The 117,694-nt window shown below is 31.2% G+C and overlaps 12 protein-coding genes, 1 long non-coding RNA gene and 2 pseudogenes across 23 annotated transcripts; 9 read left to right on the forward strand and 6 right to left on the reverse strand.

The window, feature by feature from the left end:
* Nucleotides 1-12,150: 12,150 nt before the first annotated feature.
* LOC100794479 (calcium-binding protein KRP1) lies at nt 12,151-13,091 on the reverse strand. The gene has a single exon (XM_003543226.4). It carries the CDS (start codon nt 12,960-12,962, stop codon nt 12,588-12,590), a length of 375 nt encoding a protein of 124 aa, XP_003543274.1. The 5' UTR covers nt 12,963-13,091; the 3' UTR covers nt 12,151-12,587.
* Nucleotides 13,092-25,956: 12,865 nt separating this feature from the next.
* Nucleotides 25,957-36,609, forward strand: LOC112998744 (G-type lectin S-receptor-like serine/threonine-protein kinase At4g27290). The gene is made up of 15 exons (XM_026124899.2): nt 25,957-26,817; nt 27,021-27,149; nt 27,373-27,530; nt 27,591-27,801; nt 27,898-28,135; nt 28,215-28,302; nt 28,459-28,746; nt 30,109-30,221; nt 32,626-33,887; nt 34,173-34,301; nt 34,550-34,707; nt 34,788-34,998; nt 35,122-35,359; nt 35,440-35,590; nt 35,690-36,609. The coding sequence occupies exons 1-15, from the start codon at nt 26,526-26,528 to the stop codon at nt 35,975-35,977; spliced, it is 3,954 nt and encodes a 1,317-aa protein (XP_025980684.2). The 5' UTR covers nt 25,957-26,525; the 3' UTR covers nt 35,978-36,609.
* A 1,890-nt stretch (nt 36,610-38,499) lies between these two features.
* Nucleotides 38,500-43,285, forward strand: LOC106794307 (G-type lectin S-receptor-like serine/threonine-protein kinase At4g27290). 2 transcript variants are annotated; one of them, XM_026124893.2, is made up of 7 exons: nt 38,504-40,170; nt 40,851-40,976; nt 41,115-41,272; nt 41,380-41,590; nt 41,682-41,919; nt 42,003-42,153; nt 42,600-43,283. In XM_026124893.2, the coding sequence occupies exons 1-7, from the start codon at nt 38,892-38,894 to the stop codon at nt 42,888-42,890; spliced, it is 2,454 nt and encodes an 817-aa protein (XP_025980678.1). In that variant the 5' UTR covers nt 38,504-38,891; the 3' UTR covers nt 42,891-43,283. The 2 variants fall into 2 exon arrangements, with proteins under 2 accessions (XP_025980679.1, XP_025980678.1); XM_026124894.2 differs by lacking the exon at nt 40,851-40,976 and having other exon boundaries at nt 38,500-40,170; nt 42,600-43,285.
* Nucleotides 43,286-47,498: 4,213 nt separating this feature from the next.
* LOC102665369 (G-type lectin S-receptor-like serine/threonine-protein kinase SD1-1) lies at nt 47,499-49,998 on the forward strand (annotated as a pseudogene).
* Nucleotides 49,999-54,399: 4,401 nt separating this feature from the next.
* LOC100795006 (G-type lectin S-receptor-like serine/threonine-protein kinase At4g27290) lies at nt 54,400-59,557 on the reverse strand. The gene is made up of 7 exons (XM_006594732.4): nt 58,042-59,557; nt 57,790-57,933; nt 56,880-57,043; nt 55,905-56,115; nt 55,248-55,485; nt 55,021-55,162; nt 54,400-54,942 (listed from the first exon to the last, which is right to left on the reverse strand). Exons 1-7 carry the CDS (start codon nt 59,291-59,293, stop codon nt 54,637-54,639), a joined length of 2,457 nt encoding a protein of 818 aa, XP_006594795.1. The 5' UTR covers nt 59,294-59,557; the 3' UTR covers nt 54,400-54,636.
* Nucleotides 59,558-60,388: 831 nt separating this feature from the next.
* LOC121173343 (uncharacterized) lies at nt 60,389-63,406 on the forward strand. The gene is made up of 2 exons (XR_005887985.1): nt 60,389-60,951; nt 63,050-63,406. It is a non-coding gene; the product is annotated as an uncharacterized lncRNA (long non-coding RNA).
* Nucleotides 61,448-65,668, reverse strand: LOC100795538 (F-box protein At1g80960). The gene is made up of 3 exons (XM_003543228.5): nt 63,954-65,668; nt 62,067-62,222; nt 61,448-61,942 (listed from the first exon to the last, which is right to left on the reverse strand). The coding sequence occupies exons 1-3, from the start codon at nt 64,986-64,988 to the stop codon at nt 61,577-61,579; spliced, it is 1,557 nt and encodes a 518-aa protein (XP_003543276.2). The 5' UTR covers nt 64,989-65,668; the 3' UTR covers nt 61,448-61,576.
* Nucleotides 65,669-66,565: 897 nt separating this feature from the next.
* On the forward strand, nt 66,566-67,141 carry LOC100306396 (calcium-binding protein PBP1-like protein). The gene has a single exon (NM_001251266.2). The coding sequence runs from the start codon at nt 66,650-66,652 to the stop codon at nt 66,998-67,000; it is 351 nt and encodes a 116-aa protein (NP_001238195.1). The 5' UTR covers nt 66,566-66,649; the 3' UTR covers nt 67,001-67,141.
* Nucleotides 67,142-68,462: 1,321 nt separating this feature from the next.
* On the forward strand, nt 68,463-69,629 carry LOC106794291 (G-type lectin S-receptor-like serine/threonine-protein kinase At4g27290). Its single transcript, XM_041008418.1, has one exon. The coding sequence runs from the start codon at nt 68,463-68,465 to the stop codon at nt 68,955-68,957; it is 495 nt and encodes a 164-aa protein (XP_040864352.1). The 3' UTR covers nt 68,958-69,629.
* LOC100777101 (G-type lectin S-receptor-like serine/threonine-protein kinase SD1-1) lies at nt 69,399-72,259 on the forward strand (annotated as a pseudogene).
* Nucleotides 72,260-73,188: 929 nt separating this feature from the next.
* LOC100796590 (unknown seed protein USP) lies at nt 73,189-75,752 on the reverse strand. 2 transcript variants are annotated; one of them, XM_014765938.3, is made up of 4 exons: nt 75,630-75,736; nt 75,403-75,525; nt 74,631-74,754; nt 73,189-74,041 (listed from the first exon to the last, which is right to left on the reverse strand). In XM_014765938.3, exons 2-4 carry the CDS (start codon nt 75,412-75,414, stop codon nt 73,374-73,376), a joined length of 804 nt encoding a protein of 267 aa, XP_014621424.1. In that variant the 5' UTR covers nt 75,415-75,525; nt 75,630-75,736; the 3' UTR covers nt 73,189-73,373. The 2 variants fall into 2 exon arrangements, with proteins under 2 accessions (XP_014621424.1, XP_003543278.2); XM_003543230.5 differs by lacking the exon at nt 75,403-75,525 and having other exon boundaries at nt 75,630-75,752.
* A 10,586-nt stretch (nt 75,753-86,338) lies between these two features.
* Nucleotides 86,339-87,013, reverse strand: NF-YC12 (nuclear factor Y transcription factor). The gene has a single exon (XM_003541816.5). It carries the CDS (start codon nt 86,885-86,887, stop codon nt 86,516-86,518), a length of 372 nt encoding a protein of 123 aa, XP_003541864.1. The 5' UTR covers nt 86,888-87,013; the 3' UTR covers nt 86,339-86,515.
* Nucleotides 87,014-89,883: 2,870 nt separating this feature from the next.
* On the forward strand, nt 89,884-94,273 carry LOC100778155 (G-type lectin S-receptor-like serine/threonine-protein kinase At4g27290). Of its 2 annotated transcripts, none has more exons than XM_006594734.4 (7): nt 89,884-91,760; nt 91,954-92,016; nt 92,692-92,849; nt 92,950-93,160; nt 93,304-93,541; nt 93,640-93,790; nt 93,883-94,273. In XM_006594734.4, exons 1-7 carry the CDS (start codon nt 90,455-90,457, stop codon nt 94,183-94,185), a joined length of 2,430 nt encoding a protein of 809 aa, XP_006594797.1. In that variant the 5' UTR covers nt 89,884-90,454; the 3' UTR covers nt 94,186-94,273. The 2 variants fall into 2 exon arrangements, with proteins under 2 accessions (XP_006594797.1, XP_006594796.1); XM_006594733.4 differs by having other exon boundaries at nt 89,887-91,760; nt 91,882-92,016.
* Nucleotides 94,274-100,472: 6,199 nt separating this feature from the next.
* On the forward strand, nt 100,473-104,991 carry LOC100305601 (putative flavodoxin-like quinone reductase). Of its 3 annotated transcripts, none has more exons than NM_001250811.2 (4): nt 100,473-100,641; nt 103,094-103,187; nt 104,043-104,305; nt 104,388-104,935. In NM_001250811.2, exons 1-4 carry the CDS (start codon nt 100,619-100,621, stop codon nt 104,617-104,619), a joined length of 612 nt encoding a protein of 203 aa, NP_001237740.2. In that variant the 5' UTR covers nt 100,473-100,618; the 3' UTR covers nt 104,620-104,935. The 3 variants fall into 3 exon arrangements, with proteins under 3 accessions (NP_001237740.2, XP_006593333.1, XP_040863677.1); XM_006593270.4 differs by lacking the exon at nt 100,473-100,641 and adding an exon at nt 100,670-101,059 and having other exon boundaries at nt 104,388-104,991; XM_041007743.1 differs by lacking the exon at nt 100,473-100,641 and adding an exon at nt 101,122-101,874 and having other exon boundaries at nt 104,388-104,991.
* A 3,328-nt stretch (nt 104,992-108,319) lies between these two features.
* Nucleotides 108,320-114,421, reverse strand: LOC100778697 (transcription factor bHLH123). 6 transcript variants are annotated; one of them, XM_041008419.1, is made up of 8 exons: nt 113,714-114,421; nt 112,762-113,386; nt 112,337-112,444; nt 112,125-112,190; nt 111,884-111,949; nt 111,714-111,764; nt 110,645-110,808; nt 108,320-108,653 (listed from the first exon to the last, which is right to left on the reverse strand). In XM_041008419.1, the coding sequence occupies exons 1-7, from the start codon at nt 114,028-114,030 to the stop codon at nt 110,659-110,661; spliced, it is 1,383 nt and encodes a 460-aa protein (XP_040864353.1). In that variant the 5' UTR covers nt 114,031-114,421; the 3' UTR covers nt 108,320-108,653; nt 110,645-110,658. The 6 variants fall into 6 exon arrangements, with proteins under 6 accessions (XP_040864353.1, XP_040864354.1, XP_040864355.1 ...); XM_041008420.1 differs by lacking the exon at nt 108,320-108,653 and having other exon boundaries at nt 109,677-110,808; nt 112,762-113,383; nt 113,714-114,359; XM_041008421.1 differs by lacking the exon at nt 108,320-108,653 and having other exon boundaries at nt 109,677-110,808; nt 111,890-111,949; nt 113,714-114,358.
* Between the last annotated feature and the right edge of the window lie 3,273 nt (nt 114,422-117,694).

The raw sequence follows: 117,694 nt of genomic DNA on the forward strand, positions 1-117,694 counted from the left end.
GATATATATATATATATATATATATATATATATATATATATATATATATATATATATATATATATATATATATATATACACTAAACTCATTGATAGCATGAAAAGTCACGTGCTTATAAACTTGTTTCTCACATCATCCGTTAACAATATAATTTGATAATAAAAATTCAAATTGTGGATAAAAAAAAAGTATAAAAACAAAAAACACTTTAGGAATTAAAAATAAATTTTGTAAGAAGTTTTAAAACAAAAATATAATTAAAAAAGGGAGAGATTCCTTTAAGTATGACTGATGGAATGAGTGGTTATCTGAAACCAGGGGAAATGAGTGAATTTGATGTATCATGTTTTAGTAATGGTTTTTCAGTAGTCAAATATAGGCTGACGCTTCAATCACGCTGTACGGTAGTACATATTCATCCCGACTCCCCAGAAGCCTAACAATTTTGTGGTCCATATATCACTTTACGTTGTCCCATTCAATTTATCTCAATACTATACAAGCCCCAAATATTTGCTTTTATTTTTTTATAAAGACTATAACACTGTATTTGATTTAGAAAAAGAAACTTAACAATTGATTTCATAGAGTAGAAGAAAATAAAATGAAATAGAAAAAAATATATTTGAATTATAATATTGTAATAGAGGTCTGAGGACTCACGTAGTTTTTAAGTTTTTTCTTTTTTTCCCACTTATTTTTTTACAACTAAATTCATCCTAAAGGAAAGAAAAGGAAGGTAAAAAAAGTAGTAAAAATTTAATGAGTTGATTTTTTAGATTGTTTGATAGCAAAGAATATGAGAGGAAAAAAATAAATAGTACACTTTTGAAATTGATAAAATGATATTTAATTGAAAATTTTATTATTTAAATACTAAATTATGATTGCTGAGTGACCTGAGTGCATTGTTAACATTTCGTAATTTGTGACATAATTGTAAGTTGTCTCTTCCTCTCCTTTCTTTCCGATTTGCAAGGATTGAGATGGCTTGGTTTGTTTGGTGCAAAAGCGAGCATAGGGCCTTGTTCGGTTGTTTGAGAAAAAAAAAATGTGTGAATTTTTTTTAAAAATTAATATGAATTCTATATTTTTATACATCATTTTAATTTTTATATATATATTTTTTAAAAAATTCCGCTCTACAGTTCTGCAGAAGGCTAAATAAAGGAATGGCTCGAGAGGATGATACATATTGTGAAAACAGGAAAAGAAAGAAACAAAATAGCTAAGACCCCATCAAATCTCAATCCTCCCAAATTGGAAAGAGAGAGAAGAAAGAGATAACCTACATCTACAAATACAATTATCGCATCAATTACGAAACAATAATTCATAATTATACATAGTTTGATATTTAAATAAAATTGTGAATTAAATATCATTTGATCAATTTAAAAAGTGTATTATTTATTTTTCATTTCTTCTCATTTTTTCCTGCCGAACAATATACAAAATTAACACATTTTCTACTCCTTTTCTTTTAGTTTCTTTCCTTTAACTTTCTTCTTTAAATTGAAATAGTGTTAGTGTGGGGTCCAATTATTTTTTTTCCTTTCTTCTGTGTTTTTCATGAGTACCAAAGAGAGGAATTTTTGTTTTGTTTAGAAACATGTCATCTCTCGAGGCTTTTCTTTTTGCTCACTTTGGCACCAACCAAACGAAGCCTAAGTGTTTTCTTGTGAAAGTAGTTATGCAATTGAGCTGAATTTAATTCTTTTAAGTATTCATAGTTTTATTTTAAGTAAAAAATTAGGGAGAGAGGATGGTGTATCAATCCAAGGCATAAAAAACCTCTAAATTCAAGGAAATAATGATAAAAAATACTTAAAATTACATTATCTCCAAAAAAAATAAAAAGTGAAGACTTAAACTTGTAACCTGTTAGATGAAAAAGTTTATTTTAGTCCACTCATAGTTTTAAGTTTTGTGAAAAAAAACATAAACATTAAGAAAACTGTATTTCTTCAAATTTTGGGCTAAAATAATATGCATATACCTCAAATATATGGACCCTATTAATGCCACACATGTTAGCGCACTTATTTTGTTTATCTATCAAGTTTCAACAGGGTTATAATTGATAACACCAAAATTTTGGTTTAATTAATAATCAATTTTAATTAAAAATGATTAAAATTATTTTACTTTATTGTTATTTTTAATGAAATAATGATGAATTTAATATCATGATAATTTTTTAACAACAAAATTTAAAAGAAGTAAATTATAAGTATTTCAGGAAAAAAAATGATGCAAAAGTTTGAAGAAAAAGATGAAGAAGGAAAAGTATACTTAATGCGCAAGTTAGACCTAACGTGTTTTCTCGTTTAACGGCCAGCCCAGAGTGCAAAAAAGACTCATGAAGAAGTCAAAGACGCGCTTAATGCGAAGTAAAAGAAGTGGGAAGCAAATGAGAAAGACACAAAGACTCAGAACTCTCCAATGAATAGATATTAAGCTTGAGTATCTCTACTAGGAGAACTCTCTTAATATGTCTATTATCCTCTTCTTCTCTTTTATCCACTCATCTTTTTCTATTTACATCAATCCCTAGAGTGTAAAGTTTCTCATGACAAGGAGAAGCTAAAATCATATTGATGGGAGCCTAGCAGCCAAGTTTCCTTGTAATGTGATATTTCCTTACTATTGATTTAATGCAATGCCAATTTTTATTATTTCTTTCGTGTGCTTAATTGTTATTGTATGTTCTAATCATTTATACATCTATTTAGAAATTAAGCATTGAGAAGTGTTTAATTTCTAAAAAAACTAAAAAAAACATCTAAACAACTCATTGCTAATAACAAAATGATCTTATTTTACTTACGCATACATTTACAAACTTTATATAATTTATTATTTTATCTCTTACTTATAAATTAGATTTACATCAATTTAAACATAAATAAAATTCCCATAAATTCAATACTCAAAATTTTTAAATACTTTACTGCTTGATACAAGTCAGTAGACAATGACTTAAAAAAAATAAAAAAGTGTCTAATATGTAAGTAAATAAAAAGTGTCTAATCCGTCACCTGGTTATATGTCCGAATGATGCAACACATGTTGCGTTTTTTATTTTACTGAAAAGTAAGTGAACAAACATAGGGGGGCTGCTGCGGTGGTAATATTTGTCATTGTGATCGTAGTACTCTAATAAATCAGACACAACACAAAACGACAATAATGATTGAGTTGCTCCAACTTTATCTGATCCCGAAATATTCCATTTCCATTGAGTTGGATAATTAGGGATGCGGAAATTTCAAGTTACGTTACATTACGACTACCAGGCCCAGTCCCAACACACTTTCTCTCCGGTACAATTTGCGGCAGTGGACCACATTCAAAATCGGTCGTCTGGGACCACCTCAAATTAAAATTTAGGAATTACGTTATGCTTGTTTTTTAAAGGAAAAAAAAAATAAGAAAGAAAAATGTACTGTTTGAATATACATAAAAATAAAAATAAAAAGTTGAGAAAATTTTCACTTATTTTGAAAGAGTAAGTGAAAAAAAGAAATAAGTGTATAAATAACAGTTTAATTTCTATATAGTGTTATTTTTTTTAAAATATCATACATAATATTTCGATTTATATACTTAGTGTGGTAGTATACATATATCGTTGTTATCAATATGATAGCAAACATTTGAGATATACAAATTCTATTTATAATTATACTTACATAGTAAGTAACTAAGTATATATGTTTGCATTAAAAAAAACTACGTATAATAAGTAGCCACGAACATCTTGAAAGTGTCTTCCTCTTGTAATTTCCTTCCTTAATATCTATCCTATTAATAAAAATAATTATTTTATTTTGTATCATTTTTCTTCTAAATATTTTCATCTATCACATTTTATTTGAACTTCCAACAACAATAATATCTTTCAAAATAAATTATACCTATTTACATATATTGATAAATTCTAAGTCTAGACACAAAACACCTTTTTTACACTAGTTTTTAATAATAACATATTCATTATCTTATCTACTGCTACATCCAATTTTATTTTTCATGATCAAAGGGGCTAACAGCCCAAAACAAACAACTTAACGCTTATTACAATCTCCAAGAATAAGATTATTTACAAGATCCAATGGTGTACCACATATATATTTATGCACACATACAAAAGAAAAGAAGGAAAAAAATGAGGCATTACACAACCTTATTCATTTTCTCAATTAATAGGTTTGTAGGTTTAACCTATAACCTAAAGCACACAAGGGTTAGTCAAACAAATGCAAGGAAAATATAGGGTCTGACTTAAGTTATCATGACTTTTCACAAACCCGTATGGATTCATACTCATTTCTCAATCATCAGGAAACTTGGAAAGTGCATAGGAACCAACATCATTATCATTATTTTTTAAAGAAATAATCATGCAACTTCTCAAGGTTATACACTACATTAATCTTGGTGACGACTAAAAAATTATTAGGGTTAAGAAGTCGATTACTTGATCATCTTGACATCCAAGGTACAATCCTAACTTCGGATTCTCACAATCGGTGCCCTCAAGACCTCACCATGGGTCCCTTCCTATATCTCGTAACATACCAAACCGTACCAACCCATACAAAGACACGCATACTTGTACACGCATATTTCTCACATAACCATACATTAATCATGACTTCGGTACTAATCTTGAGCTTAACTTCTTTAGTTCATTTATACTTTAATTATTAATTTGCTTTTATGAAGTATTTCTTAAGATGTTTTTAATTGTGTCAATTTAGTATTTAATAATATTTTAATACTATGATAATCTTGATTACTAAAAAAAATTAAAACTATAATTCACTATTAGACCATTTTTAACGTTGGCACCATAAGTGAAACCATATTTTTTCTCCTACTAAGAAAAGTGTGGTAAGATTTAGTCGATAGAGATGTATAAAATTTAAAAGGTGACAATGTATGGAAGATCACATTTATTAACATTACTTTATATGGTCATTAAATTTACCAAATTTAGTCTACAAATTAGATTACTTTTATCGTTTTAATTATAAGTGAAATATGTTTATTTTTATTAAGAAATTGTGATGAGACTAAGTCGATTATTTTTTTTATACGATGGAGAAAAAAAAATTAAAAGAAGTACAAAGAAGATTGAATTTATTATCATCACTGTTGTCATTAAATTTTAAAAATTGGCATGGGATGTATACCCCCACATTGCTTAATGTGTAGGTCCGTTGTGACCATTCAATGTCAATTCATTAAATTTAAAAAATTGGCATGGGATATATACCCGCACATTGCTTATGTGTAGGTCCGTTGTGACCATTCAATGTCAATTCTATATATCAGTACAATTACAAAATGATCAGATAGGAGAGGCGAAAATAGAACATAACTAGTAACCAATTGATGTTACATATGTGTCGTTCTGCATTATTAAATAAGTATATAATTTTATTAGCAGATTTTTAACAAATTTGCGTAATATTTTGTTTACTTTATTATTAATTTGAAATTACGTCTTGATAAAAATATCTCACTCACATACACGTATAATGATTAAGATTAGAACCATTAAATTTTAAGAAAATAAATGATAATGATAAAAAATAATTTTTAAAAAATAATTTTTGAAGTAATTTAATATTAGAATCATTGAAGTAATTGTAAATTATTTTTTGGTACAAATAAATTGTATGTGTATCTCACATTAGAATTGGAGTTAATATTCTTTATAGCCTTGTTTGTAGCATGTTAAAATCTTGACAGCTTCCATTTATCTTTTGTCATTATTTTAGTTGGGGCACTTCTCTCAACTTTAAATGTTACTTACAATAATTATTGTAATTTTTTTTTTACTTTTTTACCAAAAGTTGTCATTTTTTGGATTATTCTCACAAATTACATTCTTCTAAACATCTAATCATGAGTTGATGAAAAATTCATTTTCCTTTGCGGAGAAATATGATTTTTGTTATATTTTATATGATTCTTTTTCTTCTTCTCATTTTTCTTCATTGACGAAGTCGAATGGTGTATCATGTTCTCTTTTATTATTAGTCATCACTAATATCCATTGAAGACCCTTAATTCATGAAAAGATTAATTGTGGTGATAGAAACATAAAGAATTGGTATGGATGAAATGGGAGTGTAGAACATAAAAAATTTGTCTTATTAGAATTATTTTGTGATTTGAATAAATTTGGAGAATTTTAAAATTTTGGATTTGAGGAGTGTTGATACTTTGAAATCAAATTAAAATCCAGATTCATATTGAATGGATTTTGATTTGGATCATCATGAAAATATAGAAGAAGTTTAGAATTTTTAGAGTAAGGATAAGAGAAAATTTAGAGGTTTTAGGTGTGAAAAAAAAGGATTGAAGTATCAAAATTTATATATAATGTTTACATTAAAAAAATACAATTGAAAAAAAAAAACTTAACGTTACACAAGACCATTGCCGACGTTTAAATTACAACGGATTTTTTTTATGAAGGAAATTGCAATGAATAACACAATTAAAAAAAAATATTTTAATATAAAACCTTCTTTTTTAAAAAAAAAAAAGAAAATGCTAAAGCACCGATGCTTGAAGAAACAATCGGTGCTTCCTTGACAACTGGCCGTACGTATCTACATTGGGGTGTGCTTCGGAAGCAAAGTTGCTTCATTAATTTTATTCCGATAAAGTTGCTTTTAGTGCAGGAATAGAAAAGGAGTGATATTATGTATAATTTAGAAAAAGTTAAAGCAATTAGTGTAATTTATTCTTTTAAAAATATAAGACTTCCTGTATTATTTCTTATATTTTCACCTATATATCTCTCTCCTTGTAACTTTTTTTTTTCTATTTCTCTTCAATACGTATTTTTAATTAAATTTTATTTGTTTTTTATTTTCATCTTCCGTGTTTCTTTTTTCTCTATCAAACGTGACACATGACAATAGGGGTCACTACAGATTCCATCTGATATTCCTGTCTGTCCCAGCCAGAAAATACGTCATACGTTTTGTTTCAGGCTATATAAATAGATCATCACATAAAAAGTTATATGGCTTGTGTAGGCATTTCAATGACCTAAACACATCTACATACATAGATCCTAATAACCCACCACAAAATCCGATATATATGAACAAGATACATACGATGTACTGTTTACGAAAATAGAAAACACCACAGCGAAGAAAATCGACGTACCTTCCCTTGGTTTAAATTAACTTTCAACTTCACTACAAATATATTAAAAATAAATAAAGCCTAGAAAGTTACTATATCTCCTTTCCTGGCTCACGAACAAAATTGGTGATGACGAATTCATCACAGCCTTAAAGGTTCCTACTAAATGTGCATACATGCACAGTTTACATGATTGAGATTTACGACAATGACCCGCACTTTGTGTGTGTTGCTTTCTGTTTTATATTAATTGTTGCCTAATACTTTGGCTGTTTTAAATGTCATATAGCTCGTATGGAATTGTTACATCATTCAATTAATCCTATACACAATATATATTAATGGTCGAATTTGGTCCATTCAACTCGCCACTTTATCTTGATGCACATTTTATTGTATGCTCTCCCTTTGATGTTTATTTATCGTCTTTCTCACCTTGGGTTTATGATTGAATTGATAAACGAAATAGAATTAATAAAGTAAAATAAAATGAAATAATAGATTTTCGTTATTTGTATTGTTTAAAATAGGACGAAATAAATGAAACTAGATGTCTATCTGGTACTCGTTTTTTAATTTCCCTCTTCTAGTTTAGAAATTTGAGAGAAAACCAGTTTTTTTTAAAATATTATAAAAAATCTAATTACAATATTACAGCAACTTTTATCCATTGTAATCTATTTTATTTAGGCTTGAATATGAATGTAGTTTATGAAAGTTTTCGTTTTTCAACGTTGAGCCTTAGTTAATTTTTTTTTAGTCCTTGAAAGTGTTGGGAAGCTATTCAAATATCTAATTTCAAATCTCTAGGATTGTTTAAATTTAAAAGAATATTATTTTATCTTTAGGGTATTATTTAAATTTAAAGATATTAAATTAAAAATTTATTTTCTCTTTTAAGATTAAGATATTAGGTTTATAAATAAATTTTTCTGATCTAAAAAGAACTAAGAGAGGGATCAGGTAAAGGATAGAAGATTTACAAGTTTTTCTAGAAAACTTGTAATGAAGATGAATAAATATTTCAGAAGTTCTGCTGCATAATATATTTCAATCTTTTTTCAAATATATCTCAACACAAAGATAAAAAAATGCGATCAATAAGTCCTCCCTTTTTAATTTTCATCCTTATAATTTTTTATTTTATTTTATTTTTATTCTTATAAGTTTATGTTTTTTAAATTCTAGTCTCTTAAAAGCAAGAAAGACTAAAAAAATTAAAAAATTTAAAGGGACTAAAATTGAAAGCAAAATTAAATTTATTAAAATAAACAAAAAATTGCAGAAAACAAAATTAAAAAGTATAAATTTATGGGCACTGAAAATTAAAAAAAATAACTTACAAGAACAAAAATTAAAAAAACACTAACTTATAAGACTAAATTCATATTTAAACTTTTTATTTAATTCAGTATATTAAGATTGTAAACACACATAATAAACGTGTATTTTCTGACATCACTATGTAGTCATGAGAGACATAAAGGAGCCAATCAAGTATGAAAAATTTTGTTATTTATAATATTCTTCCTTACTCGAACAAGATTATTTTTTTAAGAGATACACGTTATCTACAAAAGCAAGGTGGTGGGCAGTCTAGCTGGCAGTAGTGCGGTCCCTAAAGGAATAAAATAATTTTTTTTTACTGATTCTGTAAAATTTTGATTTCCTCTTGGTCCTGGTTGAAATCTAAGATGTGTTCAAAGTGTCACTGAATGAATCGTCATGGGAGCCTGCCAATGTGTGTGATGCAATCAAAATGGCGTCACATGCATGCAAAGTGAACTGAATATGGCAGGAGAGTATCACATGGGTTGCAAAATTTCTGTCGTTTGAAAGGAGACCTTACTGTGTTTAATAACAGATACCAAGAACCTAGCACTGTATCACAGTTTGAATCAACGGATCGTGAAAAAAGGCATGCATGGGTGAAACATCACAGGTCTGGCTCAGTGTGGCTTGTTATATATACACTGGGGGTTTATGTGTCTTCTCTCTACCATTGAACACCAAGAGATGTTGATGTCATACTTTAATACAAAATTTTAAAATTTAAGTTTATGTGTCCCTTCACTTATAAGTATTTTCACACTTGTACTTCCACAATATATTTTACATAATATAGCTGCTGCAAGTTTGATGAATAGATGCCATCAATTCAGGTCGGAGAAGTTCATGTTGCAGATGGAGTGTAGTTGCAAAAACAGTTAAACTTGTGGGAGTTTATTACATAGGCTGAAACTTTGGTTGGAAACTCATAACACACTGCAAGATGCATGTAGGTTAAGTGGGGTTTTACATATGTCCACTGAGGATATATACACCGATTATATCGACCAAACTGTGTAATTGTTGACACTACTAATGCATGTTTACAATCCTTAACTATTTATAATATTTCTATTCTGATCTTAAAAAAAAAACACATATACTTCATGATGATGCAGTATATCGACTGTGACCTCGTACATCTTATGTTGCAATTAATCGTGTCACAGCATGAAGGTACGCTAAATGATTCGTTTTTAATTAATGTTAGTGTTGATATTTATTTAAGTTTCTTTTCCTGGGGCAGAAAAAAAAATCTTTTCCTGGACTTTCTTTTACATATGAATTTATCTCTCTGTTTTGAATTGAATGGAAAAAATTCCATGCAATTAATCCCAAAAGAATAAAAAATGTTTCCGCCAAAAGAGGATACCAAAAGTTCAGTCTACTTTTCCTACCGCGTCTGTGAATTTAAAACTAATCCATTTAAGAGTTAAAAACGGATTATGTAAAATATAATGTTACATTACTCAAACAACTTTACAATTCGTCGTTCATATATAATAACATGCATGATATATTGTATAAAATATAAAACGAAGAGTGCAAAACTTATTTTGTTTAATTTGTTTGTAACTAAAGTATGTTGCATAAAATATAAAACATGTAACCAAACAAAAGTATTTTGTCTGTTTTTGAAAATAGGGACGGTTCACGAATCGTAGTGTTATGTCAGGAGAGAGAGAAAGAGTTTTTTATTTTATTTTACAAAATCAAAGAATGGATTTAAAACTGAAAAAAGAACTAGGTCCCATGATAATGTTGTGTAAAAAGAAAAAATTTAGACTATGCTGGACAAACTATTTTAATTAGTTTTTAGTTATTTTAATTAATTGAATTTTTCTTTTATTATTTGATAAATAATTTTTTTGAAATAGTTTGTATCATTTTTTAGTAATTTATAGTGTTTTTAAAAATTTTAATTTCTAATTTTTTATAATTTATTATCTCTATATCCTTCAAATGTTTATTTTTTTTAATTTTTAAATATATTATTTTACATTTTCAATTTAACAGTTAATTTTATCTTCTGATTTAATAAATTAACTCAAAAGCTTTCCGCTATCAACTTTTAATTATTAACTAGTTTTTTTTAACTTTTAGTTAACTTTCTAACTAATTTTACTTAACATAATTTTATTCAAAATAACTATTATTTTAAATTTTTAATGTAATATTGATTATTTTGTCACTTATATATCATGTAATATTAATGATATGAATTACAAAAACCAAAATAAATAAATTAATGATGATAAATTTAATTTTATAAAATCGTTATTTTATTTATTTATTTTTTGTTTTTCATGTGTAAAATAAATTAGATTATAATAATATTGAGACGAATTGAGTAATATAGTAGATGAATAGAGAGAATATTTTAAATGTTTAATCTTAATTACTACTTTCGTTTCATATCTATAATGTTCGGTATTAGTTACTGATTTTGTTTCACATCTATAGTGTTCAAATTTAATATATATATATATATATATATATACATACATACTGTACAGATTAACAAGCATCTAATAAATGTAAATATTCTTATATATATTAAGAATGAAATATTCTGCATTGTTAGCGGATGTCTTCGGGGCTGTTTTTGTGTGACCTTAGGAATTGCTTTTTTTTTTTTTTTTTTGTATCGTTCATACTAATAAAAAAGAATAAAATATTCTTATTTAACATGCACTAGTTTCTATTATAACAATTGTTAATAGGGGCACATCTGAAAAAATTAATAATTGTGTAGGTTTGTTAAACATTAAAAGATATTGAACGAAAATAAAACATTATTAGCTTGTTTTATATCTTAAAAAAACCATCTGAAGTGTTCTTATAAGATTTAGTTTTCACGTTTTTATAATAAGATAGATTAACACAATAAGAATTAACCAGTATAATAAACGAATTTTTTATCCTTAATCTTTATACTCTTTGCGAAGAAATCCCCGAATAAGTTAGACAAGCTTTATTATTAATCATATTACACATAATATTTTAAATTGGCCAACACATTTTTTTATAACTATGTTTTTAGTAAAAAAATATCTAACAGCTTTTATAGTGACTAATTTATATGAAAAAATCTTACTAGTTAATTTAGGGTGTTTCTTTCAAATTAAGTTTTTTTATCCATAAAAATATAAATAAAGATCAAATGATTATTTTTTCTTATAATTAAAAAATTAAGTAAATTGTAATTACTGCAAAATTCCCTTAATTATATGGATTCTTTTTTTAAAAAAAGTTAAGGATTCCCGTATCTTGAATTAAACCTAAACTTGATTCTAAAATAGCACATATATATGGATCAGTAACTGATCGTATCCATGTGCGCGAGCTTGCGTCGCTTCACTTTGCTCACACAAGTCACAAGCAATTAACTCTGTTTGGCATTTCTGAAAAGGTCAAGGAAAAGTGAACGAAAACTTTATAAAATGACGTTTCTCCAATAATAGCTTTCTACAACGTTATCTTTGGAAACAGTGCATGACATACGACATTGAAAATATTTGATATACATCTAATATATTATCTAACGCCTAAAGAAAAAATATAAATAAAATAAGATTTATAATATGAGGAGAGAGATGAAAAAGATAAAGAAAGAAAAAAATGTTAGTAAAATTTTAAAATAAAGAGAAATACATCTATCATTATTCATATATTATTAGATTATACTGAATAACTAATCATGCACACAGGCAATCATTCAGCATCATTACATTGAAACAAAAGAGAGAGAAATTACAAATGGACATTATTATGTGAATTACAAATTACAAAAGTCACAACACAGCATCAATTCTCCTTGGAAATTGAAGAATTCTCTCAGCCTAATTAACGAAAATGTTATGCAATTGAGTAAGAGAAACTAAAACGGAGATGGAGAACCATTGGTGTTGGTCTAGTGGTGAAATTTGTGATAATATGGATGACGAGGTGATATGTTCAACCTCAGTACAATTATTATAAAAAAGAAAAAAGAGAGTAGGAGGTGGAGGTGGAGGTGGAGGTAACAATTAGAGAAGAAATTAAGAAAGAAAAGAGAGTAATAGTTGTAACAGTATTTTTACATTACATTCATCATCAACATAGGATCACCACCACCACCACAAGCACCCTGAGGAGTGCACATTTTGTTAGGTCCATCATCCATCAAGCAAGGGCTGAGCCTAAACATGAGAATGCAGAACTCCATTTGGCTTAGAGCACCATCGCCGTCCAAATCACCCTCTATGAGCATGCAGGCGAGCTCGTCGTCCCTGACGTCGAGACCGAGCAAGTAGCAGTTCAGCTTCAGGCTCTCGAATGTGATGAGGCCCTTGTTCACGTCCATGAGCAAGCGGAACCCGTTGCAGAGCTCAGCAATGAACCCTTCTGCTCCCATGCGCGAAATCATGGAAGGGAAGTAGTCCTCGAAGTCTAAGAGGTAGTCCAGGTCCATCTCTCTCTTGATCACGAGGGAATTAAACTCTGTGGGTGTGTGTGCCTGTCGGCCAGAATTTCTCGGGAAGAGAGGTGGTTGTTGGAGACAATGTGCAGGGATGATGATAATGGTAGCTTGTCATAGAAGCTGGGTCTCTCTTTATATATGCTCAATTATTCACAAACAGCCAACCAAATATAATATCAGATTTTTCATATTACCTTATGTAGTGTTAGTGCATGTTTTTCAGCATACTGTTATCTTATATGGTAAATAATCAGAAACAGCCAACCATATGTACGTACTATATGCTTTTGAGTATACTACTATTTCAGTCTCCTAGTTAAAATTGTTTAATATTGATATAATAGCTTTTAGACTTAGAAAAATATCAAGTAAATATCTGAGATTAAAATTATCATTATTTTGGTCTCCGGATGTGGTGTTAGTTCAAGTAAGACTGTTTTTCAATCTTTTAAATAATATTTTAAGTTTGAATCTTCTAAATAATAATAATTATGATTGAAAATAATAACTTTTCACTGCAAGTAGTAAACAATTTCTTAATAAAGATTAGTTACTAATAAATTTGATTGATATTTTGTATCAATCTTATTGGTAACTTAAAAAAATCTCTAATATAAATAATTTATTGTTATTGTTACCATAGTCCTTAAATTTTTTATAACTTTCTATTATTATAATTTATTAGAGAAAGAGATACTTGGTGCTTCATTGTTTTTATATTTTAAAAGATAAGTATAAAAGAGATATTGAAAGTTATATGTTGGTTATTGTGAAGGTAGTTATTGAGATAAATAATAAGAGAAAAAGTAGTGGTTTATAGATGTAGTTATAGGAATAAAAATGAACACACAATTGTGTACACAAAAACTCAATATTTTCTTTATATATATATATATATATATATATATATATAGTTATATAGTTATAGATAACACAATTAATGACAATAACTACTTTGATTAATATATTTTAAGATCAAGAATTTATTTGATAATTTTACAATTCTAATCATTATTAGAACACTCTATTTTATTTTTATATCTCTACTTAAACCAATCAAAAGAAAAACATTTTAAATCAATTTAATTAGAAAATATGAAGATAATATTTTTTAAAGTATTTATAAAAAAAATTGAAATAAGTTTGATTTTTCTGGTAAATTAAAATTAGCTTATGCACTTTAATGTTTATAAATGTTTTTTTTCATTTGACTTTTTTAAAAGTTGAAATATATAAGTTGATTTTAATTTATGAGATAAATTTAATTTATTTTATCTTGTTATTTTTCCCGTATAAATGTCTATCGAGAAGTTTATTAAATATGATTTAAATTGATAATGAAACATTATTTTACACTATTGTTTGATTATAGATTATCAATTTTTGTATGTTATTATTTAAATATAAATTATTATGTATAATAAGTTTGTTAAATTTTATAATAATTAATTTTACAAAAATAATTTTAATGTTCTAATTTATTGGCAATGTAATTTTTTACAGTAATAATATATGAAAATTAAACTCTACATTAATTATATAGTTATTGTTTTTATTTTTAAAACTTTTGTTAATTAAATTATTTTTCATTTAATTATTATTTGTGTTTAATGGAAATTCATTATTATTTAAGAATTGTTAAGTAATATAATTAAAGAAAATATAATTAATATGATCTTACACCTTCTAACTAGAAAATAAATAGAAAGGACTATTTTTATTAAGTGAGCACGTAAAAGGGGGACAAATGTAATAAGTAAAATGATATTTGTTGGCTCGAAAAAATTAAATCATATTTGTATACTAAAAAAATATTTACATAATTAACACCCACAAATTCTATACATGTTTATCATTTTCTCCAATAATTTTGTATGTCAACTGTTCAAATTTAAGTACCTCCTTTAAATTAAAAGAGCCTGTGAAAAATTGTCGACACGCGACAGTGTCATTAATATGATGTGAATGTATCTGTTGTGGAGCTGATCGCAGGTTCCATTGAAAGAATTGCTATCTTTTTCACTGAGTTATTGAGATGTTCTCCTTCGTGGAAGGTGCGCTAGCCTTTTTGGAACCATCACACATATACGCATTATTGTACTCATTGATAAGGTATACTACATGAGCAGTTTACCACCATATATATATCATGTAACTATTTAATGTGAAGGTTCCCCATTTGTGTTTTATTTGATGTGACAGTGCATGTGCTTATTTAACAAATTTTTTTGCTATGGTTTATGATTAGGAAAAATCAAGACTACGAGTAATGTTACAAAGACACACATATTAATGACGACAACACATACTGTAGGATTTTTGCTACTACATAAATTTAACATACATGCACATTAATGTTGCGATTTTTTCTCCTCAATATGAACGGATTTATGATTAGGAAAAATCAAGAGTACTACGAGTAATGTTACAAAGCCTTCTTAGCTAGAAGAAAAAAAAAGTTACAAAGGCGCACATAACGACGATAACACATATAGTAGGATTTTTGCCACTACATAATTAAATTTCACACACATGCACATTAATGTTGCAAAATTTTCTCCTCAATGTGAACGGATATTTGTTTAAATTAAAGGTACTTACGACTTACGACTTACGAGGACAATATAGAAGGCACTTGTATGTTAGGAAATTCTAAGAAAAACATTATCTTATTTTTTCTTTTTAAATATTTATATAAGAAATTGTGAAAACAACAAATGTTCTATTTATTATTTTTAGATAAATTTCATCAATTCTAAGTTTCTAACTACCACATGATACTGAACCGACCAATGTTGCAGGGTTGGTGATTGGATGCATGCTACAGTTGTTTCCTCAAGGTTGGATAGAGCTAGGGTGGATTCTAAAAGGAGGGACCATTCTAAGTTTCTAACATATCTAGACCAGGGAAGTGGAATGAAGATATTGTATAGGTTAAGTAGTTGCAAATGGCGTCAAAAAAGGGGTTATTAAGGAGAAGTCCAAGTTATTCCTACACCCAAGACTTGTGTCTCTTGTCAAATGTTACTTGAGTGGTTTTAAGTTCACATTCTGGACAGTTATTCCACTTTTGAGTGTGCGGTTGAGTAGTCTAGAATTTGAACAAATAGGTTTTTTTCATATATATTTTTAATTCCGGGAATATTATTTTAAGAATAAAATATGAGAATTTTATTTTTACATATTTAAGAAAAAATGTATTGATTAATTATAAAATTAATTAAGAATATTTTTATATTTTCGGGAATAATTAAGACATAGGTTTGGTTAATTTTTTTTGAATATATATTATAATTACTAAAATATCTTAATTATAAGATTAATAAATGATAAATAAATTATACTCAAAATGTTACACATATCTCAAGTTTTTATGATAAAACTCATCTCTCTACTTCTTTATTATTCATTAAAATATAACCCAAAATATAAATATACATATTCACATCACATCAGACATAAATAAGAAATAATTGGAAGAAAAATAAAAAATTATTACATATAAAATTCATGAAATTAATAATAAATAAAAATGGACACGAGCAAAAATTTTGAGAATAATAAAAATTAAATAACATAAACAAATGAATCATTAAGAGAAGAATGTGATAGTGAATAAGAAGAATGTATATCTATATTTTTACTTACAAAGATAATTTTTATCTCATGAGAATAAATATTTTTTTTATCTCCTTTCTCAAGATTAAATATTGACTAAAGATAAAATTATTGTTTATTCAGATAAAAAACATATTCAAGATTAATCAATTTATTTCTTCGTATAAAATGCAGGATTACTTTTTCCCCTCATATATTATAGAGACTATAAAATCTACCGGTGAAACAAATGTCCCACTAGGTCATGCACGGAACAAAATCTTTAATATAAATAAATCTAAAACAATGTGTTAATTATTTTTATAATTTTGTATAATTAATATGATGTTTTCTTAAATCAATTGTTGCGAAGCAGCAATTTAATGAAGAACATTCTCTATATATTTTCATCTAAATACTAACAGAAAATAGTAGCTGTTACTCTTGAGAGATTAATACATGCATGACGCTTTCATCCCACACAGTCACATGCTATATTATTTAAGAGATCAAATGTATTTGTAATTTTTTTAAAGGAAAAAAGAAAATTTACTATAACGTTATGACGATCGAGCCTTCAACACAAGATGTGTTGAGAAGCTGCCCCAAACCAGCGTTACATAAGATTGCATCTGCCCCCAACATCTACCATATGTACTATAGATACCTATCAACTCATCAAGTCATTATTCCCCACACAAAACCTATTTGATCTAGTCCATATGGTATTAAATTGAGTAGTCACTAGTGCATATGCATTTAAATCAATCCAATCTATTTTTTTTATATAAAAAAAGTAAATGGGTTGGATGTATTGGATTATTGCAATTAATAGAGGATTGATGATTATTTTTTCTTACGTACGGTAGATTAGTTAGCAATGAAATGTAAGCTTGAGGTGTAGTATTGGCTCCTTATCTCTCTCCCCCTCTCAAAGTACTTTTGAGCTATACTTTTTTTGATTGAATTGATAGAGATCAATGTCCAAACCTATGTTATCCACAAAACTCTCACTTAGGAGATCAAGTTATTGTACAAAATGATTTGTGAACACCACATGCAAATCTATTTAACATTTAGTAAGAGAAAGAGATATAATATAAAAAAAGTTATTGTACGACAAATAATATGATATGATAAGAAGAGATAGATGAAGAAAAATAAAAATATCAATGAGATATATGAAGTAAGATAATGTTTATGTATCATAATTATAATAAATAATTAATAATTTTATATTATGTAATGGTTTTGTTAACTTTTACTTATGAGGTAATGATTAAACAATAAAAAGTATAAATAAATAAATAAATTATATTTAATACTAGCAATATATTTTTATTGTGATTTTTAATGAAATTTTAATTCTTATTTATTATTTTTTTGATATCCTAAAGACAGTACTTAATAATATCAATTGTATAATTAATTTTAATGAATTGAAGGTCCCGTGATAATAATTAATTGAACCATTTTGTATCCTTGAAATATACATTTATATAGCTATAAGCACTGGAGCAAAAAAAACCACTCTTGAAAATAACTATATTATAAACCATATAGTCTAAAGAAGTATATTACAAACCCTCTTATAAAAATGCATTAAAAATAATTCATAATCAATTAATCATGTATGGTCAATGTCATAAAATCATTAGTTAACATCATTATTAAAATGTATTAAGATAATGAAATCTTATATATGCGGGAATAAAAAAATATAAATATAAAATGCGATTTAATTGCTTCAGTTATGAAAAAGAAAATTGAACCAAATCTTAATAACAGAATTTGACCTTGATGGATTTTTCTTTATTTTTTTAAAATTGATTTAGTGATTTAAAATGACTTGAAATAAAGGGAGAGACTAAATAGGAGTGATTATTCGGAAAGTAATCATTAATGTAGAAAAAGCTAAAATAATAGTAGCCACCATTAATTTAATATGAATATTCGCCTTAAGACGAAACTGATAACTTTTCTTTTTTGTTGTAATACGGAACGGAGAACTAAAGCAGTTAGAGTGTGTACGTGCGTGATAAGGAGAAACCATGCTGAACGAGAGGTTGAATTATTTATTAATTATTAACATAGGTTGCATTTGAAGTAATACGTATGAAAAAGACATTTTCCTACCCCCACTATTACATTTTTTTAATAAGAGGCCGAGAATCATGTGATTCTTGAAATACTTATATAATTTAGTTTATTCAAAAGATATAGTACAACTTTTTGAGTTATTAATTAATTTCGGAGTCATGCACAGAGAGAGATGAATATTTCAGTATTATATTCACTTATATGACTTGAAATTTTAATAATTTTGTTGCCTTTTTTCCCACCAACACTCGTAAATTAAGATCTAGAAATTAAATTGAAGGTTTCTTTTTTTTTCAAAATTTGAAACAAAGATATAAATATAAACAAAAATCTTTTCAAATTTTTAAAACTTCAACATTCTTTTGTTTTCTTCCCACGAGATGATTCTCTAGGGCATTGATTAGATGTGGTATTTCCAAGTGAAACTTTATTTTTAACTTCCCATGAGGTAATATTTCATAAACCAAACAAAGACAAAGCATCGTGCAACGTCGTAGCTCGTGCCTTTGCTACGATACTGTTAATGCTAAATATATGCCCCACAGAAAATGAGATAAGGTATGCATTGTTCGTAGCTAACATTAGTAGTGTTGCTCATGAAAAATTAATAGTGCCAATAGCTGTGCCTAATAAGTACGATTCCGGGACTGAGAGTGACATTCTATTTATATAATATTTTAACGGTATATTGTATATATTAAATTCTATGGTACGAGAAGCGTTTCGAATATATTAATCACAAATTTAATAGTGGCTATAGCACTGCATAATTTATTTTTTTTGGAAAACATTGCAGTACTGTAACACTTACCTTAGCCAGAATATTGCTTTAGATTTTAGAAGTACGCGTTAGACAAGTGGAAGCTTCACTGCAACTTCCTCCATTTTGCTTCTATTATTGTGCGTGTGTTGTAACAGCTTCTTCGAATCCATGTGTCCTAAATCGTTTTAAATACAGAAAAATGTTTGATGAGTAGATATCTAATATACTATTCAACACGCAGAGCGAGAAAAATAAAAATATAATATAATTTATAATATGATAAGAAGAAAGAAATATGAAAAAATTAGAAATATTGATATGATGTTTACTATAAATAGTAATTGATATTTTGTCCGTTTTCTTTTATAAGAAAAAATTAATTTCATACTTATTAAAAATTAATTAATTTTATTAAATAATATTATTTTTAATTAAAAGATAAATATTTGTTTATGATATTAAATATTTATTCTCTATTATGAAAAGTATTTTCAATATAGGAAGTAAAAATAGTTAAAATTTACTTATAATTTTTTTTTTGTTTATAAAAGGAGACTGAGGAAGTATATATCATTATATATCGTGCCAACTTTCGGCAAATACTACTATTTTTTGTCTTCAAATAAATAATTGTTCTCCAGTTAGTATATGTAAAAGGCCTGATCTAGCTACCCCATGCCACTAATTATACAAAAGCAAAATCTATCGATCTATTCAATTTTTTTGTCACCAATCAAACTTGGCGTACAGAAACTTTTGAATGAAATAGAATTACTCTATCATTTCATGAATGAGTATGCGATTTACATGCAAGGCAACTTTAATCATGCATCTAACGACAATCTACGCCACTATCCATTTCTCCAAAAAGGTTTAAATTAAAGATTCTCAAAAGATTAAAACGAATATGGCGGGGTACTAATTAAACATTGGACCCGTTTCACGTGTTTTTTGGAAACGAACACAATGAAAAAAAGGAACTAGCAAGGGGTACCTATTGTCTGTCTGTCAGGAGAAAAAAGAAATAAACAATGAGAAGAAATTTAGATAAAAACTTATTCAAATTGCAATTATAGTGTTTTTCTACTTTCTCTTGTTTGTTTTTTAGTTTTTTTAATAGAATAATAGATTTTTTTTTCGTTTAAACACAGTAGTGTGTGTGGGCATTTGATTTGGAAAGGGGGAGGTGCAGGGGGAGGGGGAAATATGGTGCAAAGAGTTGCAAATTATAGGCAAGTGAGATCGACGAATGAAATTAAAAAAAGTTACATTTTGATATTTTACAATAAAAAAATAACTTTTTTCATTTCATTTCATCTTATTGCCGGAGAAAAATTGTGTGTTCTGCGGGTGGTCATGCCAGAGAAACAAAACAAAATAAAAATATTCTCTTCATAAATTCATATGATTAATTTGAAAATAATTTGAGGGGTGCCTTGAGATAAATTAATTATTTGTCGCCCTCGTTAGTGCTAATATTAATTTTTGTGAAGCCATATACCCTCGAGGTTCTTCATAGAATGGATGGTTTCTTGATTCACTATCAGCTCTAGATGACCCTTTGATTAATTAATTTGATATAACTAGTTCAATAATACTTCAAATCACCCCTAGTCCTTCTAGCCAGTAATCTAGTTATCCATGAAATATGGCACTGGCTTGGAGACAAAACTTTCCGTTTTCGGCGAGTGGGTCATGCATGTGAAGCTTCTTACTAATTAATGAAGAGAGATGGAGGAGAGGAATAGATGTGTTGGGCCCTAATAATAGCTGGATACGTACATTCGAACCTCACAGAGCAACAGGGGAAAAACCCTAAAGAAATACTAGGGTATGATATCCTATTCGTTTTTCTTTTTTGGATAAGGACTAGAATGTCTTATTAGTGGTTTGTGCCTTTTGGCTCCTTTTCGAAAAGATTGTAATAATCATGAACAACTTATTGATAATAGAACCTCCCTTATCATATTCTAAGTTCAAAAGCACATGTCCTTTAACCGTTCTGCTAAGTCTCCTTTGGGTACTGGTTCCCAATGCCATCACCAATTTTTTTTATCTCCCAAAATTGATCACATGAAACATTATGTAGATGGGTTATTTTGGGACCAATTGGGGGAGTACAACTTTTGGGGATATTATCGGTGATTAGCCAACCTTTTCATGAGAAACTTTTACTTCAACCTGACATATATATGTATCCTAATATAAGATGAGCTAGCTCTGGATTTCTCTTACTATTATTAGTCTTAAATAACTTTTTTTTAGTACCTGCAAAATAAATTATTAAGCAAGTAGCAAGGGGGTGCTGTTGTCTGCATGTCTGGGTCGAGAAAAAAAGGATTCAGTAGAAAATGTTAAAAGGGTAACTATAGAATGAAATTTAGAAAACAAAAATGATTGAAATTGTAATTTTAGAGTTTTCCCTTCTTTCTCTTGTTTGCATTTTAATTAGTTTTTCATTAATGGAATACTGGAATTTTTTCTCTCGTTCCAACAGAGCAGTAATAATACGTTTTTCTTCATTTCATTTGATATATCTTGTTGCAGTGACGGAGTTAGAGGAGAAAAACATTGAATTTTCCGGGGATGGATGGTCTTGCCAGAAAAACAAAACAAAACAAAATATTCTCCTTTTAAATTCTTATAATTTTAAAATTAATCTGAGGGGAGCGCTACCTATAAGCTTTTTAATTAAGGTCAATTTTAATTTTCATGAAGTCATACATATCCTTCAGGTTCTTCATGATCATATATAGAATATGAATGGATGGTTTCTTGATACACACTATATGATCCTTTAATGTTGATGAATTTGATAACTATAGATCAATCACCCCAAGTACTCTTCTATTAATCCAGTGTTCCATAAAACATGGAACTGGCTTGGCTTGCAGAGAGACTAAAACTTTCCGTGCGGCAACTGTCTCATATGCATGTGAAGCTTCTTTTACAAAAGAAGACAGATAGAGGAGAGACAAAATATGTGTAAGGCTGCTCCACTCGTATATATGTACGCAAACACCGGAAACTCTTATGCTTGTCTTAGGAATTTTTGGTTTGATTTGATGAATCTGAAGGTTTGATGAAAGATTTGTACTTTGGGGGCACTAGTAGCTGGTTTTATTCATAGGGCAACACGGGTAAAACCCTAAATAGAACTAGAAGAATATGCTTTTTTTTATCCTATTCGTTGTTTGTGCTTTTGGCTCCTTTAGAAAAGTTTGTGATAACCTTTTCTTTTATTATGAAAAAAAGTTATAATCATGGATGATAGATTCTCCATTAATTCATTATCATATTCTAAGTTGAAACTAACATGTCCTTTGACCGTTCTGAAAAATCTCCTTTGGCTGGCTAGTGGTTCCCAAAGCCGACCATCACCAATTTCTTTTTATCACTATCCTAACTCTTATGTATACTCTTCGTCAGTTCCTTTCGTAAAAAGCTTTTACTAGAACCTGGTATATATGTTCCCTAGCTAGTTAAAGTTGAGTGGCCTTTAGGTTTCTTGTATATATGTAGACAAAAATAGCAGGTAGTGCCTGTCTATCAAACTCGATTGAAAAAAAGTAATAAATAATTTAGAGAAGAATAATCAAAGAATAAAATAGAAAATTTAGTGATCGAGTAGTTAAAAAGTTAAATAATCTAATAAAAAATAAAGACCAGAACGTATTTTCTTTTATTATACATAGAGAGAGAGGGAGAGAGAATGTGTATCAATTGAAAATATTCTTTTTATTATAAAAAATAAGAACTATATACATCTAAGTTATAGAATATACATAAATAATTCAATCGAAAAATTTGTTAATCTTGTTTTTTTTATAATTTTTTTTATATTAACCTAAATACATTTCAATTGGGGAGTGCAACTTGATTTTAGAGATATTCTTCGTGATGAGTGGAAGTTTTATCATGACAAAGCTTTCACTACAACCTGGACATATATGTTCCTAGGTTAAGTTGAGTGAGCTTTGGGTTGCCCACCACCACCCACACAAGATGTTTATCAACTAAGAATTTTTCCTTTTCTAAGAAATGAAAATTATATATATATGTAGTATATCATTTTTTATAATTTAGAGCTCATATTTGGTTACAATTTGTTAAATAATTAAGTTGATATTAAAGGCATAAAAGGATATAGAGTGAAATTCAATACTTTATATAAGAGATTTTTTTTATATTTTTTTGGATAAATTAAATGGATTATATTAAAGGTACCCATTAGTACCGGAAGATTTAAGAGAAAAATATTTAAACAAAAGTGAATGTGAGAGAGGTAAAGAGAGTGGAACAATAAGAGCAAAAATATACTTAGGCATTTATATATATATAAGAAGATTGTGACAAGAGGAAAGCATAACTATAATAAATTGAACTTGTAAGTTATAATTTAGATTACAAAAGCATTCAATCCAAGTTCGTCTACCTAATCTCAAGGAATGTAACTACCCAGGCTTAAACCTAAAAACAAGTTGACAACACAAATATAATAAATTAAACTTAATTTAGATTACATAAGCATCCAATTATCTACGTAATATAGAATATAATATAGAGCATATCCCTCACAATCAAATCCTTGCTAAATTCCATAGTTAAAGGCTCCCACATGTTATATGAATTATCTCCTGGTTATACTCGGGTATCCTAGCTGTGACTCACCTACGTTCGAGGGATATATAACTTTAGCCACATTTGAGTCCTATAAAGAGTGATGGACGTAGAAAATTTCCGTTGCAGAGGCAATATTCACATTTATAGCTCAATGAGAATAATAATTATATTGTAGAGTATTTTTTAACTACTTTTCAAATTACGAAAGTAATTTTACAATTATACATATATAAATATACATCTTTTCAAATTACTTTCTATAAGTAGATCACATACAATGATAAATACATCTTTCCATATTTCATTTCTATATTGTTTAAAATTTACACAGGCACCACCCATGTAATTGGAATATAAACTATTCTTTTTTTGACACTTGTTATTTACACCCTTGTTTGCTAAGTACACCTCCTACTGTCACTTTATATTTTTTATTGTCAATTATATCTTTTTATTTGTTAAAACATAGTTTCAGGAATTACTTTTTGAACAACATATATCAATTTTGAAAACTAATTTTTGGAACTATGTTTTAATAAAATATACATAATTATGAAAATTGGTATATGTTGTTCTAGAAAGTAATTTCTGGTAGTCATAAACAAAATTAGGAAATATCGAACATACCTCCCCTTTAGGAGTCACAATGATCGCTAATTGCTAATTTTTATGCATATTTATTTCTATGCGAAATATTGAGAGACGATAACTCATGAAATTCTTAATGGACGAAACATGAGGAGAGACCTGATGATGTGTTAGCAGTTTGATTATGATTATTGTTATTCTTATTTTCACTGTGTAAAAAGAAGAAGAATCATGCACATTGTATAATAGATGAATTCAACGATGGACATTCCTTGAAACACAGTGCCGTGTGGAGGCCAATACATATTATCATGAATAAATTTTATTAAGAATGCAATAGTATGTAACGCAAAGTTTAATTAAAGAATAATGAATATATATCAAAAGGAGGGGTGGTCAAAATTAGGATTTAAATAATAATAAAGATAGAGTGAAAAATAAGATTTAAAAAGTAATAGACATAAGACTTATATGTTGTTTTGGAAAGTAGTTTTTCAAACTATATGTAATTTGCTATAACTTAGAAGGAAGCAAACATGGAGTGTAAATAGCAAGCGCTTTTTTTTTATCAGCAACCAAAAACCTCTTCCTCACCTTAGAGGGAAGCAAAATCAATGGGCCTACCAATAGTATCTTTGAGGCAGTTGCTTTACGCTTTCTCCTTCATGATGATATGGCAATTGGCAAGTAGGAATTGAAATTTCTGACTCCCCGTTATTAATACAACACTCAAATTAGTTAATAGATACATTATATTATAAAAAAATAATGTCGTTATATATAACACTAAAATTTATAATTTATATTTAATGTACATATAAATTTTGTGATAATTATTTTTTATCTAATAATTAATTTATTTACATATATAAATTATAATAAAAATTATAGATTTAATAAGTATTTACATATGTAAAAAAATATTAAATTTATTTAATTATCAATTGCTATAAAAAACATTTAAATATATCATTAAATTAAATATTATATTTATTTAATTTTTAATCATTATAATAATCATCTAAAGCATACGTATGAACCTACGGATTGACAATCTCTAAAAAAAACTCATGAATTGTTAATCTATATGAGTAAAAAAAAAATTCATACAGATTGATTGATTGTTGATCCGTATGAGTAAAAACAAAACTCATACTTATGCTTTACATCTGTGTGAGCATATGAATCAATCAATATGAGTCATACAAGTCGTCGATTTATGAAAAAGTAAAAAACATTTTAATCTTTTTAAGGTGTTACTGGATGTCTCAAAAAATGTAGGATACCCAAAGGAACAGCTTATGTTTGAGCTCAACTAGACAGACAAAACAAACAAAGGGGATACTTGTTTTTAGGCTCATATACATGTAGCCTATAAAAGAAAATCTCCCATGTTCGGAAGATTATGATGGAATCTAGAGAAGGGAGAAGAATGGTTTCCATCATCATGGAAAAGTGCTGATGATCCTGGCCAAGGAGAGTACTCTTTCAAAATAGACCGCAGAGGATTTCCACAAGCAGTTCTTTTGAAGGGGACCACTATAAGCACTAGATTTGGTCCATGGAATGGCTTTTACTTTTCAGGGTCTTTGATTGATTCACGTAGTCCAGATGTTCAAATTGAGTTCGTTTTGACTAAAAAAGAAACATTTTCTCAGTTCCAGGCTCTAAAGAAATCTCTTTCCTACAGATTTTGGGTGACCACCAAGAGGAACGCGTTGGTTTCTCTTTGGGAAAGTCAAGTCAGTGACTGGCACACTCTCTATACTCAACCATCATCCCCGTGTGAATATTATGGGAAGTGTGGAGCAAATAGCGTTTGCAATGCGAACAATCCTAGGTGCACATGCTTGGATGGATTTGTTGCACACATCAATCGGTCCATGGGTTGTGTTCGAACCATTCGCTTGACTTGTAACAAAGACGGGTTCAGGAGGTACACAGGCATGGTTCTTCCCGATACATCCTCATCTTGGTATGATAGAAACTTGAATCTACAGCAATGTAAGGATCTGTGTTTGCAAAACTGTTCATGTACGGCATATGCAAATTTGGATATAAGTGGTGGAGGAAGTGGCTGCTTGCTTTGGTATCATGATCTCATTGACTTGAGGCATTACCCACAAGCTCAAGGGGGGCAGGACATTTATATACGATACTCTGATTCAGAGCTAGGTACCCTCTATCAAAGCCATATTTTTAATCAATTTATTCTTTTTTTTTGGATGAAAATATTTCTAAACTGGTAGTAATCACAGCATTAATTACCTTCTATAGTGTAGGCCTTTTCAATGTTGCTTAATTTCCCCTCTTTTTCTGAAGTACTTAAACTTTTTAGCATAATAAATTTAGAGTGCTTTTGAGTCTTGATATCTCAGATCACAGTCACAAAAATGGTTTAAGCAAGAGGAAGATTGAAGCCATCATCAGTTGCTCTACCACATTCGTCATGTGCATGATACTAGGATTGGCCATATGGTTATGGAAAAGGAAGGTCGAAATGGAAGGTGAGTAATGAATATATTAAACCTTTGAGTTCATTTGTAGTAATTTAGGATAAATGTAATACCAAGGTATAAGTTTTGCTGTGTCTGATTATGACTTTGTATACTATTATTTTTCCCAATAGTTGACTGATTAACCAAGCCTCACTTTCCTTAAACACATACATAATAAAATAGCATACAATATGTGATTTCATGATATTATTGTCATCTTCCTCAACTTTAGGGATGAAAAAAATATTTCATCAAAGTCGTCACAACTCTAAACTAAGGAAGGAAGAGCCGGACTTACCAGCATTTGACTTGCCTTTCATTGCTAAAGCCACTGATAACTTCTCAGACGCTAACAAACTAGGAGAAGGTGGTTTTGGACCAGTGTACAAGGTAATATATATCTATTTTCCTCATTAAATAATTTTATTTATTTCAGATAATGATTTTCAGGGTACTCTAATAGATGGACAAGACATAGTTGTGAAACGGCTTTCAAACACCTCCGGTCAGGGTATGGAAGAATTTAAAAATGAAGTTGCACTGATTGCCAGACTTCAACACCGTAATCTTGTGAAGCTTCATGGTTATTGCATTCAAGAGGAAGAAAAAATGTTGATATATGAATACATGCCCAACAAGAGCTTGGACTACTTTATTTTTGGTTGAGACTTAAAGCCTTTAAAATTCAATATCTGTAAGCTTGTGAAAATTTTGAGAAGCCAAATGTTTTACTAAGCATGTATTTAAAATTGACCAGATGAAATTAGAAGCAAAATATTGGATTGGAGTAAGCGATTCCATATTATTGGTGGCATTGCTCGAGGGCTAGTGTATCTTCATCGAGACTCTAGATTGAGTATTATTCACCGAGATTTGAAAGCCAGCAATATTCTACTGGATGAAAATATGAATTCTAAAATATCAGACTTTGGCCTTGCTCGCACATTATGGGGAGATCAAGTAGATGCTAACACTAACAAGATTGCCTGGACATAGTAAGTTGGTTTCTACTTGATTAATCAATTGTTTGGGATAGCATTTTCTCTAACTCTACTTTGCATATCTCCTTTCCAGTGGATACATGCCTACCGAATATGCTGTACATGGGCATTTCTCAATGAAATCCGATGTCTTTAGTTTTGGTGTCATGGTGTTAGAAATAGTAAGTGGGAAGAAAAACAGAGATTTTTCTGATCCAGAACACTTTCTAAATCTTCTTGGACATGTAAGGGTGATGGCTTTCCATGTTTGAAGCTAGCATTGTAGTCAGTTTTCTTTCATGTTTTTACTTTTGCATTTGGATTCCCATGGTTATTAGGCATGGAGACTCTGGACTGAAGGAAGGCCAACAGACCTGATGGATGCATTTTTATGTGAAAGATGCACTTCTTCTGAAGTTATTCGATGTATACATGTAGGTTTGCTATGTGTGCAACAAAGACCAGAAGATAGGCCTGATATGTCAGCTGTGGTTCTGATGTTGAATGGTGATAAATTGTTGCCACAGCCAAAGGTGCCTGGTTTTTACCACGGAAGTGACAAAGCATATTTGTCTGGAAAGTTCAAATCATTCTCTTACAATGATGTTTCCCTAACAGTTTTAGGAGCAAGATAAAGATGAAGGCTAAAGAAAATGAAAAGGTTTATACTTTATAATATAAATTGTAGGCAAAGTTATTGTATTTTGCTTGACCACTCCTCAACTTGTAGTTGTTGTATATCTAGTTTCATTGTTCTAAGGAGAATTGGTAATATCTGCAAATAATGTTTAACATCCCTTCCTATCTGAAGTCTGAATTCCTTTATTAAGTATGACTCACTTTAACCACTTACAGGAACATATATACTTATTCACAAGAGATAGTGTTCCTGACATGTCCTGATTATGGACTACGATTGTTTATCATTTGTTGATTGTGGTTCGAGAAGTTACTTACTTTGTACTAGATACCGTGACACTGTAATTACGTAATGCTTTCAAAATTCTAACTCTTTTATTGAAACTCGAGTCTTTGTCATGAATAAGGGATAATGAAAATGAACGAAGACAAGATGAGTGAAATTTGTCTCCAGATGGGTGTGTTGAATAGAGAGCATTGGCCTGCAAAGAATGCTTACACTTTAAAATAACTACCTGATTTGATGCAATTATTATTTAAGGTGGATATCATCATGGTGGACAGGATTACTAAATTTCTTAATTCACTTCAGTGATTTTAAAAATAGGTTTTGCTAACCAGGGCCATGGTTAAAAAATCAATAATCAATAAGTATATTGGAATGCACTATTGCATTTCTCAATAATAAAAAAACCTTTTCATTTTTGATTCCTTAACATGTGTCTAAGACATTGGTTAGTATTTTCCTTCTTAACAACTACCTCAAGCACAATTACACCAAAGCTAAAAACATCATATTTCATTGAAAATGAGCCACACACCGCATATTTAGGATATATATATATATATATAAGAGAAAATTGCAATAGCATATGGATCAAATATTAAGAAAATCAGGGCAAAGAGAAAATTGCAGCTTAAAGTAATAAACCATTTGTGGCATACTTACCAAGTTCTCACCACTGCTTGTCTTTGTATGCGTTTAGTCCAATCTATTAATTTTCTTCTACCATCACCTGAGAATGTCAACAAGAACCAACTTTAGTATTAGAAATTCTAGCATGCCACAGTCGAACAACTCTTGCACGGTGTCACAGTTTTTCTCCACCGTTGGATATAATAATAAAGTAATCAACGGCTGATTTTTTTGTGACTTTCTGATTTTCATGGAATTTTAGAAAATCATACGTTATTTTAAAAAATTACCAGTGAAAATGAAAAATGCATTTTTTAATTTTGTAATCTGATTAAGTATATTACATTGGAAAATTAGAATCCACACATGCACACTGTTTATCTTGGCCCTCAATGCAAATCTGGTGCATCGTTGTGGGTGTTGCTGGTTCGAGATTGTGAATTTCGATGATGACGGAAGGAGCAAGCAATGGAAGGATGTTGTACCTACAAGAGTCGAAACCGTGTGCGGTGTGCATTGGGTGAACAGTGAACACCATGTTGCCGGGTTTGGTGTAATTATTGGAAATAATCCATCCGGGACAAACCGTATTAATTAGCATGGAAAATTCGATACGAGATTTGATGTTGAATGTTCCATTAGCATTGGATGGAGTATGCTATGTTCAAATCTGAATCCTACCTACCTGTATTAACTCATAGTCATTGTTGCAAAACTCAAATCCTAACTTCTTTCACTGTCTATGTTTCTAATGCTTTTAGCCGTGAACTGATATCCTGATTCCGCTTAACAAAATTTGAGGTTTGTGTTTGTTTTGGGTGGAGCACGAAAGGTTTGGGGGAATTGGTCATGGAAGATGATGGCAGTGGCACAGCTATAAAAGAAAGAGAGACAAGTATAGGATTTGGGCGTACAACTGGTTGAGATTTTTCATTAGTAATTCAATTGTTTTTACAAGCACACACCACAAGAAAAACAAAGAATTACACACAAATTTAAAATCTTCAACTTTCTTGAACCCTACAAGAATCTTGAAACCTACTACGGCACCTCTCGAGAAACCCAATCTCAAAATAAAAACATGCTCAATTACAACAAAGAGGGTTAAGGATTGATATCAGGCTTATCTAAGTGATGATGATGATGCCTATTTGATCTTGATGATGAATTGGTAATTAGAGCTTAAGATTTGTGTTTAAAGGATGAGAATAATAAAAAAAAAATCCTAGTATTACTTTTCACATTTCATAATTTTATCTCTCTCCAGAAATTATATTTTTGAAAGAATTAAATATGTTTTTATCTTTAATAAATATTTAATTTTGATGTTTATTTTTTAATAAATTTTTGTTTTGTATTGAATTCCTAATAAAATAATAATTTTTTTTTATTTTAGACACTTTTTAATCCCTGTTAAAATAAGAAATTTTAAATTTATATTTTGATAATTTTTTTCATTTGTAATTAATTGAGATTGAAACAAGATTAACTAATGTAATAGAGAACTAATATAAAATTCATTAATTTATTAAAGATTAATATCAAGAATAAAAAATAAAATTATTGTTTTATTAAAAATTCAACACAAAATAAAAATTTAATAAAAAATAAATAAAAAATCAGATATTTATTAAAAATAAAAAATACATTTAAATCTCTAGAAAAACGGAGTCATGCTTGAAAGATATCAGAAGAAGACTGTTATTTATAACTCAAACCGTCTTAATAGACTATTTTGTTCGTGAGAAATATGGGATTGTGCTCAGAACCAGATTGATCGATTGCTCCACCAATTAACCGATTAAAAGAAAAGTGTTAATAAGCCCAATTCTAATCTAATCAATTATTCATCTAATCTAATTAATCAATTAAAACAGAAGCCTCAAGTTCTCAATTTTAGAACGTGGCATTTTAATCGAACGTGACTTAACCTATGTTTGATTTACAGTTACAAAAGTAATTTTGCAAATTTCAATACAAAATTCTGTTCTAATGCATGAAATAAGAATGAAAAAAATGTTGCTGATAGAATCATCAAAACTTCATTAACACTTAAGTTCCTGCTTCCCCACTTTAGACCTCTCTCCTTGGAGCTGGTGACTCGTCTGCATGTGTGGTTCTTAATTGGCTAGTGATTGGCAAACTGTGACATGGTACCCTATGTCCACATAGAGGTTTCTAATCTTAAAGTTGTGGACTTTGGGAGTAATGGTGCTTGGTGTGTGAGCTTTCACCAGGACCACCACCCCTATCATCATCATCATATAGAGGGTTGCCACGCTTACCATTGCAAAGTGCAATAATGCAAGTCTGATTATGCAGTCGTTGTTATGACTATTACTGAAAGGGATGCAAGTAACACCCAAATACACGCTCACAGTTTTTTTTTTTTATTATTATCCGTGAGAATCGAAGACACTGCAGGATTTACAACAATTTACAGTCTCTGGTCAATCACCTGAGCGATCCCCTCAGTATAGACACTCACTGCTAGAGGCCATTTTTTGGAGATTATAGAACTTCTCAAGACGGAGCGCGAGACTTTCGTTTCCTCCATCTTGAGAAACGACCTTGGTATCATACTCGTTAACAAAGTGGGAATCTATCTCTAGGCTCTATCGTACTAGTGCAACTAGCAGTGAACTTTTCTATCTGATAATATTCTACACGTGTTGGAATGAGACTTGCTTGCTATGTACTTCCAATATTATCATAATAGTCCAAGCCCAACCACAACTCGATAGCAATGTGCAATTTCATCACTATCATAATAATTCTTTATCCTGCTAATACAAAACCAAATGGTTTTCTTGTCAGAATTGACATTGATTTTTAAGACACAACAGCCAATTTGTTCCTATTCTGTTGACAAATATTGTTCCCATTCAGAGACTCCGGGAAACACCTTATTTCTCTTCCTTGTCAAAAGTTGCTCCTCTGTGAAATAAAGAAAAAAAAAAATGCAAAACTTGAGAACACAATGGTTTTGGTTTTTTCTGTTCTGTTGTATATCAAGAACCTCCACTTCACTAGATAGTATAGCTCCAAATCAATCCATCAGTGATGGAGAGACATTAATTTCACATGAAAAAACCTTTGAACTTGGATTCTTCAGCCCTGGAAGCTCAAAGAGCAGATACTTGGGTATTTGGTACTACAACATAAATCCTCGAACAATGGTTTGGGTTGCCAACAGAGAAGCACCACTCAACACTACATCAGGAGTTCTAAAACTCAGTGATCAAGGTCTTGTTCTTGTTAATGGAACAAATAACATTGTGTGGTCTTCCAACATGTCAACCACAGCAGAGACAGAGAACACAATTGCGCAGCTATTAGACTCAGGAAACCTTGTTGTGAAAGATGGGAATAGTGAGTATGAGCACTATCTTTGGCAGAGTTTTGATCATCCATGTGATACATTATTGCCTGGAATGAAGCTTGGTTGGAATCTAGAGAAGGGAGAAGAATTGTTTCTATCATCATGGAAAAGTGCTGATGATCCTAGTCATGGGGAGTACTCTTTCAAAATAGACCCCAGAGGATGTCCACAAGCAGTTCTGTGGAAAGGAACCAATTTAAGCAATAGATTTGGGCCATGGAATGGCCTTTACTTTTCAGGGTCTTTAATTGATTCACAAAGTCCAGGTGTCAAAGTTGATTTCGTTTTGAATAAAAAAGAGATATATTATCAGTTCCAGGTTCTAAATAAATCTCTTTCCTACAGATTTTGGGTGACCCCTAATAGGAATGCCTTGGTTTCCCTTTGGGAAAGTCAAATCAGCGATTGGCTGATTCTCTATTCTCAACCATCATTCCCATGTGAATATTATGGGAGGTGTGGTGCAAATAGCATTTGCAATGCGGGCAATCCTAGATGTACATGCTTGGATGGATTTTTTAGACACATGAATTCGTCCAAGGATTGCGTTCGAACCATTCGTTTGACTTGCAACAAAGACAGGTTTAGGAAGTATACAGGAATGGTTCTTCCTGACACATCTTCATCTTGGTATAATAAAAACATGGTTTTAGAGGAATGTGCGGAAATGTGTCTGCAAAACTGTTCATGTACGGCATATGCAAATTTGGATATAAGTGGTGGAGGAAGTGGCTGCTTGCTTTGGTATCATGATCTCATTGACTTGAGGCATTACCCACAAGCTCAAGGGGGGCAAGACATTTATATACGATACTCTGATTCAGAGCTAGGTACCCTCTATCAAAGCCATATTTTTAAGCAATTTTTTTTTTCTCTTTGGATGAAAATATTTCTAAGCTGCTATTTACGGCATTGACTCCTTCTATAGTGTAGGCCTTTCCATTGTTGGATATTTTCCCCCTCTTTTCTGAAGTGCTTAAAGTTTTTAGCATAGTATAATTTAGAGTGCTCTTTCAGTCTTGACATCTCATTGCTGCATATTTGGCCCTCTTTTTCTGAAGTACTAAAGTCTTTAGCATAATTATTTAGAGTGTACTTGAGTCTTCATATTGCAGATCACAGTCAGAAAAATGGATTGAGCAAGAGCAAGATTGCATCCATCGTGACTGGCTCAACCACGTTCGTCGTGTCTATGATACTCGGATTGGTCATATGGTTATGGAAAAGGAAAGTCGAAATGGAAGGTGGGTAAATAGTATTTATTTAACCTTTGAGTTCATTTTGTAGTAATTTAGGATAAATGTAACATCAAGGTATAAGTTTTGCTGTGTCTGATTATGGTTTTTTATATTCTTATTTTTTGAAATAGTTGACTGATTCATCAAGCCTCACTTTCCTTCAACTCTCATTATACAAAACAAAATATAAAGAGTGATGTTTTATTACAATATATTATTTCTTGATATTTTATTGTCATCTTCCATTACTTCAGAGATGAAAAAACAACTTTACCAAAGCCATCACAACTATAATCTAAGGAAGGAAGAGCCGGATTTACCAGCATTTGACTTGCCTGTCATTGCTAAAGCCACTGATAACTTCTCAGACACTAACAAACTGGGAGAAGGTGGTTTTGGACCAGTGTACAAGGTAATATAGCTATATATCTAATCAAGGATTTTTATTTTTCTCATTAAATACTTTTATTTATTCCAGATAATGATTTGCAGGGTACTCTAATAGGTGGGCAAGACATAGCTGTGAAACGGCTTTCAAACAACTCTGGCCAGGGTTTGAAAGAATTTAAAAATGAAGTTGCATTGATTGCAAAACTTCAACACCGTAATCTTGTGAAGCTTCATGGTTATTGCATTCAAGAGGAAGAGAAAATGTTGATATATGAATACATGCCCAACATGAGCTTGGACTACTTTATTTTTGGTTTGAGACTTTAAGACTTTACAATATAACATCTGTGACAATTTTGTTTTCCTTATCTCTAAAGCTTGTGAAATTGTTGAGACTCCAAATGGTATCCTAAACATGTATTTAAAATTTGACCAGATGAAATTAGGACCAAATTATTGGATTGGAGTAAGCGTTTCCATATTATTGGTGGCATTGCTCGAGGGCTAGTGTATCTTCATGAAGACTCTAGATTGAGGGTTATTCACCGAGATTTGAAAACCAGCAATATTCTACTAGATGAAAATATGAATCCCAAAATTTCTGACTTTGGCCTTGCTCGCACATTATGGGGAGATCAAGTAGATGCTAACACCAACAAGATTGCTGGGACATAGTAAGTTGGTCCCTTCTTGATTAATGAATTCTTTGGGATAGCATTTTCTCTAACTCTAGTTTGCATATTCTCCTTTCCAGTGGATACATGCCTCCTGAATATGCTGTACATGGGCATTTCTCAATGAAATCCGATGTCTTTAGTTTTGGTGTCATGGTGTTAGAAATAGTAAGTGGGAAGAAAAACAGAGATTTTTCTGACCCAAATCACTGTCTGAATCTTCTTGGACATGTAAGGGCAATGATTTTCCTTGTTTTCACCTAGCATTATAGTCATATTTTTCTTTCATGTTTGAATTTTTCCATTCATTTTGACTCCCATGATTATTAGGCATGGAGACTATGGACTGAAGGAAGGCCTACAAACTTGATGGATGCATTTTTAGGCGAAAGATGCACTTCATCTGAAGTTATTCGATGTATACATGTAGGCTTGTTATGTGTGCAACAGAGACCAAATGATAGGCCTGACATGTCAGCTGTGGTTCTAATGCTGAATGGTGAAAAATCGTTGCCACAGCCAAAGGCTCCTGGCTTTTACAATGGAAGGGACAAAGCAGATTTGTTTGGACCATTTTCTAACAATGATGCTTCCCTAACGGTTTTAGAGGCAAGATAAAAATGAAGGCTAAAGAAAATGCAAAGGTTTATAGGTATAAATTATATGCACATTTATTGTATTTTGCTTGACCCACTATATCTTGATGCTATGGGTTTTTCTGACATCTTTCTGTTGTCATCACTCCTCAACATGTACTTGTTGTATATCTAGTGTCATTGAGATAGACTCCCTTGGTATGAGAAAATTTATTCTAATCCTACATGACTGTTTTTGTCTTTAAAGAAGCAAAAAGTTATGGAAAACTTATGACAAGAATGGAGGTTACAAGACAACTCTATTATGGTGTATCAATGAGTTGTTTGAAGCTTCTATATTGGTTAATAATTATTTATTGTATTCATGGCCCCTCCTTAGTGACCATTGTAATGGTTCATGGCCCTTTATCATCCTTCATTAGTATCTTTACTGTACAGGTACTCTTTAACTGATTCTTGGATAAACCATAATAGAACATAATTGGTTGACTTCACTAGAGAATTTGAATTGTTTAGTGCATACCTATTTGCAATATGTTTTTGAATCGAAAAAATCCAAAATTGCCATTGAATTTATGAAGGAGGTTAAGAGACGAACCAAGAGAGAAGTAATTGCTGCAAGCAGTTGTGAAATTAGAAAGGAAGAGTGGAAACGAGAAGAGTAGTCTACCAAAAGATGAAAGGATTATTTTCTTTCTTTAATAAATTGGTAAATAGTCAAAGGATTCGGTGTTGCTTTCAATAAAATAGGCAAAGGAGTGGAAGTTGGTTTCGAAAAATCATTTTATATTTATTTACATAAATTAAAGAAAAGTGACGGATAAATGTAGAAATAATTAACTCTTTAATTGTAATCTTTAAATAAGTGATTTTATTATCTATAGAATTAAAGACCCAGGGATCTAGTGTGTGTGAATTGTAATAAATCCTTGATAAAAAAAACAAACAAAAAATCTTTAGAATTAAAGTCTCAAGCTGCAAAAGCTAATTATTCTAGCTTCATGTAATCTGCAGTTAATGTTCAGTGATTGTGGCTATTTCTTAGTAGACTGTTGCTATGGCATATTTTGAATGACTTATTGGTAGTCAAGAATAATTAACAACTCATCTAAATTGCTGCCAGGCATGGAGAGTCTGGAGGTGAAGAGATGTATTACTGCTAATGAATGGGCATGTTTGTTTTATGTGATTTTTGCTTTTCTTCAATGCACGTTTAACATCAATCCTTAACTAGGAGTAGCTTGGCGTTGAATGTGAGTGAACAACATTCCAAACATATCCTGTTAGTTCATTCAATCTATCAACGTGAAGGGTTAAGATGCCCTGTTCTGACTTCTGAGTACATAAAAACCAGATGATAGGCCTGACAAGTCAATGTCATCAGTAGTTTTGATTAAGAATGTTGAGAAACTACTGCCTAGTACAACACAACCTTCTTTATAACCACACTAAGTAGTTTCCTCAACTGTAAAGTGAAAATTGTGTTCCTCAAATGTAATGTCCATTACATGGTTGGAGGCAATATAGCATATAAAAACTAAACTTTTGATATATTGGGGTTAAGGTCTGATTTTGTAAGAACATTGTTAAATTATATATGTTACAGGGCCAAGTTTTGTAATTAGCTTTTTCTATCGATTTCTTTACAACGACTTCTGTTATGGCTTTTCCCTAAAGAAACCATGCAAAATGGAGATTTAGAACTCAGATATTTTGAATTATATGATAATTTATCAATCCGGAATTTGAGATATTTATGCTTTAAGTTTGTCCTGCTACTACCTATTTGGTCAACTCAGCAGTGATTGCATGAGGTTGTCATGCTTGCTTTATTTGATTGTCACCTCTCTTATGCATCTAGGTGTGCATGTTATATTTATATATTGCTTATACTTGAACACTTCAACATATAAAGTTTTTTTTTTTTTTACAAAGAAAAGTTTACATGAATTGGATCTAGACATTATTAGTGGATAGTCTATTAGCACTCATTTAATCTTAAAATTTATTCTGACCAAATGATAAGTACATATAAGATATGAGTTTGTTTTTTATTTACTGAATCAACCTTTGTTGGTACTATATAAAATGTTTATATAATATTATTTATTTAATTTCAAATACAAGTTCTTAGTTATATGGTTTTTAATTTGAGTCTTAAGTATTGTAATTACATTAAATAGTTGGAGGAAGGAATTTGTCATTCATTTATAGTCCTATTTAATTAGTTGAAGCAAGATTTGACATGAATTAATTGATAAAAAAATTAGCATGGATTTATAGTCTTACCATCGGGATATTAACAATTATCGTGGATGGTAAGAAAAATAAATTAAAATTTAGGTAAAGTATAAAAATATAAATTATTAAATATTTTTTTGAAAAATAAAATAGTAAAAAAATGATTACTTTACGAAAATTAGTCATAAAGTTAGTTGATACTTTATAGTTTAGACTAATAATATGATTGATAAAATAATAATAATATTACTAATTAAATGGGAAAGTGTTTATTACTAAAAAAAAATAAATAGTAAAGTGTTTGGGTGATGTGATGTGTCAAACATGTTTCTCTAAAGTAGCATCTGAAATCAAGCCACGCATAGATAAGTCTAATTCTTTTGCTTGACGAAATTGTTCCATGACCCCAGTTGAGTTGGAGCAGTTTAGAATGTTACATCCACACCAGAAACCAGAGGTTGAAGAAGTCAAATTATTAATGAAAGTCGCTCCAACCACTAAAAGATACTTTTTCTAATGTTTTCTAATGTGTAAATGGAGACTCCTGCGTTCATATGTGGAATTGAAGTCGCACTTCTTTGAAAAATTTAGGAAGCACTAAGCTTTTTAACAAAACCATCGTCTAATATAAGTTGAATAACGGGACACTGAAATGAAAGATCATTGAATACGTAAGTTATAGAATAATAAATTATATGGATAGCTATGAGGTGATGATAGTGTGGTTCTCTCTCTTATTCTCCCTCATCCCCAGCATCAGTACTAGACTGAGTAGTATCACTCTAGATCAACCCTTACACCACAATGAAACCCTGGTTTCAGCATCTGGAACCTTTGAAGCAGGGTTCTTCAGCACTGGAAGTTCTCAGAGACAATACTTTTGCATATGTTACAAGAATATATCACCTAGAACAATTGTGTGGGTGGCCAACAGAAACACCCCATTAGATAATAACTTCACTGGAGTTTTCAAAGTCAGTGATGAGGGGAATCTTGTTGTACTTGATGGCATTGGTGCAAGTGTTTGGTCTTCCAATGCATCAACCACTTCTCAGAAGCCTATTGTGCAGCTCTTGGACTCCGGCAACCTTGTTGTGAAAGACGGCGGAACAAATAGTCCAGAGAAGGTTGTGTGGCAAAGCTTTGATTTTCCTGGTGACACTTTGCTTCCTGGGATGAAACTCAGAAGCAGTCTTGTGACAGGTGCACATAGTTCTCTGACATCGTGGAGGGACACAGAAGATCCTGCTCTGGGGGAATATTCTATGTATATCGATCCTCGTGGTTTTCCTCAGAGAGTGACTACAAAGGGAGGGACTTGGTTGTATAGAGCTGGTTCATGGAATGGTTATCAATTTTCAGGTGTTCCTTGGCAGCTGTTGCATAATTTCTTCAATTACTATTTTGTGTTAACCCCAAAGGAAGTGTATTATGAGTATGAACTCTTGGAGCCTTCGGTTGTTACAAGGTTTGTGATCAACCAAGAAGGGCTTGGTCAACGTTTCACTTGGTCAGAGAGGACACAGAGTTGGGAGCTTTTCGCCTCCGGCCCCAGGGATCAGTGTGAGAACTATGGCTTGTGTGGTGCAAATTCTGTTTGTAAAATTAATAGCTACCCCATATGTGAATGCTTGGAGGGATTTCTCCCAAAGTTCGAGGAAAAGTGGAGATCATTGGATTGGTCTGATGGGTGTGTTCGGGGAACGAAACTGGGTTGTGACGATGGAGATGGATTTGTTAAGTATGAAGGAATGAGATTGCCAGACACGTCTTCGTCCTGGTTTGACACAAGCATGAGCCTTGATGAATGTGAGAGTGTGTGTTTGAAAAACTGCTCTTGCACAGCATACACAAGCTTAGATATCAGAGGTGACGGGAGTGGCTGCTTGCTTTGGTTTGGTAACATTGTGGATATGGGAAAACATGTCTCCCAAGGACAAGAGATTTACATACGAATGGCTGCTTCAGAGCTAGGTACTTTTAATTTTGTGTTCAAACATAAGAAAAATAAATGCATGACGCTTAGATTTTTGTGATCACTTGCATTTGTTAAGCTGCATAGTAACTAATTTTTACACGAAAGCTGTTTGTTGGAATTATGGGATGTTAGCCCTGCTCCATGACATCAGATTTTACCCTTGTTCTATTGCACCTTTGCCATGCATGAAAACATTTGGATGGGCTAAAATATAATTTTGGTGTGAAATCTCACTTTTTGGTTTTGGTTTGGTCCTCTAAATTTAAAATTTTAAAAGTTCCACTTTAATCCTTTAAAATGTCTTTGTTAAACCAAATTGGTTCTTCTGTCAATTTATTACACTAACTAGGTCAACAATGATGGGGCAAACTTTGAGAATGGCATGTCAAATGGGAGTTTGCCATTTCAACCAAAATCAACACTGTTGGTGCAAAATATTGATGAAAAAACTAATTTGGTCTAGCAAATATACTTTAAAGGAGCAAATTTTAACTTTTTAAACTTAGGGAAACAAATTGAAACCAAAATTCAAATGCGGGACCAAAATTATATTTTAGTCCATTTAGATTCAATGAAATCTAATACTGAAGTTATACTCAATACTGTCTTTGTAAATTGTTTTCTTCTCCTTCACTTGCTCCTCGTGTATTGTCCAATAATATTTTTGTTATATCAGACCAAACTTGGCATAAAAGGCACGCTAGCACCAAGCTTGTGGTGATTTTGGCAACAATCGCTACGTTCATCGTAGGCTTAATATTAGGATCAGTCATATACATACGGAGAAAACTAGGGAAACCAGGTGAACTTTTTAGACATTAAACTCCAAGTAATGGGTGAATTTTTTTTTCTAGTGTTGAGTAACAGAATTGGCAATCACCATAATAAAACAACTAATATGTTGTGTCACTAGCTTATTATCTGTCTGCTTCCATATCAGGAAAGACAAATATAATCGACCAGATGCATCACTCTATAAAACATGAGAAGAAAGACATCGACTTACCAACCCTTGATTTATCAACCATTGATAATGCAACCAGTAATTTCTCTGCCAGTAACATATTGGGAGAAGGTGGATTTGGACCAGTTTACAAGGTAACATGGTTTTTTTTTTTTTTGAGAGGAGGTAACATGGTTATATGCCACCGATGGTACACTTACTCAATATATATCTTATGGTATGTGTCCACATTAATTATCAGGGTGTGCTGGCAAATGGACAAGAGATTGCTGTTAAGAGGCTTTCCAAAAATTCTGGACAAGGATTAGATGAGTTCAGAAATGAAGTTGTGTTGATTGCCAATCTTCAGCACCGGAATCTTGTAAAGATTCTTGGGTGTTGTATTCAAGATGATGAGAGAATCTTGATCTATGAATTCATGCCTAACAGGAGCTTGGATCTTTACATTTTTGGTTTGAGGCTTTTGACTCAGATTTATTTTGTACTCTTCTTTCTGCCAAAACCATTTTATAACCATGCTAACCTAAAATTGGGAACATGCAGATCGAACAAGAAAGAAATTATTGGATTGGAACAAACGCTTCCAAATTATAAGTGGCATTGCTAGAGGGCTTCTGTATCTTCATCATGATTCTAGACTAAGGATCATTCACAGAGATATCAAAACAAGCAATATTCTTCTTGATAATGATATGAATCCAAAGATATCAGACTTTGGACTAGCAAGGATGCTTGTTGGCGATCACACCAAAGCCAATACAAAAAGAGTAGTTGGAACTCAGTAAGCATGCTTAAACATTATTACTGTATTTATGTTGTATGATATTTTTTTATCTAATTTCATTTTACTCTGCTGTCTTGCAGTGGTTACATGCCTCCTGAGTATGCAGTGTATGGATCTTTTTCAGTGAAATCAGATGTCTTTAGCTTTGGTGTTATTGTACTAGAGATAGTTAGTGGGAGGAAGAACACAAAATTTCTTGATCCACTCAATCAACTTAACCTTATTGGGCATGTAAGCATTAAGTTTGAAGACTACCCTCTTGTCACTATTCTAGAAAGAGCTTAATTTCTATACAGGACAATTTTGAGGGTTTTTACATTGTTAATCAATTAGAAATCATGTTGAGAATGAGTTTTAAGTTAATATGATAAAAGTCAACAAAATTATCATATATAACAATTTGTTATTGATTGACAACGTAAAAACATTTTACATTGTCATTACAACACCAACATCAAAATCTTATCCCACTAGGTGAGATCGACTACATGGATCACACGTCACCATTTGACACTATTAAAAATCAAGGTTTCAGAAACACTTTACATTGTTATGACATGTACTATTTATTCTTCTTAAACTTGATTTAATACAAAATTAACCAATAGTAAATAGTAATTTGGTCATTTAGTATTGATTGAACTCAAACTCACAATTTAGATTTCATTTCTTCTCAGGCATGGAGATTGTGGAGTGAAGGGAGGACTTTGGAACTGATTGATGAATCACTGGACGATTCAATCATTGAAAGTGAAGTGTTGAAAATTGTTCACGTGGGACTCTTGTGTGTTCAAGAGAGACCAGAGGACAGGCCCAACATGTCAAGTGTGGTTCTAATGCTGAATGGTGACAGACCATTGCCCAGGCCCAAGCTCCCCGCTTTTTATCCACACCAAGAAGATTTTTCTTCATCCAGCAAGTGTGAATTCAGCTCAAATGAGTTGTCCATCACTTTAGAGGCAAGATAGTAAACCTAAATTAATCAAGATAAATTGCTAATTTGTTTAGTTTTGAGTATGTATGCCTGAATTGCTGTTGTGCACTGTTCTAATACTGTTCTCTTAGCATCTAATGCTTTTGTAAGTATGCACGGACAATGAATGATCCTTTGAAAAAAGAAAAGCAAACTTCGCTGTCACTCTTTGAGATTTTGTCCAATCACACAATATTACAATGATCTTCCTGTACACAGTGTAATATTTTTTAAACCTTAAGGATGTGTAATGTAAAAAGAGGTAACAGTGTAATATTTTAAAATAATTAGGAAATGTTTGTATAGGATAAAAAAAGAGGGCTATTTTGATAATTTGACAAAATCTCAGGAGGTTTTAGGATAATTCACTCACAGAAACAAAAAAAAACCTTAACCAAAATGAGAAAAGAGACTTTTCAAGATGTCACAACTCACAAAATATGTAAATGCCGGTGTTGTAATATCTCATTTTTTTAAATAAATTAAAAAAGTTTTTTGATAAATAAATAAATAAAATTTAGAGAACGGTGAAATTTTTATAATTAAATAAAAAGAAAAAAATAGTTGTAATAAAATAATACTTTGAATATATATATATATATATATATATATATATATATTTGATTTATTTATTTGATAGGAAATAAAATAAAGTTCTTTTATATAAAATAATAAAAATAAATAAATAGAGTAAGGATGCCTCCTAAATAATAAGCTTTGAGTATCCTAGGTATAAATAACGATATGTTAAGTCAGTTTTCAGACCAAGGATGCTTCCTCTTCCCCTCATTTTCGTTTTTCTCTCTTATCCTTCCAAAATTCTCTCTTTTTCCCGCAGACCACCAAATCTGTCTTAGAAAAACAATGATCTCAGATTCATTCACCATTGGATCGTCGAGAAATTTAAGCACCAGGTTTGCAACTCAACTCTGAGCCTTTTCACCGTTGGGTTTTGAAATCATGTCGGAGCTGAGAGAAATACACTTCGCATCGTAGTCTTTCCCTTTCCCGTAGAAACTCAGAGCTGTCTTGGTAAAACTATGATCTCAGACTCATTAACCGTTGGATTATTGTGAAATTTTTATATGTGGTTCGTGATTTAATTGCACAAACCTTCACCGTTGGGATTTATGAGATAATATTCATGGATGGAGAAAAAAGGAATTGTATGAAGATAATACAAATGGAGGTTTCAATCCCTTCTCCTTCTCCCTAACGTTTGGGAACCCTAACAGAGCAATCGGAGGAGGAGCTCTAGAGAGCATCATAAACATCACAATTGATAACAGAGAACGCTTGAGCGACTACATCGAGATAAAGGATGAATTTATCGCAATTGAGGGTTAGAATAAACATGTGTAGGGATCCTTAGAGGATTAAATTGAGGTTTATTTTGGGATGCTTATTGACTTATAATTTTTGTTTTATGATTATAAATACAATATTATTGTGTTTTATGTACCAATTGATGTTCTGATAAGAATTGATTGATAAACTTGAGTGATCTTGATGTTTTTGTGTTTTGACCCATGATTTTGATATAATTGTGTGAAATTATTTGAGGGGTTTTACTCCCCATGTTGTGATAATTTGAACCTGTGATTAATGGTGAAATACATGTGTATTGAGATGTGAGCTATGGACTGTGCAATCACACAATTGTAAGACCCTTTAAGGGCGACGAGTATTGTGATTGAATCCACTATGAAAACTCGACGAATTAAAATAATTTTGAAAACAATTGACTAGTTGTATGTATTGCATGGTTCATAGATAAAGTGTATGTGTTAAATTAAAATTATACCATTATGATTGAGATTAAGTGTAGAGTATGTACGTGATTGTGATGTTGTGTGCATTGAGTTATGAACTATGAATTGTACAATCACACGACTTTAAGACCCTTTAAGGGCGTTGAGTTAATTATAAGACTCTTTTAGGGCGGTGAGTTAATGCTAAAACCCTTTAAGGACGACAAGTTAAAACTATTTTGAAAACAATTGAGGAGTCGTGCGTTGTGTACAATTCATAGATAGAGTCTGTGTGTTCAAATATTTTCTAGGTTGGACCTGAATCAGGAGGGAGAGACCTTGACGGACTCTTCGGAGTGTAGGCCTTGGGGGCCACCCGATTTGAGTGCTCTTTTAAGCCTATGTTGATCCCGTATGGTTGGAGCATTCTCGCAAAACACCGTAATCCTGACTGGTCTCCCTATGATCTTACCTAATGAAAGTGACCTGACTTGCTAGTGTGTGGTTTGTCTTGTCATGTACTCTTGGGCGCCTGACAAGGTTTTTCACTGACATGATACCACATTGCATATAGGATTGAGTCTTAGTGTATATGTTGCATAACGCTTGTGTATTGATCGATATTGATTGACTTGGTGGTGTTGATTCTTGAGTACATGAATGTTGTGAAAATGAGTGACACATGTTGTGTTATGATGAGATATTGGGTGACAAAGTGGTGAAATTATGTGAGATATGTTTAAGTAAATTTTATTTTGTTTTTATGATGTTTATATGTACATGTTGTCTCGTTACTCTTCATTAATTAAGAATGTGATAACTCACTCCCAGTATTTTATTTGTGTTTGACTCATGTGATGATCTCGAACTTTATGTTCGTGGAAACAGATGGATAAATGGATGACTATGAAGAATCTCATGTTAGAGGACACGGGAACACAATGCTCTGATAAAATGTGACATTAGGGTATAAGTTTTATATTAATTGTATGAAGTTTTGAACGGTCTTGTTTTGAGCCAAAATGAATTTATTATTTATTTGGACAAGTTTTATTATAATGTTAGAAAGATGAATGTGAGCCTTTTACTTTTTTGAAATACTTGTATTGTAAAAAATATTTTAAATACTTCTAATTAATATTTGAATTATTATTTCTTTTATTATTAGTATATATATATATATATATATATATGGAGGGTGTCACAAGTGTTAGTGTAAAAGGAACACAGTAAAAGCCTCCAATTTCTATTCAAAATTGTGATATTACACGGCTATGTACCCATGATTAAGAATCATTGTTTCTTACTAATGGAGACACACCCACAATACTTAGTTGGATGAGGTTCAAAAACAACCTTCACTACTTTCCATGGCGTAGGAATTTTATCTAACCCCGTATTGGGGGTGACTTCTAATTTTCTATAACATTCAAAAGCACGAAATAGAACATTTTTGGTAAGAACTTCCCTTTCGTCCTATTGCATGTCTTTGACTTCTCGCTTGTACCGTAGATAGGCTATTGTCCATGTCATGCGTAACTTAAGGTCCCAAAATGGGTGACTCAAATAACCCGTCATAATGTGTGATATTGGTCAATAAAATTGAAGAAATCATTTTGATCCAATTTGACCCAATACTCCTCGACTCAAGCTAAATCGTAAGTCTAAAAATGTCATAGTTGATTATTGTAGATATTAAGTTCTATTTATAGTTTACTTATTTAAAAACAATATTTATTTATTTTTAAGTAGCATATGGCTTAAATATTTGAATGTAAATTTATTTGGAAGTGGTACAAGAGAATTAAATAAAACATTCAACAATTTTTTTATTTTAATCATATTAATAAATAGATGAAAATGTTAGTCAACAAGCATTGTCAAATAACCTGCATATCGCCCTAGATTGCTTTTTTGTACTCCCCCCCCCCCCCCCCCCCCAACATTTTTTTAAAATATTTATTTCAATAATATTTTTATATTGTGTTAAATTTTATTGTTCTAGAATTTAAATTACAGAATTATAAAAAATAATGAGTTCAAAATTTAAATTTTAGAACTGTGACTTTTAAATTTCAATTTTATAAAGCCAATTTTTTCATAAATTTGAAACGCAAATTCTTTTACTTTTTAGAAATGTCAATAAAATAATTGACAAAAAAAATTAGGAAGAGGGCGAATAAAAAAATATGGGGGATTATGTACATAGCCCATTTGATTGTGAATGACTTGGATAGAGGGTATTTTTCGGAAATTACTTAATGCACCCTATTTTTTCTTTATGAACCTCCAATTTTTTCAATATCCCCTTTTTGTTCTTGCTCTCCGAAGCAAAACCTTAGCCGCCTCTCCCCCAAACCTCCATGACCACTGCACTTCACCTTCACCAAACACCACCACCGCAGCCATCCAATGCCATCTCCACAACTTACCAAACCCACCACCATGCTGCCACCCAACCACCTACCACGGGCACACGCATTGCTGTGAGCCACGAACCTTTATGCCGCTTCAAACTCATCATCATGTTGTACCATCATAATATAGTTACGGATTCAGTAATCCATAAAACAAATATATAGATATTTTGATTCTTAATGATATGATATAAGTTGCTTTCTATGTATAAAAAAAACAAGAATTTTTCAGTGTGGGAGATTTGTTTAGCTTGCCCAGCTTCCACCTATTAATGAAAGGAAACTTCGTTTGTACAATTTCCTGTAGTTAAGGAAGATTTACTTTAACAAAAAAAAAGGTTAAGCAATAGTAATAACTTGTTCTGATGAATGATTATAGTTATGTGACATAATGTAAGGTCTTTATGCTAGTAAATTTGTAACTATCGAATTTCAAGATACATGATCACATTAACAGGCCAAATACAGCGTTTCATTTTGTCTGATCTGACAAATAGTTGGCAGCTTTTCTACACCGGCCCTGCGGATCGGTGTGATAATTATGCCATTTGTGGTGTGAATTCTAATTGTGATGTCAATAACTCTCCAACATGTGAATGCCTTCAGGGTTTTATTCCAAAATCTCTAGAAAAATGGAATTCACAAAATTGGACAGATGGATGTGTTAGGAAAGTTAATTTGGATTGTGGCAATAGTGATGGCTTTCTGAAGTATCAGGGAATGAAGTTACCGGACACATCAATCTCATGGTTTGATAGGAGCATGAACCTTGAGGAATGTGAGAATATCTGTCTGAGAAACAGCTCCTGCTCAACATATGCAAATTTAGACGTCAGAGATGGTGGAAGTGGATGCTTGCTTTGGTTTAACAACATTGTGGATGTGAGAAAACTAACTTCTGGAGGACAAGACTTTTACATAAGAGTGGCAGCTTCAGAATTAGGTGCTGATACTTTATTTTCATCTGCCTTCCTGATTTTGGCTTTTCCACTTAAACACACAAGTAAAAAAATATAAATTCTGGTTCTTATTAAGCTGCACATTATGTTTGTTGCATACAGTTTTTCGGGCACATGTTATAAATTTCATCCTTGTTGCAGGTAGATAACAGAACATTTAAGAGTATGATGAACATTAGAGGAACAATTTGGCATGTTAGCTAACAGTGCTTTTAATCTCTCAGGTCATAACAAAGGCTTGAACAAGATGCAGGAATTCTTGTTGGTTGTATTGTGTTCATTGTGGTCATGATAATATTGGGAGTGGCCATACTTAGGATGAAAAAGCTTGAGAAGCCAGGTATTTACATCCACTCGTTTGCTTTGTTAGTGTACTATGGTACAGATAATAGTTATTTAATAATTGCAAATATTCTATTTTGATAAAAAAAAATTTGAAGGTTTGGTAACCATTAGCTTTTCCTCTTGTGATAGAACCTAGATATAATGCAGTCATTTCTTCTATCTTCATAGGGAAGAACAAAATAGTTAGCTGGAAGAATCACACTCACACTGGTAACACAGAGAAGGAAGAAATTGACATACCAATATTTGATTTTTTAACCATAGCTAATGCAACTAATAACTTTCCAACTATTTAAAAATTGGGAGAAGGTGGATTTGGACAAGTTTACAAGGTAATTTGATTAAGTTTATATCCTGCCATTGGATTTATCATCTATGCATAACTTTCCTATGAAATGATTGTCAGGGTACATTGACAAATGACCAAGATATAGCTGTGAAGCGGCTTTGCAATAATTCAGGACAGGGACCAAAAGAGTTCATAAATGAAGTTGTGCTAATTGCCAATCTTCAGCACCGAAATCTTGTGAAGCTTCTAGGGTGTTGCATTCAAGATGATGAGAGAATCTTGATATATGAATTGATGACAAACAGAAGTTTGGACTACTTTATTTTTGGTTGGAGATTTTATCCTGTCTCAATACTTGATTTTCTCTAGCCATGATCATCAAGTCATCTTCATGCTAACTAACTGAAAAATTTGTCAGTTGAAGCTAGAAAAAGTTTGCTGAATTGGGCTCAGTGCTTCCAAATTATTTGTGGGATTGCTCGAGGACTTCTCTATCTTCATGAAGATTCTAGATTAAGGATTATCCACAGAGATCTCAAAACAAGCAATATTCTTCTAGATGAAAGCATGAATCCAAAAATATCAGACTTTGGTCTTGCTAGAACATTTGGAGGAGATGAAGTTGAAGGCCAAACAAAGAGAGTAGTGGGAACTTAGTAAGCATGCTTAAATGGCTTCATTTTGTTACTTTATGGTTCATAAAAATTCCTCCCCTCTTTCTGAGCTCCATTTCGTTTTCTGCATTGCAGTGGTTATATTTCTCCAGAGTACGCTGCTCGTGGGAATTTCTCTGTGAAGTCTGATGTCTTCAGTTTTGGTGTTATTGTACTAGAGACAGTTTGTGGAAAGAAGAATAGGGAGTATTTTGACGATAATGATCATGACCTTCTTGGACATGTAAGTATATATGTTTGAACATTTGTAGCTTCTGCATATTTTTCATTATTTGACATGATTTTGAGCATTGATGCACCTATAAAACATGTATCCAAACACACAGTTATTGAACTCAAAATTCACAATTTGAATTTTGATGGCCACTAGGCATGGAGACTGGTGTGAAGAAGGACCAATGGAGTTGCTAGATGAATCACTAAGCAAATCAATAGATCTGGCTGAAGCTGATGTATTAAGATGTATTCAGATCGGTCTTTTATGTGTACAAGACAGACCAGAGGATAGGCCAGACATGTCAGTTGTAGTTATAATGCTGAATGGTGAGAAATTATTGCCTAGGCCAAGGGAACCGGCCTTTTATCCGCATCAATCTGGTTCTTCATCAGGAAATAGTAAACTGAAATCAACCAATGAGATTTCTCTGTCATTGTTAGATGCAAGATAGTTTATATGGAGTTTATGGATTTCCCTCTTAATTTTTATGAACAACAATTATTTTAAGGTGTAGATAGCATTATCTGGCTATTTCCAACTTGTCATTAGTAATTTAGTACTCTCATCTGAAAACTAAATTGATTCATTATTTTGGTGCATGGCATCAAACAACCATTCCAAAACACAATTTTATACTGGTAATGTCAAGGAAACACATACAACTGATACAAGCAATACCACAAATTAATAATCATACTTAAATAGTGGTCAAAATGAAATGCAGATTTTGCAGCCCTCAAAGAATTAAAGATGTATATTGGCTATAGATCACAAAGGGGTAAGGACTAATCTAATTTTAAGATAGCGGATAGTTGAAAGCACTACAATTTAGGAGTAAAATCAATAAATAAAAATTGTTAAGATCGACTTGAAGGCATCTTATTCATAAATACAAATCCGGTTTATTAGTCCCTATAATCTTGTATTTAGACTTTAGATTTAGCATCCATCTTAACAATATTTCTTAAATATATTGAAGTTAAAAAGTAGCCTCTGAATATGTATTTTAACTGTTACAAAATTTTTATCCCATTCAAGTAGGATTGTATTGGGTAAAAAATATTTTTAATTAGTTTTTGATTTATCAGTCTCTCTTAAAAAGACTAATAACAAATTATAAAATGTAACCCAATACAATCCTACTTGATACATGTAAATTATTTACTTGCATATTAATTTCATAAAACATAATTGCAATTATGCAAATTCAAACAAAGAAATACTTCTTGGACATCACCAAATACAAATAAAAATTATAAAGCATTATCATCACAGTTCACTTCCTATTGTCTACAAATAAGAATATTAATTTCATTTCTATCTTGAATTTATTCATAAACAGGACAATTATCATTTTCTGTTCATCAAAGGACAGCAGAAACATTTCCAAACCACATATATAAGTAAAAAAACAATTACAAATTTCAAAAATGAAAAAAAAAGTCAATGAAGATTCATCGATTGCATTGCAGATATCAAATATTAATTGTTTGGCGTAATTTTTTTCCTATAATATTCTTATTTAATGATAATATTTTTTCTCTAAGTATTATCTAATTAGATAATGAAAGATGTTTTTGGAAGAATAATATAAATTATTAATAAATTTAATATAATTAACTAAATTAATCCATCTTCACAAAGGATATGAATTAATGAAAAATTTATTTTATATAGGTTAAATTACTCATTTGGTTCATGATTCTTACTTTTTTAGCTCCTATAGTTTGAAAGTGATCTTTTTAGTCTTTATCATTTATATTTTAATTCTTTTTTAGACCTTATAGTTTTGAAAGTGTTTTTTTTTAGTTCCTATAGTTTTATGATTTTACTTTTTTAGTTTCTATAATTTCCAAATTACAGAGACTAAAAAAGAATTAAAATATAAATTATAGGGACTAAATTTTTTTTTTTAAATTAAAGGGATTAAAAAATAATTAAAATATAAATTATAAAAACTAAAAAAATTACTTTTAAATTATAAAAACTAAAAAATAATAACCATAGGAACCAAATATAAGGATGAGGCAATACTTTCTAATGGTCAAAGTCTACTTCCCAAAAACTAGTCTTTATGTTACAAATAACTGTATTTTTGTCCTTCTGCATGAAACTCGGAACTTCTTTTGTAACCAAAAAAACTGGGAACTTCGTCCAACTTTTGCAAAACAAGACTTAGTTACCTGTTAATTAGCTTGTTAGTCTTCTTCCCCGACTATTATCTTTTTATCATCAGCTTTAGAATATTTGAGAAAGTGTATTCGTTTTTTAAACAATTTGTCGAAAGGTTTCCAGAATACTGACTAGGGTGAAAATAGAGAAATGAATAAAAATAGATGAAAAATGGAATAAAAAGGTGCTAGCGCGACGTCCCAACATATTTATAGGGTATTTCCATTCAACCAAACAACCAGCATTATTTTCTCACTCCGTATTTCCACCCTCCCCACCCTATTCCAATGCTACCAAACAGGGCATACTCCATTCAATATACTCTGCATCATGAATGACCCCAGACGATTACATCTTGTCCTTGTTGTGGACTTTTTTGCGCACATAGTAGACACAATTTATGAGCTTTTGCTTTATACCCGAGCGATGCATCAACAATTTCTGAGCATTTATCTTTTGTTACAGTCTACGTGCCTACGTATATACCCACTTATTTAGTTAACAGTAAGTAAATATCAAGGACACTTTTACAGTTTTACTCTTATTTTTCTTTTTTTCTATTCACACAATTTTTTGGGTCAATTTTTATTCTAACAATAGGCAAATCCTCTAATGTCCAATACAACGGATGCATAAGGGTGATCCACCATACCGGAACTTGAAACCAAACTTACTACTTCTGCAGAATCAGACTCCATAAACAGTCTGTATGTATATTCTAAAATTAAACATTTGGAAGTTTATGTTACCCATTCTGAAAATAAAATTCCAAAAACTGGAAGCTAGAGTTCCTTCATAGGATGAGAGAGGGTAATCAATGTGCGGTTTTTTTTGGCAAACTTAGGACTTGATTCTGGGGTTTCTCTTATGGTAGTTGATAGTCCTCGCTCCAGACATCTATAGGCTTCTTTTCTGAGGGAGTGGCCTGTTTTTCTTTTCTTTGTTTGCATAAACTTTACAAAAGAAAAAAAAAGAATTAAATATGATTTTATTTCTAATAAATATTTGATTTTATATTTATTTTTTAATAAATGTTTATTTTGTAACGAATTTTTAATAAAATAATAATTTTATTTTTAATGTTTGACACTTGTTTTTAGTTTCTAATAAATGAATAAATTTTGTGTTTGTTTTATGATAAATATTTTTTATTTGTTATTAATAGATACTAAAACAAAATTTATTAATTTATTCAAAAATAAATACAAATTTTTTTAATTTATCATGGATTAAAATAAAATATTAAAGAAAAAATAAAAATATTATTTTATTAAAAATTCAACACAAAATAAAAATTTATTAGGAATCAAATACAAAAATCCAACATTTAGTAAGGATAAAAACATATTTGAGAAAAAAGTTTTCCAAAAGTCTATTAGTATGCCTCCTGAATTTTAATCGAAGAATGTGTAACAAATAGACCTCTGAAAGTTTAATTCTAGAATGTGTAACAAATACACTTTTGGAAGTTCAAATCCAGACTGAGTTTATGAAGTTTTATCTCCGAAATGTGTAACAAATAGGCTTTCAAAATTTAAATTTCGTAATATACAAAAAACTTCAAGAAGTTTAATTATGAAAGTGTAACAAATACATACTTTTGAAGTTTAAATTTCAGAATTCATTTTGTTTTTCATAATTCCGAAGTTTAAGTTTCAAATAAGGAAACCACACTCGTGGTTATTATTGAATTTTTTCTATGAAAATTAAACCGAGGGGATGAATAGCCAAAATTTGGGGGATTGGGAAAAGGCAGGGACCTAACACATTGATTTTGCACTCCGGTAACAATCTGGGATAGTTACATGTTAATTAGGGTCATGTTAATTACACCTCCCTTCATTTCATAGGTATATCTCCCTTTTGCCCTTTTTTCTAAGATATTTCCTTAAAAGTCCTTCTGGTTTTCAAATTATTTAGGGCTCAATCACACGTAAGAGTTAGACTCTCTTAGTAGCTCATTCGGTTCTAATTTACAACTTTTTTCCTTCAACACTGAACGACACACATGTTGAAGAATATTTCATTCACACGTGGTGAACCATCACAAGTTCTTCACACAAGGTTGTAAACTTTGATCCCTGATTTTACATTACATTACAACTACAAATCACATAACAATTTCGATGAGGGAAATTAAAAAAAAAAAAAGAGATGAAATAAAAAATAAAATAAGAGAGCGTCTCAGGCCCTTTCACATTCACCTACCTAAGAAATCAAAACAATATAGGCTCCTCTTTGTTGTCCTCTCCTCACAAAAATTTACTTTCGCATATCTTTCTGATGAAATTGTGCTGCAAGTTGTTATGACTCTGTTTACAACAATTGTTCTTCCAGAAATACTTTCCGATAGTACTTAAAATCCGAAATTAATGGGAATATCGTTAATTAGAATTCATAGGAAAAAGAAAATGAAATCTTCCTAGAGCACTACAAAAATGACTTCAAGTCCAAACTACCTTAATCAATACGATTAATAAGTGCTTCATTTGATCTCTTCCCTTTCAGTGTCATGTTTTACTTTTCTTCTGTTTTGAACACATTTATTTTCGTTTTAAAATTTTAAAGAATAAATAATATATGCATTCACAGTGTATAAAAGATTTTTACTCTATCGACCAATAGCTATCTAACAAATCAAACCAACAGAAATTCTGAAAGTAATCACAAACTAATATTATATGATAGATTTGTTGATTTTTATTGTAATTATCTTAAAAAGTCAAATCAAAAATGATTTTTTATTGGTTGATAGTGGAAAAACTGACACAGCATGCCTATTAAACTCAATTTGAAATATTTACTGTAATAACTTGCATCTGATCTCAGAAATACACATATGAAAAGCAATTGCTTTACCCGATACTTATCCACAATCAGGTATTACACCACTCCAAGATTAAGTTTGAAATGCAACCTATCTAGCAGACATTATGCTTACTGTCATGTCATTATTTGTGTATTGTTTATAACTGCTTGATGAAGAACTATCGCCAGCCATACTTGTACTTGTAAAGAATCCAGGCAAGTTTGGCTGAGGCAGTTCAGATTCACTGCTCAGCATGAGAACCACAGATGACATGTTCGGCCTGTCGTCTGGACTTAGTTGCACACACAGTAGTCCCACGTGAATTGTTCTTAGCACTTCAGGTAAATTGAGTGAGTCTATTATTGTTGCATCAACTATTTCAGAGCATTTGCCTTCAGTAAATAGCCTCCATACCTGCATATTTTTTTTTCAAACCATTTGGTTAACAGAAGAAACATTTTAAACATGGTAAAAATTCAAGTTCATTCTTACATGTGCCAGAAGATTATCTTGATGACAGAACCCTTTATTTCTCTTCCCACTCACTATCTCCAATATCAACACACCGAAGCTGAAAACATCTGACTTTGTTGAATAAGCTCCATCAATTATATACTCTGGAGGCAGATAGCCACTGCACATCACATGAACCAAAAAATAATTTTAAGACTATGCCAAACAATCATATTCATACCATATAGGAGTAATCAGACACTTACTAGGTTCCAACTACATGCTTTGTAGTTGCTTCGATTTCGTTTCCTCCAAAGCTTCTAGCCAGTCCAAAGTCCGAGATCTTTGGGTTCATTTCACTATCTAACAAAACATTCCCGGCTTTGAGATCTCTGTGAACTATTCTATGCCTTGAATCTTGATGAAGATAAAGAAGACCCCGAGCAACCCCATTGATAATTAGCGACCGCCTTGGCCAATCTAGTAACATGCTCTTGTTTTCATCTGTTAAAAATGTAGCCAAGTCGGAGTCTTTCTTAATAAGATTCTAAAGTTTGAACCATGATACAGAGACAATGAATCCAGACTAGCCGTATTTTAGGAAGTGGAAATCTGTTTAAATAGTTTCTATAGGTTATAGAATTACAAATCTAGTGCAAAATAAATTAATTTCCCTTCCTCGTGCCATGAATAACTATATTATATATATATATATATATATATATATATATATATATATATATATATATATATATATATATATATATATATATATATAGGAAAATTCATTTCCATTCTAGCATGATTTGTTTGATGTGTCTGTTTAATTGCAATAATTTTCAAACTATGAATATCCCATCCAACAAATTAAAATATAATCCCAAATGAATTAAACAATGAATACGGTTTATTTGGAAACAAACCAAATATGAAGGAATCCAAGCTTTTGTTGGCCATAAATTCATAAACAAGCAGTCTTTCTTCTGCTTGAATGCAGTACCCCAGTAGCCTCACTAAATTCCTGTGCTGAAGCTTTGCAATATGCATAACTTCATTTTTGAACTCTTGTAGTCCTTGGCTCGAATTCTTTGAGAGCCTCTTGACAGCTATTTCTCCTCCATCGTCCAGGATACCCTGAAAGTTATGACAAATTATGCTTTGAAAAGGCTTCGTATTTACTAAAACATGTTAGAGATCAATTGACTTAAAGTTCATCATTCAGTAAATGCGTTCCTATACTAAATATATATTTATTTATTTATTTATTGCAAGAATGCAGAATTGTTTAAATTTTTTCTATAAGATCAACAAGGTGATATATGAAATATGATGAATTAGAATTGGACAAGCAGAGGATTGATAAGAGGAAACAACAGCTCAGTTAGTATGTAGTAGCCTCTTCATATGTCCCAAGTCAACTTAAAAACCTAGCTGAAGTATGAAAATGTGCAAGATAGAATCAGAAATAAAGCCATCAGCAGATCAGCTAAGCTCTACAGGGCCTATTGGTTTGATGTTTTTCTGTTTTTATTTTTCATTACAAAAATATTACATTGCTTTTAATCTGTTATTTGTTTTCAAATATTTCTATAACAAATAATAAAATCATTTTTTTGTTGTCATAATTTCCTATAAAATCTTATGAAAACAAGAAATAAGGTAAACACAAGGTAACCGTTTTTTGTTACAAAAAACAGAAAATATTTTCTCAAAACAAATAGTCCCTTAATTTCTTCCAGAAAAAAACTATTGGTTATAAGGCCTGTCTATTGTAATTAGCATTTCTAACCATTATTTGACAATATAGTGGTAAGATTTATAAAACAGTGCACATAATATAAAAAATTATTAAATATCATGCATTCTAGGCTCATGAAGATATTTTACCATTTCATTACCTTATAAACTGATCCAAAACCACCTTCCCCTAGTTTGTTGTCAGGTGAAAAGTTATTGGTTGCACAAGTAATTGTAGACCACTCAAACATGGGTAACTCTAGATCATCCTTCTCGTGCTCATATATTACACTTGCATCCCTTTCTAGTTTGTCTTTCATCTTTCCTGCAATGTAGTAATTGGTGTGTGTAAAGAAAAAAGAAGTTCTAATGTAGAATAAGCTCAGTCTTCCATACTCTTTCTACCTTAAATGCCCCACTCCAAATCTAAAACAGAATAGAAGCAAACTTGGTTTATGTGGTAGTAAACTTCATTGATTTGTATTAAAGGCTTTCTACTTTCTTATTTGTGAACAGTTAATTATTATTGTTGTCTGTTCAGATTAATGCCAATTAACCAAATCTCAAGGTGAGAAAGAGAAACCCAAGACAGTGAAAATCTATTACTGTGTAACAAAGTATAACATACCTGCACTGACCGAGAGCTTACATCTTGATCACGGATAGAGGTGATATTGTTAGCATCTGAGATTTTCCAACTGTCATATTAAATACCCCTTCAACTTTTCTAATTACTTTTTAAGCATGGTTAAAAACTACTTTTGTTTAACAGCTAGTTGTGGGGTAATCATGCCTACTTTTAGTTAGTCATAATTTTCTTTTTGTTTTGTCCTATCAAGGGCTTGTTAATTTTTGTGAAAGTTTAAGTGGGTGAAAAATTGAAATACATCAGATCAGATATGCTTCTTTCTTTATCTTCATATACGTTTATATTTGCTGGTTCTATTTTACAGCATTTTCTCAGAGTCTAATACCTATTTTATGTTCTGTTCTGTTTTCTAACAGATACTAATTTGCGGATAAAACAGCCTAAGTTTGCAGTAAATATAATATATAGAAGAACTACTTAACCTCCTTTCTGCCGTGTCTTCCACCGTCTATAAATGATGAAGGTTAAGCATAAGATTAAAATTGCAATAAACAACACACAACTTATGAAAACAGTCTGTGGCTTCCGGATGCTGGATTTATGTAATTGCTTTCCTTCAATAGCTTCTGTGAGAAAGAGATGTTGGGAAACAATAAGAAATGTCAGAAGACAACAAAATAAAGAAACAAAAAGGAAGAGAAGCAAAAATTACCAATTGAGAGACAATCTCTTACCTATTTCTGTCCCAGCCACCCTTATATATATATCTTCATCAACATCAGTGAAATCTCTTATGTCAACCAGATCATCAAACCAGAGTAAACACCCAGTTGGCCCTTTACTGACGTCCAAGGCTGCATAAGCTGTACAGGAGCAATTGTTCATGCACAATGTCCTGCAATCCTCAAGGCTAATACTTCTATTAAACCAGGATCTCTCTGTGTCTGGTAATTTCAACCCTGAAAGCTTCAAAAACCCGTCTCCATGACAACTAAGTGAAGTTCTCCTGACACAACCACCGTATATATCATCCGTTTTGGATACGAATCCGTCCAAGCAATTACACGGAGGGACATTGTTTATATTACAGCTAGCATAGGCTCCACATTTGTCATAGTAATCACAGTCATCCACAGGAATTTTCCCATGCAAGCTCCAAACTTTTTCTTCAGTATTCCAATAATCCCCCAGGATATATCCATCTGTTGATAACTGCATCCTATGAAAAACGAACTTGTTGGTCTGCTCAAATCTAAAATACAACTCTTCCTCATCAGAAACAAAACTAAATCTAGTAAAATTATTTTGCTTCAGCTGAGGTGCCCCACTAAACTGAATACCATTCCACGATCCAAAACGATATCTTTTGAAAGCGCCTTCTCTTAAAACGAGCTGCGGATATCCGCTAATATCAATTTGATAACTATATTCCCCTTGTGATGGATCATCAGTGCTGTTCCATGATGACATGAATCGATTCAGGCCCGTAACTAGATTTCTTCCAAACTTCTGTCCCGGCAAGATCGTGTCCCCCGGATAATCAAAACTTTGCCACAATAAATCTTTTGTTTCACTGGTGTCGTTTCCGTCCTGCACAACGAGATTTCCAGAATCCAAAAGCTTCGCAACCGGATACCGCGCTGGCTTCGATGCGTTGGAAGACCAGACAACGCTCTTGTTATGGTTGAGAAGGACTAGAGCTCCAGTTTCATTGAGCTTCAAAACCCCTGATGAGTCTGCAAGAGGGTTGTCTCTGTTGGCAACCCATACTACAGTCTGTGTTGGGATCTCATTATACCAAATTCCCACGTAACGGTTCTTCGAATTGCCTGGACTGAAGAATCCAAGTGCATAGGTTTTGCCAGGTGAAACTATGATCTGGTCATCATTGATTGATTGCAATGTGCTAATAGTTTCTCTCACAGTGGCAGCTGCTATACTATTCAGCAAGGCAAGGCAGAACAGAAGCAAGGTAAAACCTTCCATAAGGTTGTTTATTCTTCTGCAATATATATGCTCCAGTGTACTCTCTTTAATTCAAATGCAGTGTTAGAGTATCAACAAAGAGAGGTACATAAAACTGAGGCACTGCATCTCGGTTTGCGAATGTGAATGTGAATGAGGCAGGTGCGCTCCATTAAGTCTATGATCTGAAAACAAGTTGGTCCCCAGACAGCAAACTGGTATTTCTTCATAATGTAAACAATGTAGACATGTTTTAGGAGCTGTGAAGAAAAGAGTGTTAGGTATCTATTTATTATGCCTACATTCATATTCATGTAGTTGAGGCACATGCATGTTGATTCTTTAATTAATGAATGAATAGAGACATTGTACAGGAAGAATAAAGTCTTGACACTTGGTGGCCATTGACAAGGAAAAAAAAAAAATTGGAATTTGGATGAAATATAACATCAGAAAAAAAAATGTATGGGGTTATAATTAAATTATATTATAAGTAAAATTTGTAATGAATAAATATTTTTAACATTTAAATTATATTTTAGATTTATGATACTTAATTTTATATTCTGATATAAAATTATTTTTAACTATTGATAAAAAAATTTATTATATATATATATATATATATATATATATATATATATTGAAATTTAATTTAGAGATAAGGATGAAAAGGATAGAAAGAACTAAGAAGTTAAGAAAAACTTTTAAAAATGCTATCCTTCAAGAAAAATTCCTAAAGATGTTTCCTAACTTTTCAAAATTTGCTTGTAAAAAAAAAAAATTATCAAAATTCGGTGCACTTTCTTTGTACTAATCTTGCTTCAAATCAGGTCTGACTTGCTTACACCAAAAAAGAAAATTGAGTCTCATCAATATAACCGTGTTCGCATATAGCCACTCTTCATACATCGATTTAAATTTGCAAGCTGTCAAACCAATTTATTTGATTCAGATATATGACCCAATTTGATGATGTGTATGTTTATAATTGATGCCCAATATATTTCCACTCTCTCATTTGTGTAACGTGTTCCTCTAGCCGCATTTCAATAAATACATTCAGATTAGAATTTACATACAAAGTCAATCGAGAGTATCACATCCAAGCTTATTTTCTTTCGGTTAATTTTTGACACCTTGTGGCGGCAAAGTAGGTGGAATCCAATTTCCCACAAACTTCAGAAACTTTTGTCCAAAATTGGATTTGTATGAAAAAGGTATTCAACTGCCCTTCATATTCAAACCATTCTTATCTCCATTCAAGGACAGTGAAATTTATCATCTCTCATATAGCAAGTCATCCCACCAAAACCAGACCTATTCCTTAATAATTATGTTCTTGTCCTAAATTTTTTTACAAATTTCACTTTTAATCCTTAAGAAAAATTTAAGCACTTTTAATCCTACCAGCGTTAACTAGTGACTTGTTACTGGGCTGTCAAAGTGAAAAATTTTATTTACGAACTAAAAGTAAAATTTGCAAAAAAAATTTAAGGACCAAAATCATAATTAACCCAAAATAAATTCTTTCAAACCTCTTCAACCTCCTTTCCTCTTGCTTCTGTTGCAGTACTCCTTTGTGTGGATGATCACCAATTTCGAGCTCATGTGCGTGGAAGGAGAGGAACATCTCGGTTGCAGAAATTTTGTGGGGAAGAAGTTTAAGGCATCAAGTGGTAACACTAACTTGAAATAGTTGCTTTGTTTCTTGACTCTGGTTTGTAACTTGTGTGATGTTGGTTGTGCTCTTCTCCATTTTTATGATAGATACTGGAATCTTATTCTCTGTTGTCTATGATAATTGTTGTGTAAAATTGGTTAGATAAGGGTGATTGGAGTGTTAGAAAATATGTAGATTGGTTGGGAATATGGAAATTCGAGCATGGAAAATATTAGCAGCGTCATCATATGTAGACTAACACCATTTTGCAACAATTATTGTCATCATCATCCTCTCATAGCAGCAAGCAAAGGAAAGCACAAAAATATTAAACTCTTCCCAGCCCATGTGATACACACACACATACTCACATTTCTAACACTCCAAAACACCCTTGTAAAAAAAAACTTCAATCAATCGTGTTTAGTAGCTATAATCATTTCATTGCATATATTTGTTCATTCCTTTCAAATTTGTTTTTTATTATTTTAGGTGGGGGAAAAAAGGAAGCATTTAGAAAATGTGCACCACTACCACTAATCTGTCTTTAGTGTTATAAACGTAATACTAGAAATATTCAAAGTTCAAGACTAAAATAGAATTTGAAACACATAGTTTGGCCATGGTCACCGGTAAATTTCCTACTCCCTTAGAGTTGAGAGCCATGTTTCAAAGTTCCCACCCACATTTGCCATGTAAAATGGCCCAGGATTGAGAATGATGGACAAGTTTGGAGAGGCTGTCTGAAATGATAGCAAACATCCAGTTTCAGCGGCATGAATCCATGAGCAATCATCAACAAACCAAATTGTAATCTTCTTCATTACTTCACCATTTGTTATTACATATTTAAGGAATTCCACCTCAGTTTTTTTTCCTGCAAATCCCATTATGCTAAGGGTCTTTAGTTGTTGATCGATGCACTCACATGGCTCCTTTCTACGGTAGTATTCCATTGCATCATCCTCATCATGTTGATCATAGTAATCCACTGCGTTGTCATTAATCTATGTAATAGGAAGAAATTCTCGTGAAATACATAAATTTAGTCTAAAGACTTATATAAACGTACACAAATAATAATAATAATAATATAAACGAAAAAGAATAATATGGATAAAGTAAGCGCACCTCGCTATTAATTTCAAGATTTTGCAACTTTGGGCATGCCTTAAGAGCTGAAAAGAGGGTTATGGCATTTTTTACTGTTTTCAAATCAAAATCAATACATAGAGTAGCCAGGTTCTCAAATATTCCAGCAAAGCTCGAAGTTGTTCCTTGATGACTCTGAGACAATAAAGTTGATAAAATTACAAAAGAAATAGATGAAAATATCAAACTCAATGCATACAATAGCTAAGTTCTCAAATTTACCAGAAAAGCTTGAAGTTGAACCTTGACAACTATGAGGCAATAAATAAATACAACTATAAAAGAAATAGATGAAAATATCAAACAATAATATTACACATCCTAAAAGTCATAACCTATGTTTAGACTGAATTCAGATAGACTCTCAAGTGTTGGGGTCACACATATAATAAACAGAAAATTTCTACGCCAAAACGACGATATATAAAACTATTCATATCTCTTCACTTACTAACAATAAGATTTTTCTGAGGTTGCAATCTGTTCCTGCAAAAAAATGGACTCAAACCCTACGTAAGTTCTGTCTTCATCAAAGACATATTGTAGGTAATTTACATAGCAGGGGATTTCATTCACTGCTTCTAAGGATGGGGTGGTCTAATATGAAGCAATCAAGAAATTTTCATGTGTTGCCAAAAAGGGGATTCAAACTGATTCACGTTGCAAACAATCATGACCAAAGGATCTAGTGGATTTCACCATCTCACACCACATATTTTCCATGTCCTGGCACCTTTTTCTTTAACACCAAATTGTGATTGGTAACTCCTCACTTCTTATGAAGGCTTCTTGTTCTCCTCCATGATCATAAATGTGTTAACTTGTGAGTGAGGATTACTTTACCATTGATAATAACAAATCTTCAGCTTCAGATTCTTTATTCAAAGAAAATCTTTATTTTTCAGACAACCATTCTTGCAAAGCCTTACAACATGCAATTGATAGTTAATTAAATCGTGTAGATGCTGAAGGAAATTTTGTCGTTCTGGAGTATGTTTTGATATGGATTGATATGGATACATTGTTAAGGCCAAAAAGTGGAAACCACTTGGTTTCCCTTATGTTTTCAATGTAATTGTGGATGTCCTTGCATACTTGGCTTGGCGACACCAACTACTCTTGTGGTGGCAACAAGGGTTAAGGCGAACAATGGTGCTTTCCAGTATTGAAACCATAACACGGCTGTTGTAATGGTTGCAACTCTGTTGTTTGTCAAGGCTAAAGGAGTCTTGGTTGAGCCGACACTATCATCTTGTTATGGTTTTATGGAGAAAAGTGTCAACATGATGCAAGAAATTGCATCAGAGTTTTATGTTCTGTTAGTTAGAGGAAGCAACGCATGTATATGGAGAGGATATGGCTAGGGGGAAGGGAGGCAATATCATTTTCTGTTAAAAACTTTGAGGTTCAGCAGAGAGAATTATCTCTTCTCTGAGGAGCATAGCTCTGGGGTTATTACAGGGTTTGTTCTTTTGTAATACATCTAGTTTTCCAATCAATAATACAACTTATATTTCTCTTTAATTCAGATTCCTATCACATATCATGGTTTCATAGCTGCTATGTAATATAATTCAGGAGTCTAATCCTTATTCACATCATTATTTAAAAAAAAAAATGTTGAAATTGAACACAAGTGGATTCAAGAATTACCACCCTTCAAACATGGAAGGGTTTTTGCATAGAGAGCTGTTAGAGATTAGTATAAAGTATTTATTTATCTTCACTTAATGGCTTAAACGTGTGCCAGGCAATTTTAGCTACAGTATGACAATCTTCTTAATATCAAAGCAACCAAATATACCGATGCAACAACATAATGTTTAATCTATCAAGCTCAATTTGTAATAGAGAAGAAACACTGACCTGGCTGCTAGTGTGTAGAATATTTCTCGACTGCAACAGTTTGCTCCCAACCCAACAAATATATTGCCCTCTAATTTTCAAATCAGAGCGAGATCGAAGCAGATGAACCTTTGGGATTTCAAAAGTAAGTAGTCTTTTCGGCATACAAACAACAGTATCAATCTCAAAGACCTCAAGGTTCACAGCAGAAACCTTAAACCCATTCATCTGCATTCTACAAATTCTGAGAAATTTGAGTCTTGGACTATTGATAGTAACCTCTCTCATCAACTTGCAGTTATCATGTGTTACATTTTCAAGTGTTAAATTTTCAAGACACAGGCAACAAGACAAAATCCCTTCCCAAGCATCCTTCTTAACACTCATGTTCCTAAAGGCTAAAGTTGTAAGAACCTGGCAAGAATCATTACTCGAGGGCGAAGTCTTGAGAAAATAGTTCTTCAACTCAAGTGCCTCAAAGCCTGAGAAAATCTTAAAAGGCAAGTCTAGAGTCCTTCCATGATATCTCAGAACCCGTGGCAAACTTTCCTCAGAGCCCAAATAATCAGTGTCATCTCGCTCCATTGAAAGCTTCTTCACCTTATTTTGCTTAAGGAGTTTCTCGATCCACATAACAGCTTTGCCACTAGCACAACTTTCTGGCAGGTGCCGAATAGTACAACTTTCCAAAGAAACAACGTGTGAATCCAACACTGAATCAATCAACACCTCTGCTTTAGCAATTTCATCCAAGTCTTCAAAATCTTTTTCTTGATCTCCCCTACGACGATTATAAGCCATTTCAAGACGCGTGCTAAGGTATAGCCCGCGAAGATAAGCTCGGATCAAAAGCTTCAACATTTTGCTCTGATCCAAGCTAAGGTGAGGAACATGTTTCCACATGGTTTTCCATCGGTTGGAAAGAACACAGGTTCTCACGCCTTCGTTGCAGGGAAGGAGAGAAATGATAGAGACAAGAACTGAATCAGGAAGAGTGCTAATCAAATCTTTTTCTTCATTGACACTCATTTTTTCTGCTGCCTCTGTTCCCACCATTCTTTTGCTCTCTACTTTGTTTCAATGATAAAATTTAATAATATTTTTTCTTGTTATGATATAGAAATTTTTTCCAAGAAAGTGAAGAGTTCATAATTTTTCCTTTTGCTACATTTACCGAAAAACTTAGCATTGGCATAGAAATGAAGCCTGTGGTGGTGGTTGAATTCTGGTCTGAAGCGGGTGACTGGGCTCAATCTCTGTTTGACGTTGAGAGAATGGTGCAAAGTCTGTAGCTGTGAGCAACCAAGAAAAAGGAAAAAGAAGAATTTGGAGCATAATCAGAAATCAGAATAGCATGAAGCTGATCTTTTTCTTCCCTCTTTATTTCTTTGATTTCTTTGGCTTTTCCTTTTGTTTGTACACGAACCCAAGAGCGTTCTCAATTCATTTTTTTTTCTTTTCTATGCCGCAGCGACCTCTGCAGCAAGGCACGGAGGCTCCGACCAACTTCAAGATACCATCAGAGAATGAGGTATGACCACCCCTCTCTTGCCACTTTCCGTTGAAGCTGAAAATAACCGCACACAGTGGTGGAGAATGTGAAAATGGGTGTGGTGGGTTAACAGAGGGAAAAATAGAAAAAAAAACTCAACGGAGAGAGTGGCTAGTTTGGATAGGCAAAAAAAGGTTAAAAAAGTCTTCAAGGGATTTCGGATCCAATTCCATCCCAATTAGATTAAATCTGATTTAATCAAGACCTAATTATATACACATTATTTGGATAACATATTTTGTTTTTTTAAAACCAATCCAACTTAAAATTTATTATTATATAAATTAACTATTAAATATTAACTAAGTTAATTTTGATCTCATAATTTATTATTTAGTTTGGGGCTGGTGGGCTTCGCTCGATCTTGGACGATACCTCCGGACGAAGTGCTTGAGTTTCCCCACAGGGATTCTAGCTATTGTTAAGTTGCTTTTTCTGTGTGTACCAGTTCTTGATTTTGTTTATATTTTTTTATGTCAATATAATATTTTATTTTTATCTAAAATAAAAATATTATATTAAATTTAAAATTATTAATTATATTAATAAAAAATTGTTATAATTTAATCTTTTTTAAGATATTTATTCATTAAATAAAAATAAATTATTATTGTAAAAAGTTTAATCTTTATAAAATATAAAATAATTTTAAATATTCAAACTTAATTAATTCAACTTAATTTAATTAATTTATGATCAAATTAAGTTAGATTAAATAAATAAAAATATTTACACAAACCTAATTCAACCCATTAAATTTTGATGATTAAATTATAAATTTAATCAAATTCAACACAAATGATCAGTTACTTTTCTGCACATATAATTAGAGGAATAAGCATTTCTCCAAAATTAATTGGAGAGTCTACCCGAAAAGGATAGTTGACGATTCTACCCTTTTGACAACTTCCACGAAAGTCCACACCAAAGTAAAACCGTGTGTGTCTCTGACCGAGTTTGTTCCTCTCTGTTGCTTAGTTGTCTTCAATGAATCTATGCCCTCTCCTTCTTGGAAAATCCCACCCCACATTCCTCTCTTCATCTTTATTATTATATATACAATCATGTTCCCTTCATCACCCTCATCACAATCTCATTCGTTAACACATCAATTTCTATCTCTCTTATACTCTCACTACTCTCTTTGCTCTTTCTTTTCTCCACTATGGCTGCACAAGAAAACAACTTCCAAGACTACTTGCCTGTGATGGCCAACAAGCTTGGTGGGGATGGCCTAATTGATGAACTGTGCAATGGGTTCGATCTTTTGAAGGATTCTGATAAAGGGGTCATCACTTTTGAGAGCCTCAAGAGGAATTCTTACTTGCTTGGTCTTCAGGGTCTCAGTGATGAGGATCTTCGCTCCATGGTTTTGGAAGGTGACTTTGATGGTGACGGTGCACTCAACCAGATGGAGTTCTGTGTCTTGATGTTCAGACTCAGCCCTGAATTGATGGAGGGCTCAAAGATGTGGCTTGAACAAGTCCTTCAACAAGAGCTTAAAGATTATTTCTAATTCTTGTAATTTTTTTCTCTTTCTCCCTTACTCTTTTAATTCATTTGTCATTTTGGGCAATTTCCCATATACTTATGTAAGAAAATTTAAAAAAAAATGAAATGGCAAAAGTGATTAATTTGATACTTCCTAGTTCCTTCACCCTGAATTCTCAACTTTAATTCAATTATTATGCACAAATGCTGGTTAACCTTTTTTTTTTTTTGCAATTTGTTTCCAATTTTTTTCTGTTGTAAATAATTGATGATTGGATCATGCAATTCTTATTCCTGCCTTGGACAAACTTCAATCTGAACTGGTTGTGATTTAGTCCAAATTGTCGGCAACCTAAAATAGGGTTCAACTCAATTGGCTTAGACATGCTAATAAATAAAGTGGAGAAGACTTGGAGTGAACCCAATTAAGGACCAAAATGCAAGTTTTTTTTTTTCCACTAGTCATTGCTCAATATTCATCTTTAGATGAAATATCGTTTTCAAAAACTATGGTTTAGAGGACTGAAAAGCTCGTGTGTGGACTCTGGCCGCTCAAATAGGCCCTTGGTTGACCTGTTGTTTGAGGACTTAGACTTAGTCCTGACATGCACTAAGCATATACGCATTTACCTGACAACCCTTTGCGTTTCTGGAAGGAACTCATGCTTTATCCTTCAAACATGAATGTAAGGAAGCATGGAGACAATGCTATGAGTCTAGGAAAAGAGGCAATCCCAGGATGTGTCCATTCATATTATATAACTATTTTCTATTTCGATTCATGCTTCTATTTGCCTAGGATGATAGCAGGGTGAGTTGGATTCTAATTTCGACTCATGCATCATGCTCAAACATTTGAGTTAGATTCCGTTAGTGACTACAAGTAAATAGTCTTTCTTATAGTTCAATTCTAATTTAAAATACTAATTCATATCCATTAGTTCATAATATCAACGATCCTGATAAAACTGTTACCGCAATTTAAAACCATACACACTTGCCATTGACAGAACATGAGGATTGAGGACTAACAAAATAGATACTCTTATATTCCTGTCTAAAACCTGTCAATGCCTGTACAAAAGAATTTGACACAAACTTCTAAAGGTGTGTTTGTATTCACATTTCTTTCTGTTTCGACGTAAATGCCTTTTGAGAGTGGGATTTCCATTAAATGTGCATTGGAAACTGGGAAATTAGAAAACCGAACACACTCTAAAAAGAAAAAGTTCTTACCACGCAAGATATTGTGGAAATTTTCAGCAGCCGTTATAGTCAGGTTTCATGTTTTTTAGCTAACACAGAAAGTCACAACACTGAAACCGTGAGTTCCATGGTGTAAGGCTCATTCTCCTCTTCACTTTTCAGATACAGAAAAAAAAAAAAAAAACCAAGATCTTGAAAACTACTTGTGGCAAGGCTTTGACTACCCTTCTGATACACTTTTACCAGGAATGAAGCTGGGTTGGGACTTATGAACTGGCCTCATGCGACGCGTATCAGCTTGGAAGAACTGGGATGATTCATCACCTGGGGATTTTACTTGGGGTATATCTCTTGAAGGATTTCCTCAAGTGATTATGTGGAAGGGATCAAAGGAGTTTTATCATGGCAGTCATTGGAGTGGTCTTGGATTCAGTGGTGCCCTGGAATTGAAGGCGAATCCAGTTTTCGAGTTCAAGTTTGTTTCCAACGAGGATGAGGTGTACTACACATACAGCCTCAGGAATGAGTCTTTGGTTTCAAGGATTGTTATGAACCAAACCATTTCCACTCGCCAAAGGTACATATGGATTGAGAAGGCTCAAAGTTGGAGGCTTTATGCATCTGTGCCTAGAGATAACTGTGACTTCTACAATCTTTGTGGATCAAATGGGAATCGTGTAATAGGTGATTCTCCTGTGTGCCACTGTTTAAGTGGGTTTAGACCGACCGGGGAACTGGGACATTATGGACTGGACTCAAGGGTGTTTTCTCACTGAAAAATGGAACTGTGAGGAAAGGAGGAAACATGGGTTTGCCAAACTTAGTGGCCTGAAAGCTCCAGATACTTCACATTCTTGGGTCAATGAGAGTATGAGTCTCAATGAGTGCAGGGAAAAAGGCTTGGAGAATTGCTCATGTAAAGCATATGCAAATTCAGATGTTAGAGGAGGAGGGAGTGGTTGTTTGATGAGGTTTGGTGATCTCTGGGATATAAGAGTTTTTGGGTGGTGGTCGGGATCTATATGTTAGAACTAAAATTTCAGAATCAGGTAAGGTCTTGACTTGATAACTCTGAAGTCATTGATTATGTATTGACTCATTCAGGATGCAAAATGATTTAGTTTTACTTTATTTGCTCTGCTTTGTCATAACTTCTTAGTAGTTCTCAATGAGTCATAACTGAGTCTGCTCCCTCATTTCTGTATAAAACATGAAGCTGTGATAGAAAAACATAGGTTGAAGGTGGTGGCAATAATCCTCATCGTTGCCTCAGTTCTCACAATCATTCTGGTTTTGTAAAATGTTGGCAAGAGAATGAAAAAGTGCAGAGGTAGCTTTCTTACTCTTGTATTCATTTCAAGGACTTGCCAGTGATATACATAATAAGAATATCAATTTTTTGTGTTTAGTGAATGTACTTATAATTTTACATATTGCTGTTATTATTATTTGGTGGCCCGGGTGTTAAAGCCATTACATGACATGTTCCCCCACCTTGACATATTTACAATCAAATCACAATGCACAGGTGTAGCTAGTCCAGCTCTTGTTAATAGTAATATGCAAGAGCCTTACCAGTCTAAACATCCATTCTCATATTTTCCTTCATTTTTTTTCGTCTTTTGGTGGTTGTAAATTTTAAGTTGATGCTACAAACAATATAGTGTAATTTGTTCTTGTGGTTTGTTGTCAATTGTCAATAACGAGCACAGCAAGAAGCATATATTCTCAATTCTATCAATGGACTAAAACCTCAAATGACTCGGCATTTTTCTAAAGAAAAAATTCTGTTAATGTGCCGGTGCTGTAAATTAATGGCATGTTATTATGTCTTTTAAGCATGTGAAACAGGTAACAACTTGATGGTAGAGAACAATGAAGAAAACGTGAAAGAAGACCTTGAACTTCCTTTAGTTGACCTTGCTGCAATTGTCAAAGCTACTGATGGCTTCTCAATTAACAATAAGCTGGGAGAAGGTGGATTTGGGGCTGTATACATGGTAATTATGCAGCATACTGCCTGATGAACATAAAAACTTGGAATTCATCTTATTAACAATATTTATAAGTTTGCATGTGTAAGAAATTACAGGGTACCCTAGACGATGGACATGAAATTGCTGTGAAGAGGCTCTCACAAAGTTCTGGACAAGGCTTTAATGAATTTAAGAATGAAGTCATATTGATTGCCAAACTTCAGAATCGGAACCTAGTCAAGTTTCTTGGTCGTTGCATTGAAGGAGAGGAGAAGATGGTTATATATGAATACATGCCTAACAAAAGCCTAGAATTCTTTATCTTTGGTTATGATCTCTTCACATCTTATGCAATTTAATTTCCATTTTCTTGTAGAATTTTCTAATGGCAAAATAGGCAAACGCAATAAAAAACTTAATAATAGAGAAATAGATAGTGAAAATAAATAAATTCTCCCAAACTTGCAAGAGAACTTGTGAGAAACACCAATAAAGTATAGAGCGCAAGATAAAAATTAAAAAAACAGAGACACAATTTGTTTAATGAGAAAAACCCCTAAATACAAGGATAAAAATCACGGGTCGTCCAGACCAAATAAATAACTCCACTGTAATCAATGAAGATACAAGATAACAAGTGCACTAAAATGTGCTACAAACAGTCAAATCAAAACAAACCTCTCATTGGTATAATAGAGACAAGAAGATAAAATTCCAAAATATAGAACAGATCATGCGCGTAGAACATGTTGTCTAAAAATAAGTTCAATCCAACGGTGAACGAATCCGCAGTTGCAATCTGAAAAAAACGCTCTCTAGTGGATATGCGAAAATCACAATGATTTTCCCTCTCCTTCTTTCTCTCTCAATGATTTGTGTTTTTTCCTCTCAAATGAGTCTCTCTCACTATATTTCACTCTCTAATATGATCCTTCTCCACTTAAATAAGTGAGATATATGGACATTCTCATTTAGACCTTTATTCCACATAGGAAGGAACCTAACAAAATCCAACATTTTCCTCCTCTATTTTCTCCTTCACATTACCCTTTTCTGTCTTTTTTTTCCGATTACTTCCATGTTTCCTGGGATTGAGTTAGCAATATTGTTAATTTAGCAGATCATGCAAAAGGGAACGTTTTAGATTGGCCTAAGCGCTTCAACATTATTTGTGGAATTGCACGAGGACTTCTGTATCTTCATCAAGATTCTAGGTTGAGGATAATACAGAGACCTTAAAGCAAGTAATGTCCTACTTGACCATGAGTTCAACCCAAATTATCAGACTTTTGCATGGCTAGAACTTTTTGGGGAGATCAGATCGAAGGAAACACAAGGAGGGTGGTAGGAACATAGTAAGTTAATATCACAACATAGTTTGCACTTTGTAATCTGCATCCACCACCACTCAATGATGATCTAAACCGTATTTTTACTGACTCTTTTCAGCGGTTATATGGCATCTGAATATGCCATTTATGGTCTATTCTCAGTGAAATCTGATGTCTTCAGCTTTGGTGTACTAATGCTGGAGATAGTAAGTGGAAAGAAGAATAGGGGATTTTCCCATTCAAACAACGGCATAAACCTTATTGGACAAGTAAGTGAAAACTGAAAAGGACACGTGTTTCATTTTACTTATTACAAGTAACAGAAAACCTTAGGTATAACAAATCCTTAACACGTTTTAGGGATGGAGATTTTGGAGAGAAAGCAGACCTCTGGACTTGATTGATTCATGCATGGAGAATTCATCGGTTCTATTGGAAGCATTGTGTTGCATCCATATTGGTCTTCTATGTGTCCAACAGAATCCTGAGGATAGACCAAGTATGTCAACTGTGGTAGTGATGTTGAGCAGTGAGAGTGCCTTGCCTCAACCTAAGGAGCCTCCTTTCTTTTTGAAGAATGACAAATTTTGTCTTGAAGCAGATTCCTCTACCAAGCACAAGTTTTCTTCCACCAATGATATAAGTGTTACCATGTTAGAGCCTCGGTAGAGGACCATTTAGTATTTACCTCACTACAACTAATAGATTCTGGAGCTTTAGCACTATACTATGATGCACATTATGGAATTTAGATGCAAAAATTGTCTGTCATTGGAGAAGTGTGTCAGTGCTTTGATTTCTGATATAATTAGACTATTAGTGAATCCGACTAAGCTTACTGATCAAATTCATCTGTTCCATTCATTTCTTTTTTCAATTACCTTAAGAAATATAAACTCCAAAGATCTTTGAAGAGAAGTGAGACTTTACCTTCTTTTTTTTTTCACTATCGTACATGTAAAGTTAAAGAAAGATGATCAAAATATCCCTAATACTCTTTCTCAAATTTATACGTGGGTTGGATGTTCAATATGGACATAGGAAGGCCTAATTCTCATGATTTTATAGGATCCATTCTTGGGCAGTTGATATTTACATCCACTTTATTAATAAATACACTCCATCCCCTTTTTTTAATAAATTTCCTGAAAACCCTTCTAATTTTTGGGGGGTCATTATAACATTTGTGCGGAGTATCCACCAATAAATCTCTTATTTCTATTATATTTTTTTCATCCATAAAATTTAAATCCAAAACCTTACTGAAAGGAATCGAGTCAATATCACATGTAACAACAATTTGTTCGTAAAATATCCTTCCTACTTTATTTAATTTTTTGTGAATTATACCCTTCCTATTTTATTCCTTATTTTAAAATTCATCTAGCTCGTTGGAAAGGTTCAAACTATACATCTCTGAAAACGTTCTTCTCACTCATAAAAACCTTCACCAATCTTTCATCATCCTCAATTCCTTTCTCGCTCTCACTATCCAACACAAATACCACCGTCTGTGTACGTAGATTCATATGATTTCATTTTGTATATATCAATTAGCAAAACTTTAAAAAAAATTGAGATTATTGGTGCGATTACATGTGTTGTGAGCAATAAGTTTATCAATGTGTTTCCAGGTATTTAATAAGCATGATGGAAGAACGGAAGTCCTTAAGAAAAGAAGAAAAAAGAAAATATTAGAATACCAACAAACACACTGCATATTTATTGCATCAAATTAGCATCATCAAAGCACACTGATCACAGGATGATGCTTCTATAGGGAAACAAATCTTAAGAGTGCACATAGCTAGGTACTTGCAGAACACACAGCACATAATAATTTATTTTTTACTGCGTACACAATCTCATTCTCAAGATGAATTGACTAAACAACAATGTTAGTCTGATAGGCAGTGTCCATAGCTAAATTTGGTACCCATAAAATGGCCTTGCTTCCAAGGAAATGACAAACAGTGTTAGTTCCAGGATCAACTCCCATAGTTTGATGAAGAATGTGACGATTCATGCCAGAAGTATCTGAGTGACAAACAGCAAGTGCCTGAGTTTTGGTTCCATCGCCAGCAACCAATGGAACCATGAAAGCTGTTGTTCCACGAACTTCATGGCAATAAAATGCCACCGTTCTGAAATTGAGCCTATGACACATCACTGCTTTGTCTCCAAGATTTTGCACTCCTTCCACTTTGTATAGCTCTTGCTTATTCACAAAGGAACTTGAAAGTACTTGAATGTTCTTTCCCAGCTTTGAAATTGCAAAACCGATTAATGTTTCCAAGGATTTTGCACAAAACTTGTGCTCTGCTCCATTAGGTTTTGTCTTGATGCATAGCTCATCAAAAGTATATCCTTCTTTATCAATGTCTTTAATTTTCAAGCCCTTTAACCATGTCAATATTGTAAAAGGTTGTGTAAAGGGACTTTTGCTGAATTGTACATTCATTGTTTTGCCAGGATGAAGGTCTTGTTCATAGAAGAAGGTTTTTGGGTACTGCGTATCATCAATTTGCATGGGGAGATTATCAATTTCAACACCTGTATCATAATAATTAAAAATGTCAAGTTTTCTTCTCGTCGTTGCTACTTCACAACAAAAACCAAGTCTAACCTTCTAACTCGCTAATGCATGTAGGAGGATAAGAACACATAAACATGTTTGGAAAATGATAAATAACAATCCTAGTAATGTATAAGTACTCTAAAATATAAATATACTCCATAATAATATATTATATTATATATCAAAATATTTTTCTACTCATAAATACACACAAATATTAATACTAAACATTACATGTTAATAGAATCTAAATTTTTTGTGGGAATTCAATTTTTTACTTTTAATATTTGAATAACTTGAAATTTAAGTCCTTCAAAAAAAAGTTGAAATTAAGAATTTAAGGGGTTTCTAACAAGCTGAGAAGATAAAGATTGGAGCATTAATACCAAAGAAATTAAAAAAAATCTCATATTAAAATTGTTTGGATTATTTTTTTTTTTTTTTTGCCCTCTTCAATCATATACTCAGAGTTGTTGACCCTCCAAATTAAACCACCCATCAGGGCCAGATAGACAAGAGTTAATCATCTAGAGTTGATAATTCATCAAGATGCAACCAATTAACCTTCACGGCCATGCTTTAGAAGCTCTCGCAATGCACTGGGAATGGAAGTGTTTGGCCAAACAGCATGCCAAAAATCTTCGTCTGGTATTGATGATTGGGCATGGCTTTCTCTTGCAAGACCAAGCTGCCACAACATATATATATATATATATATATATATATATATATACATTCACATATTAGTCTCATGTCTTAAACAATATCATTGTATTGGCAAATGGAAACACATAGAGATAGAGTCCCATTCAGTGGCAAAGGATGACAAAAAAATTTGGAGCCAAAATAATTAAGTTTATAGCATATAAAATAAATGTAATGATTTTGATAATATACCTCTAATGTATAACTTTAAACATTTCATTATATTATTCAGATATTAATTTTAATTGTTTTTTATGATATTAAAATGTCTTTCTGTAATTTTATTAGCAACAATCTTCGGGTATTTTTTATGATTTGTACAGCATTGTCTTTTTTTTTGGGGTACAATGTACAACCTTGTCTGCTACTGAATAAAAAAATGTAAAATTTATTTCTTAATTATTTTTATGATAAAATTGTAAGATTCATAAAAAAAATTACTGAAAACAATTAAAATCAAGATAATTTTTATTATGTAGTTTAAAATATTAAAAGTTCTAATTAAAAATATATATATAGAGAGTAGACCAGAGAAGATAAACAATTTGAGACAGAGGAAGATCCAAAAAGACTATAAGAGAGGTTATAAAAAAGGATCTCGAACTTAATGATTTGGATAGAAGTATGGTACTTGATAGAACATTATGGCGGAAGTTGATCCATGTAGTCGACCCACCTAGTGGGATAAGGCGTGGTTGTTGTTGTTATATATATATATAAACACTTGCCCACCGACTAATGTTGATTATTACACCTGTTGTTTAAGTTTATGAACACGTAATTAAGAAAAAGTAGTTAGAGTTGATAAGAGCATGAATATTGAAAATGAAAGGCTTCACAGCCCTAATTAATACTTACAGCGAAAAGAACAGAAATGGAGAACAGTAAGCAACGGAGTTCCATTCTTGCAATCAATGAGGGATAGCTGAAAATTTGTGATCCGAACTCCTGCGAGGATGATGTCATATATAGTGACTAGGTTTGGATTGTTTACTATTGAAAAAGATTCGACTAAATGAGTGGACGTTGAGAAGACTTCATTTTTTTTTATTTTATGTTTTTGAAAAAAGACGAATCTAAAAGACTAAATTTCATATAAAATTTACCTTAAATTCTAGGATTTTTAAATATGGATCTCTTTATCACTTTTTCGAGTTGAAAAAGAAAAGATAAAAATAAGAAAAATAAAAATAGTTATAAATATTATATAGACAAATTAAATTGTAAAATTGAAAAAAATTATTTTTCTATATACATTTTTTTAAAAAAAGTGGGAAACAATAAATTTTACATTAATTAGGTGTTTTCTTCATTACTAGTTTTTATCTAGTTGTACGGATTATTTATTTAAATTAAAAATATACTTTAGTAATTATTGGTATTCATTTTTAAATATTTATTATATGTAAAATATAGAAATTTTAATTGTAATAATTTTAAAATGTATAATATATTTTTCTATTTTAAAAATATTTCTTTTATTATTTTTAATATGAGTTTTAAAATAATCCTTTAAGATAATAAGAAGAGTCAATTGTATATATTAGTCAACAAAACTACAAAACGTCGGCCAGGTTTTTGGATGAGCCCGAAACCGAAAGAGAAAACTTTTTTTTTCTTTTTAATTAAACATGAAATGTGGCCAAGGGGTACACAAAGATCACTAAAGAGATAATGGACACAATATTTTGGAGAGGATGCAGACTCGTTTAAACACAAGGAATTAAGGTTTTTTTAAAAAAAAATAATTATATCATTTCATTATTCATGATGTGTGAAAGTAAAGTTTTCAATGTTTTCTTTTCTTTTTCATGTTGGAGATACATTTCATATAGATAATTAATTAGCATCTGTTTTCAGTTAGTTTTTAATTTTTTATTGACTAAAATATTGGTTTGAGTGTTGGATAAAAATAATTTTTTTTTAATAATTTCTAATATTTTTTGAAATGTTATTTAAAATAATATTTTTTGAAATGTTAGTTTTTATCTTCTAATTTTATATATTTTATTTTAATTTTATCCTCAAAATATTTATTTATTTTTCTTGTTATGTTTTTTAAAGAAATTATAATTTTATTTTTTTTATTTTATATTTTTTGACTATTTCAACAAATAATTTTATCGAACACTTATAATATAATAAGTTATCTTTTTAACTTTTAGTTAATTTTATCAAACAAAACCTTAAAATATTTTCCTTTACTAACTACATACTTAATTAGAGCATCTCCAATAATATTTAAGTAAGTAACGTAATTTATGTCCTATCAATCTTAAATAACTCAAATAATTTTCTCTCTAATAAGTATTTCTATTAATAAGTTGTTTAACTCACAAATATTTTATTTCGCTCTCTTATATTTAATACAAAGATAAACAACTTATAAACAATAATTGCTTATATAAGTAACTCTTTCCAATTTTTAAACAATTCAAAATTATAAATAATACTAAAATGATATTTTTTTAAGAAACTCCCATTATAGATATTCTTGTGGATTAATTTGTCCAGGATTTTATTTGAATATTTAACTTGAATTTGAGTCCTAAATATACCATTAAATTAAATACTCTAAGAGAATTTGTGATTCATATAGTCCTACACATATATTGTTTTAAAAAAAGACATATTTTCCTCTCAATAATCTGAATTAGTGAGCCGGTTTTCCATTATGGGTAACAAATAGGGTGAATTTCCATACTAAGAGCACTGTCCATGATTTCCATTCTATTTTTGACATATTTTAAAATTAAAACATAGTAGAGTGGTTAAAAAGAATTGTATTTTGATTTAACTCAAAACAATGAATGGAAATAAGGAACACAATACAAAATATAATACGTGTAGTATTTTATTTTGTTCTATTCCGTCATTTAACCCCAACTTTCAGTCAATTGTATTATTATTATTATATATTATATCTCAAACCATAAACTCTTAATACTATGCTAAGTCCTTTTCTAGTAAACAGTTTTTTTTTTAAATGCATAACATATTATCTTAAATATTGAATATGTGGTTAACCAATCAGTATGGAAAGAAAATGAATTAAGATCAAAGTTTTAATTTTTATTTTTTGTTGAAAATATTATACTCACATAAATCATGAGACTAATCCTTGAAACATACATATCATCAAAATATATTTTATCTCTTTCAATAAAATATTCTCCATACTTACAACTAGAGAATTAAATTCTTATCAACATATTTAATTTATCTTTAAACAAACACATCCAGAGGAAGGTAGGAGAGTAGGAAACTGAACAAAATAATTTTAAATTTTAACAAGTGAAAAAGGATAAGAACCATAACTGGTAATGTATCTTAGTCCCGGTGATTCAATATTTAATCATTAAATCAATTATCATGATTTGTTTACCCACCTAGACCATATGAGGTCCTTGTACATGGTAGCTTGTGTCTAAAATTATTTAGACCACAAATTGGGACCCACAATTTTCAACACATGAGGCAACTCTGTTTACAGTTACCACACACTCATTTAGCTAAAAATAAAAACTGTTACCACACTCAAGTGTCGGTGTGTCACTATTAGAAAAATTGATGAGAGGGACAATGATTAACATTGTTATGTCGTTCGTTGGACATGTACTTGCCAAATGAGTGGTCACTTTTTGTAGACCGCTATTTTTCTTTTTGGTTCTCAGGGGCATAGAAATTATTTTTCATTTTTGTAATATGTTTATTTTTTTTTAAAAAAAATTTACACATTATGCTTACTCATTTCATACTAAAAATCTAGATTAACATAAAATTAAATAGTTGTTTGTATTTTGACATTAATTAAAAAAAATTCTATTTGGAGAAAGAAGTAACATATTTTCTTAGTCTAACCTATAGCATGGAGATACTTATTTAGTTGATTGAAAAATACATGTTTAATTAAGTTTTTTATACTTAAAATATAATGTTTTTAAAAAATTATTTAATATTTATTTTTTTCTTTAGATATCTGAAAAAAATTTACATTTCATGCATATGCTAAATAATGACATTATACATAAAATGTTACGTTATCACGTTTTTTTATCAAACAGGTCATCATCTTGTTAGTCTCAAAAATTATTTTTCCTTCAAAATAGTCTTAGTCACCACTCTTTGATTGTGTTGTCTTCTCCAACCACCTTCAACAACAACATAACAATAATAATGACTTTTCCAGAGTCACCGAATCTCATCGCCAACCTATTAAATTACCCTCTTTTCTTTCTCCTCTTTCCCGCATCGCATGATATGGGTGGAGAGCTCAAAGCTTCCCAAGGCAACAAATTGCCCAATTAAAACTCAATTTCGTGCAATTTTTCTGGTATCTATGCTGATATATATACACTTGAAACCTACACTTTTTTTAAAAAAGAAAAAACTTCAAACTTTCACTCTAGCGAACATCCAACATTCTCTACTTCCACTCGTTTCCTTCTTCAACCCTTTCTTTTCTGCCTATCAAACACACAGGTGTCGTACTCCTTTACTTTAGTTTTATAACTAAAAACCGATGAGTTGGTGCTAAACTTCATTGTATGTTTAACATGAATAGTAGAGAGATAAAGATGAGAAGTGAGCTACACTTTTGGGAAAAGAAATTGCAGTGTGGCAATAGTGTATATTTTTTTTATTTGGAAAATAATCCATAGAAAGTTAGGTATTAATTGACTTTTTTAGAGAAAAAATATTAATTGAATTAGAGATCGAAAGAAAAAATGGGAGAAGAAAGAGAAAAATATATGAATGATTTGTAATATTATGATGTAATAGAAAAAGTACAATGAAAAAATTATAGGTATCAATTAAATATTTAATATAAAAGAATATCTATATGCTATATAATAATTAACATAAAATTAACTATTTTCTTATATTTTACATCAACTATGCATGTCTTAGTTAGAAAATTTTTATTTTAAGAAGTAAACATATATATTTTCCTCATCATGGAGACATGTGTTTCTTTGATGGAGGAGATATCTGTGGACCAAAAGAATAAACTCTTTTTATTGACAATCTATCTATGGAAAAAATACATAGGCTCCTTTGGATAAGGTATGACATTCTCATTAGTATTACTTAACATTACAACCACATAAGTCATGTCAAGTCTATCATGGGGAATGATAATAATTGGACACAAAAAAAAACACAACGTACATTACCAGCTATGGTTCTTATCCTTTTTCACTTGTTAAAATTTAAAATTATTTTGTTAATTTTTTTCAGATATCTAAGGAAAAAAAATAAATATTAAATAATTTATTAAATCTTTCAGAGTCACATGTTCTTCTGGTATCCAGCCAGCCTTAAATAATGGAGTTTCGTCAGCTAGGTTTTCTTTCAGCTCTTTTCCTAGTAAGCTTGTATCTTTCTTTAATTAATTAGTTGAATGCTTTTTGCTTAGAAATGTTTTAAGTTCAAAGAAATTAAAAAAACACTTCTTTTTAAAAGCTCTTGCTTAATGGATTATTTCTTTAATGCTACTATGAGTTATATAGACCAAACACAGTTTAATAAAGAGTGAGGCTTCTTATAGCATTATTTATCTCAAACTTTCTTCCATCATGCATGTGCATGCTTAAAATATTGCAATATACAGGACTACAATGTTTTATAGGATAATTGACTCTTTCAAATTGAAAGAATTAGATTAAAAATGAAAAAAAAATTCTTTCATTATATATTATATTTTGATCGTTTGGCAAGTGTACCAAAATGTCTAAGTAGTAAAGACTCAGAAGTCTGAGTGTCGGTTTTCACATGAACTTTGTTTTGTACTTGTATTGGATAATTTTTAATTTATAAAAATAAAAGATGAGATGAGGTAAAAGATAAGCTAAAAGAAACAGTAACTAGAATGATAGATATTAATAAGAGATAAAATATATAATAAGAAATTCAATGGGATGAAAATATTAGAACCTAACATGTCCTGTTTGCCTAAAATGTATTATTTTAGATTCTTCTCTATCAATTAGGTGAATTTTTCCTATACACATCTATTAGAATATTTGTCATTGATGTCTCATAATGACAAAACTATCTTATCTATCTATCTTTCAAATGTCTTTACAAAGATTCAATAGATAAAATGCATGAAGTTCTAATTCTAGACGTTTGCTTTGATGCATGAGTATAATACAATCACTATATATCTAGCAATGATTTTATTAAGATATGCATTCTTTTAGTTCTATTAGAAATTAACCTCTGTCGATACATGTAAGACCTTCTTTGTATTTCTATTAAGGATTACCCTTTATCGAACACTTAATCCCTAAAAATGATACAAGGATGAATGATATATGAAATTAAAATAAGAAAGGATAATAAGAAAGAAAATACATGTTTGCATTCATAGATATGAAATATACAATACATCTTTTGGTTTGTTAGGCCTGTCAGACTCTAACTAAGGATTTAGTCTCTTATAGCCATAACAACTCTTACACTTGAAAAGGGATATATAAACTTATGGAGGATAAAGGATGGAAAAGAGGATAAAAAATAATGGAAGAGAAGAAAGAATTTCCTAAGAAAGAGTTCTCAGGCTTTAAGTGTGTATTAGAGTGTTCTGAATCTTGGTATGTCTTTTCTCTTTGGTTTGATCCTCTTTCTATGGTTGCTGGAGTGGACTTGGATCTGCATACTCACACTAAGCCTCCAGTGCTTGCTTAGCGTGGATACCTGTATTCGTGCTAAGCCTGCGTTGTTCGCTTAGCGCAGGTGCCTATATTCGAGCTTAGTACGCCTCTTTTCACTTAGCGCTAATGCATGTTTTCACATTGTGCGTCTTGGACTGGGCCTGATGCCAAAATCTTCCTTTTCATATTTTTGCTATTTTCTGTATTTTTTTTTACTTTTAATCCCTCATTTTCATATCTGCACGCCATAAATAAGTAAAATATTAATTCTTGACAATTAAGTATAAATAACTGCTAAATAAATATTTTTAAGATTATTTTCATTATCAAAAACAACTTATATTTAACAATTATTATTATACAATTAAAAAAAATAAGTTCTCTGTCATTTATAACTTACAAGTATATAATTTTACTAGAATACTCATTATTATTTATTTTTCTATCTAAAATGAATTCCCCCAAATTACTTTAGAGGAAAAAATATGTTTTGACTAAAATATTTTTTTTTTCTCATAAATATCAAAATATTTAAAATTTATCTTTATAAAATTTTTGATATATTTTTTATGTGACTTTTTAACCCAGCCTAGGTTTGAAAAATCCTAACCTTTTGATGACTTTGCAAACAAGTTGGTCCATTAGTGACATGTGTTCAGACCATAACCCTCACCTTTTCCAAACTCCGTACCCTAAACCAACCCTATCTCTCTCTCTTCAATGCTGACGACTTTTGGGTCGCAGATCTAAGGGAGAGAGGAAACGCCGATGGGTGGGAGTGTCAACCCAAGAGTTCTTTTCCCCGCACAGATATGGTTCTCTTATGGGTGAGTGCATGGATCCTGAATTTTCTCTTAAGCACGCTCTCGATCTCTTATTTTCGCTTTCAACGTTGAAGAATAGAACCCTACGTCTCGTCAAGTGGCACCCTCGTTAAGGGGCGGAAGCAGAAGAGTCTGGAGGCGACAGCGAGGCTGCCGACAATGATGTTGTTTTTGAAGTGTAAGTTGTGGCCGCTAAAGCTAAAGAGTCATCGACGAGAATCATGCCATTTGTTTTGCTACTTATGAATTATTTTTGCCTTTTAATCGAATTTTGGGTCTTACGTGTTGTTGTTGCATACTCATCAAAGCGTGTCTTTCTTCCTCTTCTTTTTCTCGTGGATCACCCACTACAAGTCTGCAAGTAAACTTGTTTCAAATCCATGCAGGCCAATTGTTCCAAGATTTGCCTTAGACAAATGTTGTTTCATGGAACGTGTTGATTTTAGAATATTCATAAAATGGGCACTTCAACTATTTGATGCCAATGTCCATGATTGAGAATTTTGGAGGAATGCCATGATGGGTGCCTATAGCCAAAATGGGTTTGATGGTGACTATTATGGGTGGCCCTAGGTGGTGGCTCTTATGGGTTTGAGAGAAAGATATTTTTTGTAAAAAAATTCTACAATTTGTGGTGATTAAAAATCACCACAATGATTTGATTTTTTTTTTTATTTATGGTGGCTTTAACTCCTATAAATTGTATTTTAAAATTTAAATTAAAAAAAATGTTGCATAAGTTTAAATTAAATTTGTTTTAACTCTCAATTAAAAATAAAATATTTTAATTTTGTGAAGACAATAAATATATCAAAAAATTTACACAATAAATTTTAAACATTTTAATATTTATCAGAAAAAAACATATTTTAAGTTATATTTTTTTCATTTGCTAATATATATATATAAAGAGTTATGAAAATAACATGATTCTTGATATCTTGACAGAACTGAATTAATACTACTTTATGTTTGCACTCTGCTAGTGGCTCAGCAAAGGATTTGAAAGTGTAGGCAATCCTTTAGTGCGGTCTATGGCAAGTATGCAATGATGGTTTTCTCAATCAAGAATGTTGTGAAATTTAGGATTTCTAGTCAATTTACATACCATTCAGAACATTGTTTCTCTTTCTTTTCTTGAAAAGGAAAAAATAAAATTCATTTCATAAACTAGCTACATTTACACAGATTTTTGCAGATGACCTCATTTCGCACAGTGAATCTATTGCATCATCTATCTTTTTCACCGATTCTTTCTTTGATGTCAGCTTATCAACAAGTATTCATAAAACATTGTTCTGTTAATTGACATTGTCTGTTGAAGAAAGATCATTTATCTATCTAACAAGTCAATTTAATTTTCACTTTAGGTAACTAAACGGTATTATCATCATCTAACAAAATGTAAATGTTATCAGCACTCAGCATGAATACACGAGCAATCTACCTTCTAAAGTTGTCCTCCTTCTGTACATATAATAACAGCAACCAATGATCACCCCAGAAATTAATCTGCTGTTACTTCAAGCATGATTCTCGGTAACAACAAGGTATCAGCCACAGTTGAGGGAAAGAGAACGTGAAAACTGAATAGTGTAAGTGTAAGAGTAACAAACATGTCCATCCACAACCAGTTTTCGACCACCCAAGATACAGCGTAAAATGTGGAAGGTGGGAAAGTTTTTTCTAAAAGGAATGGACAATAATAAGCCTAGCTGCAGTTGACTGGCATGGTAAGATAGCGATATAGCTAAGTGTCACTGTACTAGAAATTACTACATTGTTCCTATGATGAGTTTTATTTTTTTTAAGTCTTTCCAGTAAATTAAAAATTTGATTATTAGTCGTCAGATAAAGTTTTTGTTGGATCATAACATATAGAATCATATAATAATTTCTAGTCATTATATATATACATGTCAAAGCAAATTTATTAAAAAAAATTCTACCCAAGTTTTTGTAATTAATTTACAATTTTTTATAACTTAAATATGTTTTTAATTTCTTTACTAAATATCTTGTTAGTTCCCCAGTAGTTAAAAATAATTGTTAATTGAACATCCAAACTGCCATAAATGAGGTAGAAGGAACTGATTTTTTTTTATAAATTTAAAAGATTAAAAAATACAGCTTTTAATTTTAAAGATTAAAAAAATTAAATTTAAGGGACTAAAAATATATTTAAATATTTTTTAATTATTTATTTTTGTGCACTACATGAATCGCGGGCTAACGATTTCAAAGAAGTTTGTGCCCAAAAAAAGATACAATATAATTTATAAGAGTTGATATTAAATGGAAAAATATATTTATAAGAACACCCAAAATGTTATTCAACACTTAAGGCGAGAAAAAAAAACACTACAAGGAAGAAAAATAACTATTACTAGAAAATATGAATGATCCAAGAGGGGGTGAATTAAATCCTATTGAAATAAAAAAAAAAAAAAACTACAGGAATTTGAAAAAAAAAACATTATATTTATAGCCAATGGCTTTGTGATACATATAAGCCATTCTGAAAGCTGTTTAATTTCCTTTTTGCTTGCCAGCTGGTGTGAAGGTATAAAATATAATTAATAAATATAATTAATACATTGTTAGTATGAGTTCTGCTGACTGGAGTTCAATTTGGACACTGTATGTTATGTATTTTTTTCTTTTTCTAATCTTTGATTTTGGCTGTATGTTTCTTGTCCCCAGTTAAGTGTCATCTTAACATAAAAGACTAACGCAGTTAAATTTGTATGAAACAATCCTTCAATCAAAGCTAATATTTTGAATAAATTATACACTCATTATCTTACTTCAAAGATGGGATCACACTATAAACAGGGAGATGATCATCTTGAATTACTTAAGAACTAGTGCTTTATATCCACCACAATGATGTACGAGTTGTGTGACTTGCCGAGAGGGCAGGGACACAACATATTTTTCATAATTATCATGTCTGTAGTCTCATAATTTATTTTCATATAATGTTTTAGAATTTAGATATTGAAAAATATTGATATTCTAAGAACTTAATATCTAGGTGATTTATATCTACAAATAAAATAATATTGTTTAGTCTGATTTATGTATTTTTCGTAACGTAAATTATTTGATATAACTCTTAAGGAATTATGAGCAATATTAGATGATTTAAACTCTCTTACTTGAAAGATCATGATTAAAGTATGTTAGTGGATCGGGGTAATAATCAGTTTAATGTTAAATAAAGAAAAATCATTTACGATTATATCTAGAGTAGTTCTGGTAAATTGAGTCTCCAACATGTCCTATAACTCATCATCATTTCACAATTTCGAGCGTTTGTTTTCTTACCTTTACACATTTCTTGCTTTGTAGTTAATTTACATCAATTTATATTTATGCATAATCAATGAAAAAGATTCGATTTGATCCACCAATTACTTAAAAATTATATATATATAACCTTTGAGTACAGTAAAATTTTTGTAGACTCAACATTCGATCTTATCATTTTATTTACTACTGACACAAATTGATACGCTTCAATGAATAAACAAGTATCATGCTAGATTTCAACAAAAATCAAAGGAAAATGAGGTCAACCGATGGATAAGAAGGGGAATACAGCTAATGGTCATTTGAGTACTCCACATCAAACATTCTTTCAATCATAAAAAAAAAAAATAAGGACTATGCCACCATTATTTCAAATATTTGATATGTTTTCCAATTCACATCGGCATCCACCCCTAAAAAACTTCATTTTTATCCATCTCCTCTTTGATTTTTTTTATTTTTTACATTTTATCTTAAAAAATTCAACACCATGCTTTTCATAGAACCTGATTAGTGTAGTCATGCCCCGGGCTATGTTTCTTAGTACTCTCTAAATGTCTGAAAATGATTTTACTTGCCTGAAATCTACATTGGCATTTCTCTGCGTTACAAATCTTTTACTCTTTTAGCTAGCTGCACTGAAAGAATTTCATCAACACATATTAGGCACCATTGCTAAATCTTTTTTATTTAAGCAGCTGGTGGGACTTTTTTGTTGTATTATGACATTAAAAAACTTAAAAATTAACAATAACATAACGTTCCTGTGTATTAATTAAGGATCATAACACAACTTCATTTCATTCAAGTATGAGGATGCATAACCAACACATAAAGTTTTTACCTTAGCTATATCATACATATATATTTATATTACAATAATTACATAGCCATGTATAGAAATAGAACTCAAATTTTGTAGCTGCAGTATGTAGTGTAAGGTTGCTTAAGAGCAATCTATAGTTTCCACCTCCATGACATTTGTGGCACCACCAACTGCATGGCTTTCAGAACTGGAAACCAAAGTGATCAAAAAATCAAATATATCAGTGGCTATAACAGCAGAAGCCAAGTCCTCTTTGTGCAAAGTCCTCCTTTTGCCTTGGATGGCCATGATCCAGGACCTTCTAGTAAGTTCCTCAATGAAGAGCTCACAAGCCTTGGAGAAAATAATTGGAGCCTCACCTGATATCATCTTAACATCCTCCCCAGAATTCTTCATGATCTTCTTGATCCTTGCCAAGGGCAGTGAGTGGGGCCCTGTCCTTCCTGATACCCCACCACACAGTAACCCTGAATATGCACCAGCTTGTCTCATATTTGTTCTACTTCACTCCTATGTGTTTCTGAGTTAACTTCAGCTTTAGTAGTCTCTTAGTTGTAGCATCAGTGTCAAGTTTGAGTGTTATATATGCCATTTCCTTTGAAGCTTTCATAGTTTCACTCCAATAACATGGCCGGCCAAGCCTGCTTTAGCCGTCTAATTGGAACTCTAATAAATTAATTGGAGATTATGAATTCTTAATTAGACCCCTTGACTCCAAGACACTTACTGTATTTATTTATTTAAAAATTTGTTGCTCGTGTCAAGAAACATTAGGGATCCTGAAATTAAAAAGAGTATGTAATGATTTGTGACTGATTTCTTTGTAAAGTCTTATAAACAAAGGCTTAATTATTAAAATGTTTCCTTAATTATTTTTAAAGTTTAATTAAGTCTCTCAATTTTTAAAATATTTAATCAGATTCTTAATTTTTTCAAAATGTCTCAGTCAATTACTTTTCATACAATTGAATTTGACATGTTACAAATATAAATTTAGAAGTTCGATTTAGTCCTTTATTTATTTATTTAGTTCAATTTGATTATTTATTTATTTGATTTAATTTGATCCTTTAATTATTAAAAATTTTAATTTGATTTGTCTGCTATTTTTTGTAATGAAAAATAAGCTTATTTTATATCAGACATAAAAGCTGGGTAAATAAAATGGGAAATACAATTACTTGGTTGTTAAAAAATGATCTTAATGCTCTAACTAAACTATAAGCGATATTATTAGTTCACCTCCGATTAGTATGCTATTAAAAGGTTTAATGTTGGTTCCTCATTTTTCAAAATCGTCCCAATCTTCCTCTTTTTATTCATTTGAAATTAATATTATTACTGTTGTAAATATCGCGCGGTGATTCAGATCTGTGATCGAATACCGGTAGTTTTGAACTGATACTATTTAAATTTTAAATTATTAAATTTTAACCATTTAAAATATTAAATTGTTATAAATATTAAATTTTTATATTAGTAAATATTACTATAAACTAATTAAATAAATTTTCACAAATAAACTAATTAAATAATTTATTAAATTAAATTAATTAAATCTTTAACTCTATTAATTATGTAACGAAAGCTGACGGTTACCGTGTCTATTTGTACTTTCATTTCCTGTATTTTATGCACAAATCTTTGAAATCAGAAAACAAATTAAAAATAAATTGGTGTAAGATTTATAATTAAAAAATAAAAACAGAATAAAAACACGAAACAAAAGCAAAAATAAATGTCATCTAAAAAAATTTGAATCACACACAATTTTATAATATAACCTCACTATTCTTAATTTTTGGTGGTGAATGCTCACTTGTGCATGTAGTGGAGATAAATTCACAAATGGAGAATTACTAAAAGATTACGTCCCTTCACTGCTTTTGGAAGCTATATATTGATCAACAGTTCAACACCAATAGGAGAAGCTATTTCACATTTAAATGAGTAACATCCTTATATCTTCTTATATATAACTTTTAGAATAATGATGTACTAATGTTACATACGAGCAAGTGTAAACAAGAATCAAAGAAGAGTGAATTGTTGTTATGGAACTCGATTCATCGATCCTACTTGAAATGCTCAACGTGTGAGTTGTCTGACAATTGTTGTTTGTAGTAGTGTTCGTTTTCATTAGTGATTTTAAATTTAAATCTTAAGTGTATAGTTAATTTATTAAATATTTAGAACATGATAATTTTGTGTGTCCCTTTCAAATATGCATGTTGTCTTATAAAAATAAAAAACTTGATTGGTGACTATCAGTGCCTTAATGGACGGCCGAATTTTGCCAAAACTATGACTTAACTGCTTCTATCTTCCATTGAACTTTATTGTTGGTGTCTAAGCTTATGTAGCCTGGTCCTAGTTCACTAGTTCGCCCATACAATTAATTTAATGAAAATTTACTTGTTGTTTTGCCATTAATTAAGAATTTAATTTTTATTTATTATTAATGTAAATTGTATATTATTAATTAATTAAAATAATTTTAAGTATAATTTTTTAGATAATTATTATACAAGTCAATAATTTTATCATACATGAATTCATAAATGGATAATAGTGTAAAAATATTATTTATTAGTTTAAAAGATCATCTAAAAAAAGTGTAAAAAATATTATACCGTTAATGCATCTTAGTTAATTTTTAATCTTAAAAAATTTAAGTTTTAAATTAAGCACACTGAAATTATTCTAATTAAATTATTTTTAATTTTAAAAATAAAATTTAAATTTTAAATTAAAAATACTATAATTAAAAATAATTCTGTCACACATAAAATTAAATCTCTGTTTGATAACTTTATGATTATTAAAACTTCAAATTTATTTTTAAATCATAAAAAAAGAGACAATCTAAATAAAGAGTCCCTTCCTCTTTATATATTTTACCTTTTCAATTATAAAGGTTTTACAACAAGTTGTTTGGTTTTTTTTTTTTTTCTCTCCAAACAAAATAGATGAAGAGACCCTTTTTTGCTCCCTCTCCCTTCTCTCAAACAAGAGAGGATATATATGCTTTTTATTTTATTCCCTTCCCACTCCTCACCTTCTCTATTAGTAGCTGTTAGCTGAGGATTATAATAAACGTGACCTTACTATGTGAAAGCCTTATGGTCCATTATGTATTAAAAAGAAATAAAAACAATTGATTGATAATGATTTGATTTGTGTAGACAAAACACAGAAGTGATCTGAGGCTCCTAAAAAGAATTGAAAGTAACTAGCATATGGAGTAAATTAATTCACACATGTGTCCCTTAAAAATTAGATAGAACATATAAATAAATTATTTCCAACTAAATACTATGGAGTATAATATTCTAACTTAACAAACAGATACAGATATTTTTTTCCAAAGTTTTTGGCCCACAAGAAAAGTGTTCTATACGTGATGATACATAGCCGTTTTCTTATGGACCAATTGAGCAGGTTCTTTGACTTGGGAGTCTCACGCTTCCAATCACTAAACTTTGCTTAAGCAATGTTTCAAAGGAAACCACCCTAGCAAATTGTTCTTTCCCACTCTCACTATGCCCACCTAAAACTATTTCTTTCTACTTTTCTTCTCTCCAATCACGTGTCCACGAGTGTTCCACGTTGTTTCTTAAGGAAACTGCACCCCAGTCCGTTAAGTCTCCTATTTACTACTTCTATAATTGTCACAACCACCCCCAACATGCCCCCGCTGTGTGATTTATAACAAGTAACGTATAATATTATTCTGTCCACAACCAACCTCACAAGTTGCATTTATTTGTTACTAAATGAATGCTTTTCACTGATTTGTTTACCCGTAAAACATCATGGTCATTCTTGTGTTCACACTTCACACAATCCAGTTTTTTTTTTTGAAGTGATAGAATGGTGACACCCCACTACTAGACAAGGGGTCAATAACATGTTGGGATTGTAAGCAGAGACTCACCCAGAACATCGCTGCAAAGACCTAAGCAATTTACAATCCAGGTTGTTTTTGCCTTTGGTATATCATGAATCACCATATATGTATGTAGCTGAAGTACCATAGTTCTCTTGAAAAGTTACAACATGAAGAACCATATTATGCCTTTTATGAGAATTATTTTCCTTTGTTATCACATACTTGTCTATCTTTCTGGAATTTCCTTGGCACTTGACTCAATTTCTCAAGACCTGTCCCTAAGTGATGATGGTAAAAACACCACCTTGGTTTCTAAAGATGGAACCTTTGAACTTGGATTTTTCACCCCAGGGAACTCCCAGAAACGTTACCTGGGAATTTGGTACAGGAAAATCCCTATTCAAACTGTGGTTTGGGTTGCAAACAGGCTCAATCCAATCAATGATTCATCTGGCATCTTGAGAATGAACCCAAGCACTGGGACCCTTGTCCTCACACATAATGGCACTGTTATTTGGTCTACAGCATCTATAAGAAGACCAGAGAGTCCAGTGGCACTTCTCTTAAATTCTGGCAATCTTGTGATAAGAGATGAGAAAGATGCAAACAGCGAGGACTATTTGTGGGAGAGCTTTAACTACCCTACTGATACTTTCTTACCTGAGATGAAGTTTGGTTGGGACTTGAGAACTGGTCTTAATAGGAAGCTAATAGCTTGGAAGAGTCCTGATGATCCATCTCCTAGTGACTTCTCTTTTGGTATGGTGCTCAATAACTACCCTGAAGCATACATGATGAAGGGTGATCAAAAGTTCTACCGAAGTGGACCATGGAATGGCTTGCATTCAAGTGGTTCACCACAAGTTAAGGCCAACCCCATTTATGACTTCAAGTTTGTTTCCAACAAGGATGAACTTTACTACACATACAGCCTTAAGAACTCGTCTATGATCTCAAGGTTGGTGCTAAATGCAACAAGCTACGTTCGTAAGCGGTATGTGTGGATTGAATCAAAGCAAAGATGGGAGGTGTACACTTCAGTGCCACTGGACTTATGTGACAGCTATTCCCTTTGTGGAGCTAATGCAAATTGTGTAATTTCAGATTCACCAGTGTGCCAATGTTTGCAAGGGTTCAAGCCTAAGTTACCTGAAGCATGGAGCTCAATGGATTGGTCTCATGGATGCATCCGCAATAAGGAATTAAGCTGTGAGAACAAGAACAAGGATGGATTTAACAAATTGACTTTGCTGAAAACGCCTGACACTACACATAGTTGGCTGGATCAGACCATTGGGTTAGAGGAATGCAAAGCCAAGTGCTTGGATAACTGTTCTTGTATGGCTTACGCGAATTCTGATATCAGTGGACAAGGAAGTGGCTGTGCTATGTGGTTTGGTGATCTAATTGATATTAGACAGTTCGCAGCTGGAGGCCAGGATGTATATGTTCGAATTGATGCTTCAGAATTAGGTAGGAACTTGGCTTTGCCACTAAGTATTAGTCTTTCTTCAAATAAATTTCTTAGCTAGGATACATTTTCATATGTGAATATTTATGTTACCTTTGCAAATTTGTGATCAAATTTAATTAGAACACGCCAATGAGGGCCACAAGAAGGGTGGAGTCCTAGTGGCAGTAACAGTTACTTTGGCCTTGGCTGCAGTTGCTGGAATACTAATAATACTTGGTTGGTGTTATAGAAAGAAATCACGTTGCAGTGTCAAAGGTAAAATTCACATTTCTGTTCCTGTTCTCATAAAGAAAAAATTCTTTGTATTGCTTTATTAATGTTTGTAGTATTGTATTAGATGTATGCATATTATTTGACAACCATACAGTGATCTGAAAAACAAAAACCATAGAAGTAAATAGTGTACAGGTTCCACTGAAGCTAATTTGGTTCACCTTCTTTGGTCAATAACTGCATGCTAAATAAGAATTTTGTTGAATTCAGTTTGAAATAACAGGACAAAAAGTTTTATGGACGTTGAAAAGTCATGACAAACACTTGTTCTGAATTCTTTCTTCAATGGAGGCTATTTATGATTGCAGCCAATTTATATAAATCATATTATGCACAGGACTTTTTTGTTTTTTCAGTTTTGTCTGGATAATGTGTTGGAAAAGGTAAATCAAAATGAACTTTTAATTGATTATCTCAAAATTAACTTAGTTAAAACTGAAACACTTTTTCCTGTGTATAGTTTCAACTTGGAGGTACTAGCTCTCTTGTTTCCTTAATTATTTCTTTGCATTTGAAGGAGGGAAAGTGGAATAACTCAGAGTAGGATATAAGAAATTTTCATTTTATCAAAAGATGAAATTCTAGTCCTTTCAAAAATTAAAAGAAATGTGCTGAAATGTTTATCACAATCTGAAACACCTACTTATACTATGTCAGAGAGATCAGACTTCAGTATCAAATCAAATCAAAACAGTGGAATGCAAGTGGATGATATGGACCTACCAGTTTTTGACTTGTCAACAATAGCTAAGGCCACTAGCAACTTCACAGTCAAGAACAAAATTGGAGAAGGTGGTTTTGGACCTGTATACAGGGTAATTTGCTTATAGATTATTATGGCATTAAGAATTGAGGAATAAAATGAAAACCTCTTGATTTCTTTCAAATGATCAATTTGAAAATTAAAATTTTCAGGGAAGTCTAACAGATGGGCAAGAAATTGCTGTGAAGAGGCTTTCAGCAAGCTCAGGACAAGGATTGACCGAATTCAAGAACGAAGTAAAATTGATTGCAAAACTTCAACACCGCAATCTTGTAAAGCTTCTTGGATGTTGCCTTGAAGGAGAGGAAAAAATGTTGGTTTATGAGTACATGCTTAATGGTAGCTTGGACTCATTTATTTTTGGTATGGATGCAAGGAATGAATTGTATTTTAAATGGTTAAGACTAGTTTCATGATTTGAGTAGCCCTTAACCACTTTCCACAGTAGAACAGTTTTTAACTGCATATAATCAAATTGATTTTTTTATGTGATGGAAATCTGGCAGATGAGCAAAGAAGTGGATCACTGGACTGGTCAAAGCGCTTCAACATTATATGTGGAATTGCCAAGGGCCTTCTCTATCTTCATCAGGATTCTAGACTAAGGATTATCCACAGAGATCTCAAAGCAAGTAATGTTTTACTTGACAGTGAGTTGAACCCCAAAATTTCTGATTTTGGCATGGCTAGAATTTTTGGTGTAGATCAGCAAGAAGGAAACACAAAGAGAATAGTTGGGACATAGTAAGTGAATAAATGTTTTTCCAATCAAGCTGAATTCATGACATCAATTTTCTCCTAGTTAAGGCCTTAAGAGCTGCATTTCAAAATGTGTTCTGCAGCGGTTACATGGCACCAGAATATGCAACTGATGGGCTATTTTCAGTGAAATCTGATGTTTTCAGCTTTGGAGTTTTACTGCTGGAGATTATATCAGGAAAAAGAAGTAGAGGATATTACAATCAGAACCACAGCCAGAATCTCATTGGCCATGTAAGTAATGAGAGACATATTGTAAACTCACATGTGTCAAAAATGTGTGTATCCTTTATGACAAGAAATTTTAAATTTTTAATGTCTTTCAGGCATGGAAACTATGGAAAGAAGGAAGACCACTAGAACTGATAGATAAAAGCATAGAAGACTCGAGTTCTCTATCGCAAATGTTGCATTGCATTCATGTTAGTCTCTTGTGTGTTCAACAGAATCCAGAGGATAGGCCTGGAATGTCTAGTGTGCTCCTAATGTTAGTGAGTGAGCTTGAATTGCCTGAGCCAAAACAGCCAGGATTCTTTGGAAAATATTCAGGTGAAGCAGACTCCTCCACAAGTAAGCAGCAACTAAGTTCCACAAATGAAATAACCATTACCTTATTAGAAGCGCGTTGATACATTCTTTGCTAGTCACATTCATCATCTACTTTGTATAGACGCATTATATTGTGTTAGACTCAAGGTCAAGGACTATATTCTCTCACTCTTTCTTCCTTCTGTGTGAAGTTGTGATTAAGCATACTGATGTTGAAACAGAACACTCAAAACATGGTAGCGCGTGAAGAACTGCAAATATTATATCACAAAAAAAGAATAAATTGGCCTCAAAAGTAACCAATAAATCAAATTTGTGGTTTCCTACTTTTTCCATATATACCTTGAAACTGGGTCAGACTCTTGCTTTCAAGTCAATAATACCATGAATTCTCTGTAACTACTAGTCTTGTTTGAGAAGATATAACAACTTGTTAACATCATGTGTTTACTAAATTATCATTTTCTATGTTTCTTTATTTTCTAGATGTTAAAAGAACAAATAATTAAAAATCTAGCTGGGTTGAGATAACACAAGCTACGATGCTTCAAAATTACCAAGCTTTTAAACTAATCTAGAAAAGGTCTGAAATCAAGTTCACCAATCCTTAAGTAGAAAGTTAGAGCGATTTTGATACTGTTTAGTGTGTATGGATTAATTAGTTTTTAGAATAAACACTTTTTTTTTTATGTAACTTCCTGAAAGAAATTTTCAGAAAAGAAATTATTAATTCACCTGAAATAAGTGTTTCCAAACATGTCTCTAAATGAAGCTATTCTACAAAAACCATCATTATTAGCTTCTAGATGTACTCTGTAATTAAATTGTTTAGCATGAGGCCGAGCCATCTTTCAGCATTATGGCGAACATCTCAACAATCACATCAAGGTTTTGTTATTGGCCTGGTTCTATATCTGACTAAAGCGGAGTCAGAAAAGCAGAAAGATTCAATGACACTTATGCACGACAAGTTCTAATAAGTGTGTTCTTACTTCTTGGAATACTATTTGCAACCTCAAATCCCTTTGTATGTAAAGTTTTTTCACTCTAGAGCCTCTGAGACAATTTATAAAATGAAATAAGCACTAATAGGGAAGTGAGCTTGAGTTATTTTTAACTTGAGGTTTGGCCATTTGGGATTTAACAAAGTGTTAACGACTGGGGACAATGAATTTTCCTTAAACAGCGTTCTGGCTAATTGAGATTTTTGGTGTACAATGACGATTTTAAAATATGGTTGTGATTTCATCACAATCTTTAGTATTGTAGGAAATTGTAAATAATGTAGTTGATGTGATCTTAATAGCGGCTGTAATAGTTATGAAGACTCCCGAAACTTTGAGGCGGGGGCTAAAATTACAATTATGAACCATTTTTTAAAACCTTGACGATAATAAAATTCAAACATAAGACTTTAATTATACAAACCAACTACATAAATCTCGTATAGTGAGAGGTTAATTGAGATTTGTGTGAGACTCTATCAGCAAATTAACACAAATGTTAGCCACCCCACAAGCATCGGGGACCATATATCACTTTGCCTGCAGAGAAATTCAAAATTCCATCACAGCTTTGTATAAAACTAAAACCAATTAAAAGCTATGATAAAATAAGTTGTTATCCTCAACTCTTATCTTATTTTTGCTTAACATGCAAAGAACTTCCGTTTTCTTCAACTGGGCCTACAATTTCATATCCTCTTAACTTCCCAAAAACGTGACATCATAAAGAGTGAATGGACAAGGAACTTTAACAATTTTTTTCCCCTTGATCAACAAATGATGTAGAAATACTAGAATTATGAAAAAGCAATTTAAAAGGTGAACACTAGTCACTTGTTAGCTTTCAACCTTCATGCTTAGCAACGACGCCATTTCTAGTTTCAGCCCTCTCATGCACTTTACAGTTAATCCCTTTTGAATTTCTTGTAAGCTAAAAGTCTAAAAACCCAAATTTAGACGCCGCGTACGTCCACACTCCACACTAAAAAAACATAGCCACAAAATTGACCTTCACCCTAGCTAGGAAATCAAGTTATAGCTGGCAAGAGCAAAATAAAGAAAAAGAGGAAGAGAATCAAGATTTGTTGTGAATGGACCACAATATATTTAGAGAGGAGCAAAAAGTCTCTCCACTAGGATGCTGTCCTTATCGTGTAGAATTAGGTGTTATCCATCTTTCACGGGTCCAATCAAATCATAAGTTCCCCAAAATCTTAGGTTATTTATCCACATCTTATATATATATATATATATATATATATATATATATATATATATATATATATATATATATATATATATATATATATATATATATATACACATTACGTTAATTACAGTTTTATTTTGCACTATGGAATTGAACCTAAGGGAGAACAAATCTCCTCTATTGTTCATTTGTATGCCGAATGCATATGTAGCTAACCATGTGCAATTGCAATTGCATACGAAGAATTTGGTGTAAAAAGATATATATATATATATATATATATAGATGCAGTAGATATGCTTTGTACCAAACATTGTTTAAAGATTCCCAGGTTGGTTCCTTCTCTGGGATTGAGTGATTTGACGTCTAATAGAATATTAATTTGACTATATGAATTAATAATTAACCATGCACGAAGCAATATATGAATAGAAGTACGTATGATTATATATATATATATATATATATATATATATATATATATATATATATATATATAAAACGCTAATTTTTCTGTAACCAAAATATTGTTTTTTTCACTGTTCATATCATCATTCTTCCTCTAATTAATTTCTATACCAAACAATGCAACTAAAGAAGTTTGTTGCCTCTCTTTCTCTTTCACTCAAATCAAATGCACTCTAAAATTAACTCACCAACGCACATATGCATATACACATATATGAAACATATATTAATTAAGCATGAATTTAGCAATTATTTAAGTCCAACTCCTTGTATACTTTGTGACGGTTTTTGACCATTTAGCGAAAGATATCATTCCTCTCATATATATTTATTTATTTGTTTTGGTAGTGACAATGGAAGGGTTGTGTAGTAAGATGGGGGCAGACAAAGGTGAAGAGATGAAGCAGGTGCAAAATAGTAAGCTTCATAAAGAAGCAAGCCTATGACTTTGAAGTTTGAACATAATTGGTGCATACATTGAATCAGTCAAGCAAAAGCCATTTTTCATCTTTGTATAGTGCATGGCTTGTGAGTTGTGTGCTGTGACCCTTTTGCGTATAGATACTCTTCTTAGGAATCGTGAAGCAAGTTAACAACATAATAATAATCCTAAAAATTAATAATGGCACCATGGTCGGTTTCTGATTGTGCAAGGGAATGGAAAATTTTCTTTTATTGTCCTCTCAAAGTGGAATTGTGAACTGTGAAGAAAAAAAAAATGTTGCCTTGCTCCTTTTTAATTACTTGAACGCATGCATATAACTCGTGCCCTTCGACCCCAGATGCTTCTCTGGGACACATTTAAATTTTATATAATGCAAAAAAGTGTGGCTCATCATTCTAAACAGAGGCTTGAAGTACATTTTCAGGTTTATTGATGGAAAATAAATCAATGTAACACACGTCGGTAGGTGAGTTCAGAGAGTTTTAACTAATGCCGGGGTAACAATATGATGACGCTGAACCAATTTTTGGAGACTTTGCGCCAAATCTGGAAGACAAAATAAAGCTAAATGTTAATTTTTCATAATTTTATTGACTATTTATAGGTCATGACTTTGTCATTGCATCCAAGGAAGGCAATATCATTATATGACATATGTTGGACTTACGTATTCTTCAATATAGGCATGTGAGAACAGCTAAATTTGCAATGGAGTATCACTTTACCAATTAAATTATAATATGTATCGTATTTTCTTCTCTATCTCTCTGCCTCTTAATTGTTGCCATATAATCTGAATTTCACATGTCAAACAAAATAGTTTGTATATTTTTTTTTTTGGGTACAGAAAACAGTTTGTAGTTTAATAATTATGTATGAACACTAATAATATAATGGTTTGAATTAAATTTATAGGAGTTATTAGTTAATTCAACGGGAGCTAGTTAAACTTAATCTACAAGCGACTGAAGCCCTGGTCAAAGGATACGACCAAAGAAGGTTTGAAAACTAGCTAGGAGAGATCTTATCCTAACAAATTAATAATGCTATTTCTATAATATATTTTTTTCAACAATAACCACCCAAGGAGAGATCTCAATTACCAGGAACTATAAATAACCAAGACAATCAACTATCATTTCTAAACAATCAATTATCCTGTAGTCCAGTGACACAAAAAATTGATAATCATATCGATTATCGTAAGTAATAGAATTAATTATCATAGCCATTAATTCAATCAATCATCTCTGGCACTCTAGCAACACTTGTGTTTGAAATGAAAGGATTATTTTAGGTAAGTAAACTTAATAACAGGCGTGTGTCCGGTTTCCATGATATTTCTCACCATCGTGATGTATTTACATAAGTTACTTAATTTTAAATAATATTGTTGAAGTGTTTTTTAGTGAAACATATGATGTAGAATTACTTATATAAACATTATTATTTATATAAATAAATTATTGTTTAACAACATTATACCATAAATAATATATTTAAACATTCATTTTAATAATTTTAACACATTTTAAAATACTCGCAAAATTATAATAAACAATTTATATAAGAAATTATGTATTTTAAGATACTCTAATGCGACTTGAGGAGTGTTTTATAATTGATTGATCTCGATTGAACGTGAATCCCTTAACCTTCTTGAGTCATGCTTCATTTTTAGGAAAGTGTGAAATAAATGCTAATAAAATAGTAAACAAAAAACAAAAAAAAAAACCCACACGCATGCTAAATCTCACCGTGTATTTAAAAACACGATACTAACATGAAAAATCACATTCACTAAAAACAATATAAAAAATCATATTCACTAAAAATAATATAAAGTAGCTTCCGTGTATTTTATACTTTTTAAAATTTAAATATAGAGAGTATCATCCACATTTCAAAATTAGTTCCAAACACATACTCACCCATTTTAGCATGGCTATATACACAAATCACAATCGTTAACAAACATTAGGGTTCCAACAATATTTACCCATAAATTTAGCTCAGCAAGTATGTGATACGTTATCTAATTCTTTTTGTTGATGTCAAACCCGAAATCGTAGAAAAGTCAAACGCCATCAACCTAATTCAGCAATTGCTGCAAATTCTATGATCACTTAAACTTGCATCATTTTTTATCGCAAATCGTACTCTTGGTGAACCCCAATCACATTCACAACTCACAACCCATGACCACGCCTTATGTCATTAGACCAACCGAACCAATTCAACGGCTTTGATCCCACCAACCCCACCTTTCTCCGTTGCCCCACATCACTCATTGGTTTTAATTCTTAATTCAAATACCATTGAAAAATCTCATCATTAACTCTATGCTCAAGACTTGTTTGAAATGATTATTTTTGAGAAAAATAAATTTTGTTTTCATAAATTCTTTTGAAAAGTTAACAAAAAGTTATTATTTATTTTTTATAAATTAAACCAAATACCCAATAATTCATCTCTTTACATTTATATTTGATAACATTTAGTTGTTATGAACTGATTCAAAACGCATCTTAGGTGCAACTCTGAGTTCACTTAATTTTTAAGAAAAAAATTCCTTTAAAGTTCTTCCAATAAAATTTTAATAATAAGCCATTCTAAGTATAAAATAAATTAATTCAAATAAACTCTAAAACTTAATTTTCATGTTTATTCTTTTTTTTTACATTAAGGTAATAATTTTTTGTGTTTATTCTTTTTAATAATACGAACTACAATCGTTCTGAATTAAGTCATTGCTAGTTGTTTAAAAATCCAGCTCCAAAAGAATTTTGATTTTTGATACCTGGTTATGTTAAATATTTTTAAAAGAACACAATAATTTCACTTGATTCGAGTAAAATTGTTGATAAAATCATTAAAAGAATAGAAAGAAAAGAAACATAAAGTGAAAGATGGGATAAAGTCATAAAGAAAAGGATAGAAAGATCAAATAATTGCACAAATATTATTTTGTTTACTTATTGAAAAATGACGTAATAAAAGTTTAAAAATTGACAGCTTCTAGAGGAACTGCATTAGTTCACGAAAACCATGATGATGATGAATTGATGATGTGCGTGACACCATCCTATCATCATTAAGCGTGTTGTAGGCAACGGTGTCGTTTCACCTACAAACGTACAAAAAGCCAAACCCAAAAAGCAAATAAAAAAATTAGCCACTAATTAAAAATTATTATTTATGTTAGCCAAGCTCATCAATCCAATGTGCAAGTACACATCACAAATTCATAATATATATATATATATATATATATATATATATATATATATATATGTATGTAGTGCTCCTTCTCCATTTTCTATCTATCGTCAACGTTAGTGCTTTGTTTAGGTGAACTAATTCGGAGACCTTGCAAGACTTCATCAATGGCTGTCAAAGTTTATATTGTGTATGTTAGACCCTTTTTCTCTTATAATAATGGATTTTGTTATTTTAAGCTCTGTTTATCGTCTTCGTTAATTTCTGAGTTTGTACTGTCGTTGTCGTTAGTGTTTTTTTTTTTTGCTTCACTTTTATTTTTGTGCCGTGTTTTGTTATTTGTTCGATCAAGATAAGATTTTGTTTTCTGGGTTTTGTTCACTTCTTCAATGGGTTATCAAATTTCGAGCCTTTCGAAAGCCTAATTGAAGATCTGGGGGGTGTGGCAGTTTTCTTTGTTCAGATGCATTGTTGTTTTGACTGTGGTCTTCTATGTACTATGTGATGGAGAATTGGTTTGTTTTTGTTTGATCGTTGTGGGGAAGGAGTATTTTTTTTTTCTTTTGGAGTTGTTGGGAGAATGGTGTTGATGACACATAATCCCTTTTGTAAGTTTGTTGTTCTCTTTATGCGTTTTTTTTTGAATTGTTCTGCATTTTGTTTGGTAGTAATCAGAATCATCCTATGCAGAAAAGCTATTTTTCCTTAGTTTCCTTTACCTGATTATGAGTTGGATTTTTATTAAAAAAAATGGAAGATAATTGAATTAAGATGTTTATAGACTTGTTATGTAATTTGGCATCACAGCAACGATATTCATTTGTTTCAGATATACTGTGCTGATTTACCTCAAAGAGGAGAATATAATTTTGTGGTTTTTTCTAATAGACTTGGTGAAATTACAACTAAAATCTCAGATTTTGAAAAAAAAAAATGGCTATTGTTAAAGCATTGGTGTTTTACATTAGAATCAACATTATCTCAGTCATCAATCTTAGAAGTATGTTGATTAAAAAATGTGTAAATATTTCTTTTATTTACTATAATGAAAAATAGAAATCAGTTGAAGCACTGGTGCTAATGTCGGCATCACAATTGCTTTGTTAGTAAAATTTTTTAGTAGTTTCTTTTTTCTTTTCAATTTAGTATGCAAGCAATAAATAGTTTTTGTTGATGATATGATTCATCCTTTCTCTTGTGATACATCACATCAGACAAGATTTTGTTTATACAGTTGTAATATGTGTGAACACTGAACATCTCAAATTTGCTTATCTAAAGGCAGTATCAATTTTGTTATTTTCATTTGTAGGCAAGATGTAAAATTGAGTGAATGAATGAAAGTGAATAATTGTTCAGTATGGCTCTGGGGATCTCTAATTGCAATCTTAATGTATAAAACAATAGCTATTTGGTCTCACAGGTAATACTAAAGCAGTAGTTATTTATGGACATACGTCTACAGCAACAGAAATCTACATGAGATGTGTTTTTGGCTCTTTTGTTTCTTTACCTATCTAGCTGCTATTTTCATTATAAAATAAATATATCTATTTGAGATGAAAAAAAACAGAGAACATATTGACTTTTGTATTGTTCTGTAAGTTTTCTGAGATTAGTTTTATTCAGTAGTCACTTTGGTAATGATTGCTATCAAAGGGGACAAAGGATTGCTAGTGTAAAACAGTAAATTGATCTTCCAAAGTTTTGAACTTCTAAATATTTTTGTTGATGCCAACTGGTTAAGTTGGCACTTGATTTAGAATGAATGGAATAGAATTTAGGAAAGGAAACTAAAAAGTGTTTCTGTTTGATTTTCAAATCAACCAATTCCATTTCTTGCAAATATATTTACTACTGGTTATGTACTTATGTTTAATAGTTCATCAATATTGCATTGCGGTTCTCTAATCTTTTCAATGTTGAGTGAGGATGATAATTTTTTCTCTGCTGCACAGTCATTTAGGACCCTGCTCTATCTTCTAGCAGAGGTTTTGCTCTCATATTTTGGTTCTCATGGTTGGACTTTTGATCCCTTGTTTTGGTTCAGCCATGATGTATTTGTTAAAGGCCCTACTGTCCATATTTGCTAATTTCTTAGTGGCCTTACTTGTTACTTTTTTACAAGTTTAATTTCCATGGGCATGAGTGAATTCATGTCATAAGTTCCTATTCATGCAGCATGGGCAACAATGCAAGCAATGATGATAAGTAACTTTCATTGTGTCAGTTTTTAAACTGACACAATTTTGACTTCAAGGTCAACTAATTCAAGTGTTTGATTGTTGGTCAAAATTGGAAATCTTAGATTACACATATCAAGTTTCTACAAGTAATTTTGGGTGTTCAGACTTCGGAGGTTGATAACTGCTCTGTTTATAACGCATATGATCCATAAAAAATTATTGGCATATGTTGCAATTCTTTTTAATCTTATGCACTCTTGTTTTATATAATTCTAAAGGTAATTGTAACCTTTTGTGTTTATGCTTCTTGCCATTTGTTATGTTGATCAATTTCCTTTCTTTTTTATTGTCCCTAAGAATTTTGCTCAATTCCCCTTTCATGTCATCAATAAAGTTAATTGAACATGTTTTTGTTAGCTTTAATTACAAAATGTAGTTTTAACATTGCTTTGACAGGTACTACTCCATGTATGGGCATGTTGAGAAACTAGCAGAAGAAATAAAGAAAGGGGCTTCCTCTGTGGAAGGTGTTGAGGCCAAGTTATGGCAGGCATGTATTTATGTTTCATAATTTACATTTCTTGTGCATTCCATTATATCATAGCATGAAATTACAAATGGGAAGCAACATCAGTTCCAGAGCTAAGGCTAATTCCTCTGTAGAGCAAATAAATGCTTTTAAGAAAAAATAAAATAAAATAACTAGTATAATGTCTATTACACTATTATTTATGGTTTTCAAATCAACATTATTGTGCTTGCCTTCCAACTGCTACATGGTTAGTTTCAAATACTTTGTTGGCTAAATTCCTTCATTATCACCCCTTGCCCATGTACTTTCAGATAATTTGGGTGTGTTTGATTTCTATTTTCTAAAAATGTTTTTAGTTTTCAAAATGAAGCTAAACAGGTTTATTAAAACAATTGGTAGAAAGTAATGCAAGACACAGTGGAATTGAGGGAGAGGTTGAACAAGATGAAAAATAAAGAATGAGAAAACATCTCCCAGTTGTGTCTGTTTTTTGGTTTTTAAAACACTTGTTCTGAAAGCAATTTTCATATCTTAAAAATTTTGGATGAGAAAATGATTGCTGAGTCGTATGAAATTGTTCTTAGAAAACAATTTTTTAAAACCAAAAAGTGAGAAGGAAATCAAACATACCCTTTATTTTCTCTATACTAGTGCTATATAGCAGGAGGATCTTGCCTTCAATTTCCAAATAATTCTTGTGTGATAACTTTGGTATACTCTGTACTGTGTAGTCTCTTGGAGCAAAACTATGCTTCCAAATTCATTCTTGCTAAATTTGAGAAGAAATGTAAACATTTTTCTGTCAGTAAAGAAGATTGTAAACAATTATTTTCTTTTAATAGAACTTGCTAACGTTGTTGAACCTGGGAACAGGTACCTGAGACACTGCTGGATGAGGTGCTTGGTAAGATGAGTGCACCACCCAAGAGTGACGTACCAGTCATTACCCCCAATGAACTATCCGAGGCTGATGGCTTTGTATTCGGCTTCCCAACAAGGTTTGGAATGATGGCTGCTCAGTTTAAAGCCTTTCTAGATGCTACTGGAGGCTTATGGAGAGCACAACAGCTTGCAGGCAAGCCTGCTGGCCTCTTCTACAGCACCGGTTCACAAGGTGGTGGACAAGAGACTACAGCGTAAGGGCCCTCTATCGTAGTTCTTGGTTTCTTAATCCATTACCAAGATGAATCAAATATTAACATGTGGAATCCTTGACAGACTCACTGCTATCACTCAACTGGTTCATCATGGAATGATATTCGTTCCAATCGGTTACACATTCGGTGCCGGCATGTTTGAGATGGAGAAAGTGAAAGGTGGAAGTCCATATGGTGCTGGAACTTACGCCGGTGATGGCTCAAGACAGCCAAGTGAGCTTGAGTTACAACAAGCATTCCACCAAGGGAAGTACATTGCTGGCATCACAAAGAAGCTCAAGCAAGCTGCATAATGTTGCCTTGCCTTCATATTAGATCATACTATTATTATTAAACCATACCACAATATTGCTTGAAAATCATTGTCCAATTTTTAGACTTGAAATATATTGAGTTTTTTTTTCCTGTGCTTGCAAGTATTTTTTTTTTCTTTCTAATCTTGGTAAAGGAAATGCTTTGTATGAGTGTTACATGTTGCAGTGGATGTTGCAATTTGTTGAATGAGGAAAGTTTGTGTCTAGTCCTTTAGTGTTAGGCGGAAACAGTACTTGTTCCTATCTTTTGTATTGCCCCGTTAAGCACATAAACATTGCAACGACCAGTTTGAGTAGAGAATCGGCTTTATTATTCTCTCGTATATAATAAAGATGGCGTGTTTGAAGAAATTAATTTTGTTATACTTGTATATGTGTACAACAAATAATTTGTTCATGCACATTAGAAATTATTATTTAGTAGTATATAAATTGAGAAAATGTAAATCAAAGTTGCAGGTGTTTTAAATCGTTATCAGCTTACCGTTGTAGTCATATATTAAAATTGAAAGTTGAAACGGTGTCCAAAGCAAAGGGTAAGAAGAAATAAAGAAAAGGAATAAAATGAAAGCAAAGGAATAGAAAATGAGATAATATTTAAGTTTTTGGTAAAAAAAAAAATTACTTTTTTTTCTTCTCTTGTTTGAGTTAAAAGTAGAAGGAAAGAATGTATATTGAGTTTTTGTGAAGAAAATACACTTTTAAACGAACATGAGATGTGTTATCTGGAAAAGCTTCATAAATATTTTATTCATGAGCTTTAAATAGAGAGCAAAAGTGTAAAACAAAAATAACTAAATACTAACATTATCTTAATCTTAAAATCAAACTAATGACTTATTAAAATTAAATAATAAGATCATATCCTTATCTAAAAATTTAAAAATGATCAAATTTCCCAAAAACTAACTTATTCAAATTCAAATGAAAGATATTTAGATATATATTTTCAACATGCCTCGGCTACCACACTCCCAACGCATGTTGCAACCCAACAAATGGATGACTCAAGCCCAAAACACAGATTCTGCTCGAACATCGCTTACGCTCTCTTCACTCTCTTCAAGCATTTGTCCGTCCATAAAATATGAATCGTGCATGAACAATGGTCAGAGAGCGGAGGAACACCGTAATCTTATTTCATGTCTTCCCAAAGATCTAAAGTCAATTCCTTTCTAATTGTTCAAAGCTCCTAGTTCTTCACATCAAAGATATAAAGGAATAACTTGCGAGAAAGAAGGAAATAAATTATTTCTATAGGACCACTAGAAAATATTTCCCACCAAATTGAAATAAAAGAGGAGGGAAATTATCACTTTGGTTTTCATTTTTTTCAATTCTTAAAAAAATTATAATATAATTTTTATAAATAATAAATAATTTTTGTTAAGAAAAAATATCAGATTTAAATATTTTATTTTTTAGTTATTATAAAAATGTTCTTTTATATAATTCCCTTATTTATTTTCTCTATTTTCCATTCATCCAAACAAGTGGAGCTAAATTTTTTTACTTATTTTTTTTTATCTATCAAAACATTTTTTTCTATTTTATTTTTCCTCTATTTTTATCTTTTCTATTTTTTTCATATTTCTTTTCTCTCTGTTTCACTTCTAAATTCTTATCCAAGCGAAACATAATATAAAGAAAAATAATCCGTGTACATTTGGGTGATATTTGACACCTAAAGTGAGAAAGAGAAAAGAAAATAGGATAAAATATAAGTATAATAACTAGATGATATAATGTGATAAAAAAAAATTATAAATATTAATGAAATATTTGATATATAAGAGTTTTCATATCTCATTAATCTAATATAAAACCATATGGACGAAAGAAATTAAAGTCTCATCTTTTCAATTCAAACCAACGGAGTTCAAGTTATTTCAATTGTCATAGTTTTTATGTTGAGGTCTGCAGATAATCATACACCTCATTATTCTTTCATTTTTTTCATAACAAAATCAATACTCAATCTTTATTTTTCTTATATTCACGTGAAAAAAAAAGTTTTTTTTTATTTGTTTGATGTGTCTCTATCTATGCCAGGGCATAACACACTATTACGCCACAGCTTACAGTCTTTCATTTATAAATATCTTGTTGGTTTGGATTATATAGAGATAGATTAGCCTCCTTAAATTATTTAATGACAGTGATTGATGAGAATACGATGTGTAAATTAATTGGCACCATATCCCATCCTCCATCTCCATGTCTTACAGTTACAATTTAGTTGATTTCTTAATTTTTTACACTTTGTTACATAAAATAAAATAAAAGAATTATGCATTAATTTGATTGAAAGAAATAAAATATATAGGTGCTTATTGATTAGACAGTCCATGCAGGACAAATAATCAGTCATATATGGAAAGAAAATATTCTGATGAGAGAATAACATTGGTCTTCCTTTCACTTTGTTGTGAAAGAAATCCAGTGTGATTTACAGATTTTTCGTATTTTGGTCCACTTTTTCCTCTAATTTTTTCTCACTCCCTATCATTAGTATGCATCAATGGGTTTCTAATTCTGGCTTTGCAGCATCTTGTTCCATCATTTAATGACAAAAAGTGCCTGCCCTCTTATCTTTTCTCAGCTAGCCACGCTCATGAATTTCAGCAGCAAGTTAATTTTTATGGATTCCAATGGCACGGTCCTTTCCAAACGTGATGATGAACCTGACATTACACATGATGCGCAGAAAAACTGGGAATGGAATCTTTATAGAAGTTATAATATTATATACTTATATATAGTCTTAGCTTGTAATATGGTTACTGATAATTTTAAGCAGCTCAATGTTCTTCTCTTCTTTGCTTGTATAAATGTAATGCTGAACATGATAAAAGTTATGAGTGAAATAAAGTTAAGCACATACTTGTCTCTCGGGAGTTGTATAAGATAGCATAAAGAGAGAAATTAATTATGGAATCCTTATATAATTGGTATATGGGCTTGAACAATTTGATGATTTTATTCCTTCCCTTTTTTATCCATATGGACTTTGGTATCAATGACTTTTGTTGATTAGCAATCATTTATAGAATTATGCGACATAAACTGTTATAAACAATTAAACGAGTTTATTGTTATCGGTTAAAGAAAGAAAAAGGTGCCAAACTAGAAGTATTCCTGTTATTCCTTCATTGCAATTCCATAGGTGCCATGTGTCTAAATTAAATTATCCTTTTTTTTAGCAGTACATATTTTTAATATTTCATATCTTACAAAAATAATCTAATTTTATAGTTATCAGAATATTATGTTTTTAAATGTAAATGGAAAACAATAGTAAATATGTTTTTAATATTAAAAATGATAGATTCAGTAAAAAATATATACATTGAAAATGATAGATAATTTGTAAAAAAAATGATAAAACAACACTTATATAAAGATACAAAGAGTGCATAAATACAATAGAAATTACTCAGACGACATTTTTATGTTACTAAGTTGAAATTAGGGATCATGTAAAAGTTAATAATAGTTATGGAGATAAAATATATCAATTATTAATTTTAGTTAAAGAATATTAATACTAACATTTATGTAACTATCTAAATTTTGTTCAAAATATTGTCCTACTCAGCTGCTATCAGCTGGGTGCATAAAAATCACGACAATGAAATATGGTTCTCACCGCTGGGCCTGGTTCCTTTGTTATTCACTTCTAATCTCTTTCAAATTATATACCATAATGCCAAATGTTATCCACAAAACAATCTCCTTTTCTTAAATAAATAAGTTCAGGTGCTGAGATAGCAAAAAGGAGAAGCAAATGAATTATCACATATGACAATTCCTTAATGAAGACAAATTTTTAAGAAAGCAGTTAGGCTGGTACAGTAGTGTGGAGCCCCATGACAGGCTAGCTTAGCTAACATAATAATGATTATAATGCTTAGATGCTCCATCTTTGCATTAGTCTGTATTCAGATCTTGCTAGAGAAGGTGTAGAAAGTGAGATTTAGTAAAGTACTTCAAATAACAAGAGCGCCATCCACCTGGACCAGAACAAAATTGTTAGAAATGAAACCCTAAAAAAAGTTGCTATGTTTAAAGATATATATCAATCATGTAATTTCTTGATATGTAAAGTCATATATCTGTCAAAAATTAGTGACGATCTCTTATCGATGGATATATTCGTCAGAAATTACGGACGAACATAAAATTTCATCAGTTGATATTTATTATGAGTATTTTATCAGCAGATCTTGATTTGTCGAAAATTTGTTAAAAATATTAAATTATGAATAAATTTTGGAGGTTAGTGACATATTTGTGTAATTGGAAATACTTGTTTTTAGTTAATGGTATCTTATTAATTATCTTTTGTTGTGCTATTGTCAATGTTCTTGTTATTTTTTATTTGTTTTTTTCTTACCATAATACAAGAAAAGGAAGAATATCATTGAGTTATAAGTATCTTCATATATTAAAAAAATGATATTGTACCTTGGTAGTAGGACTTTTATATATAAAAATGTGCCGTGGTACACCATACTATATATGATAGATTAGCTAAACTAGGTGCCGGTTTGTTTGAAAGTTAGACGTATAATTGATTTTTATAAAATTAATTTTAAACTAATTTTAATTAGTTGTAGATTTTATATTAGAATTTGTACACAATGGAAAGGATTTTCATTATAAAAATAAAACAAGCACGCCCTCATCAATTAAGCTTTAGTGGTTATTCTAGGTAGAAAATGTCATTTCTCTTTAAACATAGCTAAGGTACATATATATTCATTTATATGTACGTTCATTTGAATATCTTGCGGGGTCGTCTTGATTTTTTTCAGAAAGAAGAAATAGACAATGACGGGCACGTAGGGTATTCAAAATGAGGACCTTATATGACCTAATCCAGAAGTCCTCATCAGAGGATATAAATATTCATGAATTTCCTCTTTTCTTTCTACACATACTTCCAATGGAAGGGCACCTATGTGGCCATTCGGTATAAAGCACAAAAGCATGTGAAAAAGCATCTACAAATATAAATATATTTCTAATTAATCTTTCTGTTAAATAAAACATTTATTTGAAAATTTTTGAAAACCCTAAAGGAGGAGCGTGGGCCACCTTCTGACTTCCACTTACTTATTCCAAAGACATAAACAAATAAAAAGTGCGGTTTCCAATCAAATGACGCATCCCTTCACTCACACTTCTATTCTATACTTCAATGATTCTCTCAAATTAAATTCTTTTTTCTCTAGAGATAAAGGTACGTAGTGCCAGCTCTATTCACAAATAGCAACAAGAAATTAATAAAGCTCCTTTATCTTGTGCTAACAACAATTTCTTCCTCTTGTTTAGTCTAGGAATTAGAAAGAACTTAACTTTCTCTATATATATTCAGCAATTTTATCACGCCTAATTAATCCCACTATTCTAAGCATAATTCTTCAATTATTACAACAACTTATTCTGCCCCCAATGGTCCCAATATTGCCCCAAACCCAGCATAATTCTGAATGTAGTTGGTCCAACTATGGCTATCTTTTGAACGGTCATTTCGCTTTCTTTCTCTTTCAAACACATTTTCCCCCATCTCTTTTAAATACATCTTTTCCACACCCCTGCAGAACTAACTACCTTTACATATTTATGTGGGCTTCCGTGTTCTCTTTCTGTTTCGCTTTTCTTTCATCATATCATTCCCAACTTGCAGGCCAGGTGTGTGATAAGGTACATGCATGTCCTAGCTAGCTACTTGCAGGGTATTGGTTCCGTGTCCCAATTCTCCATCCACTCCATTATTAGGATTAGGGTAAAATGTGTTTTAGCTTCTTTAATTTTCTTCAAAATTTGGTCCTTGTAATTTTTATAATAGATGAATTTCATCCCTTATCTTAGTACCATAGGTTTTATAAAGAAGACGAAATTCATCCATTATAAAATACAAAGACCAAAATATTTCTCTTATAAAATATGGACTAAACAATTTTGATAAAAAAAATTAAAGAACTAAAACACATTTTACCCTTAATATTATTGTTATCTAGAAGTTCCTCCGAATGTTGGTGTCCAAAAATCAACTGTGGTTTCATGAGTCACGGGAAATGTACTCGAAACAGGCACCAAGCATAGCCCTCGGCTTCTTAGATCCTGCTTTGGACCCTCAGCTTCCTTAGATTTGCCAGAATTCTGCAACAAAAGGCAAAAAAAAAAAACATTATAAATCGCTAAATTTGGAGAGAAAAAAGTTATCAGCATCAGTGCCTCCTGAGAATCAAATGTGCATCTTACTCCCTTTCCTATCTCTTTCCTTTTCCTTCTAATAAGAGTAATAAGTTTCACATTATTTTTTTCTTTGCACTCTTTTTCACTCCTTGTAACGTATATATGAAATCATTTGAAGAGGGAGGGAGAGATAAAAAGAATCTTTTACAATGAGTGCATTGTAGAAAAATATATCATATATTAATGATTCAACATTAGATTAGTTTCGATCCTTTGATATTTTTATTTAATGAAAATTAAATTATTAATACAAATATCATAGATTAATAACGAAAAATATAAGGGTCTACCCCCATTTTAGAGTGGATTTGGGAAGAAGAAAATATATGTGATAAATAACGAGATAAGAAAAAAAGTGAAACATATAGAAAAAATCAAATGCAAAATTAAATGGAATTAAACTAGATGTGTGTTTATAATTACTCGATTAACAATATTACTAGGTAATTTTATTAGTAATTGATATATAATTCATACATTAAATATTTAGTATAGTATTTCATATTATTGGTATAAAAAAATATATAATATGTATACAAATAATTTAATTTCCATTAAACAATAAACTGAGGAATTCTTATTGCTAACACTTATTGTGGGCTAATAAATGATTTTGTAATACAGTGAGAAAAAAATGACGTGAAAATGTCAGGATTCTAACTGAAACGTAGTAAAAAAGAAAAGTGATACATCTAGGAGAGGAAGTATTGCTATTTGAAAGAGAAAAGCATTTTGTTCAATACTATGATTAAAGAAACGAAGAAAGAAATGGAAGATTTAATTGCAGTATCTTTATGTACGAATGGTACCTGTTGAATCTGCATTGGAGCTCCACTTTTCATATACGGGGTACTTAAAGCCTGTTGAAAAAGAAGGGAAAATATATATATATATATATATATATATAAGATGAAAATTTTGCCATTATTTTTAATTGTTTTTTTTATATAAGAATATCTTAATGGGTAATGGGACTTACAGTGACCTGTTCGTGGAGGAATTTGATGTATTCAATGGCTTCAGAGAGCACTGAGGCTGTATCAGTCTGACACAATACACAAAAGATAGATTTTTAATCTTTTATCAATAATTAACCAGCATTATTATCAAAATTGCTATGATCATTTTTTTTTCTTATCCCCACTTATTATATGACATAAATTCACAAGTGAAATGATCATTCACTTAATAGGTTGTAGATGATTTTATTGGAAGGCCACCTTTCCGAAAGGCGACACCAATTGTTGGAGTGCAGTGATTCTGTCCCCCATCTTCTCTTTTCTCACCTAAGAGGGCAAGAAAGCAGAATTACAAGCTCACATCCATGTTTATGGATTCAAAGGAAAGAAAAAAATAAATAAAGATAAATAAAATAAAAGTTTAAAGAACTAGCTTTCCCTTCTTGTTAAAAGGCTACTTGCACTTATTGTACCTTAAAAGCTGGCAAAGGAGATGGTGATTCGTTACGGGTTCTTTTGGGTGCTGGCTCATTCCCACTTTTCTTTACCACGGTACCTGACTCCCTAACTTCTGATATATTCTGCAAAATTAATTAAAACTATAACTATGTGAATTAATTAAAAACTTTACACCCCATCAAACCCTAATTAATAACATAATATACTAGTACTATATATAATTAATATGGTTTTATAGATTATTTTTTATAATTCATTAATTTTGTCAAAAAGACTCATCTCCATTAAAAAATCTGATTAACTTATATGAAGTCTTTCCTCCTATGGATTCTATAGAATCTATACACTCTTATCAATGTATTTTACAACTTTGTATGCGTATGATATATGGTATATGTAAAATATGTTCTCAGGTTGTGTAATAGTATAGTAATAGTACCTTTGACTGTACTTCAAAATTTGGCGTAGAGAAAGGGGGTTGCAATGAGGGGAAGAAGCTGGGGCGAACATCTTTGTTGTTTGCAGCCTCAGAATCATTCCAAAAGGTTGCGTTGTTAGTGAAATGCAACTGGTTATTGGGTGGTTGTTTTGGAGGTGAAGCTCTCAAGAATTGAGGAACTTTGGACCAAGAAGGAACCAACTCATTAGAGTTCAACCCATAGCTTGTTGTTTGGTATGGAAAACTCATAGGTTGTTGTTGTTGGGGTTGGTTATTGTGATCAGGTCCCAATAGTCCTTGCAAGATTGAAGGGGTCCCATATAAGGCTGAAGAATCAATCTGAAAGTTAGAAGAGGGTAACCCTTGGCTTGTCACTGTGCTGTCCCCAGAGCTATATTGAGGACTAAACTGGCTTTGATCCAAAGAGAAGCCACCACCACCCCTATTATTCACTTGCTTGAACTCATTGGTTGAAGACTCTGAAGAGAACATCTTCTCTGACCTCCATTGAACTTGTTGAGACAACCCCATATTCCCAGTTTCTTGCTGAAAATTGGTCCTTGATGAGCTCAAATTCTCTTGCAGCATCGACCGGAAACTGTTCTCCGTACCCTTCTCTCCTCTTCTATCACCATCAAAACAAACACAAGAAAAACTAGTCAGAACCTAATCCCATGAAGATTGATCAACTATTTACTCTATTGTATCATGCTGAATTGCAAAGTTATCAAAAAAAAATCTCAACAATAAAAGGCTTTCCTAATGTTTGTCTTACATACATAGATCATACGATATTATTCGAACACAGAAAGACTAGATTTTTAGAAATATTATGTATAAGGGTTATCAAAGAAAAACAAAAGAGATCAAAATATCTTCTTTTTCTCTTTCTTTTTTTTTTTTTGTGGGTTGTTTGATTGTGTTTGACTTGACACAAATTGCATGCACTTACAACAAAGATGCTTGATTCCAATCCATGGTCTGGGAAGAAAGGCCTAGCCCCATCATATGCAAGTTGGGGTCAGTTGAAGTGGCAGAATCTGGTTGCTGAAGCTTATTATTCTGTGTGTCATGGAAAACCACAGAAGAAGAATCCATGGAAGACCTTGGCTTCATGTCTGCCATATCAGAACCTTGTTGCCAACCAAAGTTGTTGCCTATGTTGGTGATGGCTGAGGAAGATGACTGTGATGCTCCGCTCTCATACCTCACGCTTCTTGCTGTTTCCCACCAGTTCCCACTTGCTTGAAATTGATCATTATCTGCCATAGTTGTTGTTGATGATGATAAATCCAACAAATTTTGTAGTAATTTGCTTCTGCCTCCACTATATATGTGTGTGTTAAATGATAAACAAAAAAAACTAAACTATGATATGCTATATGTGATATTTTGGTGCATCAGATTCTTGTTCAATTGTGTGTGACTATGTGTGTTGTGTTGTGAGGGTTGAGTTTTGAGAAAAAAACAAATGAATGAAAAACGGTTCGCTGCTTCTCAGTATTTATATTGTTGGCAGCTGAAGAGAGAAAAAAACTCATCAATGGAATGAATGAGAAGAGTAACCGACTAACCGGATTATGGTTGACACTTTGATAATTCAAAGGGGTCATTGATAAGACATTGGAATTTTGATTAAAGGTTCAGTTTTTTCAAATCGAATTTGGCTTATTTCTTTATCTTATTATTATTATTATATATTTTATTTTATAGCAGTAGGTCTTTTCCTTTTTTATTTTTTATTTTTCCAGTTGTTGATGGCTGTCTCTAAAGTCTATATATTTCCAATAATATTGAAATTTTATTGAAAATGACAGAACCTTTAAAGGTTAAATACTAGTACAAATAAAATAATATAAAAAAAGTTAAGGAGTTCTATGTTTGATCAGTTGATCCCTACCTTAAATATTCCCTTCTCTTGGAACGTAAAAATTAACTTTCGTTTTCGTAAACTTCTCTTTTGGATTAAAAAAATTGGCATTAATTAATTAAATTTTCAATGAAGAATTTACTTAAAACGATTTATTAACATTAACTTTCTGAATTCATTTTAAGTGACTATCAATGAAAATTTTATTGAGTATAAAAGTATAATAAATACTTGTTTTCTGGTAAGAGTCTTTTATTTTTAATTGATTAAAACTATTCACAAGAATTAATTTTGACAAAACTATTAAAAAATGGAAAATAAATAATTAATAGACATATTAAAAGAGTAAACAATAATTAAATAAGCGCAATCAATCAAATAAGAGAAAATATTTACACTACATGAAAAACATAAATAATTAATTCATGTAGTAAATTTCTAATATTTTTCTTTAGCTAGAACGGCGAGCTTTTTGTGGGAGAAAAAATCCCTATTAAAAGAGCAAAGATAATCTCAATAATATATTGTGAATGTTTTGTACCTGAAAAAGATCAATGTCCACAATAAAAAATATGCGTAGTTAAAACTAAAACAAATACTTTGTCCCAAAAAAATGTTTGATTGTTTATCTTTTTTTATTAATTTACCTATATGTTAAAAGTTTAATAAAATAGCTAGTACTTTACTTTTGCAAATAATTGGATAAAAAAGCATGTATTATTGGACTGGCCTGGCTCATTCCAGGTTGCCTCTTCTAGGATTCTATAGAAGCTTTGCTTCCTTTAACTATTTTTGCTGAGTAAGGTTCCGTTTTTTCCCCCAAGGATTCTATTCATTGTACTTTATGCATCATCGTGTTATTAACTTTTTGTCAAACCAGTTCTCCAAATTAAATTTTATATATATAGTCACGATGGATTTGTAAAAAAAACGATTAATTTACTCATTTAAAGGTATAAATACTTTTTAATTATAATATTTACTTTTATAGAGGACTAAAATGATAATACAAGAAAATCTTTAAAAAAAATTAATGTGATAATGAATTTAAATTTTAAAAATATAATTTAAAGACAACTTTAATAACAATATTTTTTATAAAAAAGGTAAATAATAGTGCATGAAATTTTAAGATATTACTTTTAGAATTTACTCTAACTTTTTATTCATGCACATATAGTTTAGATTAAATTACTCATTTGATCTCTATAATTTTTACTTTTTTAGTTTATAGTTTGAAAGTAATTTTTTTAATTCCTATAATTTATATTTTAATTCTCTTTTAGTCTCTCTAGTTTTGAAAGTAATTTTTTTAATCCATATAGTTTCATGATTTTTATTTTTTTAGTCTCTATAGTATTCAAATTACCGAAACTAAAATAGTATTAAAATGTAAACTATAGAAATTAAAAAGAATAATTCTAAACTACAGAGACTAAAAAGAAAATTAGAATATAAATTATAGAGATCAAAAAGATCACTTTTAAATTATAAAGACTAAAAATGTAAAAATCATGAAACTATAACTATCAAATGAGTAATTTAACTTATAATTTATAACAAAAAAAAAAAGCTAGTATATAGCTATTTGACAGTGTGATGGGCTTTGTTCAGTTGTTCTTTACTTCTTTTGGCAAAATCAAATTACATTATTTACATTGCCAAACAAAAGAAACTAAAAAGAAAAAGGTGAAGACGCGCTTGCCAATCATTATTTTCTGCAATGCTAGCCACTTTTTTTCTTCCTTTGTTTTTCCCCCCTTAATAGCTAAGCGTCGTTGTTATGCATTTCGGTAACGGTAATCATATACATACATAAACGATACCTTTTGCTATTATATGTTTCAAATTTGTAGGATTTTTTAAATCTTAGTGAAAATATAAAAAAGATCAATGAGTTCACATTTTATCATCTATATATCAATATAAAACACTGGTAGAGTTTTATAATTAAGAATAAGATCCTCATATATTTGAGCCGTATAATAACTGGAAAAAAACTACATTAATTTGAATACTCGGTCAGCGTCAATAACAATATATACAGACATGGATTAACATTGCAAGTGCATTGCAATGTAGAAAATAAGCAAAACAGACACTCTAAATAAACTAGCTAAGTTTGCTGATTATTAGGTATAAAAATGCAGCTTGTGTGAAAAATAAAATCCATTGACCTAATCAATGAGATCAGAGTTGGCTAAAGTAGGGGTTATGAACATAAATTAAAAATAAAGGTCTTCAATGTAATATTTATTAGTGAATCGGCACTAAGTCATTTATAAGTATGCGTATAAATAGTTTGGCCTGTGTACGTCTTACTTTAATCATAAAATTAGTCAACTTCTTTTTTTCTTTTTCACAAACCTAATTTTTCACCATTTAAAATATAAAAAAATACATTGACCTATAAAGTTTGTGACATGATGACCTAATTGAACACCCGGTAATCATGAAAACAGGTCAGCTTCATTATATGCTTAAACAGCTTTGGCTTGTTTTCCTAATGCAAAGAACATGTTTAAGCACGACATATTACTTGATAAAGATATCTATTAAGTCTAACATATCCCTTTTTGAAAATTTAACCAGCGTAACAGTGTATATACTGCATTAAGGTCAGTACATATACGCGTTGACCAAACCCAATTCTTCAATTAGATAATTATATCAGAACATCATTACATAAAAGAAAATTCACTTCAGGGTCTAAAGCTAAGCTTGGACGACAAAAGGTTAAGGGTCGTTTCAAACGATTGATGGATATAATTGGAGCTTGAAGGGTGCTGCTTACGTCTTGCGGTATTGCTGGATATCTACTGGGTTAATTTGATCGAGTGGGTGCCGTGGAGTAGAGGTGGTGAAATCTTTAATTAAAGTTTTTTTCTAAAGATTTTTTTTTCAATAAAAAATTAAAGTTTCTTTTACATAATTAATATATATTTAATTACATATAAAAAATAAATTTTAATAAACATAATTACCATTATTTTTTCATTCAAAATTAGTGTGTAAAATTGATTTTAAGCAAATAATTATTCATTTTTTATTTATTATCTTTTC

The sequence above is a fragment of the Glycine max genome, chromosome 13 (genome assembly GCF_000004515.6).
Source record: "Glycine max cultivar Williams 82 chromosome 13, Glycine_max_v4.0, whole genome shotgun sequence".
Classification (NCBI taxonomy): Eukaryota; Viridiplantae; Streptophyta; class Magnoliopsida; order Fabales; family Fabaceae; genus Glycine; species Glycine max.

Excerpts from the sequence above, each read along its gene's own strand:
- LOC100306396 (NM_001251266.2), top strand. The coding sequence starts at position 66,650 with ATGGCTGCACAAGAAAACAACTTCCAAGACTACTTGCCTGTGATGGCC.
- NF-YC12 (XM_003541816.5), bottom strand. The coding sequence starts at position 86,887 with ATGAGACAAGCTGGTGCATATTCAGGGTTACTGTGTGGTGGGGTATCA.
- LOC100795006 (XM_006594732.4), bottom strand. The coding sequence starts at position 59,293 with ATGGAAGGTTTTACCTTGCTTCTGTTCTGCCTTGCCTTGCTGAATAGT. Across the intron at positions 57,934-58,041 it reads GGTGGCTGGGACAGAAATAG|AAGCTATTGAAGGAAAGCAA; the intron begins GTAAGAGATTGT and ends TCTTTCTCACAG. Across the intron at positions 54,943-55,020 it reads AAGATAATCTTCTGGCACAT|GTATGGAGGCTATTTACTGA; the intron begins GTAAGAATGAAC and ends AAAAATATGCAG.
- LOC112998744 (XM_026124899.2), top strand. The coding sequence starts at position 26,526 with ATGGGTTGTGTTCGAACCATTCGCTTGACTTGTAACAAAGACGGGTTC. Across the intron at positions 27,531-27,590 it reads GTTTTGGACCAGTGTACAAG|GGTACTCTAATAGATGGACA; the intron begins GTAATATATATC and ends AATGATTTTCAG. Across the intron at positions 34,999-35,121 it reads CTTGGACTACTTTATTTTTG|ATGAAATTAGGACCAAATTA; the intron begins GTTTGAGACTTT and ends AAATTTGACCAG.
- LOC106794291 (XM_041008418.1), top strand. The coding sequence starts at position 68,463 with ATGCGACGCGTATCAGCTTGGAAGAACTGGGATGATTCATCACCTGGG.
- LOC100305601 (XM_041007743.1), top strand. The coding sequence starts at position 101,789 with ATGAAAGTGAATAATTGTTCAGTATGGCTCTGGGGATCTCTAATTGCA. Across the intron at positions 101,875-103,093 it reads ATAGCTATTTGGTCTCACAG|GTACTACTCCATGTATGGGC; the intron begins GTAATACTAAAG and ends TTGCTTTGACAG. Across the intron at positions 103,188-104,042 it reads TTGAGGCCAAGTTATGGCAG|GTACCTGAGACACTGCTGGA; the intron begins GCATGTATTTAT and ends ACCTGGGAACAG.
- LOC100778155 (XM_006594733.4), top strand. The coding sequence starts at position 90,455 with ATGAAGAACCATATTATGCCTTTTATGAGAATTATTTTCCTTTGTTAT. Across the intron at positions 91,761-91,881 it reads AATTGATGCTTCAGAATTAG|AACACGCCAATGAGGGCCAC; the intron begins GTAGGAACTTGG and ends AAATTTAATTAG. Across the intron at positions 92,017-92,691 it reads ATCACGTTGCAGTGTCAAAG|AGAGATCAGACTTCAGTATC; the intron begins GTAAAATTCACA and ends ATACTATGTCAG.
- LOC106794307 (XM_026124893.2), top strand. The coding sequence starts at position 38,892 with ATGGATAGCTATGAGGTGATGATAGTGTGGTTCTCTCTCTTATTCTCC. Across the intron at positions 41,920-42,002 it reads AAAAGAGTAGTTGGAACTCA|TGGTTACATGCCTCCTGAGT; the intron begins GTAAGCATGCTT and ends GCTGTCTTGCAG. Across the intron at positions 42,154-42,599 it reads AACTTAACCTTATTGGGCAT|GCATGGAGATTGTGGAGTGA; the intron begins GTAAGCATTAAG and ends ATTTCTTCTCAG.
- LOC100796590 (XM_003543230.5), bottom strand. The coding sequence starts at position 75,737 with ATGACATCATCCTCGCAGGAGTTCGGATCACAAATTTTCAGCTATCCC. Across the intron at positions 74,755-75,629 it reads CCATTTCTGTTCTTTTCGCT|CTTGGTCTTGCAAGAGAAAG; the intron begins GTAAGTATTAAT and ends ATGTTGTGGCAG. Across the intron at positions 74,042-74,630 it reads TCTAAAGCATGGCCGTGAAG|GTGTTGAAATTGATAATCTC; the intron begins GTTAATTGGTTG and ends ATTATGATACAG.
- LOC100795538 (XM_003543228.5), bottom strand. The coding sequence starts at position 64,988 with ATGGTGGGAACAGAGGCAGCAGAAAAAATGAGTGTCAATGAAGAAAAA. Across the intron at positions 62,223-63,953 it reads TTCTACACACTAGCAGCCAG|AGTCATCAAGGAACAACTTC; the intron begins GTCAGTGTTTCT and ends TTATTGTCTCAG. Across the intron at positions 61,943-62,066 it reads ATCTTGAAATTAATAGCGAG|ATTAATGACAACGCAGTGGA; the intron begins GTGCGCTTACTT and ends CCTATTACATAG.
- LOC100778697 (XM_041008419.1), bottom strand. The coding sequence starts at position 114,030 with ATGGCAGATAATGATCAATTTCAAGCAAGTGGGAACTGGTGGGAAACA. Across the intron at positions 113,387-113,713 it reads TGGAATCAAGCATCTTTGTT|AAGAGGAGAGAAGGGTACGG; the intron begins GTAAGTGCATGC and ends TGATGGTGATAG. Across the intron at positions 110,809-111,713 it reads CTCCAATGCAGATTCAACAG|AATTCTGGCAAATCTAAGGA; the intron begins GTACCATTCGTA and ends CTTTTGTTGCAG.
- LOC100794479 (XM_003543226.4), bottom strand. The coding sequence starts at position 12,962 with ATGGACCTGGACTACCTCTTAGACTTCGAGGACTACTTCCCTTCCATG.